This window comes from Lissotriton vulgaris, chromosome 3_1 (genome assembly GCF_964263255.1).
Source record: "Lissotriton vulgaris chromosome 3_1, aLisVul1.2, whole genome shotgun sequence".
In the NCBI taxonomy this organism is placed as follows: Eukaryota; Metazoa; Chordata; class Amphibia; order Caudata; family Salamandridae; genus Lissotriton; species Lissotriton vulgaris.
Window position 1 is genome coordinate 2,072,332,591 of NC_141689.1, and position 144,179 is coordinate 2,072,476,769.

Sequence of the window (144,179 nt, forward strand, 5' to 3'; positions counted from 1 at the left end):
GCAGGAAAGGGGGGGTTAAAAACAATGAGGAGAGGACAGGGAGAGAAGAGATAGGAGCGAGAGAAAACGGGCAGGAAAGGGGGAGGGAGGAAGTACCTGAAGCGACAGAGAAGAGAGGAGACGACTTTGGCAGCAAACAGGGCGGTGGACACATGCTGGCAAATGGTGACCTGCAGAGCGCGTGAATGGGAAGAGCGGCCGTGGGAGGTGGGAGTGGATGTAGGAGAGTGCGATGTGCAGGCGGGGGGCCGGATGCGGAGCCTTTGAAGAAGTAGGAGAGTGCGATGTGCAGGCGGGGGGGCGCGGAGCGGAGCCTTTGAAGTGTGTGAGGCACTGACAGACAAAAATGTTGGTTTGTGACGTAGCTGGTTTGTGCACGCGCACGGAGCACATGAACTGTGGCAAATCTGCCGTTGGTTTCAGAGCTTATTTGGCCTTCAATACTCTAGTCTATTTATCACTTGCGTGATAAAATAATCGAGACCTAAAAAAGGACCACTCATATGGGAACCGTCATCTAGACATTAATGAATGCCAAATCTTGGAAATGTGGGTTAGGTCTAAATATTGTTCATCGTCTGGAAAACAAGTAGAATGATGAAAACAGAATGCCTCTTAAGGAAGATTTTGAAAGGACGGCACTTCTTGTGCCCTATATGTTAAGTTCTGAAGGAATTAGAGACACAGGCTGCATTGTATATGAAACTTTGGTCAAGTTTGGTGGCATGTTATAGGTATGGACGCCATTTAGATGTCACCAGGGGTCACAGCTGCAACATCTAGCTTGAACCTTACTTCACTGGCACAGCTTTTGAGACCCGTGGCATCAGAGGTGGGAAAATCAGTGCTTGCAACACAGGGGCAGCTCTTCCGTATGAAGCTGGTTGGAGCTCCAGTTGCCTGATTTCTGTCAATTGTTTTATAGTACAGATAGCGAATAATATTATTCACTATTAGTGTAATAAAAAATGAAGTACATTAGCTGGAATATGACCCTATCAGTAAGCTAAGGTAAGTAACAAATTCTGTTAAATGTATGTTGTATGCATGCTTGTGGATGAGAGTGTGTTTGTGTGCCCAAGAGTGTGTGAATGTGTTAGTGTGTGTAAGCATGTGTGTGTGAGTCAAAGTAAAGGTCAAATGGCGTGCAATGTCATTTCCGCTACCCCTGGCATTTTTGTGAATTGACATCCATGGTTAAAGAGTGTGGATTTAGCCTAAAAACAGGTACAATTTTAGCCATATCAATGATGCTGAACAACACTGGATTATGTCGACAGAAACAGAGAATTCTTGGAACTACTGAATTCAACCCCTGAAAATGTTACAAAGTAATATGTACTGTAAACCTTTAGAATTGAATGAGTGAATGAATCAATAAGTGTGGTTGCACAAGACACCTATGACAAGTAATAACTACCAAGCATTTTTTGGCAGGTAGAGTACCATCTGACGCCTGCCCTTTTCGTGGGAGGCTAAGTGGTTGCTTTTGATGTAAACTTTCATCAGGATGGCATTCATAGTTGAAGTCCTTACTTAGGTAACTGGAAACAAGATATTTTTGTCAGCTAATCACTGTGTTTGATTAGCGACACAGTATTAAAAGGAAAATAGAGTAAGTTCCCATGCTGCTTTTGTGGCAGATGAAGTTAACCTTGATGCCGTGGCTCAGGGAAGGGAAGGCAGTGAATTCATTGTTGGGCATACTGAGCCCTAAGGCTTTGTCCCAGTCGATTCATCTTCCCGCTTTATGGCTCTCTCAACGTCTTTAAAATTTGGCAGACGAAAGTTGAGCATGCAAGACTGTGCATGTTAGATTTGATGGTCAATGGCATTACGACTAAGTTTATTGAGAGGAAGAATTTTACCTAAAATTCACATAGACTTGTGTCGTTCGAGCTTAACAGTGTCAATCTCTGCTCTGAACGTTTTTTTTAAACCAAAGATAATTTGCTACTTTCAATCTCATTGCAATTAGCCTTCCATAAATTAGCGGCATTAATCGAATACAGGTGAGGTTGATGGTGGATGTAAGAAAAGGATATGATTGTGTTTGCATTGAGTTTCAAGAATGTCTTTACCATCAAGGGGGAGAAGTAAATGATACACTGTTCTGGATTGTGCTGAGTGCACCATCATCATGTGCACCCAGCACAAACAGGAATAGACTGCCATTATGCAAACAAAAAGTACTGTCTTCAGTGCAGCTACAAAGCCATTCCTGTAGTTGGGATAGTGCAGCTTTCAAAGATGGGCCCAAGGACTGAATTTATAGGCCTATCTTTGAATGCTTAGTGACAAGCAGTACTTTTAAGTAGGGTTGGATACCGTCACCCACACAGTCCTCCCCACAGACTGCACCAGTGTGTGGGGAATGCCTGGAAGGGCCCTAAGACCCTTTGTTCACCTCCCAATGGATGTCCTTATTTGGGTTGCACATTCAGTATACCTCCTGACATATTTTCTGTCTCTGCACCTTCATCTGTAAAACAGCACAGCACATACATTATGTGCATATGGCCATGTCCCCATGCACATGAGGGAATGCCCTTCTGTGATCCCTTTAATGCACAATGTAAACCTATGCAATCCTTATTACAAAACAATAATACAAAAGTGTTCAAGTAGTGGAATGAAATGTGTGCAATTATCCATGGTGCCAACAGGACACTTTTTGTAATATGTTACGTATGGGCAAAGGCAATCTAATAGAAATTTGTCTTTGTTTTGATTTATTTGTGATGTGAAGGTTGAGTTTGATGTCATTGGTGTAATAATAAGAGAACAGGTTGTGGTCCCTTATAATATTCTCAATGCCAAGGGTGTTCGTTTGTTCATCTTTTTTCCCTTAAGGTATTTGAAGAGCGTGAATTTTCTGAATGCTGTGCTGGTGCTAGATTAGACAAGGACACTGAGCTTAAGCAGCTACCAAACACTAATTTAAAGACTGTGGAGCCAGGTTTTCTATTCCCTAAAAAAGAAATCATTATACTAGTCTCCAAGGGCAGAGCATTCAAGATCATTGCTGCCTGATAGGAGAAAGTACGAACTTCAGATCTTCCAAATCTTCAGAACCATACAAAAGGGGTTCTATTTTTTATTTTTATATTTTTTTATTAAATCCATGTCACAAATACAAATCAATTTTGGTCACCATATAAATATTCCTTCAATTACACTTGAAATACCAAGAAAAGTAATAAAACACTAGAAAAGATGTATCCATCACAACATTGCTTAACAACAAAGATCTGCCAATCCCCTCATGTGTTGTATCAATGATTCCCATATCTGCATCCCAAGTATTTTCCGTCTGGGTGATTTCGTACAGCAAAGGTTATATTCCAACATGAGGCTATGCATAGTCGCGCCACCGCAGCGGCAATAAGTGTCATATATCAAAATGTATATGCTGGCTGCTCACTTAAAACATTTCCCAGATCCCCAATAACATCATTTCTTTTGATATATAAACTGTAGTTCCTGTAACCTCTAGCAGAAACAGCTCTATTTGTTCAATAGAGCTCTGCATAAACTCTCCATCTTTCCCTATTCGTACGGACCATTTAGAATCTTGAGCAGCCAAATCATCCAATTGAGTCTCAATTAATATGGAATATAATGCCCCAATCTTTGCGCTCTTCCTAATTGCCTCGACTATCAGTAATACAGTGATACCCTCATGCAGATGATGTCTAATTAGGAAATCACGAATCTGCAAATACTTAAAAAATTCCTGATGTTGAAGTTCATAGCTATCAGATAATTCTGCAAATGAAAATAGTACTCCCCCATTGAATAAATCACCCAGCTGTCTAATCCCCTTAAACCTCCACCACAACAGGTTATAGTCCCAAAATATAGCTGGAAACCCAACAGTCGAATTAAGAGGTGTATAATAATTAATCTGTGGGGTGACCAGCCATTTGCATATCACTTTCCATACCTTATATGCTGTAATCATAACCTTAAACCGTGTTTTTTATAGTAGCTTGGTTCACTAAATGTTACTAATACATTTCTGTCTTCCTCCCCTAATATTAACTGATATATAGACGGAGCTTCTGCACCTGGCACATCCTACCCTGTCAACAAAATCTACATATTTTGCAATAAACAAACATAATAATATAAGAAGTTCGGGATAGACCACCCTCCCCAGTCGAGTGGTACATCACAAATTTAAATGCTCTCCTCGCTTTTCATTGTCCCCAGATAAATCTATCACATATGGATTGGATTCTCTGTAAATGTTTTTTTGGTAATTCTAGCGGTACCGCCCTAGAGTATTTTGGGGTGGACAATCATCTTTAGCACATTTTGTCTCCCCACCAAAGTAAGATGTAAACACTTAAGCCGATCCAGCTGCTGCTTCACCCCTGAAACTATACTACCCCAATTACCCTCTATCAAGTCTTGCAAAGGCATTCTAATCTTAATGCCGAGATATCTCGCTTCTTTGGTTACACAAGGCTCAGCCGGACAGGCCTGATTTGTGCATACTATCTGGGTTTTAGCAGAATTGAATTTGTGTCCAGAGACCACATAAAATTCTTCAGCTAGAACAGGGACATCCCTGTCTTGTTCTGCTACTAATAAAAACTTGCTGTGATTCCCTGCCCATCACACAAATCCAGGCTCGTGGTGACTAATACATGCTCTGAATTGCCCTAATATAGCCCTGTTCGAACCCCATCCTGCGCATAATGCCCCAGACAAAAGCCTAAGAAAGACGATTGAACACTTTTTCAGCATCGAGAAATATAAGCCCAAACCTTTTATGATGTACATTGGCATAATCTATAAGGGTAATGACGCTATGAATGTGATTAATCCTACTTCTACCGGGTATAACTCCATGTTGAGACATGGAAACCAAGGGCGTAATAACTCTTGCTAGCCTATTAGCTAATATCTTGGCATAAACTTTCCCATCAGCATATAACGTTATTGGTCTATATAACCCAGGTGTATTCGGGGGCTTATCCTTTTTTTTAACACAACTATATATGAGCCTCATCCCAAGATGGAGACGGGTTCCCAAGTTGAGCTTCTTGAAAAACTTTCAACATGTCAATATTCAAAACCTGAAATAGCAGCCGATATATCTCCAGTGGCAATTTATCTGGCCCTGTGGCTTTCCTAGTTGCCAATAGTCCTAATGCCTCTTGCAGTTCCTCGATTGTTATTAGTTCATCTAGTAATCCTTGCTCTTCTAGACTTCACCTATTCAACTCAATTTCTTGACAAAATGTCTCTACTTCTTGTTCATCCGAATCATGTTGCGTACATAGTTCTTGATAAAAGTCATTAAAAAAAACGAATGCCTTCTTCTGTTCTGGCCATATTACCGGCCGCATCAGTCATCGCCAAGATTCTCTGAGAGGACTATCTTACTCTTAACACCATCAACGCTTATGGTTTTCCCCTCCTGCGCTGAAGAATGTGTAAATCCCATTATTCATGACGAGCTCAGCTCGTCATGAGTGTACGAGAGGTGTACCTCATGACGAGCTGAGCTCGTCATGAGCGTCGAAGGGGTTAATCTCTGAGCAAGACATTGCCCAGTTGATTGTCCATATTCATATCTATCTTGTTTATAGATGTTATATTGAAGGGCGATTTATTTGCACCAGATCACATTCATTTTTGGCTTAAAGCATGCTATCTTGGTGTGTATATCCTTACCGTCAAGTCCCTGTCTAAGAACCTGTATCAGGTCCTGTTCTCCGATCCTTAACTCCCCCAAAAGTCGCTGCATCAGCATTTGTCCTTGTTTCTGTTTAGCTAATCCAAAACGAATTGCTTCTCCATGTATTCCTGCTTTGAGAGTGTCCCATACTAAAGGGCTAGAGGCAGATCCCCTATTTACCTCCAGAAAATGCCCAGCCCACCTAAGCATATGGTCGATAAATGCTTTGTCGTTTAATAGTTTCCTTTTAAATGTAAAAACCCTTCCAACCCTCCTCTGTCTTAAAGTATATAAATCTAACAATAGTGGACCATGATCCGTTGTGATCGGGAGCCAGACCTGCATTTTTGCTCCAGCTTTATACTAAGCATGGGCGAATTTTGCGAATTCATAATTCGCGAATTTGCAAATTTGCACATTTGCGAATTCGCGATCCGCAAAATTCGCAAATTTGTGCGAATTTTTTTTGGGCGTGTTCGCAGGGCGATTTGCGTGTTCGCGGGGAGCTTTGCGTGTTCGCAGGGTGCTTTGCGTGTTCGTGGGTTTTTTTTTGCGAGACCGCTCGTTGTTGTGCCCTTCTGCCCTCTGCCCCACTCGTTTTTGTGCCATTCTGCCCTCTGCCAAATGCGTTTTTGTGCCCTTCTGCCCTCTGCCCCACTCATGTTTGTGCCATTCTGCCCTCTTCCCCACTCTTTTTTTTTGCCCTTCTGCCCTCTGCCACACTTGTCATTGTGCCCTTCTGCCCTCTGCCCCTCTCCTGTTTCATTTTAGAATGGCGCCGGCATCCTGCCAGAGCCATTCTAAAATAGTTACTAAGTTAGCTTCATCAGGAAGCACTAATAGATAAAATAAAGCAGGTGCTCGAATTCAGTTAAACTCGAGCACCTGCTTCTATTAGTGCTTCCTGTTGAAGCTAACTTAGTAACTATTTTAGAATGGTGCTGGCAGCTTGCTGGCGCCATTCTAAAATAGTTACAAGCTTGAAGCTTGAACTTTTGCCCCCCGGATCCGTTCCGCTTGCGGATTCGCGGATTTTGGACAAATTCGCGGGAGTTCGTGGATTGCGAATTTCCCGAAAATCCGCAAAATCCGCGAGCAGAAAGGATTTTGCACCCATGCTTACTTTATACGCCCTGGACATGAATACATAATCAAGTCTCACCAATTTCTGATGTGGATGCGAATAAAAAGTATATCCTGGATCTAGCTCATTTACAGTTCTCCATATATCTTCCAACCTGTGATCCCTCAACAACTGAATTAAAGCTCTAAAGACCTTGGGTTTTCGACCCATATATTTATATTTTGCATCTGAAGATTTTCCCTCCAAATGGATATTAAAATCCCTACATAAAACTAATGGGGTCTGCTATAATGCCAATTCTACATTTAAAGCCTCCAATATAGCAGCTTCATCACAATTTGAGCCATAAACTGAACAAATAGTACAATTGGACACTTAAATAATATATTCTGCAATTGCCCATCTTCCATAGTTATGTGTCATTACCCTTCAAGTCACGCTGATCTCACCCCGTACTAAAATAGTGACTCCCCTGTTAGTGCTAGTCTGCCGAGTCGCAGCAAGAAGTGTATATCCAAGCTCTTCCATCACTCTATGTTTTGCCCAGGGTGGATACACAAAATGTCTGGTTTCATCATTATTCGTAGGTGTGTGGCTACCCTACGCCTCTTATTGCTTTTATTAAGGCCACAAACATTAAACAAGCATATACGTATCCCACTAGCAGTCATTTCCCATGTGTGTATCCGAAAATTGCATGACTCCTTGCTGATCTTTGGCTATACTTTTTTGACCATATTATATAAATCAAAAGTACTTGCCCATGGGTTGATTTTTGTACTTTATGCCCCCCTAGATCCTCACACCACACCCACATGCCCCCCCCAAGTGCCCCCTGTCTCACCCCCTACCCTACAATCCCCACCCCCAACACCCTCTCCCCTTTTTGTAGGCAATAAGGCCCAAGGCCCTAATGAAGAAGAATGAATTGACACCCCTATCCTCCCTACCCTTTCCTGGCTTACTAAACCATATATTTACTGTATTACATGGGTGCCTAACTTATTTCCATAGCCTGTAATACAAAATTCTAATGTTCCTACATATAGGCCCACATATTAATTACAAAGCCAGGTCATAACAAAACCGTATACAAAACCAACAATATACGGCCAAGGAGACACTTAAATAGAAGGCAGATATTCTTTTGCCAGTACCTCAGAAGTAAAAAAACATGTTTGACCCTTTAGAATTACTTTGAGAGTGGCACGATTTAATAAAAAATCTTGAACCCCCTTCCCCTAAAAGGGAGTAATCAACTGGTGGAGCTACCACCTTTTCTCCACCGTTTGGTGACAATAGTCCGGTCTTACAATACATTGTGTTCCCTTCCCAGCCCGCTTTCTATCAGGCCATGCAAGTTCATATATCGCCTGGTGCACCAAATAATTATTCAAGCAGATCAAAATTGCTGGAGGTCTTGCATCCAGTTGACCAGATTTCAGAATCCCCTGCTTGAATGGGAACATATGTGCCCTTTGCACTTTGTTTGCCCAGTTCCACCCTAATAACTGAGGAAAGGCCTCCGTAAATAACTCCACCACAAACTTGCGAGTGTCCTGTCCCTCCATCCCCTCTCGTATCCCTATAATCCTCAGTTAATCCTCCGGAGTCGATTCTCCAAGTCCATGAGTTTAGCTTGTATATAATCCCTATGTTGACTTAAATCTTCCGGCGCTGCCTTCTGTGCCACCATTTCATTTTCTAATGTGGAGATTCTTGCCTTAGCCTCATTCAGCCTCTCAGTGAATTCACTACACGTTTTGGCAATCCGCCTAACCGTGTTCAAAAGCAGATCATAAAGAACATGTTGTCCATTGTCATGCAAATACTGAAGGCAAATGTAGAGGCTTTTGAGGAACACACTCTCCTTCACGTGAAGCCAATGTAGTGGGAGTGCAGCCACATTTTGTACCAATTGCAATTGGTGGATAGTACAGCTGGAAGGTCAAGATAGAGAGCATTGGCACTGTTAAACAGAAACCCTATAATACTTGCACAACAGTATAATGCAGATTCTTGGGTACAAACTGCATAATTTTCATCAGCAGTTTGAGATGGAAAAGCCAAGATGCTGACATAGGAAGCCAAAGTTAATCAATGTCTTACTGGGTGAAAGGGAATTGAGTAAGGCATCCGGCCACCAGAAAGATATCCACTCTGAAAGTGGGCCACCTCCCATAATCACCTCTGTCTTGCATGAACTTTATCGTTTATGCTTTCCTGCCATCTAGTCTGCAGATTTGGTAGTGGACTAGATTCTATGGATTCCAAGGATAAGCTGCTTGTCATCTGAGTAACACATACAGGACAGGTTCATTAAATAATATTTGCCAATTAGGGCCATATGTACATTTAAAAGCGTAGGCCTAATACAGGAGCCTTCTGAAACTCCAAAGAAAAGGGGACCATGGCCCGATTATGATCTGGTTGATAGGGTACTCCATCACAAATGTGACAGATATCCCGTCTGTCGTGCTTCAAGTTTCATTATATCCTATGGAACTTGTAATACTGTGCACGGGATATCTATCACATTTTTGGTTGAGTATCCTGTTCGCCAAGATTGTAATCAGGCCCTTTGTGTGGTCCCAAAGGGGACAAGAAAACTGTCAGGCTCTAGGTTGTTATAATGAAATGAAGCCACTACAGAGCCACCACTGTGAACCTGGTACCTTTTAGCTTTTTCAACAGTGTGGAGTGGCACACAGTGTCAAAGGCCACAGAGAGGTTTAGTCAAATCAATGCTGCCTCGCATCACTGATATACAATCATACTTAGATCATTAAAAACAACCACCAGTGCCAGTTTCATTACTTGAAATGGCATAAAACCTGCTTGGAAAGGATTGAAATCGCTTTGACCCTAATACATTCTGGAACTTATGCATTGATTTCTTTATCTGCTAACTTGGCAGACTAGGTGAGAAGTGAAAACCATGTTGGTCTTGAGGGCAGTCGTGGAGAAACCGCCCAAACTGTACTCACTGTGACTGATGGGCACAATGAAACAAGAGAGATAGTATTTTGGTGGACTTTTTGAAAGAAATAATGTCTAAGTGTCTGTTGTCTTTATCCTTCCTTTGAAATACATTTCATTAATTAAACTTGGGTGTGCTATGAGGCCCAGCCACTTCTTCTATGGGAGAGCATTTTGCTTCAAAATCAGATTTCCAAGACTTTAATAATGTATTGTGTGGCAATAGAAGGGAACAAATGAAAAGGAAAAGCAGGGATCAGTGGGTGTTTGTTTCTCTGAACCCATTGTGTATGTATGTGTCGTAGCTGTAGATGTTGCAGTAGATCCTGGTGATGTTACTGATGAAGAAGCTTGAAAATACATGGAGTACCTTTATGGGACAAATGAATGTTGGGTATAGAGCGGCAGGGCTAAGCCATAATGCTGATTACACCAAAGGGTGGTTAATGACATTAGTAAGGCTTGGAAGCAAAGACAAATGTGTTGATGATAATTACTTTTAAATATTTTGAAGGTGTTTTGAATAGTTCAGCTTTAGCTGGGGAATAATTCTATGCTGATCTGTTTTTCTGCATTTATGTTTCGGAGCTCCTGAAGCTGCCACCAAACCATACATGAAATGGTCATGTGGGAGCTACACAATCTAATGGCTAAAGTTTTGAAACATGGTTTTGCAAATCCGTAGGACAAAAACATAGACAGTTTAGCTGGAGACGTGAATCAAGCTGCCGGTTAATTAATACAATTGTAAGTTGCAAACATCAAAATATTTTTTTCCCAATTAGAAAATAAGCAGCATACCAAAGCAGTGTGTATCAGCAGTCCAGTATTAATATATGTGCGTCATGGCTGACTGTGATTTCAAAGTGCTATGGGGTGTAAGAAAAAGGGTGTGTGCCTCAGCACAAATAATAAAAGTTGAAAGAGCAAAGTTAAATGGGCTCTAAAATGAGACAACTTCATGTTAGTTCTTCGCAGCAGGAATACAAACACATACAATTAAAAGAAAAGGCAGGACACATTTACTCACGACCGAAATGTGACAAAGTAAGCGTTCCATTGTTTCTGTTTTCATGTTACTCACATAAGACATGACACTGTCATCACATATAAAAAAGTCTCCAGGTATGTGTTGGTAATGAATTTACACTTGTTGCAAGTATACTTTGTTGTACAGCGCCTGCAATCAAACGTAGACATATAGTATGTAATATAGAGGAATGTTTAGTTTTTTGAAGGACAATGTGCCAAGTGTCCAGTCGTTCTGAGAAAAGATTGCTTTAAATTTCTATGACTTGATTCAGCGCGAAGTCAACCATTTCTAGTAGGCAGGGCACGTATATCGTTTTGCGGATGGGAAAAACATAATTTTGGGGATGGACTAGATGAAACAATATGTTTGTGAGAAAGCAGGCACATTGTGTAATGGAGATGCAGGTTGTTCCATGGCAGGCGCGACAGCAAACCAAGCCCTGAATTTTGATGTGAATTCTGGTACTGTAACTTAAGTCTGGAAGACAAAACTTAGGAGAGACAAGTGACAGAATGTTGAGAAAAAAACAGGACCAGATGAAGTACTTTCACATGCATGGGACGTGGAGATACATGAATAACCAGTACTGTGAATAACTCTTCAGGTCTTTTCCATGTTCTCATACACAGTGCTGCTGATGGAGCTGGACACGCGAGGGAAAGAGCACAAGGAACAGAAACTGGTCAAACAATGCACAGCCTCATAATAAAACCACAAAGTAATTGCCCATGCCATGCTGCCTCATGTGTGCAGAACTAGAGATGCCTACCTGCATCACCTGAACCAATCCAGATGCTCCTCCCTTACTGTTAATAATAGCAACCAGCATGAGAGCAGTGTCAGCATTGACTGACCAGGCAAACCCAGCACTGCCTATGAAACTAGGGGCCTGCATCTGTGATCCCCCAGCTCATTAAAATTGCGCATGTAGGAAACGCTTTAGGTGATTATGTCGGGCTGGTCACAGTAAAGCACCCATCCACCCCAAAATGCATATTTCACTTCAAGACCCAGATAAGTCAACCTTCAATAATGCAGAAAGGCACCTGACCTGGACCATTGATGAAATAAACGTACAGCAGCTGGTGTGGTAAACATTTAATTTAACATTAAATATGAGGTCCATGTGTCAACAAATACAGCAGGGCAGAGGCGTAACAGAGGCCCCCGCAGCCCTAGCAGTGTGGGGGGCTCCCGAGCTGCATGGGGCCCCGTCCGGGCACAGTACTATTGTCTGAGAGCCTGTTATAAAATCCAGAGTGGGGGCCCCTCCCTTCACCTTGCAGGGGGGCCTCTTAAAATTTCACTACGCCACTTCAAAGACCCAAAAGAGAAACCACACCTGTGACCAGTTGCAATGGACCTGGAGTATTCCCTGCTGGAGGGAGTTCTGGTTGCTAAGTGCTGGTCCTGAGGTCCTGAGATTCTCAAAAGACACCAAGAGGAACTACTCCAGAAAGTATGAAAAGCTGGAGCTTAGAAACATTTTTGACTTCTAAGACCTCTGAAGGTTCAGTGAGACCATGTGACCAAGGTGTCCAATTCCAAGAGGATTTTATCTGGTGCAGCTCCCAGACTAGCTCTGTGGAAGAATTTTGAACTCCCCAAAAAAAGAGACTAAGGGGCTTATCATGAGTGTGGTGATCCTCATGACCGCTGTACTCGTGGTAGTGGTCCAACCAGTGTCAAACTGCAGGTCCGCCTGCAGTTTTCTGAGTGTGGTGGTCGGAGCTGTCGCAACACTACCGGCTCCATCAGGATCAAGGAGCCTGTTGGGCCGGTTGTCTGCTATTGGCTTGAATATGCTGAGCATGTTACAAGTTGCCTTTCCACCACCCTTTTCATGTCAGTGAGTGCTCACCATGAAAAGGGTGGCCGAAAGGGAACTCCTCATGTATCTGGCCCTGGGGGTGCATTTGGGGGCATATATTGTGCCCCCCAGTTATTGACCCCCGTTCCTGCACACGCATGAATGTTCTACTGGCCACGTCATGACTGCTGGCTGCATATTCCGCTCTCCTATGAGCATAACAGCCCACTGCCGTGAGACCGGACAGAACTGCACGGCCGCCATGGATACGCGAGCAGGCGCACTATAGGCTTGGCAGTCCTCCTGTTGGCTCAGTGGTGGGGGGCTAACGGTCAAACGCCAAACTCGTAATAAGGCTCTAAGTCATAAGTTTTTAAATAATTTTCCTTTTTGGAGCTTTCCTCAACAAAACCAGAGCCTTAAGCAGGACCTTCTCCAACAGCATTTGAACTTTGAGGACTTAGGGCCAGATGTAGATCGGTCAGTAACGGCCGAAAATTGGTATTTTCGGCCGTTATTGATCGGTAAATAGGTGATAGGTATGTAGGGGGCATTATTTTACCGAATCGGTAAAATTACCGATTCGGTAATTTTACCGATTCGGTAAAATAAAAAATCGGCAAATTTACCGAATCTGAGCCACCCAGATGTAGGTGGGACTCTTCAGAGTCCCAGAGGCCTTACCGAACCGGTATTTTACCATCAAATCCAATTTGATGGTAAAATACTGATTCCGGTGTGCATGCACATGTGTGCATGCACACCTATGCCATGTGACAGGCAGACCTGCCCTTAGGGCATGTATGCCTGCCACATGGCACCCGAGCCTGTTTTGGGGGTGCCAGAGGGTGTCAAAGTGACACCCCCTGCACCCTTGTGAAAATCAGTATTTACCGATTCGGTAAATACCGAATCGGTAATGCCCATTCATTCCTATGGGCTTCAAAGCCCAAAGGAATGAATGGGCATTACCGATTCGGTATTTACCGAATCGGTAAATACCGAAATTATCCGAATCGGTATTCCAGCACATCTGGAATACCTACATGTCCACCTCATAGATTTACCGATTTTTAATTACCGAATCGGTAAAATTCGGTAATTAAAAATCGGTAAATCTATTTCACCTACATCTGCCCCTTAGTGAGATGCAGTTTGCAATCTTGCATCACTTGAGGATTTAGGGCCCGATGTAGGTGGCCATTTACCGGCCGGTAACGGCCGATTTCGGCCGTTACCGACCGGTAAATGGGTTTTTGGGATGTAGGGGGCCAATTTTACAGATTCTGTAAATTTACCAAATCGGTAAATTTACTGAATCAGTAAAATACTGAATCAGTATTTTTACCGATTTGGTAACTTCCAGATGTAGGTGGGACTCTTCTGAGTCCCAAAGGCCTTTCAGATTCGGTATTTTACCACTCAATCCAATTGGGTGGTAAAATACCGAATCCAGGTGTGCATGCACATGTGTGCATGCACACCTATGCCATGTGACAGACAGACATGCCCCTAGGGCATGTCTGTGTGCCACATGGCACACATGCCTGTATTTGGGGTGCTAGAGGGTGTCAAAGTGACACCCCCTGCACCCTTGCTGGAATCGGTATTTACCGATTCTGTAAATACCGATTCGATAATGCCCATTGATTCCTATGGGCTTCAATGCCCATAGGAATCAATGGGCATTGCCGAATCGGTATTTACAGAATCGGTAAATACCGAATCTTAACGATTCGGTATTTACAGATTCTGTAATACCTACATCCCCCCCCCCCCCTCTATTTTACCACTTCTTAAATACCGAATCGGTAAAATTCGGCATTTAAGAAGTGGTAAAATAAAATTACCTACATCTAGCCCTTAGACTTTTATATCAAAGAAGGAAGGTTAAAAATTAGTGGTACACCTGCTTGGGGTATCTGACCTCTTTTTCGTTGTGATCAATCTCAAATCACACCTTGGTCCTGGTCATTTTTTAACAATGGGTTATTTACTTTTTCTTAGTGCTTTTTGGCCTTGAAATGTTTTAAATTTCTATTCCCCCTTTTCATTATTTGATTTAACTTGTTTTGGTGCCATATTTCGTTTTGTATTTTTCTCTATTTTTAGGAATTCGTTGTGAGATGTTTATTGTTTTGTGTTTTGACTTTTTAATTGATTTGGTACTGTTAAATACTTTACAGACTTTTCATCAACTGTCATAGTAATGAGGGATTGCACATAGGTCTAATATTAGAAAGGGATGTTGGTCCTGAAAAATTGTTGGGATTTTTTATTGGGAATAGAACTATCTTTCACAAGTAATAACCTATGCTCCTACAGTTCTCAGTCGTATTGCTAGTGAAAACATGGATCCAATCACCAGTATCCTTAAAGCATTTCAAGGGTGCTTGTCAAAGTCAGAATCGGCTTTAAATGTTATGATTGCTGCAGTCACTGACCATTATTTTCACCAAAAGATGTTCTTCTACACCCCTTCACTAATTCATTGTAGCTGGTCATGCTCAGAATTATATCCATTCTCCTCTCAAGCTTTTTATGCTGTGATGAAAAACAATTCACTGTGTACAACCCTACATTTGAGATCTAGACTGACCTTCATGTGCTTTTCTACCCCTCACCCTTTCAGAACAGCATTGCAACAGTGTTTTCCTCCTACCCGTAACCCCTCAGCATCTATACTGAATAAAGAAATTAATACATAATGGAAAGGTGAATGACAGTAGAGTGACTTTACAAAGAAACATTTATCTTGGGCCAACAAAATGAAGTCCAATAAAAACAATATTGAGAAAATCATAGATCGTATTATGGGTAGTGCTACATATGATACTAATTGTATTTCAGAAATCTTGCAATATTATAGTGGGGGTTATCAGACAGATAAAGTTGCAGTCAAATCTGTAATTCACACATTTCTTGCTCATTTACCCTTCTTGAAGCAATCTTAAGAACCCATTGAGCATTTATTACTACCATTTATATATGCATAAAACTGGGTACCATTAGTGCCTCACAAATTGTTTATAAATGTGTTTATAAATAGACCTTATGAGCTAATAAACGGTGTATTAAATAGTGGAGACATTCTTCCTTTGTTCATTGTGAGATACTTGTTTGTTTTTGGGTGCAGAGAAAGTTAGTTGGCTCTCCTAGATTCTAACGACTACTAACCCTTTGCAACGAAGACTATAAGCTGCTAGTCAGTAGATTTTTCAAGCCAGGCTCCCCAGGTAAATCATAAAGACCAAATTGGATACATCTCAAGATGCTAAATAGATTTCCGTACCCATTATTTAATTCACGTTATCGATTTGCTTTTGAAAACCTATATTCAAGGAGTTGACAAAATGCTTGATACAGAAAAAGTCTTGGATCTTGTGAGCTAAGAATGTTTATTTACTGCCTTGGAAAGTTTTGCTTGCCCAGCCCGAGGCTAGTAGAGAATCTATATTGCAACTACACTTGCTGTATACTAATCAACTTTAGAACTGTGTGTAACATAGAGCTGTATTAGAGTTATATGTCAGGAGTGGTAAATGTTGGCAACATTATTCTTTTATCTATTTAACCTTTTAACGTCTCTTTATTATACTATTTCTCCTCTCTCCTTAGCCAAGTTGAAGCTTTATATAGATGCTCTGATCTTCTTTTATTAAAGTTGATACAGCCAATATTGAACTCATGTTTGATGCAACTGAGGTAGTCAACACAATAGATGATATAAGACGAATCCACACAAGACTAAACACATTTATGTTTAACACAACCGCAAAGTCTTAGATGTCTGAGCATTGCAGAAAACCCCCAAATGACATTTAGGCATATTCATTACTGGAAATGTTGAGGATCTTTGTGAAATAAATGTTGCTTTCCTTTTTTAAAGAGGTGATGCTATACCACTGTCTAAAGTGGGAGATTGGCATCAATCAAAATGTCAGTTCTTCCTGTGTTCAAGTTTTTGTTTTCTTTTATTCCATGCTCCATTTGAGCATTGTTATTTAAGCAATATGAAGATATGGTTTAGACATTTTTATTGGCCAATAAAGATCTCCTCTGAAACTACCAAAGTTGCTTTGTTTAAGAGATAAAGGAGGAATGGTCTTTCTGTAAGTGAAATATATCAGGGTGATTTAATGCTTTCTGGCTTCCAAGTATATCTGTCTATTCGACAATTCTGTATCAGAATATATATTCAATTTAATCAAGAATGATTTACAGAGTCACCAGATAGACAAAGAAAATTAGCTGTGAAGCATGTTGGGCCTTATGTTCGTAAAATGTATTTGGTAATTTGGTTGCAATTTGCAAACTGACATATGTTCAAACATGTTGAATTGCAAAATTCCGATTTGTAGAGGCTCTCAATTTGACCTACCTCATTTATATCCATGAAGTAGGTCATATATTGTGACCAACTATGAATTGCTGTCATCACAGGGATGGTGGCCTGCTGGGGTCAGCAGACCACCGTGCCCGATTGCTTTTAAGTAAAGCAATTTCTTTTAAAATGCAGTCTTTTTACATTTGAGGAAAACAGAATGCATTTAAAAAGAAAAGTTTCCAACACTTTTGTTTACAAGTAGGCAGTGGTCCTAGGGAACACTCCCTAATCCCAAAAAAGTTTTTTACAACATTGTCAAAAGGGGACACGGTCCCTAAAGGGCCCCCTCTCCTATTTGCAAGTAGGTTATCACCTCCTTTGAGGTGTCAGCAACCTATCAATGAGTTGTGACTGCAATTGCGGTTGCAAGCCATTGATACATACCATAACAAATCACCAATGGGAAGGGTCGCCCTAAACAGGTCTCTTTCAATTTGTGATTCAGTATGCAGTCAAAACCATATTTTGTGATTTGGTAATTGCAAGACCTGGCATCCTTGGCATAGTTTCCCCCGTTCTTTTTGCCTCTACCCCCTGTATTTTTTATGCTGTGCTGGATTTCGCTTTTGCTAGTTTAGATGATTTGGGCACTTTGCCACTGTTGTTCAGTGTCAAAGTGCAAGTGCTCGTGCAAGTGCTCCCTGTATAAATTCATATTCTCATTGGTTATCCATGATTGGCATATTTGTATCACCAAGAAGTCCCTAGTAAAGTGCATTGAGTATGCCAGGGCTGGTGATAACAAATGCTACTAGTGGGCCTGCAGCACTGATTGTGCCACCCGCATGAGTAGCCCTAAAATGGTGTCTTAGGCCTCCCACCTAAGTGCCTGTGTGCAATCAGTGACCTGCCATGTCCTCCTGGTCAGTGTCCCCACTGACCAGGCCTAACCCTTTCCTTTCTTTACACATTGGTCACCCCTATGGAAGGCCCAAGGTACCCCCTTGGGCAGGGTGCAGTGTATGTGAAAGGTAGAGCATGTACTAGTGCAGGTGACATGCTATGGTAGTGAATTACAGCCATTTGCGTTTTTTACTATTGTAAGGCTATCTTGCCCCACAGGCTATCATGGGGAATGCTGGCTACAGTGGCTACCAGCATATCTTCTTCCCATAGGAGCAAGATAGGACATAAAAGTCTGGTATCCCTTAACTCAGAATGTAATAACACATCTTTTAGGAAAGGTTATTTTTAAATCAGTGTTTGAGAACAGCACTTTTAGAAGGTTTCTGTTCTCTTGTCTGAGCTTTCTGTGTGCCTTGGCCTGTTTGAGAATTGACTGTCTAGTTTGAGAGTGACAGATGCTGGGAGCCCCTAGGAGGCTGGCTGAGTCAGCCCTAGGCTGAATGACTACATCGGCATCTTGAGTGGTGGGAGGGGATAGCACCTGGGCCTGAATAGGGCTGTGCCTGCCTCCCACAATGCTGGCTCCACCTCCTGCTGGGTGGCTAACGACCTTGCCCCTCTCCCTGAAAGGAAAGGAGAGGCCAGGAAAACAAAGTGCTCAAGGAACACCCGGAACTGGTTCAGACCGGGCTCAGAGCCCTCCTCCACAAAGGGATCAAAGACTTTAAGGGGTATAAGTACAGGACCTCGACTACAGAAAATTAGATCATTCTGGAATCAAGAAGGAACCTCTGCCAAGGAGAAAGCTGGAAGACTGAAGAAGGAAGACTGTCCTGCTGTTGCTTTGCTGGACTGACCTGCAATTGCTTTGCTGCCACAGAGAGGGGAAGGGCTTTGCTTTGTGCTGTGTCCCCTTGCTTGAAGGAATCTCCAAGTGTCTGAGAAGAGCTAGCTCCCTGTTAAGAAGTCCCAGGAACAAAAGGACTTCCCCCAAGCCTCCCTGAACTCTGCTGAGAGAGTTCTGTCCTTCCTAGAGTGCTTGGGCCAGTTGCTGTGCCTCTGGTAGTTGTACCTGTGTTGGGAAGCTGGAAACCAAGATTTTAAAGACTTTCTGCAAGTTTTATCGCATCGCTCGCTGGCGGAGTGCATCCCCGTCAGTGCGAGGAAATTCCCGCCGCTACAAAGGCTGAGATCGTTGCAGCGCCTGTTGCTGCTGCCAGAGTCATTGCATCCTTCATTTGTGGAACGCACCAGTCCGGTGCGGGATGATTACCATCGCTGCGAGTGACGTCGCAGAGCCTGCCGTCACTGGGTGAGATCATCACAATGCTTGCATGCGGACCGCATCACGTCGGTGCGGGCATCGTCGCAGAGCCATCGCATCGAGGAGCTGTGAGAGGAAGATCGCCGCTGGACCACGCATCGCGCTCCGGAGATCGTTGCAGCCCCAAAGATCATTGCATCGTGCCTTTGCGAGCTTCTTCACTATGGAACCTCCGCACCGGAATCCATACAAGGTATCGCATCCCTCCCCGTGCAGACCGGAGTCACTGCAACACGCCCGCTACATCGAGCGGTTTTGTCGCATCGCCTCCCCAAGGTCTCAGGAGAGACGCATCGCTTGTTTTCCACCGCTCCAGCTTCAGTTTTTGAACTTTGTCGCATTTAAAGGTACTGTTGACAAAACGTGACGCAACTGTGAACTTTTTCACGCAACTATGGATTACTTTATCGCAACCTTAAGAACTCTTTTGAAGCCATAATCTTGAACTGTGTATGTTGGATTTTTGATACATTTATTTTTCAAAACTGTGGTGGAGTCAGTTTGTTGTGTTTTCACTGTGTTACTGTGAGTGTTGATACAAATACTTTACACATTGCCTTTGAAAAGCCTTGACTGCTCGTGCCAAGCCACCAAGGGGGTTACCAGGGGTTATCTCAGAGGGTTTCCTCCTTACCCTGACTAGAAGCAAGGGTCCCTATTTGGACAGTGGTACCTACCTCTGCCAACTAAAGACCCCCAGTTCTAACAGTAATGAATTGACAAAATGCATTTTGGATTTTGATCATACCCAGAAGCTATGTTGCAGTTGCAAAAGCTCCAGTTCCATGGATCAGTCTCTCAAACGGTTGATCACCCACAAAACATCTTTGAACTCAAGGATCACAGCTAGTGTATAATACAGGGAGGTTTTTACAACTTTTTGAAATTCTAAAAAGTAGAGGATTGTACATCAGTGTGTAATTCCTTGGATACCACATCTCTGAAAAAATGGCAGAATAATTGCAGTGTCTATGTTTCTAATTATTGGACCAATAACTAGTTGGTTTCTTGGCACCACATGAGCAGATTGTGGATGATTAGAAAGGATGGTTTGTGAAGGATAAGAAACAATGGTTGTGTTTGTCTTACAGTAAAGTAATATCAGTCCTCGATATTCTTCCATTACCCAACATACAGGAGTGTTCTAATGTGGTCAGCACATTACACAGAGAATAAAATAATGGGCATGGATCAATGGCACAAACAGGTATCAGTCAAAAGTGTGTTTATTAAATACTAAAGAGAGACAAGAATAGGAATTTGTAAGCATGCCTGGTATGCAGATTTAAATGCAAATATGTATGTTCAGCAAACCCCAGATGAATGGAAAAGTATGCTAATTGGCTACGCTACATATTATATCCTGAAATGTTTACTGAAGACCAATGCCTACACTCCACTTCACTGAGTAGAGATGTCTGAACTGTAGTGAAGTTCCTATATTCCCAATAGGCTCTGCGCATTTGAATATTATACACTATATATTTGACATAGGACTGAGGTCAGTATGTCTCTATTGAGTATACTAAACTTAATTGTGTGTGTGCCAGCTAACTCAGGGGTCAGTAGAAACTTTCTCGAATAAACAAGAAGGGGTTAGTTTCTGGCAACCGCATAAACATGACAACTTTGTTTCCCCTAGAACCGGAACAGTATCTTCAGAGTTGTGGAAACAAAAGATAACTATTTCACTCAGTCAATCGTGCATGCTTTGTTTCTACAGTGTTGCACAGAAATAGAGAGACAGACATTTCAATGAAAGGATTTATTGGACAGTCTTCTTTCTCATGCAAGAGAGGTGCACTGCTACAATCGTTAGACAGAATGCGAAGTATAATGCGTACAGCACAAACAGTAATATAAAATAATACTGTAATAGCATTGTCTGTTGCTATGACCTATATAAAAAGACATACATAAATAACACAGGCTAAAATACTCAACTGGTCCTTCTAAAATACTCCTATCCCAGTGTACCTAACCTAGGTCTAGTACTAGGGAAAAAGTAGGTGCTGTCTTTAGTTATAGTTTAGGTCTGCCAAGAATTGCCAAAGGTTTCTCTTGGTTCTAATCAGCTTCATACCTTATAAAAAGAGAGAGGTTGGTATATCTTTCTCTGGACTTGATCTCCTAACACCCCGCAAGGGGAGTCAGAAACACTGGAGCTAGATTTTTGGCAGGAGAATAACAGCTTCTAGTCAGTGCGTCAGCTGGGGAGTTGGCTTCCTTCGGCACTTGCTGTAACGAGCTGCGTCGTGCAAGTAGGTAGTCGAAAGGCACCGAATCACACTGTGCTTTGCCATAGCAAGTGAAGGTATATTTATACCTTGAAGGTGTTTAGGAATGCCCGCATTGATGTAAAAGTCGGGCATATGAACGTCATGAATGAACTCCTAAGAAATAGATGTTCATGCATAATAAATGAGTTCTTGGAGAAATCAATATCCATGCAAGGGGAAGTCCCTAACGGTTTAAGAGTCTGGTTTTCCAAGAAGTCGTTGTGACCTAGATGAACGGATGGAAGTAGCCATGCCTGTATTTGGGTAGCATGGGCTATGCCTATATAAGAACTGGATTTCTATGCCTATATATTGGCAATGTGAATTGTACCTATATAAGGGCATGAATAGGGAAATGTATACGTAATCTATAATCGCACACAACAGATAGACTGTTTGAGAGACAGGATCCTTACAGCCCAAAGCTGTCCAAGACTGGAAAATTGGAGAGAATCTTTAACTGTTTGAGTGGTTGCCTTTGTGTAAGGATTAGTCCTTGTCCAACTGTTAGTCTATTAGACTGCTCAATTTTGGTTTGTGTTTTTCTGCTAGACAACTGATTTTATTACAATGTAAGTGACCCAATCCATAATTACTCAACTCTGGAACATGTCAAACCCAACAGTGTTTGGACAGTGGTTTGAGAAGATATTCAAAGTGAAATGAATACTGATAAGCACTACACACTGGCACAATTGAGAAATATACAATTATCTGGGTTAGTCAGCAGCCATGATTTTTTAGATACCAAGGTCAAAAATCAACTCCTTATTGGAGGACAACTTTGGATCTGACCATGAATTTCAAGTAATGCAGGAGCAGCAAGTGAATGGCGGAAGCACCCAAAGGTGCAGCAATCCAGTACTCTGAAGGAATATGTTGGTGGGTGGCAAAAAAGAGCTGGCTGCATCCATAGCAAAGAAATGAACAAATAAATCTAACCTTGTATTCCCATGCGATAAAATCTTCAATACGAACACTAGATGTGTAACTTTCCTAAACTGGCCGTAGTTAAAAGAATAGAACTTTGATATCACGTCGCTATCCATTGAAGCATAAAGAACCTCAGTTTCACAAAAGATATGGTTATTAGTGTGTGCTTACTTGCTCCCACTTTTAAATGAAAACATTCTGAAATTAATGTGCTAATCATCTAAAAATAGGTCTTGGTGATATAAGGAAGTTGAGGAGAATTGACGCTTTGCAGATCCAAATATGCTTTTGGGCACAACAGGCATCAAAAAGATCTAAGTGAATATTCCTATAGACTTTGATATGACTAAATGTGAGAAAAGGGATTATTAGTTGAGGTGGATGGAAGTAATTTCATTATTGTTTTCAGGGCCAGTAAACGTTTTAGTAATTTAAATCTGAGTTCACCCCTACTAGCTATGGGACAGAGTCGACAGTCTTAACTTAAGCCAATGTCTAAAGCATTTGGAAGTACCCAAACAGCTAAAGGGTCAAAAACAGTTTTTAAATAAACCAAACAACGCTAAGTACCAACCAATGGAAATTGGTTCTGGTAAACCTGGATATGGGTAAGGTTTAAGAACAACTGCCATTGATCAAGAGTCAGATACTGAACACGTTGGACACAGCTGAAAAGATGTACGTAAAGGTCCTCAGCAGGACAAGGCTGCAGTCTAGAACCAAAGATGGGCTTGTTAATAACGGGTTGATGTAGGACGAGGTCTCAGTGAAGTATTTGATGAAGGGAGGAAAAGCTCTGAGAGGGGCAGGGCTGCAGGTTGTAGCCAAAAAAGGTTCAATGTCATCGGATGCCAGCCTTCGTCAGGCCAATTGAATCAGCAATGCGCCCTCAGCGGATTGGCTCAATTCCAGACTCCTGTCAGTTCTCCAAGCAAAAAGTTCTATAAAGAGGTCTAAGTACCAGGTTCTATGTTAAGGCAGGGGGACTACACTATGAAACCAGCCATGGGTTCCATTACATCAGAAACAGAACTTGGGGATAGGCCAAAAGCTGGGTCCTGGGCAGGTCCAGTTGAAACTGGTCAGCTAAGGCCAGATGTACGAACCATGCATTTTGCGACTCACATATTGCGTTGCTTTGGGAGGTGCTAAATGCAATGTACAACAGTGTCACAGACACTGTGAGCGATTCCCAATGGGGTCGAACATTGCATGCCTCCTCAGTATTCATGAGGCAAGCGCAATTTGTAACCCCATTGGGAATTGCTTGCGCTCCCAGGGATGGTGGCCTGCTGGGGTCAGCAGACCACAATGTCTGGGACTACTTTTTAAATAAAGCAGTTTTTTCCTTAAATGAAAACGGGATGCATTTAAAAGAAAAATGAAACTTTTCAGTTAAATTTTTTAAGGGCAGCAGGGGTCCCTGGGACCATTGCCTGCTCTTAAAAAATATTTTTGCACCGATTCACAAAGGGTAAGGGGTCCCCGGGGGACCCCTTCCTGTTCGCGAAAGGTTTACCACCCTTTTGAAAAGGATGGTAAACTGCGAGTGTTTTGCGACCGCAAATGTAGTCCCAAAACAATGGTACATGCCATTTGCACTCGCTATTAGAGAGGGACGCCCTTGGCATGCCCCTTCCTAATAGCAAGCTACAAACCATATTTTATGAGTCACTAATTGGTTAGCGAGTTGCAAAATATGGTTTGTACATGGGGCTGACCTTTTTTTGCAATCGCAAATGGTTCGAATTCCCATTTGTGACCGCAAAAAATGGTAGTACATCTTACCCCTAGACTCTTCGAGTAAGGTAGGATTGTTCTTAGAGGTCTCAACATCAGGTGCAGTTCTTCTTCTGTCTTCTTTAGGTCCAGTAGTATTCTGAAGAGGATACCACATGTATGCCTGACACTAGGCTGTGGTTGGGGTGACCTGACCCTTACCTAACTGATAGAGAAATGTTCCCAGAGGTAACCTTACCCACATTTTCATCAGTTCCTGTGTGCCATTCTGCAAACAATCCCACAGTGCTCCTGTCTACCCAAAACCAAGATGGAATGGCCTTTCCTCCTTTGTGTAGAGCTCCTGTGCCCATCCATTAGGTATGGCCAGGGAAATGAGCAAACACTCCCCTGTGCTCACTCAAGAGCAGTTCTGCACCTCCCTCAGTGAAGTGGTTCCTGTAGCGCTAGGAGGGAACAGGATGTGTCAGGCCAAGGCATTAGCTAGAGCTGCCTAGGATAGGGTTGGCCCCTTTAAAGTTAACAAAGTTCCTGGCCATAATGCAGGTGGTCATGCTGTAAGAGGAAAATAACCCCTCCCAACACCCATTGCATTTGTCTCAACTTTACACCTGATCATGGAGAAATTCAGCTCTTGGGTACCAGTTGGAAGCTGGTGCAAATCGGTTTCTAAAGGCTATAGGAAGGCTACAGGTGAACTATTAAAAGTACCTTGTTTTGAATATTTTTGGCAAATCCAACTTTACCGATGAATTGAACTTGTAATAAATATTTTTAAAAGTCCAAGAAATAATTTTTATTGTTATATCTCCATGCTTTCCCATGGAGCAGCCCACCCTGCTTCAGTGAAAGTAGCTATTGGAACCTTGTCATTGTTAAGGACACGTTTTACATTCCGTTTTACATGCCCTAGTTTTAAATACCCTGCACCATACCTTAGTAGACATTAAGACCTACTTAGGGGTCACATATGAATATTCTAAAGGAAGTTTCAGGCCTATCAAAAGGGGTTATTTTTGCCAGGTTGATTTTATAGTTTAAAACTGCACAGCCATGTTACTGGTGGCATGCCTGCACTCAAGTCTTACATTGTCATTTAGGGGTGGCACAGTATGTTCAGTGACATGTCTATACTCAGGCCAACTTCATACCATATACTTTAGACTTATAGGTAAGGCGAATATACCAATTCAGGGTATAGCCAATGTCAACATATTTTAGGGGCCAGAGCATATGCACTGCGGCCTGGTTAGCAGTGTCCCAATGCACAGAGTCAAAGAAAGCCAACAGCATCAGTCCATAAAAATGGGGTTAATAAGGCACAAAGAGAGATTTTCTTAGATTGTCCCTGATGGAATTGACAATCTTTGCCATGGAATTCCCCCAGAGATTTGCTTTCTTTTACAGGACTCATTTTTGGACGCCATGGGAGCATGCCCAACCAGTGGTAAAATGTTTGCGCTCTCCCTGGTTAATTGGCATTCCAGGGGTTGAGCTTATTGAGTTTAAATACTAAAACCTTTGGTGGACCTAACATGATTAATGAGATTAATACTTGTGGTGGACTTCCATTGACTCCAACTAATGAACCACTTTCTCACACTATTTAAAGGGAAAGAGTCATGCCTTCGCAGTCTTTGAGTCTATCTAAACTCAGGGATAAAACACACTGTCTCTAGCTGCATTCACCCTTCATGAGTCTCCAAATTATTTCCCCTGTGATAAATTGTGCACTAGATGAGGTATTACATCTACTATCCATTAAATTGTATCTCTCATAGGGTATGATTCACAAAGGGCCTCAACATTCATGGCAGAGGCTTTGCAGTCGTGGGTGAGTCTCTGCACTAGCGGCAGAATCTCCGTAATGAGAATTCTCATTGTGGATAATCTGTCCGAAGTGCAGAGACTCCCCCACGACTGCAGGGGCTCCGCAACAATTGCAGAGGCCCTTTGTGAACCGGGCCCACAGTGCTTATAAAACTGATTGCTCCCAATATGCCTGTGCTGGCATTCTATGGGAAAACAAGCTGGGAATTTTTACATGCTGTCCTCCTTAATTTGTCCTCGAGCTATATTCCAAAATAAGGATATTTTAAACCTGCTACAATGTTTTGATGCTAACTCAAAATTAACTTTTATGATATTTTAAAGACCATAATTAGTCTTTGTCCCACAAATCTTCAGTTTATTCTTTTCATAATGCAAAACTAGATTGGCAAGCAATATCTCAAGACCAATTTTAGTTTTACTGACAAGTGAAGCATTAGCAATGGAGGGCATTAAAGACAACCACCTATTTGGGCGGATGACTGTCCAGGGCTCATAGGAACATAAATATCAACAATAAGTAACATTAAATTAGACTGGAGACATTATACCAGCTTGGTTGATACAATGAGTTTCAAACTCATTTAGTCAATGCTCTAATAGAGCTAGATTTGTAAATAACTAGTTTCTGCAATAAATGCTCTTAAATCTATTTGTGCAGATGGGAAGAGATTGCCATTAACATCAGCCTATCTAGGAGCAATGCCTAATTGACGGAGGCAAATGTTGTTTCAAGCAGCCTCGGGTCCTCTATTAGGGCGCATTGCCCACTGTTGAGAGAAATTGTATTTTTTACTGCCCCTATTATTCAGCGCGGGGACGCACTTTTAGCGTAACCAGGCGCTCTATAAATGCCCCTTAATAATAATAATGAGCTGAGAGTCAGGATGGTGCCATTACTGCTGAGTGGTAACAGGGGAGGGGTTGTGCCCATGCCAATATAAAGTGTGCATGTCACTTTGGCCGGCTGTCTTGCAACGGGCAGCCTGCCATGCGCACTTTGACACCTGTTCAACTGAAGATGTCTAAGACAGCTGGGTGGAAAGCAGGCACAGGCCGCCAGTGTGTGAAGGAGCACTGGGCCAGCCTGCTCCACCCAATCTTGGCACTTCTCTTATGCTACTTAATATTATTAATAGCATGAGAGAAGCATCTGGATTGGTTGGAAATGTTGGCTCTGAAACCAGTAGTACTCTTTTTATTTTAAACTGTATGAGGCAATGACAGGCACTGTGAGAAACGTGCATTGCCATTAGCCTCAACTACAGAGCTCTCAGTCATGGTCCATTATGAACACTGTTTATAAAGAGTCATGATTGAGAGCTATGGCATTGACCCTAAAGACTTTGCTGGTTTCTCACAGTGCTGGCCAGTAGGTCAAAATAATTGGTTTCTGTAACCCACCACTTAAGTAGGTCACCAACCACCATTGGTTTCAACATCTACAAAGCAACAGTAAAGAGACAAGGTTTCTTTAATAATTGCTTTCTGGCAAGAAATAAAAGCATCAATCCATTGTGCTGTGTTGAACTTGTATTTGGAAACCCATTTTTGGCTCTCAGAATCGGTTTAAACTTGTATTCCTAATCATATTTATGTGGAAACAGTGCCGGTGCCATCAACTTGCTTGAGGGACAAAGAAATAAGTTTGATGGCGGGCATAATCATTGTTTTTATAAACAGTAATAAAAATGTAGGCCCTTCAAACAATATAAATAAACATGCTGGTCTGAGTAGGGCGCAACATTTATTTTTGAGCCTCTGATTGTCAAATATATACTCTTTTACTCTACCGTAGCATGCCTCTGAGGGACAATTATGCACTCTTTTTACCCTACTCTAGCATGCCTTTGACTGCGAATTATGCACTCCTTTTACCCTACTCTATGCTCTCATTGCCAAGGCTCAATAGCATGTCATTGAGCCAATTATGTTCTCCAATCCATTTAGAGGATGAAGGCATGATTATATTCAGGTTTAGAGCATGGACCGTATGCTTTGTAAGGGTCAGGCAAGATGTTATAACGTGAAAAGATGTGTCTTTCTGGACTACCTGGCAAATATTGAGACTAGTTGCTCCATCATTTTCTTCATTTGATCCTCAAACAACCAATTTCTAAAATTTCCGAATGTCACCCTCGCCAATAGTTTTTACCAATAGAATCGAACTACCCAAATTAGCTTCATCAGTCTCCTTGATATTAATCTTTTCTTTGTCTCTTCAAAATTCCATTTGCTTCTTTACGGCTGCATATATTGTACTAATTTCATTGTGATCCTTTTCTCCATTGTCTAATGACTTCTTCTTGTTTGAATTCTCTTCATTTCTCTCGTTCTTCATTTTAGTCGGTTTATCCTGCATTTTTCTTTATCATTTGTCTTTGTCTGTCACCGATCTTTCTTGCTTATTCTCTCCCTTCCATGCTACACTCCTTGCTGTTTAGTCACACGTCACCGTTTCTCTTCACTGCTGTATCATTTTTTCCTGCCCTTCATTGCTGTATAATTTCTTCCTTTTACCGTTATCATTTTTTCTCTACTCCTTAAATATTCTGTTCAAATTTTACATGCTTTCTGTATTAAATATTATTTCTTACTCTTTGGAATAAAGGACCATAAAATACTAAGGGCCATATGTATGACGAAGTGGCGGAGCATGTCGTTAGACACCTGGGATTAACAACACGCTCCACTTCGGAAACGCAAGGCATTTCCGCCTGCAATGGTGCTAAGTTTTACAACTTAGCGCCAATGCAGGCACCCTAGCACCAGAGTGCAAGGGTGTCTGTGTGCAGGGAAGGATTGGTTATGTGCAGGAATGTGTCCCCAGGTGGCCCCCCAGGTACGCCACCCTTGTACATAGGGGGCAGCGTCAAATACAATGGGTGTTGCAGTGGAATGCACACTAAAACACCACTGCATGCCCCTTTCACGCTAAACATAGCGTGAAAGTGTGCCTTATGTACAAGGCAGCGTTAAGCCACGTTAAGTGGCTTAACGCTGCTTTGTACATAAGGCAAGGCCCCTATCTCCACGGGAACGTCACAAAAAGTGAATTTTCCATGGCAATAGGGGTTTGTACATATGCCCGTAAGTGAGAATGGAAGCGCTAAATTAAAACCTAGTCTCTGTCCCAGTTTTGGGTTGACTAGTAAAACAGTGCTAAGCTAGCTCCAGGAGCTGAATCAGCACTATTTTACTACCTTAAACAGTGGTGAATATTTGCTTGATACAGGAATTTTCAAGACTTTTGGCTGGAAAAGCATTTGTTGAAGTAGGTGACAGAACAAAACACAGTGCCATATACAAAGCAACATAACACAACTAAAACATGACACAGGATATTACAGAAAGGAGTCAAAACAGGACACAAGCAACAATCACTGTACAGCACAACAAAAATGACATTGTAATAATGCAGCAGAATATAAAACAGCAGCAGATAAAAACTACATCACACCATCACAAACCTCTGCAGATCAACTCCGCACATGGATTCTTGACACCTATTACCACCTTCCGAATACAGTTTTTATACAAGTCAAGTCAAGTCAAGTCATAAAATTTGTATAGCGCACTACATACCCAGAGGGTTTCAAGGCGCTTAGGAAGGGGAGGAGGATTATTTGTCAAATATCCACGTTTTAAGCTGCTTTCTGAACGCTAGGTGGTTCTGGGTGAGGCGAAGGTAAGCGGGGAGTGAGTTCCATGTTTTAGCAGCCAGGTATGAAAAGGATCTGCCTCCCATGGTGGTCTTGTTGATGCGAGGTACAGTGGCGAAGGCTTGGCTGGAAGAACGTAGTTGGCGGGAGGGGGTGTAGAAGGACAGTCGAGAGTTGAGGCAATCTGGTCCGGTGTCGTAGAGTGATTTGTGTGCGTGGGTAAGCAGTCGGAAAGTGATCCTCTTATTGACGGGTAGCCAGTGGAGGTCTTTAAGGTGACCAGAGATGTGTTCGTTGCGTGGGATGTCTAATATGAGCCTGGCTGAGGCGTTTTGGATTCGTTGGAGTTTCTTCTGGAGTTTAGCGGTGGTACCTGCGTAGAGGGTGTTTCCGTAGTCCAGTCGGCTCGTGACCAGAGCGTGGGTGACTGTTTTCCTTGTTTCGGAGGGGATCCAGCGAAATGTTTTTCTGAGCATGCGAAGAATGTTGAAGCAGGAAGAGGATACGGCGCTGACTTGTCTGTTCATTGAGAGTGAAGAATCCAGGATGACGCCAAGGTTCCGTGCGTGGTCTGTCGGGATGGGTGCTTTTCCGAGGGCTTCCAGCCACCAGGAGTCGTCCCAAGCAGAGGGGGATGTACCTAAGATGAGGACTTCTGTTTTGTCTGAATTCAGTTTCAGACGGCTTTGTTTCATCCATTCGGCGACTTCTTTCATTCCTTCGTGTAGGTTAGTTTTGGCGGTGCTGGGGTCCTTGGTGAGAGAAAGGATCAGTTGAGTGTCATCCGCGTAAGAGATGATGTTGAGGTTGTGTTGGCGGGCGATGGCCGCGAGGGGGCTCATGTATACGTTGAAGAGGGTGGGACTGAGTGAGGATCCTTGAGGTACGCCGCAGATGACTTCAGAGGGCTCAGACTTGAATGGAGGAAGGCAGACTCTCTGTGTTCTTCCGGTGAGGAACGAGGTGATCCATTCAAGTGCTTTTCCTTGGATTCCGATGTTATTGAGGCGTTGTAGAAGGGTGCTGTGGCAGACTGTGTCGAATGCTGCAGAGAGGTCGAGGAGGATGAGGGCGACTGTGTCTCCATTGTCCAGTAGAGTTCGAATGTCGTCTGTTGCTGCGATGAGGGCGGTCTCAGTGCTGTGTTTTGCTCGGAAGCCAGATTGTGAGGGGTCGAGGGATTTGTTGGCTTCGAGGAAGGCGGCGAGCTGGTTGTTGACGGCTTTCTCGATGACTTTGGCCGGGAATGGAAGAAGCGAGATGGGGCGGTAATTTTTGAGTTCGGTGGGGTCCGCTGTTGGTTTTTTCAGAAGGGCGGTGAGTTCAGCGTGTTTCCAGTCTTCTGGGAAGGTAGCGGAGTTGAAGGAGCAGTTGATGACGTCTCGGAGGTGCGGTGCTATGACGGAGTCTGCTTTGTTGAAGATGTGGTGAGGGCATGGGTCTGTGGGGGATCCAGAGTGGATGGAATTCATCAGGTGGATGGTTTCCTCAGTGGAGATTGTGTTCCAGGCGTTAAGGGTGTTTACGGGGGGAAGATGGTCAGCAGATGGTAGGGTGGGTTGGTTTCCGGGTTGGTTGTCAAAGCTGTTGTGGATGTCTGCAATCTTGTTGTGGAAAAAAGAGGCTAGGGAGTCGCAGAGGGTTTGAGAGGGGGTGATGTCGTTGGAGTTGGCCGAGGGGTTGGAAAATTCCTTGACGATGTTGAAAAGTTCCTTGCTGTTGTGGGCGTTGTTGTCAAGTCGATCCTTGAATGCTGTTTTCTTGGCTTTTCGGATCAGTTGGTGGTGAGTGCGGGTGGCGCTTTTGAAGGCGTCCTTGGTGCTGGTAGATGGGTCTTTTTTCCAGGCCTTTTCAAGGGAGCGGCAGAGTTTCTTGGATTTCTTAAGATCATCGTTGAACCATGAGGCCTTCTTGCTGCCAGGTTTGCTTTGACGTTTTTTCAGTGGTGCTAAGGTGTCGGCGGTCACCTTTACCACACTGGTAAAGGTGTTTCTGTGATTTGCCCACTATCTCAAAAGATTTCATCTAGTGACTGGTCACAATAGCATAGCTCTATTTAAAAAGCTCATACACGATGTTAGACCAGTATTCATACATGAAAAAAATTATATATCTACCAAAATGAAAATATAATATGAAGACCAGGACCATCTTTATAAAACAGTATGAGATAAGAACGTTTTTTTCACAAAGTAGAACCTCCTGGCAGCTGCTTGCTATAATTTTCTTTCGTGCTGTGTTCTTTGAAGCCATTCTTCCTACCTTGCACCTTATTTCTAGGGTCAGGCACACTGGGCCTTATTTATGAGGCCTTGTGTCACTTTTACGCCGTCGGTGCATCACCTTTTGTGATGCACCAGCAGTCTAAAAAATGCGCCATGTTGCATCATGTTTACTGAGTGACACATCTAGGTAGATGGTTCACTTTGTAAACTGCTGAGCCACATTATACCTGCGTAAGGTATAATGTATGCGGGGGGGGGGTGTTCCAACGCAAGAAAGGGTAGTAGAAGTGACGCAGTGAAATCTATGAGATTTCACTGCACCAGGGAAATGCGTCAAAATCTTACCCCTGCCTCATGCCAGGCGTAAGAGTGACACAGCCGCATTTAACATGGGACATGTGTAATGGCCTATTGCTGGAGTTGAGTCACTTTTATGACACACTCCAGCACACTCCAACAATGCGCCATTTTTGCGCCTACAGATACATCAGAAATACTGACGTATCTGTAACTCCTTGCGCCATGATGCCTCATACTGTAAATATGGCGCATCATTGGTGTCGCAAGGAGGACGCATTGAGAAGTGGCCAACTGTGTATTATGGTTGCCACAAAGATATGGGAACAACTTTACCTACCAGCAGCTGTTGTTTGTATTGCTTTTGGAGGCTTTTTGTTAGTTTTTTTGCGCTTTTTATCTTTAGTTCGAAATGTGTCTTTGTGTCCGTAGTGGACAAAAGGACGCAAGACATGCTAAAGTACAGCACCAAATACAAGTTTTACATGTCACATAATTGTCCGTAAATTTGCATCATTTTCCAATATACCGGCTAATTCTGCAAACCCCTACTTATTTTCCTACCTTCTTCCCCTTCATCCTTTGCTTCTTCTCCATTTTCTCCTTCCACTTTCTTAGTTCCACATCTCCCCTTCTGTAGATTACGTCCTCCTTATCTTTATTTCAAACATGAGGCCTACCTTCATTCATTTGTTCCTCCTTTTTTCCTTCATTTCCCCCACTCCCATTTTTCTTCCCTCCATTCCTCACTCCACCACAGGCAGGCAAGAAAGACATCCGCAAATGTTCAAACATCGAAAAATCTTTAAAATGCACGTAATGTTTCTCCTGAATCTGCCAAGGTGTTCATTGTTTAATACATAGCTTCAACAGGAATACAAATGTTTTTTGCATAATTGCCCCTCATTCCTTCATGTCAATTTTAAAGCTTGCAACTCCAACAATAATATCTGAAGAAAATTAAATGCTGCTCTGTGAAAATGATCCTATTGTCGACAACAGAGCTTTGTGCCTCAAGCTGTTTTTTTCGTCTGACACTTCGTGAACATAAAAAAAAACATTTAATGGGAAAGCAGATTTAGAAAAACAAAGCAACGCATTTGCATTATCAATGCTTATTTACAAATATGAAATTACTGTGTAACGTCACTCACTTGGGAATGAGAAGCGGAAAGGTTATCTGTGCAGCCACTGTACTGATTGCCTGATGTCTTCAGAACAGTTTCTTACGTGCAAACTCACGCTTCCGCGATGACACACAACAAGGACGCACATGTTCTACCGAGGCTAATTGTTGACATTTGAAGATCACCTCGATCTACTTAAGGCCATGGCTGACAATCATAACAGACAAAACTTGGAGCGTATTTTTGTGAAATGTGATATTTTCTACCAATATAATGAACACAGATAATTGACAGGGAACACATAAAACCTGTTTCTTAAATGGAAATTATTAAATCTCCATTGGAGATTTGGGACTTCACATTGGTGTATATTTGCTTGAATCATAATGGTTTCATTGATAATTGAGGAGCACCTTGTGGGTTAGCATTTGCAACTTCCAGAAGCATTTTCACATGCCCCCTTTACATATAGTGTTTACATTGGAGCTGTGCATTGCCATTTAATAAAGCTAACAAGTGATGGGTGGAATGCTTGAATACATCTCAGTAATGAGTCATTACTCTGGGCTGCATTCCAGTCCTTCATGTTTTTGACTACCCTGTAACTCGGAACAGAGACCAGCTGTTTGCAAAGTTTTCCAGATGGTATCACAAGCAACATATAGGTTGCTTCCTATGGGACTGGGAGTATGGGACCCACTCTGGGCATACCTATTGCACTTAGTGCGTTGCACTAAGAAAATAAACAGAAAAAAGTAATTACTTTTGCAGACCCTGGAGAGAGACAAGTCATGTACAAATCAGACTTGGTCCTGCTCCAGTAGGTACATTCCAGTCAAAGCCTCTGGGAAAGGTCCCCTCCAGATGGGGTTAGCAAACCCTGGCAGATTTGTGCCTACTTAGGCCTTATCAGTGCGTCATAGTTTGATTCCTATGGCACAGCACTGCTACAGAATCATTTTTCTTCAGTGAAAAACGAAACTAATTTCTCGCTGTTTTTTTTATACGAGTACTGTGGATATATGAGTGGCAAATATAGAACATGTTGCTGTTGTTTTATTATGGAAATGCTATGTTACAAAATGAACTATAGGTGAGTGAGAGTAATACAAAACATAGATATGCGATTTTCGAAAGATCATACATTCATAGACAATGTGAATTTCGATTTGTGGTAAAACAAAATATCACTGGCTGATAGCTACCCGCAGACCAAATCTCCAGCAGAATAGTATTCATGGGTAAAGTAAATCGGAAACAAAATATATTTTTGTATGTTTTATTTTATTTTCGTGTGTTCTGCTGAGCCCTATTTGTCTACTTGCTGTGGCCTAACAATCCTTCCTTTAAACCTCATGTTGTCAGAGGAAAGCCACCCCTATCCACACCCAAGTCATCTGTTTTAGCTCTTCAGTTTTAAACACTCTATGAGCTGCTCAATCTGAGTATATGATGTGGTGCCTCACATAGTGTGCAAAGTATTGCTGGGAAATTAATTTGGAGGCCGATAAATGATGAATGCAACTAGAGACTTATGGCCATATGCATCAAGGTATTTAGGAGTCGCAAACGGTGCGAATCGGTAAATTCGTCCGTTTGCGATTCCTAAATATCTTTTTAGTATGCATCAAACATTTTTGTGAAAATCGCTATTGTTAGCGAATTCCAAAAATGCGATTGCTTTTAAGGAATCGCAAATTTGCGATTCCTTAAAAGCAAGGCATGATTGCTTTTTAAATTGCGAATTCGCAATTAGGGGGTGCAAATTACCACGAGGGTGAACCTCGTGGTAATTTGCGAAAAAGTATTAAAATGCTCAAAATTGCATTTTAAACACTGTCATGTTACAGACACACTTGTCCTTAGAACGTGTGTGTGTGTAACATGCACTTAAAAATGAATTTCAGGGGTGTAGGGGGGGGTCATATGGACCCCCCCTGGACCCATGGAATGCATTAACATTTTGCGAATCGCTAATTGAAATTCGCAAAATGTCAATGCCTTCCCATTGATTTCTATGGGCCTTTTGGCCCATAGGAATCAATGGGAATTGCGAAATCGCAAATTAGAATTCGCATAATATTTGCGAATCGGTAAAAATTGCGATTTTTACTGAATCGCAAATATTATGCGAATAAAATCATGCATCCCATTTTGCGATTCCTCATTTGCGATTCCCTAAAAATCGCAAGTAAGGAATCGCAAAACCTTACAATGATGCATGTGGCCCAGTGTGTTTTATCCCTGAGTTTAGATAGACAAAAAACTGTGGACGCTTGAGTCTTTTTCTTTAGATAGTGTAAAAAAGTTTATTACCGGTTGAATGTGATGGTAGTCCACCAGAATTAATATAATTAATCTTGTTAGGTCTAGTAAAGTTTTCAGTTATTTAAACCTAAGACACTCAACCACTGGTGTGCTAATTTACCAGGGAGAGCACAACCACTTTACTTCTGGTTAGCAGGGGTAATGTGTACAGAGTCCCGTGGCCAACAAAAGGGATTCTGCAAAAGAAGACAGAAATCTGGCGGAGTGCCACACTTCTGGCCTCCTGTTTTTAACTGTGTGCTGAACTTCGTTTTTGCTGGTTGTAGTACTATGGGAACTTTACCACTGCTGACCAGTGCTAAAGTACATGTGCTCTGTGGCTCAAACGTATTGGCATTTGGCTTCTCCATGATTGGCATATTCGATTCACTGAAAAGTCCCTAGTACAGTGCACTGCGTGTGCCCAGGGCCTGTAAATCAATTGCTACTAGTGGGTATACAGCACTGATTGTGCCACCCACATGAGTAGCCCTTCAAACATGTCTAGGGCCTGCCACTGCAGAGCCTGGGCGCACAGTTTTAACTGTCATGATGACCTGGCAAGTTCACCAGGACCAAATCTCCCTCTTTTATTACAATTAAGGCACCCCTAAGGTAGGCCCCGGTGTCCCATGGCAGGGTGCAGTGTAGTTAAAAAAGTAGGGCATGTGCTTTTAAGTTTTACATGTCCTAGTAGGGAAAAACTGCTAAATTAGTTTTTCACGGCAACAAGGCCTATCTCTTCTATAGGGTATCAATGGAGCTACCTTGTAACATTTTACAAGCGTATATTCCAGTTGGGAGCTAATAGAAAATTGGAGTTGTGTGTATCTGGACTCATAATTTAAAAACGCATCTTTTAGTGAAGTTGGTTTTTAAATTGCAGGTCTGAAAATGTCACTTTAAAAAAGTTGTAATTTTCTTACTTTAACCATTCTGTACTTCTTCCTGTCGCAAGAATACATGTCTCGGTTGGATGACAGTGGGCTTTGTGAAATCACTCTACACAGTCACACACAAAGGGAACCGAGGTGTGCGCTGCTTATCCTGATGGCCCAGGCTGACCGGTCTTCCTGAGCTAGAACAGTGGGAGGAGTTAACTCTTGCACATGAATAGGGCTGCACCTTTCCCCACACAAAGAACTGCATACCCTCCTGTAAAGTGTTTGGAGCTGGGGCCAATAAGGGCAAGGTCTTGTGCACTACAAAGATTTTTTGGGGAAACTCTCTACTTCAAAGGCTAAACTGAGTTTAAGTACTGGACCTCTGACAATATATGAAAATTCTGGACTGAGGACATTCTGCTGGGAAGAGGAGCGGTTGTGCTGCAAGAAGGGACAGACACTTTGCTGTTTGCTTTGCTGTGTTGGTTTACTGTCTGCTGATTCTGGCCTGGGAGTTAGAGAGCTGGGCGTAGCTCTCTGCATCCTGCTTTCTAAGCTTCTCCAATGTCTTGAGTTAAGCTTGTCTCCTGTTGGAAGTCTCAGGCCTATGAAACACTTCACCTGCAGCACCTGGGCTCCCCTGCTCGGAGCCCTACTCTGCAAAGAGGTGCCAAATCCAGTTTCTAGGCCTATGGAAGTAGGTTGCTTTGCTTAAAAGAAGATCAACTCATCGACTTTGAACCCTTTTTAAGAATTAGTGCCTCAAGCGATGACATGCCTCCCTGAGCATTGTAACGTCTTGTTGCTCAACGTTTTGCGGTCCGCCTGAACTTGTGAATTCTACTTAGTCAAGCATGTTGTGATAGCCCCAACCAGAGCAATTGTGTTTCTAAGTGTTATTACGGTATTTAGTATTTAAACATTTGTAACTGGACTGGTGAAGTTGGATTGTTGTCATTTCGGTCTTGTTTTACTCAGATAAATGTTGCCAATGTTTCTAAGCTGGTGTGGAGTACGTCTGTAATGTTTTCACTGTGTTACTGTGTGTGTCTGTGTGCACAAATACTTTCCACATTGCCTCTTTAGTTTACCCTGACTGCTCAATTGCAAGTTACCAGATGATGAGCACAGTGTACTACACTTACCCTGACTAGGATTGTGGGTCCCTACCAGGACAGGGTGCATACCTTTGCCAACTAGAGACCCCATTCATAATATATTGTGTTTGAAATTAAAGCTAGCAAGTATTAAGGGATCTGTACTAATGTAGGATACCTGCCTAGTTAGAGACATCATCAGTTGTGTGACCATTAATGTTGTATTCTGGAAGGCCTGATTTCAAATCTCAGATAAGGCCTGTGTAGCCCCAATTATCTCAAAACTATTACATTTGCATTAATTATTTTCTTTTGCCTAGGAGTGAATAATTTGATTTCAACTACATAATTGCATATTTACCTAAAATCAGATGTTAATTGTTGCATTATTTTTAGGAATCACAAAAAAGCCTTTATTATAATTTCCATAGTGTGAGATAATTACTGTCTTTTGCTGACTTTCCTGGGCTGATAGAGAAAGCCAATTATCCTATTCTTTGAGCTTGACCACTGTTGACAATTTACTCTACCAAATAAATATAAACTGGTAATTTGTTCAGTTTTTTTAATTTTCTTTACAAGAGAAGTCTTCTCAAATCTGCTGTTTACAGAAAGCTGGAGGGGCATGCTTTGGATGTATGAATGTGGTATTTCTATAGCATGACCTATACAAAAAGCAGCAGAGTGCTGGTTCATGTTTAAGATGGGAAACACCTTTGCCATGACTCCGGAAAAACAGGTTCCCGAGTCATGCAAGTCGAACAACGACTTCTCCGATCAACGACTCAGCCTTAACCCGCATGTGTGTGGTTAAGGCTGAATCGGTCTAGTGTTCGGACAGGGCGGAGTTCTGCTTGCATCGCACAGGAACAGGTAAGAGGGATTTGTGGTTAGTTTTTAGGGGGTGTGGGATTTTGGGTAAATTTTCAGGGGGTGGGGGTCGTGGTCAGATTTTAAGGGGTGTGGCGTTTGGGGTAAGTTTTCAGGGGGTGGGAGGGGTATGTTTTATGGGGTAGAGAGGTTGGGGTTAGTTTATAGGGGTGTGGAGTTTGGGATTCGTTTTTAGGTGGTTTGGAGTTAGTTTTCAGGGGTCGGGGGCTTTGGGGTTAGTTTTCAGGAGTGGGAGGGGTTGGGATTAGTTTAGAGGAGGTTGTGTTTTTTTCGGGGGGCGTAGGTGATCGTGTTTGTTTTAGGGGGTGTTGGGGTGGGATTCGTTTTTACGGGGTGTGGGGGTTAGGGGGATCGGGGTAGTAGTTGGGATGCATTCTTTTTTACCATAAGTGCCTTCACCATGAAAAATCCGGGTAACGGAATGACAGGTAAAAAAATTGCACGTTAGATGAGGTCATGGTAGCAACCTCATTGTTAGGGTAGTGGCGATAATGGGCTTGATAATATGCTCTATGGAGTTTCAATCGAAGCTCATGATCATCTTAGATGTCCTTCACATTTAACATGAGCCTCGATTGTAATTTCATAGAGCATATTGTCAAGCCCATTATCGCCACTTTATCTGCAGTTTCCTGCCGATAAAGCGGCGATAATTTTATTGCCCAGGCTTGATAATATGCCCCGTAATTTGTTAATTTGGACCCATGCCTTTATCACCATTTGATATCGTTTCAGGAACTGCCTGAAATGGGAATCTTAATTTTCTGACAATTATCGAACAAACAATATTATTTTTGCATTACTGCAGATTTAAACATAAACGTTCATGTTCTACGGTTAGATGCCTTCTTTCAAGATATTCACTTGCTTAAATATGCATTATCTTCTAAATGGTTAGATAACTGTAAAAAGAATTACTAATCCATACTCTCTTGCCTTTTTTGGTTTGGTTGCACTTAAACTTGTAGTAAACACTCCAAAATGACAGTTTTGTTTTTCAGTGTGCTGAAATTACTTTGTCAACACTTTCCTACAAACTTTCCTAGGATGCTGTCCTAAACCATAATTAATTGTAGATAGTCCGTTTTTTTTTTTTTAAATAATTGTACAAAAGTGTTGATACATTCCAGAGGGATGGCTAGGCTTAAAAAACAAGTTAACCTTTTCGTTTAAGGTGCCTTTTCAGATATTGATATCTCTCTTTCTTATTGCCTGGACCTAAACACAACTGGACAAAATGAGGGTGTCCTTACTTTTGTAAAAAATCATATGCCAGAGGTTTGTCGATTCACAATAAAATATGTTTGCCCGAGTTGATTTATTCTAGAGCTCTTGGTTTCATACTTACTTTCCCGTTGAGAAGAAAGTTAAGCTATGCATCTCCTACCAAGAAAAGATGGATAGCAACCACAGGAGCGCAGCCACTCAAGGGTATATGCTTTATCGAAAGCATAACGTGGACCTACAGGGCATACATTTCATGTTCATCAGAAGTGACGCAGTACAGCGATTGCAGCTCCGTGTGTTTTGTATTCTGCGGGCATGAGGTATGTTTCTTGTTTTTGACTTTTCTGCTTAGACGAAGACATGCAATGCCATATATGTGACATGTGTGCCATCCCAGATGTTTTGAATCATGGACCCCTACCTAGAGCCGCTGGTGGGCTGACTAGTCCAAGCAGGGACACGTGGCTGTGCTGTGTGCATCGCTGTCAGTACATTGCCTTTCGGGGCAGATTTTTCTGAATGCATTCACTTCTAGCCGCACAGTGGCACTCAGGCAATGCCACGCCCCCTCCTGTGCTTGGATCATATTCCTAGTAGCATCTTGGCACTAGATAAGATTTAAATGCAGCTCATGTGGCATTCAAATAACCAAAAAGAAGAGCAAGACACTTAAATATAGTGGTTACGTAGCCTATTGGTAGTTCACAAGAATGGCTCTGTATGTGGCGCAGTGCTTAAGTGGAGCTGGTTTTTGCAGGTGAAGGCCTCATTTATAGAGACTGGCAAAACTTGGGCCCAGAGAAAGAAAAGAAAAACACGAAAGAGATAAAGCAAGGGCAGGAGAAAGAAGTGGAAAAACAACAAAGCAAGAAAGCAGGGATGAAAAAGAAAACACAAAAGTGAGATAAAGGGACAGGGACTTCCTGGCAGTGCATTAACGGCATGAGGTAGAATCAAGGATACACAGCTTGGGAATTTGCCACTCGATAGCATGGGCCTCAGGCTTCATAGCAAAACGTTGGGCCCCAGCACTTATTCTTTTACAAATTAAGCACTGGAATGGTGTATGTGCAATTTCCCATTTGCCTGATCTAGACAAATGGTATTGTGCAGCCTAGCCTACATGAAGCAGTTGAAACAAATAAACCCAATTAGCAGCTTTCTAATTGTCTTTAAGATATAGTGTAGTGTACCTCAATTTGTTTCTGGTTGTTTTCAATACCATCAACGATCAAGTATGTTTTATGTTAAAGTCAATATCTATAAAAGGAGAATTGGACCTTAGTAAAACATAATTGGATCCCATTGATTTCAGGATGTATGCTCGAAAATCTATGTACAACACAACATGTACAGATGCAAGGGGCCCGATCGAGCATGGAAAAAGGGACAATATTAGCTTGAGCAATGGAAACATTTGAATGTGATTGCAATAAATAGCAACAGAAAATGACTGTGAGAGAAGCAACAACAGCCACATTTTTATTAAAATTGCCCAGTCAGGTAAGCCACATAGGGCCATATCTATCAAGCAAAATTGCGATCGCAAATGCCAAAATTCGCAGAATTTCAGGTGTTTTGCAATCGAAATTTTACTTAGTGGTATATATGAGGCAAATTTGCGTGCAAAATGAGGAATCGCAAAATTTGCTAATCCTTATTTTGCAATTGCATTTAAGGAGTCGCAAAATTTGCAATTTCTTAAATGCAATGTAGGAATCACCAAAAAAGTGCAATTTAGACTTAAGGAATCGCAAATTACCACCAACTTCAAGTTGGTGGTAATTTGTGATTTCTTTGAAAAATGCACTTTTTTGCATTTTTCAAACTGCAATGTGAAGCACATACATGCCCTTAGGGCATGTATGTGCACCACATGTGCACCCCTTCTTATTTCAGGGGTGCAACAGGGTGTCCTTTTAACACCCTTGCACCCTTGAAATTGCATTCTCAATTTGCGATTCTCTCATTGCTACCATAGGAATGAATGGGGAGGTATTTCTTAATTGCGAATCGCAATTTGGGATTCGCAATTAAGGAATATGTAGGATCTCTACATTTATTACAAATCCTACATACATAGCATATTGCGATTCGCAAATAGCGATTCACAAAAAATCACGATTTGAGAATCGCAAATGAGGATTTTGATACATATGGCCCTTTCTCTTTCCAGTATCAAGAAACTCATCATAACAACTAACACCTGAAAAGAATTATAACTAATAAAAAGAAAGACAGCATTTTATGTCTTTCTCTCGCTATTCTTTCTGTTCACTATTTTCCCTGCCTCTCCCTCCTCTTTTTCTCTAATGCAATTTTTATTTAATTTTTTCTTTGCTGTTAAGTCTGCTTTAATCAGTTGTGACATAGACTGATCATAAGGTACCCATGCTCTGTTTGACTGCTCTTTGGAAAGCACTATTAATGTAAATGTCCCCTTTGCTGGGGTCAGATAAGGGAGAGGGACTTTCTGTATCTCCGCTATTTTTGTCGATATTGGGGCAGAAGAGGGAAAACCTGATGATGCCTTCGGTTACTATGGGTACAAAAGGGGGTGGAGATGGACGGAGGATCTGAACCAATCAAACACTCACACTCAGTCAACAGATCTGGGTTTAATCCATCACCGTTCTTTAGCCCACTCTGCCACCCCAGTTCAGACATGGCCATAGGCAAATCAGTCTGACTCTGTGCCTCATGGGAACAGTCCTGCCCAAACTGCCAAGCCATGACTTCCCTGGACAATCTAGACAGTTTTTTGCAAGGATGCTCAATGAATGATGAAGTCAACGAGATATTAGCAAGTAAAACATTCCCCGAGATTCATTAAACTCTAGTCCAAGATTACAAAAATGTATTAGCTTAATTTGATTTACATATATGACATCCAAATGTGCTAACAAACATTTTTGTGATGCCATTTCAATGTACTTTACAGAGCTTTAAAATAAAAGGCATCTTTACAATGCTGGTTGGATGAAGAGGGACAGCCAGAGAAGGAGTCAGCGGTCACCCTTCCCTCATTACTATGTGACTGCCTTCATAGCGGTGGCAAAGAGTATATTTTCTCCTGTGGCTTGTGCTGCGGGCTGCAGCACAAGCCACAATAGAAAATATGTACTTTAAAAGCATCTCTACACCAGGTGGCAGGCACATAATGGTGCCTGCCACATGGTGCAGGGATGCATCTCCAGGCCCCATAGCTGAGGGCCAGTGGGGTACGGGCCCCAAAGTCACTTTCCGCCTGCCTTTTCAAGTCGAGTGAATCGCCATTAAAGGGCATGCGGAAAGGGACATTGTAATCCGCACAGTTGTACCTGCAAAGGCCCTGCCCCTATTGTAGGGATTACTGGCCCACCAACAGTCTGACAGGCTCCTTAAGCCCATTGGAAAGCGTCAGACTGTCCCTCCCCCTGCTGCCTCCGACCGCATGTATTGTAATCCATTGTTCAGACCGCAGCAACAGATGGCGGATGGACTACCGGCAATGCTCAATCATATGCAGTCAGGTCGCCTCAGAATGACCACCAATGTATTGATTTGGTAATCATTGAAGCCAACCTTTGAAAAACGTCACAGAAGGAAGGTCTGTCATGTACTGCTGTAAGTGGGACTCAATTGCAAGGTACGTCACTCCGTTCATTTGAGCCTTTACTCACAATACTGTGTTTTAATATATCTGAGCCCTTGAAGACAAATGGAGACAAAAGAGACAGCTCTGGTTCTGAGAGTACCTTTTCATCTCTGTTTCTCTACAGAGATGTTTGGTGCTTAGTTCTCCTTCTTCAGTTCCCTGGACTTATTCTGATCTTTTACAGGTTGTTCTCTGGCTTTCTGGATTTGCTACATTCTAGAAGTTTTATCTGCCTTCTGACTGGACCACTCCTACACATTTGGCACATTTTAGTTCAATCCAAAGAGATAGTGAATCGAGGAAGTTATTGACCATACCCCAGAGTAGCCAAGATATGGGAAGAGTCTGTGCATCTTGCTGTTAGCAGGCTGTGGGGTCCAAAGAGGAGACCCCTGCATATGAAAAATGTGACCTACATCTTTTTGGTAGCTAGTCTTCTCGGTGGCTAAGAGAAACTTCTTAGTAGACACAAGGCTTCTGGTCAGTAGTTAAGAGACAAGCAGTTGTGTGAGGTGATTAGGTGATGAGGAGTGGGGCAGAGAGTCTTAAAAGTCAGATTTCTTTTATTTGTTGCCAACAGAGGGATTTTAGTGCTAGTATGATGAGGTCAAACCAAACAACTGGTAGGCAGCATAATAGCGAACCTTTTGAGTATGGAAAAAAGACACATGATTCTGGAGTTAAAGATATTGCTGTTGTCCAGGAGAGACATGAGAAAGGCCTGCATTAGAGAGATTGTCTACGAGGAGTGAAAATAGTAGACTGCAGATTTGGAAACAATACTTATTTGGGGCTGGGTTGAATGATAGATCACTGTGCAAAAGTACTCACTAGTTGTGTGCTTTATCTACTGGACTTAGAGGAGAGACCAATTCCCCAGTCGTGAACCTAGATAACGCAAAAAGGTGGGTGATGGTTTCAAAGAGTAGGACCTCTGTTTTATCTCTACTATAACTATGTTTCTAGCAGCGAGCATGAATAAAGCAGTGAGTTAAACTGTAAAGGCTGCCAGATTCCTAATTAAGCCTCAAGTGACACTGTGTATCATCTGCATGCTTGAAAAAAGCTATCTTCCATGAATCCAAAAAAAAAGTGAAAGCCCATGTTGACATTAAAAAGCAATGATGAAAAGACAGATCCCTCATGGAATTCTACCTAAAACGTTCATTGTCATGGAGAAAGAATCTAACCATGTCAAAACAGTTCAACTGATGTGTCCAGAGTGTATATACTTTTGATTACTACCTGGTGGTCTATAGTATCGATGGAGGTGCCTAGGTCCATTAGAAACAGTGCTCAGTTGTTTGCCTTTTTGTGGGAGTTTTGTAGTTCTCCATGACATGCAGAGTCAGAAACATTATTGAAATTTACTTAAGAGGCCATTGGCCTCAAAGTGGGAAGACAGTTTGTAGATCACAACAGTTTCAAGAACCCTTGTAGTAGCCCTTTACCAATATTTTTTAATGTATTTTTTATCATGTGTTACCATTTTTAATAATTTGTTCTAGTTAACCGAATCTAAAATAAGTTATTTAAATATAACCTTGTTATTAAAATAATAGCTTTGCTTGTTTTTTGTTTTCAGATGTGGAAAATGGAGTAGTGCGTTATAGTAAAAACAAATTGAAAAGATTAGTCATAGGTGAATTTCAGTCCAATGGGATTTACATAGACCAAGTAGGTAGGATCAATTGAGTTTTCTGGGTGATGCATTTTTCCTTTGTAGGTCAAGACTGCTGAATGTGTATGGTTGAATTTCAGCAATGGAAGATTCTTCCCTGTCATGTAGCTAGTTGCACAAAACGTTTTATTTTGAGGGGTGATTTTTGGTCTGGCTCCAGATATCAGTCATAAAGTAATTGCCCCTACCTTTTCAAGCTTTCATAATGCTTACAGCAGTGCTTATGTTACTTCTGAAATTATAAACCTGTGTTGGTCCTCGATATTAGGCTCCTCAAAATACATACCCTCAGCACGCAGGACAGGTGACAGAATTACTCTAACATGCAGACATCATAGCCAAGTATCCTATATCAACCACTAACCCCCCCCCCTACATATTATGCATTCCTCTTTGAAGCTCTTGGTCACAAATAGCCTGGTCAAGCCATTAGGACGCACAAAGTGGAAGGAGTCCTCAAATTAGAAATTTGAGCCCTTGAATTCCATTGGTATGGTTTAAAGATACAATGATAGATAAAATAGGTTATTAAAATCTCATTGCAGATGTGATCTCTTTAAACTAAAATACCTTTAGGTTTTGCAAGAGGAATTGTGGCCTGCATTTATATTGTTGCTTTGCAATAGAATAGTAAATTATTATCTTATTGCCCTCCGCTGCTACTCTATGGTCTCAGAGAGATGATGGACGGAGCATTTGGAATCAAACACTCACCCCAGTCAACTCATCTGGGTTTAATCCATCATCATTCTTTAGCTCACTCCACCACCCCAGTTCAGACCTGGCCATATGCAAATCAGTCTGACCCTGTCCCTTATGGGAACAGTCCAGCCCGACATTGTTCTGCATTCTGTCCATCAATTGTTCTTTTTGCAGTTGCCACCCTGAGTGGGACAGGTATGCTCAGATGTGAGTCCTGTGCTCTCCACGTCACTGGAGTTAAGCAATCCTGGCTGATGAGGGCTGAAAGCCTGAAACCGGTCCTAGGATGCTTGTTTCCAGTCCAGGGAGGACCTGGCCTGGCAGTTCGGGCTGGACTGTTCCCATTGGGCGCAGGGTCAAGACAGATTTGCATATGGCTGGGCCCAAACTGGAATGGCATGGTGAGCAAAAAAACGAATTGATTTAGGCCCAGATCTCTGTACTGGGGTGAATGTATGATATTGATTTGCATTCTGTCCATCAATTGTTCTTTTTGCACTCTATGATCTCAGGCAGTCCTCTAGGCAGTTCCACATTAGGAGTGTCTGTACTGTAAGTATACATGATCAAAACATTTGTAGGGCACCATTAATTAGGTTAGTATAGCAGCCTATAGCAGAAAATATAATTCTGGTGACCAAATAAAACACAGGGAAAAATTGGGATAGGGAGAGGCTGTATTTCACAAAATAAGTAAATGTAAGTCAATCACGGCATATCAATGGCTGCAAACAAACCACACAAATCATCCAACCGTGACCACTGTCTCGTAGACCCCTAGCTGTTCTTTTTTTCTATCTTCCGGTACATACCTTATCCTCTGCATTGATCCCAAAATATTAGCCACATTACTTTGTCTAAGTGTCTGTTCTGAAGAAAGATATTTGCTCTTTTACCTGCTACAAAATCTCAAAATCTTAAAATCATCCTCAGTATTTGTATACAAACTACTCAACAAGGTATTTGCTCAGGGCTAATAAAAAATGTGGCCTATCACGTATGAGATAAACACGGCATACATTACATGAACAGTCTTCTGTACAATTTGCACATTCCTGATTTGCTTTCTTCACCCCCACCTGATCTTTGTCTGCTCACCTGTATACCTATAGAGAGCTAGCAGGTTACTTTGTTGAGATAAACACTCTCTGCTGATGTATTCAGTGATCACCTGGTTTCAACTGTGAATCCTACTATGGCTTTGTCAGCCTTTCATCCTTCCAAGATTAGTAAATGAAGCACCATTCAGGTGTGTAATATTACCACCTCTTGTTTACTAATCTTAGACAAGCCGCAAATGTTCTATGAAGCGATATAAAAAACATTTATTGTAAGCTAAACAAATTGTACTAATCCTGACCTTGAATTTTAAATTGATGAGTAGCTTTCTGAATTGGAATTATTTTTTTCCTGTCCTTATTTGCCTACTGTAAGAAATGTAGTGGTAGTTACTGGGGCGGGGGGGGGGGGGGGAGGGGGTGAGCACTCATTTCAAATAATAATTTATAATCCTTTTCAGGAAGAATCACTAATGTCACTATATAAACCTGTGCTTAACCCTCTGGTAGGTTGACATAAAGTAAACAGGTTGAACTTAGAAGCAATGTGTAAAGTATTTATTCAGTAGTCAAAATGAAATTAAGTGAGAGTACACGACCATCTTGGGCCCCACTTTGCATGTCAGTGATATTTATCACTAATGAGATGCAAAGTGGGCGTGCCAAGATGTTAGCGACTGAAAACAGTTGCTAACATCGCTATCTCCTATTACCAACTTTTGGAGATATTCGCGCTAAGCGCGAATATCTCCAAAAGCTAACACCTGCCCTGAGCAGTTCTTAGCCATGTTATCCAATGGGAGGTGGATAACATGGCTAAGAGCATTAGCTTGCTAATGCATGAATATCGCTGACTTTTCAGCGATATTCATGCTTTGCGGCGATTTTTACCGCATTTGCGTTAAACCTTGGTAATACCAAGGTTTATTTGCGGTAAAAATCGCCGCAGCGATGCGGTAAATTTTTGTCTCTAACCAAGCAATAGCGATAATTATCGCTATTGCTTGGTAATATGCCCCCAGGTTTGTTGCAGTGGAAAGTCAACCTCCTGACTCAGAAACTTTTATGGAATAAAAGTGGTCATCAAGAAGTCAGCATCAGAGCAATGTCATATATAAAAAATATAGCTCAAATTATGCAAGTGTCTCAACCTCCTAACTTGTTAGAGACTTAAGACTCAGGTGTATTCTCAATTTATAAGGTAGAATGGTCCCAGAAAAAGGTTGCAACCCACCTTATCTCCCCAAACCACAGAGATAAGATGTTTCAGGTATACTGACAGTTTTCCTTTTGTCACCTAGACACAGGGTATAAATGTGATCATCGGACCCCTTTCATGGGTAAGGAAACTTTACATTCAAGACAAGCCTTTAATACCAAATAAGACATAGTTTGTATTTTACAAAAACAATTTATTTATTAAACAAACTTTATTAAAAAAAGTGTGTGCTGTGACCATTAGACAGTTTAACCCTAGATATATTATTTAGGAATGTATAACAAATAAAAGCTGCAACCTTATTGGCAAATTTCTCCCTCTCTAGGTCGACCCTGTTCTACCTAGGTCAGTAGGCTAGGCAGTTTTGCTTTCTAATTTCCATTCACTACTGTTAGGACTGTTTGTTATCCTCTGCCGTTCTAAAAGGCTAATGTTATTTATGACTTGTTGCGAGTGATGTAATGCATTCTTCTTGCCAAGTTCTGCCAGACCCGGGATTTACGCCTCATCTTCAAGCACTTGAGGAATGTAAAATTGTGAGGGAGGGCTTGAACTGCTCCATTTCGTACTGAGTGCTTATCTCCAGCTCCTGTAAAGGGAGGGCTCAGCCACTCTGAGCCTCACAGCGTGGTCCAGCAAATTCGAAGCCCCTGAGTTTCCGAGTCTCACACCTCTGCTTGGATTCACGGAGTTCTCTCTGCCTTACTTTAGATTCTGACCAGCCTTAGGACTAGAATCTGACCAGAATGTATCTAATCTTATCTCATTGTACCATCCCGGAACCCACTGCCCTGACGCATGAACTGGACTAATCTTGGAATTTACCAATCCACTATCTGGACAGCACCAACATTGTTCTGACAGGTTGTCATACATCTTACCTGTACATCTTAATCTCATAATAATCCACGTATTTTGCCAATCTATATTGTGCATCTTGGAATTTAACACCATTTTAATTAAAATGGATAACCTGTCATGTCGAAATCCCCATGCCAACATTCCCTTGGTATCTGAAATTAAATTGTTGACATTGCAGCACCTACACTCAGAATTTTTTTACAAAATCCTAACCACATTGAATATTTGAAGAATACATGTTTGAGTTGCAACCTCATGCACACAAAATGGAGGAATTAAATAGATCAAATATGTTCAGAAAGTCTCAGGAAAATGGTATTATGTGCACAATTTAACAGGTTATAAAATTCCAAACCGACACAAAGTACATAAATATTGTGTTCCTACATCGTGTGTACCCGAAAGACTAAAAGCATCATTCTAAGTACATAGGAAAGCCCCAACTACGGTAGTTCCACGGTGTTTGGACCCTGCAAACCTCAAAGCATTCATAAACAATTTGAGCATGAAATAAAACCAAGTAAAGCATTTACTGACGATATGCATGTCATGAATATTAAAAAAGCCTTGCATTTCCAAGGAAGTCAAATATCCAATATAGATAATGTGATACCCAAAAAGCCTAGAAACCTGTGTGCATTCATAACACAAAACTTCTTGATAAACAAACACTGATATATTTAAAGCCAATTAGGAAATATCATGCGGCACAAAAAAAACTTTGTAAGTCCCAAAAAATAAAGTTCTACATGTTTATTTTTTTAATGTTAATGAATTAAAAAATGTCTAAATTACTACGGTATTTTCATGTCATTCAGCACCCATATAACATACCATCATGATCTGAGACTGGTACTCCAGGTATGACAAAAGGTATAGACATCTGTTCTACAGCATGAATATCGGGGATGAATAAACACAGTGAAAGTATCAGCATTTGATCTCTGGAATACTCTTCATGCACTCAGAAACTCTCAAGTTCCAAATCACCAGTTTCTGAGGAAAGTTACATCAATGACCACATCACAGAGTCCATGTGTTGCAGCTGCTGGTCTAGTAAATAGTCTGAGAATGATTCACTGAGCACTGAAATTGGAACCTCAAAGTAAACAGCAACCAGAATTGGAAGAAAAAGCGACTGACACTGTCTATGTTGACCTCTGATTCTCATGAGACCAGCAACATCCTGGTAGGGCATTGGATCTTCGAGATCGATTTCCAGGCACAAGTTAAAAGGACAGTTGAGGCACCTAAATATAGGGCTCAGTTGTCAAACACTAGTCGGTGAAAGCTCAGCAACCAGAAGTCAGAGAGTTTAATGAGACAATCTCCTCCCAAGAATCTCAACAGCCATTCTCTGCAAAGCTGTTCATTGTGGTATATCAATTTGTCGTCCAGAAACATTGCATACATTGCAGAGAAGTAGATAAAGTACCACAGTAATAGTGATGATCGTAAACGACTACTGGAAGAGTGCCAAATGCACTTGCATACAGTGAGTAGAAGTTCGATGGTTAGATGCCCAAAATTATGTGAAACCCACTCACCAAGGTGGAAGCAATAGTCTAAATGAACGAGTGCTGTTGTAACTGAGCTATTACAAATCTGTTGGAAACGGCCCTTTTGCAGGGTCGTCATCAAATTTTACCTATACCCCCTTCACTTTTTGCTGAATTTATTATTGCTGGCTTTAGGACTCTGAACATTAACCACTGCTAACCAGCGTGAACGTGCATGTGCTCTCTCCTCTATACATGGCAATATTTGCCCATACCCAATTTGCATATTTAATTTGCATAATTAATTTTGTAAGTCCCTAGTAAAATGCACTACATGTGTCCAGGGCCTGTAAATTAAATGTTGCAGCAGTGATTGTGCCACCCACTTAGTAGCCCTTTAACCATACCTCAGGCTTGCTTTTACTGAATCTATGTGTGCAGCTTAAACTGCCACATTGGCCTTGCACAATCAACCTTTTGCCAGGCCCAGACCTTTTTTTACATATAATCATCCCTAAAGTAGGCCTCGAACAACCCAGAGGGCAGGTGCAATGTATTTAAAAGGCAGGACAAACACTTTTAAGTTATACATGTCCAGGTATTAAAAAACTCTCAAAGTCCTATTTTACTACTGTAAGGCCTAGATCTCCTGTAGGATAACAGTGAGATTACCTTATTACATTTTATAAGTGTAACGTCCAAATGGGAAGATATCACTGAATCAGATTTGGTGTCTCTGGAATCCTATTTTAAAATCCGAACATGTGGTTAAGTCGGATTTTAAATTACAGATCTGAAAGTGCCACTTTTAGAAAGTTGAGAACCTTTATGCTAAGCGTACTACACACTCCGTGAGTTAGATACATGTAAACCATGTTCTCAAAGCTAGAATGGTAACTGTGTTATTTTGTGGTATGCTGGAACATGTTCTGTCAGAAACATGTGTTTAATGTTTCTAATGAACCAGACAGCAATGCACTACTTATGAATTTATCACAACTTTTGATGACTACTTAAGCAAAACAAACGTTTACAACCTTTATGGTATTAATCAAAGTAATCATTATATACATTTTATTGTTCATCACAATTTATTTTCCCAACATTTTTTTCAACAAAATTCAATTAGGCATATAATAATGCCTACATTTTCAAGACAGCTTAAAAATCCAGCTGAAGTGGATGTCTCCTGTCCACACACAAAGGGGTGTCTGTAGCTAGGGCAGAAAGGGGGGACCTGTGTGTGCTTCAAAGCTATGTCTTTGAAGTCTCCCCCACTTCAAATGCACCACTGGGTAAAAGTACTGGACCACAGACACCACCACTTCAGTGCACTTCTGGACCTGTGTATACTCTGCCAGGAAAAAGGACTGCTGTGCTGCTGAAGGACTGCCACCCTGCTGGACTACATTCTGCTGTTGTCTGCTTTGCAGATCTGCTGCCTGATGCCCTTATGCCTCGGTGAGACGGACTGAACCTGCATCTCTTGACCCCAGAACCAAGAGTGACTTCATGGGCTAGTTTGCTGGCCTCCTGATCTGAAGCATCAGGGACATTATAGGTTTCCAACCCATGCACCTGGACTCTGCCATCTGTGTGTCTACCCCGCCAAGTGGTGCCACCCCAGTCCAGGAATCCTGGAAGTGGGCCTAAGGTGCTTGCTAGCAGAACCACCATATCTCTTAGGCTGAGCAGCGCATCCTCAAGCACAACCTATGCATCGCTGCTGCTGCATGGATTGGACCTGTTGCAAAAGACTTGAAGGGCCGCCACCTTTCGCATCTTGGAACCAACTCATAGATTTTGGAACCTTTGCTGAGTGGCTTTTTCCGAATTTCAAGCTCCTTGCATCCCTCATCGACGGCAGCCTCTACTAAAACACCTAAACTCTGTGTCTCAGCTTTACCGATCATTGCCTCTACTGCACCTCACACCTTCAACACTGGACTTCGCATCACAAGCCCGTCATCAGGACTCTTGATGTCAATGCAATAGGACCTTGCACCAGAGCCTGTGCTCACCACGAAACCAATACATTGCCTCGGCTGCGTGACTCACCTTCGACGCGGATTCACACAATTCTCCACAACAAGGATTTAAGGTACTCTGTTCAGCTGGCCTAACTGGTTCACTGTAGCTGGCCCGCTCTCCATTACAGTCAGTCTGAACTTGTGACTGTGATACGATGCTGAATGACCAGATATCCTTTTCACTATCAACATTAACAATCAATATGTCACTGGGTGGGCCCGATGATGAAGCATGCCACCAACCCGGTTGGTTGGTGAGGGCTTCATGAACAAACAAAAGGGTTTGTACACTGTCTTACAGTCTTGAGTCTATGTAAATTCACAAATAACCTAGTACTTTTTGATCTCACATATAAAACCCCGGGGATACGGACTAGCTACCTAGTCCTCTCTCACTCCTTTGATAGTGATATGGACAAATACTTTACACACGGCCTCTAAGTTAAGCCTGACTGCTCTGTACCAAGCTACCAAAGGGTGAGCGCAGGTTAATTTAGGATTTGCATGACCCTTACCCTGACTAGGACTGTGGTTGTTGCTTGATCAGGTATTCTACCCCAGTCAACAGTAACACAATTTCTAACAAAATCTTATTCACCAGTTCTGCAAAGTGGACTGGAGATTGTGTTCTTAGAAAAGCTTGAATTCCAGTTCCTGACCTTGCCACTTGTAAATAAAAAATTTAAATTGTGTAATTTAACACAACTTCTTTCTGATATAATAGTTTAACCTATATACTCATTTTATTAAAGAAAATATCATCAGTTTTCACTTGATGCTAAGGCAGAGCTTGTAAGATATCAGTTGGACCTAGGAAAATTGTTATGCTACAACATAGCGCAGGTCTGGAAATTATTAATATGTACCCCACTCGGCTCTCATACCACAACAAGTGATAATCTCTAAGAACAATGCAGAAACATTAGTTAACATTGTGTATGCTTTGGTAATGTATGACGAATGCATAGCGCTTAGATAACACTGAAGCCCAGGAACACAAGCTCTACAACGACCATTCACCATGACTGAACTGCATACCAAGGCTCTGGATAGGGGATAATTCCAATCATTCACACTTATAAAGACCTCCTAATGTTCATTCATGCATCTATACTGGAACAGAAATGACAACTCATGTTTCAAATACTATTCATGAATTTTCTTATAGCAGCTGACAGACTTATATTTCTAACATTCAATAAAGTGAAAAGTTGTTACCAGAAGAGTTATAACACCATGAAGCAACCAGATGATATCAGGTAAATCACTCATAGAAAATGGGATGTGTTTCGGCTTTTCTATACTCAGCAAATTGTATATAGCTTCTTTCTTTGCAAGCACCCTTTGCGTTTGAGATAGATTATAATGCCTGAAAAGTGCATCCAAATCTAATAATCGACCCGCTCACTCTTAATTGATTGTAAAGCCCAGTACAACATCAAGATTTCTTACTGCTGTGTCTGACCTTGCTGTAACATTCTCATGTCAGTGTTGACCAAATCCAAAGCTGAAGAAACAACACGATTTAGTGTGTAAATTCTTGTTTTGACAGTTTACTCATGCGATTGTCAACAACCTGAAAGGTCTTTTCAAAAGTCTCTACGTCATGCTGCAACTTCCTACTGGGATGCCTTTCAAATTTCATTATATGCTGAACAGAGAAATCTCCCTGGTCTAGGAACATGGGGACCCAACACAAAGTCACTGAAGTCCATGTCATCACTAATTGTGGCTAGACGCTGTTTCACAGATTCCAGGGAGTTAGACTGCAACCAATTATGACTCAATTTACTCACACTGTTACTTGTTACAAACACATGTGTATGACCCATATTGTAATGGGTGTCTAATTTATCAGCTTTAGAACTAGCGTCATTTAACAAGAAATGGTTTGTGAAAACTTTAGTATTAGATGAATATTAGTATCAGATGACCAGAAGGCCCGCCCCTCAGAACCAAATTGTGCCATATTGTATGTACCATTCACAATCATCTCAATTATGTCTTCATTTGAGACATTTAATTTAAATTTAAAGTTACTCAGCTCTGTTGCCATGGGGATTGATGGAGTTCTCATGTTTTTCATGCTGGCAAGCCTTAGACATGTCTGCTGCACGGAATTAGTCCAAAAAAGCATCACTTCAGGAATTAAACAGGCCTGGAACAAAGCTTCCTTGCCCTGAATGTGCCAATCTGTGGCACCCCAGATGGATTTAAGCTCTACAGTCTTTTGCTAGTATTCATAAACGTCTATGTTTAATTTTCCATTGAATGTATTGGAATATATTAACCTTGTGTTAGCTTTCAAATCTTTCCTAGGTGAGGTAGCTTTCAATTTAAAATCAAAACCAGATGCATCAGTTGTATTACCACCATCAAAATATGTAAACTTTCTCATTTATGTGTCTGTGCTGCGAACTGGTGGTGTTCCAAAATGTTCCCACTGTTTGTGTTCATATATCTCTCTTGGAAAGTATGGGGCATATTATCAAGGACAGGCGATACATTATCGCCGCTTTTATCGGCAAGAAACTGCCGATAAAGCGGCGATAATGGCCTTGATAATATCAATCAATCAATCAATGACATTTATAGAGCGCACTACATACCCGTAGGGTCTCAAGGCGCTGGGGGTGGGGGGGTGCCGCTACTGCTCGAACAGCCAGGTCTTCAGCTTCTTCCTGAAGGAGAGGTGGTCTTGGGTCAGGCGCAGGTCGGTCGGGAGGGAGTTCCAGGTCTTGGCGGCCAGGTAGGAGAAGGACCTTCCTCCTGTAGTCGCTCTTCGGATGCGGGGGACGGCGGCGAGGGCGTGGTTGGCTGATCGGAGGTGGCGTTTGGGAGCGTAGAAGTTGATTCGGCTGTTGAGGTAGCTCGGGCCTTGGTCGTGTAGGGCTTTGTGTGCGTGGGTGAGGAGGCGGAAGGTGATTCTTTTGTTGACGGGGAGCCAGTGCAGGTCTCTCAGATGTCCGGAGATGTGGCTGGTTCGTGGGATGTCGAGGATGAGTCTGGCTGAGGCGTTCTGGATCCGCTGGAGTCTCTTCTGGAGCTTGGCGGTGGTACCGGCGTAGAGGGCGTTGCCGTAGTCCAGTCGGCTGGTGACGAGGGCCTGGGTGACGGTCTTCCTGGTCTCGGTGGGGATCCACCAGAAGATCTTCCGTAGCATGCGTAGGATGTTGAAGCACGCCGAGGAGACGTTGTTGACTTGCCTGGTCATGGAGAGGGAGGAGTCCAGGATGAAGCCCAGGTTGCGTGCATGGTCTGTCGGTTTGGGTGCGGTGCCCAGGGCGGGAGGCCACCAGGAGTCGTCCCAGGCGGAGGGTGAGGAGCCCAGGATGAGGACCTCCGTCTTGTCCGAGTTCAGTTTCAGGCGGCTGGTCGTCATCCACTCGGCTACCTCTTTCATCCCTTCGTGCAGGTTGGCTCTGGCGGCGGCGGGGTCGTTGGTCAGGGAGAGGATCAGCTGGGTGTCGTCGGCGTAGGAGATTATGTTGAGGTTGTGTTGGCGTGCGAACACATCTAACATGGGCTTCGATTGGAATTCATAGAGCATATTATCAAGGCCATTATCGCCGCTTTATCAGCAGTTTCCTGCCGATAAAAGCGGCGATAATGTATCGCCTGTCCTTGATAATATGCCCCTTAGTTCTATGTAAATAATAATGACAATAGTGTTGATAACAAGATACAACTTTATAGGTATATGCATCTGCATAACATTCTTCATTATCAAAAGTACTGTAAACTTCTCAATGTAACATCATATTTTTTACTGCAGAAATATCCCAGTCATCAGAGCTCAAACCCTGTGTAATAGCACCCTGAAGTGATATCTTAATACCAAATGGAATTTTCAAAAATTCTGTTGGGCCTAGTATCTGATATGAGACTTTATCCCTAATCACTCCATCATGTACTGGAATAGCAGATATATTCACTGGATATAATTCTCTTCCATTTCTGTGAGGAGAAAAAGAATGGGGCTGTACCTCAATCAATCAATCAGGGAATTGTAAGCGCTCCATTCACCCGTGAGGGTCACAGGGCGCTGAAGAGGGGGGTCCGTTGATCTGTTAGCCGAAAAGCCAGGTCTTGAGGGTCTTCCTGAAGGTGTTCAGGGAGGAGGCGTGTCTGATGTAGGCAGGTAGCTCAATCCGGGTCTTGGCTGCGATTTGTTAGAAGGATCTTCCGCCTGCTCTGGCTCTGTGGATGCGTGGTGTTTCAGCCAGGGCGAGGTTGGAAGAACGGAGGTTTCTTTTGGGTACGTGAAAGTTGATTCTGTCGTTTAGGTATTTGGATCTGTTGTTGTGGAGGGATTTGTAGGTGTGGTTGAGGATTTTGAAGGTGACTCTTTTCTCCACGAGGAGCCAGTGGAGTCTTCGCAGATGTTGGCTGATATGTTCATGCCGGGGGACACCGAGGACGAGTCTAGCGACGGTGTTCTGTATTGTCTGGAGTTTGCCGAGCAGGGACTTGTTGATGCCGGAGTAGAGTGTATTTCTGTAGTCAGTCTGCTGGTAATGAGTGCGTGGGTGACTGTCCTCCTTGACTGAGGAGGGATCCATTTGAACTTCTTGGGGAGGATGCGGAGGTTGTAGAAGCAGCTGGATGTGATAGCATTGACCTGTCGGTTCATGTTGAGGGAAGAGTTTTTTGCCGTGGTCCGATGGGGTGGAAGGGCTTTCGAGTGCGGTCGACCACCAGGTGTTGTCCCAGGCTGTAGATGTGGTTACAAGGATGAGGACTTCTTCCTTGTCTGCGTTGAGCTTCAGGCAGCTATGGGTCATCCAGATTGCAACATCTTGCATTCCTGTCTGGAAGTTGAGTTTGGCGGTGGCTGGGTCTTTGGTGAAGGAGAGGATGAGCTGGGTGTCGTCAGCATAGGATACGATGCTGAGGCCGTGTTGTCGGACGATGGTGGCGAGGGGGGCCATGTAGATGTTAAAGAGGGTTTGGGCTCAGCGATGACCCCTGTGGAACTCCACAGGTGATTTTCGTGGGATCGGAGAGGAAGGGTGGCAGTCTGATCTTTTGGCTTATATCGGTGAGGAATTACCAAATCCGTTCTAGGGCTGTACCATGAATGCCGGCGTCGTGTAGTCTGGCAGCGAGTGTGCGTGGGATACAGTGTCGAAGGTCACTGATAGGTCAAATAGGATAAGTGTCCTTGGTCCAGGAGGATGCGGATGTCCTCTGTGGCGGTCTCGGTGCTGTGGTTGCTTCGGAACCCTGACTGGGATGGGTCGAGAACAGCGTTGTCTTTGATGAATTATGTCAGTTCCCTGTTGACTGTTTTCTCTGCCACTTTGGCCGTGAATGGGAGGAGCGAGATGGGCCAGTAGTTCTTGAGGTCGGTGGGGTCAGCTGTGGGCTTGTTGAGCAGGGGTCTGACTTCTGCTTGCTTCCAGTCATCTGGGAAGGTGCCTGCTGTGAACGTGGTGTTGATGGTGCGTTGTAGCTTGTGTGGGTTGATGGCTGCACTCTGTGGTACATTTGAGGAGGACAGGGTCCGATGGGGGCCCCCCGAGTGGATGCCTTTCATGGTCGAGGCATTGTCTTCAGCCGTGACTGGCGTCCAGGTGGAGATGATGGGTTGACTGGTATGTCGTGTGGGCGGGGGGCTGATTGGGGCATCAGGTGGATTGTTGACGAAGTTGTCAGAGAGGTTTTTGATCTTGAGGTGGAAGTAGGTTCCAAGCTTATCGCAGAGGTCTTGGGACGGGGTGATGTCTGTAGCTTCCCTGCATGAGTTGGTGAATCTTTAATCATCCTTTTTGGCACAGTTCGACCTGCAAGATAATGTCCATTAAGTAACAATAATACAACAGTCACTAAAATCAGCCACATAAGGAAAATGAAGATACCAGTTCCTTTGAATACATAGGACCATGGAGATCTGCAGTAATGTTCAAAAAACCAGTTCAAACGTTTATGAACCTCTCCAGTGTAGATGCTAGAAGAACTGCTAGAACAATCATCAACATCAACAAAGTACCATAATGCATTTGAATGAAATGTGGAAGCCCTCACAAGAACTATTTCCAAAGAGTTGTGCTGCATTCTGCAGTATTGGTTTACAGTACCTACTGAAACCAAATCACCAGACTCCGCCATGGAATCTGTTACGCATTGAAATACTGCCACTGCTGCCTGCACAGCTGTCTGAGAAGTGGGACAGGTTGTTTCATGCACAAGCAAAGTATCCATTGCGATCTCTTCCAGGGGAGAGAGAGGATGCGAGATGTCACCCAGATGTAAGTCTGCAATGTGGACTACTATATAATATTGGGCAAGACATGTTACTGCTCTGTCAATGTAGCCGGCTGTCTCTTTATGTCGTCAGCGGTCCCCTGTCTGTTCTTTTTGTGCCTCTCAGCTCCAAAACAGGCACTGGTGGACTGAATGCAGGTCCAAACACTTTCTAGTTTGCAATTTGCAATGTCCTGCGTTTCCTTTTTATTCATGCTTTATTTAATATGACCTGTGTGTCAAGCCATCCTGTTTCAGGCCTGTCACTGGGGCCAGAGTTCTTCATTCTAGAGCCTTGATCTGTTTGAGTGGCTCTGGAACTCTGAGAGTTCAGTTACTGCCAGAGTTGTGTGGGTAGGACTTCTGATGGCTAGACACCTGCAACCTTTGAATAAATTCTTCATCCAAACTTCTACAAGTGCATTGTGACGGTACTTTATCACACTGGTGACGACCTGGAAACGGATCCACTACCGTCTACCCTACCGAAACCCAGACGTCCTAACACAACAATCAACACTATGGAAAAGAAGATTGTCCATCTTCCTGCATGAAGAACAACAACTTCATTGATAAGGTACTGTGTGCGCAACCCCATAAGTCCTAAGCTTCACTTTACCAATGCGCTTTAAAAAACAAAGACTCAATTTCTTTCTGCCTACCGTTATATCATGCTCATTCCTCGTGCTGCCAACTACACATTCTAACTGAGCAAGTTCCTAAGTGACGTATCTTCTCTGTGAGGGCTGATCTCCTTTCTGTTGCCTAGCTACGGAACTTCCACACCTCAACGCACGTCACAGTCCCTTCTGTTGTTTGGATACCAAAACTCTGCCAGCTTCATGTGAATGCGCTTCACGTTGCTAGATGACCATAGACTCTTTGAGCGTGCTGCTGAAGAGCACTTTGCGAGCGCGTGTCACTTAATCTTCTGTTGCTTCTCTATAAAAAGTTTGATAGTTACATGTGGTTGTTGATCAGTGACCGCATACTATTCAAGCGTGCTGCAGAGCTCTTGAAGATGCGCCCAAGCCTTCTCACTTCAATTCATAGCATTCCTCACCAAGGTCTGACTTTGTTTTCTGTTCCGCCTGATTTATTGAACTCTGACACTCCACTTCCTTAGCACTGGCAGGCACAGCTCGTCATCCCGCATGTGTTTACTAAACTCAACTCATCTTCTTTTGCCAACTGATTAGTCTGCCTACAAGTATTTTCCTGCCTGTTTCACTGACAGGCACAGCTCTTGATAATTCACACTTTGTTTTTTTTTTCATTTTCCTGGCAAGCTCAACAGATTAGTGTCTTTACAATCTTCCGTCCTGCCTGTTACGCTGACTGGCACATCTTTCTAACAATAAAATATTGAGGGTAATTGGATAAATTTTACAAGCACAACCTACTACCAACTTATTCCGATTCACAACATTCTCAAGTCCTTTCACTTCACCTGCTACAGTGATAAGCACACTACTTCAAGTACTTTCACTTCACCTGCTACAGTAATAAGAACACTACTTTACAAGATATCAATTCACATTCTATAAGATGACTGGCACACCCTGTTACCACCTACAGTGCTTTCACTTCACCTACAACAGTGATAAGCACACTACTTCAAGTGCCTTCACTTCACCTACTACAGTGATATGCACACTACTTTACAAGATATCAATTCACGCTCTATAAGGTGACTTGCACACCATGTTACCACCTACTATCTTTTATTTTCAATATGCAAAATGTAACGCCACCTCCTTTTTTTCCATTCAAATCCTGGTGAACCTTCAATCCGCTAGTCCAAGTGGAAAAAAGTCTTCCCCAATTACGCAAGGGTGTGCGGAGTTTCACTGAGCATTGAGAGGAAGTCAGCTTTACTTTTACACTGCAGAGGCACAGTGGGTCAAGAGGTTTTCAAAAGTCTACCCTACCTTAATGACCAGAGTCTGATAGCCTCAATGAATTTGAGATTTGTTTGAAGAAATTAAAAAAGCATTATCTCCCCAAATTAAGTACCATCTTGGAACGTTACCAGTTTGGGAAGCGTGTACAATAAGCCTAAGAGTCTGTAGAGGTATATGTAACTCACTTACGCAAGCTGGCTTCCACATGTAAATTTGAAGGGACACTTGAAGAACATATTCGTGACCAGTTTATGTTGGGTTGCAGTTTGGGGAAAGTCAAGAACGAACTTTGGCAAAAAGAGTACCCCAAATTAGATGAGGTCATCTCAATTGCCAAGCGTATCGAACACTCCCTTGTGTGTGTTGAAGTGATAAAGAAAGAAAATGGCTCTACCAACATTACTGCAGATGATAAAGTGCAAGCTGTAACCAATGTAAAAACAAAAACCTTTATACAAATCGAAACACAACGATCATTTAAACAAACTGAACCACAACCTTCAAAATTTAATAAGGCGTCTATGGAAAATGCTACAGTTGTGACATGGTAGGTCACCTGGGCAACGACAAGTCTTGTCCAGCTTTGAGCTCCAAATGCCGTAAATGTGGGAAGTGGGTCATGTGGAAAAAGCTTGCAGAACATTAAAATTTAAAAAGAACAAGCATGTGAAAGAAGTTTGGGTCCAAAATGAATCCGACTCTGATCCTGAAGAATTGCATTGTGGTGAGATTCTGACACAGAACAGTCAATATAAGCAGAAACGTCCCATTGACAGTGTTCAAGTGAATGGCCACCCTGTCAAAATGCTTTTTGATTCAGGGGCAAAAATAATGCTGGTTCTGAAGAGTTAAAGTTTTTAAACCTAATATCAGGCTGCTTGCTTACGGTGGCCAACCTATAAAGTTGTTCAGATACTTTAAGCATGACATCGGATACAGAGGCAAACTTACTGCTGGGAAGATCTACATTTCCTCCAGAGGTGACAGCATTAAAACTGGTTTCACCAAGCTGATCTTGGTGTGATGCAGATTCCTGGTGGAGATCCATATAGTGTTCTGGAAGGAGATCTACCATCTTCACACCCCGATGCTGCTAGTTCTCCTGAATCTGCCAACATTGTCCAAGTTGATGATTTACGTACTGAGTTTGGGCAGGACTTCAGTGAGAAATTGAGTTGTTTATCTGTCTATACACATAAGATTACCTTGAAGTCTGGTGCTATCCTTGTCACGTGCAAGGTGCGTAACGTTCAATTAGCTCTGAGAGAGTCCATGCAAAGGGAATTACTTAAGTTACAAAAAGAAGGAATTATAGTCGAAACTGAAGCAAGTGATTGGCTAGCCCCAGTGGTTCTTACTCGCAAAGCCTCTGGTGAGGTGAGGCTATGTGTGGACTTGCGTGCCCTCAACCATGCAGTTATAGCTTACAAATATTCTCTCCTTAATAATGCATCTTAGACCTTAGGGTAGCATATCACCAAGTCAAGATTGACCCTGATTCCATGAACTTCACCGCTTTCATATACATTTACAAGACTCCCCTTCGGCTTGAATTCTGCTGCGTCTGTCTTCCAGCGAGCTATGGAAGATGTCCTCCAGGGATTACCTGGTGTTAAGGGGTATCAAGATGATGAACGTGTATATGGCTCTGCTCAGAAGCTGCAATATGAAAGGCTTAGGGCTATCCTTGGGCGCTTTAGGTTGCATGGTTTGACCTTATGCGATTACAAGTGTAACTTTAACCTACTTGAAATTGACTATTTGGGACATACGTTATCCAAAGATGGTGTGAAACTAAGAGACCATTTAGTCAAGATAATTGAGAAACTTCCCATGCCTCAGTCTAGAGATGAATTGGTTACTTTTCTCAGCATGACCGTATACCACAACAAATTTGTCCCACTATTTGCATCCCACACCTTCACCCTAAGGTCACTCCTGAAGAAAGGTGAAAGATTTACCTGGTCACCACAATTTAAGCAGAATTTGATGATATTAAAGAAGCTTTAAACAAAGCACCCTCTCTCCAGAGTTTTTGATGCTGATGCCCATTCCATTCTGATCACTGATGCTAGTTCCAAGGGTCTCAGCGCTGTCCTAAAACAGCTGAAGAATGGGAAGGGAGACCACTATCATGTTCCTCTCGAGAGCACCTTTGGGTCCAGAATCCAGTACTCTGTGATAGAGAAAGAGACCCTGTGTATTTTTTGGCGATAAAGAAACTTAAGAAGTTTCTTTGGGGAAGTTTGTTTGTTGTACAATCTGACCATAAGCCATTAAAAGACATATTCACAAAGAAGAGTCTGGATGCTGTATCCTCAAGAATTGCCAGGTGGATGTTCGCCCTACAAGACTATGATTTTGTTGTGAACTACATACCAGGGGCTTATAATAAGGTCTCTGATTGCATTTCCCGTCTTGTCCAGAGCAATTCTGATCCTGAACCTGTTATCTCAGCGCACTTGTCGGAGGATGATGAATATAAGGGATATATGTTGTTGCATACTTTTAGCACGCATACCATTAGCACGCAATTTTTACAATGCAGGATACCTTACAACGCATACCTTTACAACGCATTACACTACAACGCAGCTACTATTACAACGCATACCATTACAACGTAAGTATAGGTAAGTATATAATTTTTAAAAATAATTTAATTAATAATTTTTTTATTATTTTAATTATTTAAATTAAATTTATTAAAGAATTTGTTAATATATATCTTAAAAATACCCCTGTACCCCAAAACCCAAACCCAGCCCTGAACCCTAAAAATACCCCTGTACCCCAAAACCCAAACCCAACCCTGAAACCTAAAAATACCCCTGTACCCTAAAACCCAAACCCAACCCTGAAACCTAAAAATACCCCTGTACCCCAAAACCCAAACCCAGCCCTGAACCCTAAAAATACCCCTGTAACCCAAAACTCAAACCCAACCCTGAAACCTAAAAATACCCCTGTACCCCAAAACCCAAACCCAACCCTGAAACCTAAAAATACCCCTGTACCCCAAAACCCAAACCCAACCCTGAAACCTAAAAATACCCCTGTACCCCAAAACCCAAACCCAGCCCTGAACCCTAAAAATACCCCTGTACCCCAAAACTCAAACCCAACCCTGAAACCTAAAAATACCCCTGTACCCCAAACCCAAACCCAACCCTGAAACTTAAAAATACCCCTGCACCCCAAAACCCAAGCCCAACCCTGAAACCTAAAAATACCCCTGTACCCCATAGCTCAAACCCAACCCCGAAACCTAAAAATACCCCTGTACCCCAAAACCCAAACCCAACCCTGAAACCTAAAAATACCCCTGTACCCCAAAACCCAAACCCAACCCTGAAACCTAAAAATACCCCTGTACCCCAAAACCCAAACCCAACCCTGAAACCTAAAAATACCCCTGTACCCCAAAACCCAAACCCAGCCCTGAAACCTAAAAATACCCCTGTACCCCAAAACCCAAACGCAACCCTGAACCCTAAAAATACCCCTGTACCCCAAAACCCAAACCCAACCCTGAAACCTAAATATACCCCTGTACCGCAAAACCCAAACCCAACCCTGAAACCTAAAAATACCCCTGTACCCCAAAACCCAAACCCAATACCCCTAATATATATATATTTTTTTAACTTACCTATACTTACGTTGTAATGGTATGCGGTGTAATAGTATCTGCGTTGTAGTGTAATGCGTTGTAAAGGTATTCGTTGTAAAGGGTCCTGCGTCGTAATAGTTTCGTTGTAACAGTATTTCGTGCTAAAAGATGCGTGGTAACAGTTACATACCGGATATAAGGTGTGTGAGGTAATGACTGATGTCTTGAGTGAAGGTGAGTGGAAATCGTCCATGGACTATGAGCCCACCATTCTTGAGTTTTGCAAGTTAGTAACTGAAGGGTGGGGAGGCATTAAAAGTCTGAGTAAGGAGACAGGAAAGGTTTGGAATGTGCACCATAATTTGTCTGTTTCCTCTGACCAGATTTGGAGAGGTACGAGGCTCATTCCTCCTCTTTCCGTCATCAAGCTTATTAGGGACATCAGGGCATTTCCAAGACCAAAGAGAGGATTAGATTTCACTTTTGGTGGTCTGGCATCGATCTTCTCATTAAACGCTTAGTGTGAGATTGTACTGAATGTAATGTGTGTGATAAAATCTGCAAAGTTCACCCCTGAACTCCTGATCATTGTTGGCAAGAGGTGGCTTTAGATCTTCTGGGTCCTATTTCAACCAGCTCTGGTCAGTCCTACTTCTTAGTATTGATAGACATGTTCTCTAGGTGGCCAGAGATTATGTTCACATGTAGCATCGAAACTAAGGATGTAACCAAAGTTTCTTGATGGAGTCTTCTCACTAGAAGGACTTCTGGACTGTCTCCTAACCGACAACGAAGTCCAACTGGTCTCAAGAGAAATGGAGTAATATTTGACAAAGAGGGGTAATAGACATAAATGTTGCTCTCTCTACCACTCCGAAACTAATAGAATGGTGGAGAGATGCAACCGTGTCTTGAAGGAATCCATTCAATTGGTCAAGGGTCAGAATAACGATTGGAAGAAATAACTTGAACAACGAGTAAAGTTCCCTTTGAGCTGTTTCGAGGACGATGGCCAAACACCCATATGTTTCAATTGTGGATTAGGGACGAAGGTGTAGGCATGGGCGTGGATGTTGATGCTGGTGTGAGACTCCCTAATCAAGGTTCAGACAAGGCAACCTGGTGAGAAAGTCAAGATGTTAAAATTACCAAAAGGAAGGAGTATTTTGACGCCAGGCATGCTTTCTCTCACACTCGTGTGCGTGTGGGTGACAGAGTCAGGGTACGTCTTCCACTGAGATCAAGTGGAATCTCTAAGTTATCCACACCATTTTTTGTAAAGAAACTCTTTCAAAATGCTGTAAAACTAAATGATGGTCGTATCAGGAACATAAATAGAATTGCTCCCATGCATACCAGGTTAAATCTGATATTAAGGAGAAAGTTCACAATGAGTTGTCTACATTGCGAATGAGTTCTCGTGCTGGAAAGGTTCCAGCAAAATTACATGATTCTGTTCTACTTTAGTATCATTACATGTTTTTGTTGTTTTTTTTTTTTTCATTCGTTTTTTAAATTTTTTATTCTCTTTATGGTTTTTTTTGTTTCTGTTTAAAAGAGGGAAGGTGTGTACTGACCTGCGTGTCATTTGTATTCATGCTTTACCTAATATGACCTGTGTGTCAAGCCATCCTGTCTCAGGCTCGTCACTGGGTCCAGAGAGTAGAGTATTAATCTGTATTGATCAGAGTTCCAGAGTGCCTCTGGAACGCTGAGAGTTCAGTTACTGCCAGCGTTGTGTGGGTAGGACGTCTGATGGATAGACACCTGCAACCTTTGAATACATTCGTCATCCAAACTTCTACCAGTGTATTGTGAACGCACTTTATCACACAATTTTCTCACAGACCTGATCTCGAACTTTAGGAATCCACCCTGCTGTGGTTGACTACACATTACCTTCATCTGTGGCAGAAGCACCCTCTGTAATATTTGACACTTTGTTCCTTATGCACTACATTTTCTGTAAAACAGTCAACTGTTAATTTGCATCAAAAGGATTCACTTCTTCTGCTGGTGAGAAGCCATCCAAGTCTGGAACATACATTTGCTATCTGAACATAAGCTCAAATGGAGTGCATCATTGCCCTTGACAGAATATTATAACCTCTTTGAACCCCTTATAAATGATGAGCCCAGTTTATGTCTGTGCTAAGTATTCAAGAAGTCAGTCCTTGTTAGATGTTAAGATTATTATGCTCATATAACCCATTAGATTTGATGTTATCTCATGGCATCCTGGAATACCAGTGAAGCATTGTCTGAGTGGAATGTATACAAGTGTGGCTCAAATGGTTAGAGCGGCAGACCCTGATGCAGAGGTCTGGCCCGGGACCAGGGTTCAATACCCACCTTGCCGGGTCTTGGGCTCAATTTCCTCGGACCTGATCATTCTCACCTTGGTGCCTATTCTAATCATGGGTCCCACTCTGCGACTCTGGGCAATAGCTTGCTTAATCTCCACAACGGCCCCAAAAGCGCTGGGATGCCTGGTTTCACCCTGCGGGTGACCAGGAGTTGACACTCACAGGGAAAACCAGGAAGGGTTCCTAAGCAGTACAGCGCCCGGACACTACCTCAGGGAAGTAGCTGTGCGCTCTATAAATGCCGGTACATTTACATTTTACATTTACATTTACATACCAAATAAGGCAGTAATGTATTTAATTACATTACAAGTATTCATCCCATCTCCAGGCACACCCATGGTAGCTATTCTTTTGTTGACATTGCATCACTTATGCAGCAATATTTATAAATACAATCCTTACAGCATATTTGAAGAATACATACATACAAAAGTGAGGAATTAAATAGCTCATGAAACAGTAAGCTGGAACCTAGATACGAAGCAGACCTCAACAAGGGCAGGCTGTTATAGCTTAGGGAGCTGGTGTAGTAGTCAACGAAGGTGGGAAAGCTCAGAGTGGGCAAAGTACAGAGTCCGTGCCCAGTAAGGCCACAAAGTCGATCAGCTTCAGCTCGTGGTCAGTGTCAGTGAAGTTCTCTATGTACAGTCTTAGAAACTTTTCTAGAACTCAGATCTCTGGCACCAATCCCAGCTTTCCTTGGTTCTCAAGGCTTAAAGTTGGTCAAATATTTCTAAGTCCCACTTCTTGGAGTACACTCTAACATCAGCCAAGAGCCAAGGACTGTAAGGGCATCATTTGAGTGTAGGCTTGACTCCAACAGAGACCAGTAGCAGTGTCCAGGGGAGGTCCATTTGGGACTGGTAAGATGGGCAGTTGCAGGGTAAGGACCTCTGGAAGGAAGCTTGGGGTGTCCCTGTATCTCTAACAGGAGGTCACTCAACTGACCCTTGGAAAACACTTCTGGGGCCCTTGTTCAAGGCAAGCAAGACCAGTCTTCCTTTAGGTATCAGACAGTAGGGCAGTCCCACTTCTAATCTTTACAGGTGCAGGAGTGTTCTGAGGAGAGGTACGTGGGGGTCCACTTGTATGCCCAGTGCCAGCAATGGGGTAGAGGTCAAGCTTGTGTCCACCTCTAAACTAGTTCTGGTCCATTCCTCTACCCCCAGAGGGTTTGGTGCCAGGCAACCTAAAGAGACAAAGGAGAGGTAGGCTTAGGTGTGAGGTTCATCAGCCAGTGACAAGGTGGGATTCTTTGAAGCTCCGGAAGATTCTGGGCACTACCCATCTGGGCATCCTGTCAAGGGGGGGTGTTTCCTCCTAAAACCCAGAGCCCTTTGTCCACTGCTTAAGAGCAATATACATTTCAGTACAGGGAAGCAATAAGGGGGTCAAGTGACAGCAAAAGAATAGCAGAAAAGCCTTTTTGCTTATGGCAGGAAAATGAGATATTTCTAAAAGTGTAATTTCCAAAATAGCAATATAGAATCCAACTTGACCATTAAGTTAGATTTTTAATTGCTATTATCTGGATATTTTCTAGCTATTCTAGAACCTGATTTAGCTATTATTACAGGTAATAGCTAAAACGAGTGTTAACTTTTGGCGGAGCTAACCTTTCCCCAGCAACAAAAAACACTTTGGAGGGTTTTCACTGCCAGTAGAAATAGACCATTTTATACATAAGGTTGGACATGGCCCTCTATGCAGGGTCACCAGCAAATATTTTGCCTTTTTCTCTCCACTTTTGCTGAATTCCTTTTTGTTGTCCTTAGGACACTGTGTCCTGTACCAGCACTAACCAGTGCTAAAGTGCTTATGCTTTCTCCCTAAAAAGTGTTAAAATTGGTTAATACTCAATTGGCATATTTTATTTACTTATAAGTCCCTTGAGAGTGGCATACGGCATACCCAGGGCCTGTAAATTAAATGCTGCTAGTGGGCCTGCAGCACATATTGTACTACCCACTCATGTAACACTTTAAAACATGTTCCAGGCCTGACACTGCAGCCTGAATGCAATTGTAAACTGCCATGTAGACCTGCCATTAATACCCCCTTGCCAAGTGTTTTACATCCCTATCATTACATATATATCACCTATAAGGTAGTGTAAAACAGGTGCCCAGATTACTACCGATGCCCAGGCCGCTGGCGCAAACCGCCTCTTAGTTCCCATGGTGAACAGTTACCAAATAAAGAGACGGGCACTGGAAGCTGGAATCAAGAACAGAGTTTATTTCTCATGAGGAGAGCCAGTCATTTCGGACACGAAACACAGTGTCTTTCAGGAGGTGCTCTAACAAGTGAGCTGAGACTCCTTCTTTTATACCCTACAAAACACTCGACATTACAATCAGGGCAGTGTGACGCAAAAGAAAAGACATCCCTATAATCCTCGTGTCAATCCTACCCCATATATGTTCACAATAGGGACCCTTGACCTGCTGATAAGAGGGGAGGGCAATCACGCAGCTGAGTGTTCCGTCAACTGTTTAGGATGTGTGCGCCTGATCATAGCCCAGGGGGTGGGGTGGCCAGGATCAATAGTGGGTCCTTTGAAGAGGAGTGACTTCATACAATAAGGGCCGTAAAGGGTATCTCCTGGCTCAGGCGATGGCCTCGGACACGTGTGGTCAGCCGGACTCGGGGGAAGGGGTCATCAAAGGAGTGGTATTCATGCCGCGTGGACAATCGAGCGCGGAGGGAAGGCTTGTCAACAGAGGGGCATTCATGGAAGGAAAGGAGGTGTTGGTCAGGCGCGGCCGTGGCTCCCAAGGACAGGGTCTTGCAGAAGAAGAAGGTTTATGACTTGCCCATGTGAGGAGAAGGGAGGGGGGAGGCCAGGGTGGACACAGGGACAGAGTCACAGAGAGAGAGAGAGAGAGAGAGGTCTTATGACCCGTACATGAGAGAGCGGGGGCAGTCAGGTGCAGCTGGGGAGGGCTATGTCAGCTAAGGCGAAGGATGCCTCTTCAAGAGGGAAGGGGGGGGTTTGAGCGGGTCTAGCAGAAGGGTTGCCTTTGACGGCAGGGTCGCGCAGAGGGAGAGGGTTTCATGGTCTATGCATGAGATACGCGCAGGAGGGAAGCCGGGGATTCCAATGGGAAAAAGGCCATGGTGCCTAGAATGGCTGTACATATGCATATGGGTACGGGCTCTTACTGGCAGAGTGATACAGTTAATAATTTACGGTATTCATGGTGCTCACGGGGAGAGGAGTGGGAGAAGAAGGGAAATGAATGCTGTTTATGTACATCAATTTCTTCAATTTCCACAGTCGCCCCTTTTTACATTACAGCGTTCATTTTTTGCAATTGATGGGGTTACAGATAGACAGGCATCGTTGAAGAATTAGCATTCGTTGATACTAACATTTGGCGTACAATCATAGACAGTTGAGATGATGGGCAGAATGCAGCACATAGGAAATTGCATTTCGTTGAGTTCCTAACAATTAAACGCACTACATAGCATAAACGTTTCTGACTTAAAAAATGTGACCATTGAACAGTTTTGACCAAGTAGTTGAGAGCGGAATTCAGTTCAATACACAAGATCTCTTCGTCACAGTGTCTTTTTATCAGTGAGCCATCACTGGTAGGCTCTAGTCCGTGTACTTTCGTTGGCGCTGTTGAGCACCGGCGGTGGAGCTATAGGTCCAGCTCGGTTCTATCCTTACGCGTTGCAGGGTGCGGTCAGTCCTCTGCTGTTAGACCACAGTCCTGTTCCCTAAACAATCCGTTTGGTGGCGCCTTATGCTCGGCACCTATATTTTCCGTGGCAACACCCTATTCCCATATGAATGCAGTTCTTCCGTTTGGCAAAAAGTCACGTGGAAAAGAGGGTGAGTGTGGTTCAAATAGTCGATAGGAGAGAGAGCGGAGTTGGGTCAGAGTTCCTGGGACACACAAAAGGGACCAAGGGAGCAAAGGATAACAAGCAGGCAGGCCCATCAATCGGGCCCAAAGAAGGGGGACAGAGACTCCTGGCACACGTGGGTTAGCAGACGAAGGGCTTCAAGGCGGCCCATCATTTTTCATTTTCCACGTTGAAATTGCGGTCTCGTCCCGTATCTTGTTGCTCTGCAGCTCCACCTTTGGTCGAGGTCACACGTGTCTCAAGATCTGCAGCCAGGCTGTACGTCACGTCTGACCCTTCTCCTGGTGATCGTGAATCTTTGAATAGGTAAAAAACAACTTTTTAGAGAACTGGCAGAAGAAGACATCTACGCATGTGAATTCCTCCCTCAATCCTGCGCATTTGGGAGATACGCTCATTGGTCACAGTCAGAGGTCTATTACCAGGCAGTGCATATGTCGGTATTCCTACTGAGTTCATGCTATCTTTATTCATTGTCCTATCTATAACTCAAGTGAGGATAAATGAGTTTCCCAACAACTGTGCATTTCATCATTATTCAACATTTCGGAGCATTTCCCTTCAAGGCTGGCTAATCTCTTTCAAACAGGGCGGGGGTGTCATCATCGATAGTCAAGTAAAACAAGTTTCTCTCGAGGGACGACAGTTACCCATGGCCATCATGTTTATATCCGGGACAGCAACTGGGGTCTATCAAAATGGGGCGGGGATGCATCGGGCGCTCGCGCTTGGGTGAAGAAGGGGGGGGTGGGGCAATCTGGGCGTTTGGGGGTCAATCTAGACGTTGGCGTTCGTCTCTTGAAGAACAGAAATGAGGTGCCATTGACATACAGTTCCCCTATAAATGGCCAGATCTGGGGACCTTAGTCGTCTTACCTGTCCTTTCCTTCTCAGCCAATTCAAGTTCATTCATTTTGCAGAAAGGAGAGGTAGTAATATGGCGAGATACAATCATTTTAGTTTCGGTCAATTTCGCTGAACACCTTCGCGTTCAATAAGTATCCAATCAGACTGGTGCCGGAGGGGCACAATTTTACCATAAAGAGGGAGAGAAAATAGGGAGACTCTCATAGAGAGTGAGAGTCGTCCGCAATCTAAACGAGCCATTCGGTACACGTATGACATGTAGAGAGAGGGAGAGATAAGGGGGTGGAGAGAGAGAGAATACGTGTACGAAAATAGGTCATTTAGTGCGCTCACAACACAGAACAGCAAAGGTCAGGTAACACGTAAATACAGACAGAGGGAAGACATAAATCCGTACATTACATACACACAAACTCAGACAAGGAAGACAGCACATGCATTACACATATATAAGACATTCACGACAAAACAGAAAACAACAGGTGGCCAACAAAATCCATATTATATCCTACGTATCTTTACTATCCTATTTATCTACGTGCTTAGCTCTTTCCACCCTTCCCTCCTTCTCATTCTCGCCAGTTATCTCTGCGAGCGTTCTCAATTGCCAATACTTACACCTCGGCTAGTCGATCAGAATTTAACCTGGTCGCGCTATTTACCCATGGTTGGATCTTAAACCATTTTTCAGTTCCTTCCTTTGGTGGGAAGTTCTCCGGGCTGAGGCAACGGCAAGTATTGATCGGGAGAACAGTCGGACAGCTTGGCTATATCTATAAGAGTGTGAGAAAGGGGGCAGTGCATTTTGAACATCAGCAACATTTCTAACTTCCCAGACGGGTGGTGCCGTGGTAACCCTTACCCACATATTTTTCTTTGTCCTTTCCCTACCTAGTCAAACGTCTAGTTACATTATCTAACGTGTTATTTCTAGTCAATTTTCGTCATACAGTACCCGTCAAGTTTCTATGTCAGTCTATCCTCCCAGTCGCTATGTTCTAAGGAGGAACAGTCAAGTTTAAGTCTACGTCTTTTAAGAAACTTATCGTTATAAGGACTATGCACATATTCCCTCCTTCCCTTTTCGTCGGTGGTTTGACCATCGCTCTCCCACACTTCAGCCGACGTTCTGACGTGACCTGCAGAAGGGAGGAGAAAGAAGGGGTGGGGGGGCAGCATTCAAAGCACATCAGCATGCAGTAGTCCGAAAATGTTTTTACCTACCATATACTCGACCTATCTCCACGTACTGCATTTCGTTACCATCTCGGCGTTTAAGCCCAGAGGGACCAGTAATGTCAGATAGATAATCATTGACGGTCCGTGTATCTATATGAGTTACTTGGTCACAACCCCTTTTGTTGGGTGCAAGGGTGGCGGTCAGGTGGTATTTCTGTGGTGTCGTTTTAAGGGCGTCTAAAACACTTTTCCGGCTGCCTGTGACACATAATGTAGCTGCTAAATATCTGGTCCTTTTTAACCTTCATCTTTCGTCATACTTATTCTTTGCTCACAGTGGCAAAACATTCAGAACCCATTAATGCAACCGCTACAACTATGCTTTCTTTTTCAAAATACTTTTAATAAAAAGCGTTGATGTATAAATACAGGCCTACAACCCAGTGGACGGCCACGGAGCAGGTTGAAAACTGTACATAAGAAGAACGAAGTTGGTTGCAGTTCAGTGCATAAAGTGCAGCAGTGCAACAAAGTCGTATCAAGCTTTCCTACAGAGCAAGCATGATGCGTGTCAAGAATTCAGTTTTAATTTAATTCATAAATTCATTATCCAATGCTCATTCATTATCTAAATTACACCAATTCATTTTCCAAATCATAATCAGTACCCACTCTAAGTCAGTTCATTGTCCGAGCACATACTCAATATCCTTCATATCTACCTTCACTATCCAAAGACTGCATACATATCTCGGGACAAAAAGCTGTGCGGTCAGGATGCAACAAAGTTTATTTAAAAAGTCTCATTTTGTGTCGGCGCCATTTTCGGGTGGGGTCAGGCGAGTTCCAGCACAGTCATAGTGTTTCCAATGACTCGTGGTTGGACCAAAACCTTCCGTTGGTAGTTCAAAAGGTTTTTGCACAATGTGGTAACAGTCTAACAATAGTCAAAGGGTGGGGAGGGCGGCAACAATTTTTCCTACCGGGTCATCCTGGTGTTCCACCGGAACTGAACAAGTCTGTGCCGTGGCTGCCTTTTAGCCATTTCCAAACTGAAGCTGGCGCTGGCAGGAGTGCGTCGATGTCGCGGTTCCCAGTGAGGGGGACGGGGGCGCCCATGTGGAGGGATCGGGGTGCCCCCCGGCTCTCATAGAATCTTCAAAGTTGAGGAGAGAAGGCATGGGGCGTGTGCCCGTCCTGGGCAAAAGACCGCTTTTCGATGTTGACCCTCTTTAAGTAAGAGCATTGGGGTGTCGCTGGAAGCCTCCACCTGGAGGGAGGTGGGGGAGGCTCGTTCGCGTCACCTCCCCCTTCCAGCGACCCCGCGCCGTTCTCCGGCTCCAGCGCTTCGGTATGGGCCGTGCCAGCCATTGAAGATGGGGGGGGGGGGTCGGTGGCTGAGGCAAGACATCCCCCCCTTGACATGTGGCGGGACTACCTGCAACTATCCGGGCGTTGGCATGTGGCGGGACTACCTGCAACTGTCAGGCGTTGGGTGTTGTTGCGGCCATTATTGCACAAAGAAATGCCGCCATCCTCGCTTTGGCTTCGTCCTTAAACGAAAGCCGGATCGGGTGAGAGAGAGGGGTGGTCGGTGGCCGAGGCAAGACAGCCCCCTCTCTCCCCGTGGCCTGCAGGGCGGCAGAAGAGGAGAGATGGAGAGGTCCTTGTCATTCTTTGGACCGCCTGCCCAACATCATCTCCTACTGACCGTGGCCAGGCGAGCCCCTCATGCCTCGAGGCCTCGCCTTCCGGATGGGCGTAACCGCGGACCTGTTGCACTTCGGGAGTTTCCGGAATGGGGGTAGGTACCTATTGAATTGTTTCTATTTCATGTGACCGTTATTTGGGCGTGGTGGGCAATGAGGCAGACATGTTGGGAGCAGGAACAGGCAGTGGAGCCTAGCTACCTCGTGGCTATTTTTGCTGTCAAACTTCTCGCCATTTTATATTTCTTATTACGAACTATTTCTAATGTTTCTTATTTTTAGTGAAGTCAAAAGCTCATCATGGGGTTACTGACTTAGCCTGATTTCATTTTATTTTTCCTTCTTTTCCTTAGCGTGTTTCGAGCTAAAGTTTTTGTTAGTAGGGAACGGTGATCACTTCATATTTTTATGTGTCCTTTTCACTACGGGGTACTTCTGGACGGACCAGGCGAGTTCCCTCCAATAAATGGTCCGGGGTGGAACGAGATTATCGATCAAAAGGGGAACATATATTCCTTCATTAGGGTATCATCCTGGACGGACCAAGCGATGTACTTCCACTTACTAGGGTAGCCTCCTGGACGGACCAGATGGTCTACTTCCACTAAATGGCCCATGAGCGCGGAGCATATGTCCTCCATAAGGGTAGTCTCCTGGGCGGACCATGCGAGCTACCCCCCAAATAACCAAACAGTGGGGAGTGGGTAGGACTGACGAATTCACAAAGGGGCATAACCTACCCTTTACTACTTGCAAAGATTAGATAGAATATTTCTACTCCACGTTGTTTGCAGGCAGAAAATACCTCAAACGAAACAATTCCTGGAACAACAATGTCCAGGCAACCAACCAATCAGTGGGGAGAAAAACAGGCATGACGGATTACAACGGGGACAAACGTCTGCATTACCTGCCCTTCGCTATCCAGAAAGGAAGACAGAATATCTCTACTCGTCTCAGTTTGTAGACAGGGAAGATCTCAAAGAGCAATAATCGATTATTAATCGATTTCAAACAATCAGTGGGGAGAAAAGTAGGCATGACGGATTACAACGGGGACAAAAGTCTGCATTACCTACCCTTCTCTATCTGCAAAGAGGGGCGACGTTCCTATTCGCCGCTGTTTGCAAACAGAGAATGTCTCGTTCTCCAGAAGAGAACCAATATGTCAAGTAGCATTCAAAGCTAAATGAACCAATACCAACAATATCAGTATACAAATACCGATTCCAATACAATCAATCAATCAATCAGGTGGATAGAACCACCCTACCAATCAGGCGTAAAAACACCCTACTTAATCTTACCCGGACCGGACCATACGGACAGTTCTTCGTGTTCCTCCTCCAGCGCCCGATCGTTCTCTTACTCCGTGTAGCATTCCTGTGGGATTCCAGTCAGGACAATAGGTCACTCAAGAGAGGTCCGTTCAGAATTGGTGAAGTTCTTTCGATCGGCAGCCGGGCGAGGGCCCTCTCAAGGCAGGCATACCCCGATCATTTTAGATGTTCACTTCTTCGTCTGGATCTCTCTTACCGAACCTTATGTCACTGATGGACCCCGCGTTGGGACGCCAATTGTAAAACAGGTGCCCAGATTACTACCGATGCCCAGGCCGCTGGCGCAAACCGCCTCTTAGTTCCCATGGTGAACAGTTACCAAATAAAGAGACGGGCGCTGGAAGCTGGAATCAAGAACAGAGTTTATTTCTCATGAGGAGAGCCAGTCATTTCGGACACGAAACACAGTGTCTTTCAGGAGGTGCTCTAACAAGTGAGCTGAGACTCCTTCTTTTATACCCTACAAAACACTCGACATTACAATCAGGGCAGTGTGACGCAAAAGAAAAGACATCCCTATAATCCTCGTGTCAATCCTACCCCATATATGTTCACAATAGGGACCCTTGACCTGCTGATAAGAGGGGAGGGCAATCACGCAGCTGAGTGTTCCGTCAACTGTTTAGGATGTGTGCGCCTGATCATAGCCCAGGGGGTGGGGTGGCCAGGATCAATAGTGGGTCCTTTGAAGAGGAGTGACTTCATACAATAAGGGCCGTAAAGGGTATCTCCTGGCTCAGGCGATGGCCTCGGACACGTGTGGTCAGCCGGACTCGGGGGAAGGGGTCATCAAAGGAGTGGTATTCATGCCGCGTGGACAATCGAGCGCGGAGGGAAGGCTTGTCAACAGAGGGGCATTCATGGAAGGAAAGGAGGTGTTGGTCAGGCGCGGCCGTGGCTCCCAAGGACAGGGTCTTGCAGAAGAAGAAGGTTTATGACTTGCCCATGTGAGGAGAAGGGAGGGGGGAGGCCAGGGTGGACACAGGGACAGAGTCACAGAGAGAGAGAGAGAGAGAGAGAGAGAGAGAGAGAGAGGTCTTATGACCCGTACATGAGAGAGCGGGGGCAGTCAGGTGCAGCTGGGGAGGGCTATGTCAGCTAAGGCGAAGGATGCCTCTTCAAGAGGGAAGGGGGGGGGTTGAGCGGGTCTAGCAGAAGGGTTGCCTTTGACGGCAGGGTCGCGCAGAGGGAGAGGGTTTCATGGTCTATGCATGAGATACGCGCAGGAGGGAAGCCGGGGATTCCAATGGGAAAAAGGCCATGGTGCCTAGAATGGCTGTACATATGCATATGGGTACGGGCTCTTACTGGCAGAGTGATACAGTTAATAATTTACGGTATTCATGGTGCTCACGGGGAGAGGAGTGGGAGAAGAAGGGAAATGAATGCTGTTTATGTACATCAATTTCTTCAATTTCCACAGTAGTCCATAGGGCAGGGTGCTGTGTAATTAAAATGCTGGGGATATACTTTTAAGTTTTGCATGCCTTGGTAGTGAAAACTCCTACATTTATTTTTAACTACTGTGAGGCCTACCCTTCCCATTGAATAACATTGAGGGTTCCTTATTATATTTAATAAACTATAATTTCCAATTGGGAGCTAGGAGCTATATCAGGTATGGTCTCTTTGGAATTGTGGTGAAAAGCCTTATTTAATGTAAAAGTTGGGTTTTTAATCACAATTTAAAAAATTTCACTTTTAGAAAGTTCACATTTTTCTACCGTAGCCCTTTTATGTCTTTAGCCTGTCTCTGGGTCACATGACTGTGTAAAGTTGAAAGTTGCACTTTGTGTATTCCTTCTAGACAGCCACACAGAGTGTGGGCAGCGTAGGTATGACTGGGTGGGCCATCACCTGCTGGATGAGAGGGAGGACCTGGGCACATCCCCACTTGCTCTTGAATAGGCTGTGTCGTGTTCCACACAAACAAGCCTCTAGAATTGTCTCCCCTCTTCAAAATGCACAACTGTATATAAATACTGAGCCTCAGGCACTAGCCCTTCACTACAATTCTGGACCTGTTGATACTCTTCCAAGAAGAAGGACTGCTGTGCTGCTACAATGACTGTCACTCTGCAGGACCGCTGCTCTAAAGGAACTGCTGCCCTCTTGGCTGGGTAAGGAGAGACTGGACCTACAGCTTAACCCTTGAACCCAGGACAGCTGAGTGACTCCAAGTGCTACCCTGCTAGCCTCCTCATCTGAGCCTCAGGGACATAAAGGGCACCCCAACATTCTACACCAGCCCCAAGACCCAGCTGCAGTGAGTTCCTGACTTCCAAGTGATGCTCTTCGGGTCCTGGACCCTTGTCGTGTCTCATTAAGCTGAAATGAGGCTTTGGCTCTTCATGACCCTGGTGCTCACACCTCGATCCAGCGTGAAGCTCCGTCAGCCCAACTCTTCGTGCCCCACCATCAACTGCTCGCGAGGACCGCCAATGCAAAGCTCCAGTAATGCCTCCCAGCAACGCCGGCTGGCTCTTCACACTATGCTGCCAGCCTCCCATGATGCTCTCCATGCCCCACATGGACCTCTTCAGTACGGATGGTTCTTTTGACATGAACTTTAGAAAGCTACTTCATCTGGCCTAATCTGGTAACTGTATCTGGCCTGCACCCCATCACAGTCAGCCTGAAGGTTTGAGCACAACCAGATATCCTGAGTTGGAGTGTTGTAAAAATTTGTAAAAATGAATAACTTCAGTTCTATTGATTGGATCTTTGTTGTTTTTAATTGTTTTGTTTATCACATCTTGCTCTATTGTTCTAACTGGGCTTGTGATCATTCTTTTGTGGTGTCTCCATTTTATTACTGTTTAAAGTGTTACAAAAATACTTTACACATTGCCTGTAAGTTTAGCCTGACTGCTATGTGCCATGCTACCAAAAGGTTGAGCACAGGTTAATTTAGGTTTGGCTTGTTCCTCACCCTGACTAGGATTGTGGTCGCTGCTTGACCAGGGTTCTCACCCCAGTCAAACAACAACAACATTTCTCACACATATCTCCTACTTTTTAAATGCTATGTACCCTGCTTTATGGGCTTTCAAGGCCTACTTTAGGGCTTGTTTGAAAGTATCAAAAAGGACGGTTTAGGCCAGGTCAAAATGTTAGATTAAAACTTTGCACCCAGCTGCAGGCCTGTATACATGTTTTTCAGTGCTGTAGCCCACTTATAACATGTTTAGTGAGGAGAGCACAAGTACTTTACCACTGGTTAGCGGGAGTACATGCCTACCAAAAACAAGTTCAGCAAAAAAAGGTAAAGTTCTGTGGGGATACAATGCAAAAGATGGTCTTTTCCAACAACTACAAAAAAGAAACAAGCAATTGCGATTCAGAAATTTCTTGCAAAGTCGATAAACCAAGTTTATTCTTATTCATAAACCCAATATTCTGTTTTCACCAGCATAAACATTTTCTCTATATATGTGCAGTTCTATCTGTGTCAAGCACATACTGGTCCCTTGTGCCCTCCACCACTCCAATTCATTTGACTCTAATGATGGCACCAGATGCAGATGGCTCATTCTTAAACACAACACTTTCAGTTTATATATAGCACATATGATTTATGTGTACTTCATGATGTCGAAATCCCTCAACTTAAATTATATTCTAGGAGAAAAACGTATATTTTGAGCACTCAGCTTTTTCTTAGAAGTTAATGAATAATGTATAATCTGTAACCAGTTTGTTTGGCATTTAATGAAAACTTTAAATGTATGCGCAGATATTCATGTGTGGGTATATTATTTCACATCGCAATATGGTCAATAGCGTGAATCTTACTCTGATTCCCCCAGCACCCCAAAGAACCAAAAACCCCGTAATGTGTCTAACATTGCCAAGTCTTTTATTTATAATTGTTAAACTAGAAGATAATGAACAAGTACTAACTCCTATGAGGAAACCAGGATTACATCATTATAAAAACTTAATTTTCCATTTTTACTAATCTCTACAGATAAATACTGCTGGGTTCACCCATCTCTAATGCATGCAAAGGACCATACCGCACACAGTGCTCTGTAATACCTGTCTTAATTCTTTGGCATGCAACCATTAGCTAAATGTACAGCATCATATACTTTATTGACCACACCCAGACACACCCAAATACGCTCCAACTTATTACCTAACTTTGTAAGGTGTCCGCCGAGGACCACAACGGTCCTACTGCATATGATCACACAACACTGCATTTCCGCTTTGCTAAATAAAAAGTACTGACAATATATATACATTAGAGTTCCTCAATAGGTTGTCGAGGTGCTCTCACCAATCTTCCAGATCGAGTCCTGTGAGGTGCAGGAGTTGCACTGTCATCGGCCATCGTAGATATTAACTAAGATGCTTGACTTGGGGACTCAATGGACTTCGACTGGAGTCAACAAGCATTGAGGCAGATGCTTGAAATGTGAGGAGTCTCTCATAATGGTGTTTCCATGATATCTAGCGGCCACCATATGTCCTTACTTGTTACGACTCTCAATGGATCAGCATCGAAGTGAGCATCATTCTTGCGTTTCCGTTTTTGTTTGACTATCACCCGGTCTCCTTCAAAAGCCATGTCCCGAGCACATCTGAACTTATCTGCATAGGCCTTCATCTTGATTTTGCAAGAAGTGTCTGTAACACGAATCTCATTAGTGTCTATTACTCAGCTTGTGGTCCATTGTGGAAGATTTGTCCCAATGTTCTCCCAAAGAGCAGGGTGGTATGGCTTTAACGTGTTGTAGAATGGGGAGTTGTCTGATAGGCACAAAGGGCTGGGTATAAGGCTGACTTAAGATTGATTCCTTCGAGGACAGCATGCTGAACCACCTTCTTCAGGGGGCCCATAATTCGTTCAACAATGCCATTTGCCTGTGGCCAGAGAGGTGTGCTTTTCTGATGATTGACATTCCTGAAACTAAGAAAGTTGTTAAACTCTCTGCCATTGAATGGTGTTAACCACCCTGCCATTGAAGGGTGTACAATTGTCAGATTTGGGGTCTGTTTGTCCATGCTCGGCTCTGGGTCCGCTGTCTGTAGCACCATCGGGGACCTTGGAACTTCCACTTTCACCGGAGAAGCCCCTGAGCCTCACTGTGTCATCTGCTTCTGCTGACGGTGCAGTTGCCTTGAGAGCTACACTCTGGTGGGACTCGGTGTCCTAGAGTGCAACAAGGCTAACCACCCGCAGCTGCTGAGGGCGCGCTGGGTAGAGCCTGGGCCAAGGGCGGGCCTGTCTGAGCCCGTGCAAGACTGACTGAGGCTGGGCTGGGCCACCCCTCTTGGTCTCCCTCAGGATATATTGTACCTGCTTATTCGTTGCTACTGAGATAACTGCTATGAGGTAGCGAGTTGGGGTTCCTAAATCTGCAAACCCTAAAGCTGGTGGAGGCTTAAGTGTCCCGTGTTGGCCCTAATATAGAAGTTAACTACATTACAAATCACTAACGAGGACTGGTGAGACCTAGATTTTAAGCAGTCATGGGGAAACTCTGCTAGCAGGGAAAGACATAGACGCACCGAGGTTGGCGGACCACAAAATTCCAGCACTTATGTATGCGGACGACACTCTACTATTATCTAAATCACATATGGGCATGCAGCGGGTACTTGAAGAATTTAGCGTTTTTTGTAGGAAGAGGGATCTGGAGATTAATCTCCAAAAAACAAAATATATGGTCTTCCATGCTAATACCACCAATTGCCCAAATCCTCAATTGGAAGGCAGGGCCCTGGAGAGGGTATCTGTTTTTGACTATTTGGGGCTCACACTCAATGAGAAGATGGATCGGGGGACACAAGTAAAGAAAGCTAACTTAAAACTGACTCAGTCCACAGGGGGCATTTTAAAAATACATAAAACTTGCTATCAGAGAGTAATAGGCCTACCAGCAGAAATATATAAAATACAGGCTATGAGAGCCTCTTTACATGGGGCAGAACTCTGGGGCCACTGTGCAACAAATTTGCTAACCCTGACAGAGAATTTATTCTTAAGGTAACTGTTGGAACTCCCCAAGAGCACTCCACTAACACCACTTAGGATGGACCTGGGGATTGGCCCCATAGCCGATGTGGCTGCCTCTCAACCACTTTTATTTTGGTGTCGTCTCTGGAGTACACCTCAGTTAGTCAACTACAGGAAAGAATTTAAGGACGTATTGACCATTCTGGGTGCAGGGAACCTACCATGGCTAGTCCATATTAGGAACCCCCACCAGGCATTGGGGAGGGGAAACATGTGGTCAAAACCTGAAGAGACCTGCCCCACTATCCCCAAAAAGGTTTTACTTGCCTTCTACAGAGAACATAAATTGGATCAACTATGCCAGAGGACCAATGCCAGTAGCATGACCTCCAGGTTTTTAGACGTCAAACAGCAATACCAACTGGAGTTGGTATTTGATAGTATACAACCATTACTTGAAAATAAACTGTTTCTTCAATTTAGATATGGGGTGCTCCCGCTTTGAGTATTCACTAACAAGTGACAGGGAGCACTCAAAAAATATTGCCCAGGGTGTGATACAGTTGAAGAAACAGATCTCCATGTTGTTCTCTTTTTCCCTACTTATAGTAGGCAAAGGTCCAAGTGGGTGCTTCAGCTCTGTAGAAATCTGGGGATTAGACGACACATCGAGGCCTTTAGGCTCCTCAAACACAAAATGGATCATTACTCGTGTTCGCTATCTCCAGGTTTCCACTTTCGATGTGGTGCATTCGCAGGAGCATCTTAAAGAAAAGGAACCTAGAAAACCCCCAATCCGATGTTCATTAAACATGTTAACATGCCATGCTTGTATATTTTTGTAGCTTTAATACTGTATTGTAAATGTCCTTCTTTTCCAGGGTCGTGTTGTTTATCTACTCCTTTTGAATGCTTTATATCTCAAACGTTTTAACGTCCTTTTTAAAATACGCCCTCGGGCTATTAGTCAAAGTTAGACTTTTAGTACATATTAACTGATTTTAAGGGATATTGCGAATGTTTTCATCGTGATGTAAAATATATGTTCATTGTTGAATATCGATTGCACTATCTTAGCACTGAGAATTGACAAGAGGGAGTGCACCTAATGCTGAATCTTAAATTTCTGTTCAACTTGCATCTGCACTCTTGATTTTATGATGGCATTTTAGCATAACATTTGTCATTTTTTGTTTTCTCTTTTGTATCAAATGTATTTGTAATATTGTATGTGCTTTTATGGCTGTACAGCCGAAATAAAGCTTTCCTTGACTTGATTGACAGATTTGAGGGAACACCTCCCGCTGTGAAAATATCATTCAGCCTCTCAATGACTTTGTGGTCGAAGATAAATCCTCCACTACGGGAAAACGTGAGTGCTCATCAATAACTACCATAAGATGCTGGCTATCATACACTCACCTGGTCCCAACCGCAGAGACAATGCTGATGCAAATGCTGGACCTCCTATCCCTCTCACAGCAGTGCAAGATCAAGGGTCCAAACTCCTTAGTTCATGCACGGCCCCCGGGGAGAAGGGGCTGGGATCAAATACGAAAAGAGAAACTACTGGAACTGCTCAGCCGCTGTGTGACACTGCATTACAGGATGTGTCAATTCTGAGACCTTTTGCAGTTTTGAGGTAGATGTGCACTGGAACAGAAGCTCTCATTTTTGATGACGCAATGCACTTAAAATAAAAAGAGGAGGTAGTTATCATCAGTACACTAGCAGGTATCTACATACAATGATCATGCATTAACCTCAGTGACAAACATCTACAGGTTTCAGCAGCAGCATGCATGAGAGCTAAATAACTCAAATCACAGATTGGAGTGTGTCACTTTCAAGGATAAACTCAGAACACAAGTTGGAGTTGCGTGCATCCCAAGAATAAACTCAGAAGAAAGGTTGGAGTTACTTGCACTTCAGAGGATACACTTGGAACACAGGTTGGAGTTACTTGCACTCCCAAGGATACACTCCCCAGGCCGCCCCCCCACGCCGCTCAGCTCCTCCTGACCCCGAGATTGTGCCCCCGGCGCTGCCGGCTCGCACCTGGTCTTGACGCTCCTGCCTCCGGTTCTGCACCTCGCTGCCACTGATATTCTTGTCTCTGAACTTGTACACTGTATCTGTGTTCTGATTTCTTGGTCTACCCTGTAGCTCGAACCTTGTTTACTCTGCCCTCTGTGCCCCGCCCACCCCTCGCCTCCAGCACCTCTGCTGCCACTGGTATTCTGTCTCTGGTTTGTTTACTTGTATTTGTGCCCTGATTTTGTGATTTCCCTTGTCATTCGTACTTCATGTTTGCTCTGCCCTCTGTGCCCCCCTGCTCCCCGCTTCCCGCCGCTGCTCCCCCGTGGCCCACCCCCTTTTTCCTTCTGCTGTACCCCCTGCCACTGCCCATTGGCCACCCCGCTCCCGCCTCCCAGCTGCTCCTCCCTCCCACTTCGCCTCTTATGGAGGCCGCATGGCGGCCACGCAGCGGACCCGCACAGCAGGCGCGCAGTCTGCGCCCGTCCATGCATGGATCGCACCCAGCGCCAGAACCCCTGGACCCCGCGGGTCCAGGGGTTCTGGCCAGCCAGCCAGCCTGCTACAAAGTCACCCCGAAACGCACCCACGGAGCCTTCACCTGCCATGCCTGCAAATTCAGCTGCACCCGGTACGGCTCCACGCCCGCTAGAACAGACGCCAACAACAACCACCTCAAGTGCATCCTGCTCAACACCCGCTCTGTCCACAAACACGTCATCGAACTCTGGGACCTCCTTGACACTACAGCACCGGACATCGCCTTCCTCACGGAAACCTGGATGAACGCCTCCTTAGCCCCCGACATCGCCATAGCTATCCTGGACGGCTGCAAGATCATCCGGAGAGACCGCGTCCACCAAACCGGAGGTGGCATCGCCATTGCCCACAGAAACACCATCCGCATCACTACCAACACCACATCACTACCAACACCAACGACACCCTCTCTGCCGCAGAGCACCTCCACTTCCAGATACACACCGACCCCAAGACCACCCTTAGAGGCACCCTCATCTACAGACCCCAGGGACCACGAGCACAGTTCAGCGAAGCCATCACAGACTTCATCAGCCCGCTCGCTCTCGCCTCCTTTGACTACATCCTGCTAGGGGACCTCAACTTCCACCTGGAGAACAATAACGATGCCAACTCCTCCACCCTGATCGACAACCTCGGACTCAGACAACTCATCACTGCTAGACAACCTAGCCAACCTCGGACTCAAGCAACTGGTCAACACCCCCACCCACCGAGCCGGCCACACGCTCGACCCCGTCTTCTCCTCCAGTAACCACATCTCCTTCAGCCACGCCACCAAACTCCACTGGACCGATCACAGCTGCGTCCATTTCAACTTCAGGAAAACAACGACCCACCACCGCCCGCAACATGCCCCCCGAAGATACTGGAGCAAGATCACCACCGACCAGCTCACCACCTCCCTGAGCCAAAACCCTCCCACCAACACCACAGACCCCAACGAGGCAGCCCGCAACCTCACACAGTGGATCACTGACTGCGCCAATGCCCTTGCTGCAATGAAAACCCCTCCAAGCAACCCTGTCAGCAAGAAAGTCGCATGGTTAACCAAAGACCTCAGAGTCTCCAAGAAATCGTGGCGCACCTTTGAGAAAGCCTGGCACCACAACCAGTCAACGGAAAACATGACAGCCCTCAAGCACGCCATCCGCGAACACCACCAGCTGATCCGCTCTACCAAAAGGTCATCTTTCAGAGAACGCCTAGACAACAACACCCACAACAGCAAGGAACTCTTCAACATCGTGAAAGAGTTCTCCAACACCAGCAACAACGACATTGCGCCATCACAAGACCGCTGCAACTCCCTCGCCACATTCTTCCACCAAAAGATCACCGACATCCACGACAGCTTCGGCGCTCAGAACACGTACCCGGCCACCAAACCGACGCCCCCCACCACCACCCTACGCACCTGGACACCGGTCAGCACGACAGACACCATCCGCACGATAAACACCATCCACTCTGGCTCCCCAGCCGACCCCTGCCCACACCACATCTTCAACAAAGCCGACTCCATCATCCCACCCCAACTCCGGGACATCATCAACAACTCCTTGGCATCCGTCACCTTCCCGGAGAGCTGGAAACATGCGGAGATCAGCGCCCTCCTGAAGAAACCCACTGCTGACCCCACGGACCTCAAGAACTTCCGCCCCATCTCGCTTCTCCCCTTCCCCGCTAAAGTCATCGAAAAAAACATCATCAAGAAGCTGACCGCCTTCCTCGAGACAAATGGCTCCCTCGACCCATCACAGTCCGGATTCCGAGCGAACCACAGCACAAGACTGCCCTCATTGCAGCCACCGATGACATCAGGACCCTATTGGACAACGGGGAAACTGCCGCCCTCATCCTCCTCGACCTATCAGCCGAATTCGACATGGTCTGCCACCGCACCACACCACCCGCCTCCACCACGCCGGGATCCAAGGAAAGGCCCTGGAATGGATCATCTCCTTCCTCTCCGACAGAACCCAAAGAGTCTGTCTCCTGCCCTTCCGCGCAGAAGCCACCAAGATCATCTGCGGCGTACCACAAGGCTCCTCGCTCAGCCCCATCCTCTTCAATGTCTACAAGAGCCCCCTCGCAGCCATCGCACGCAAGCACAACCTCAATATCATCTCCTACGCAGACGACACCCAACTGATCCTCTCCCTCACCAACGACCCCGTCACCGCCAAAGCCAGCTTCCAGGACGGAATGAAAGATGTCGCGGAATGGATGAAGCTCAGCCGTCTGAAACTGAACTCAGACAAGACGGAAGTCCTCATCCTCGGCCCATCCATCTCCGCCTGGGATGACTCCTGGTGGCCCCAGGCTCTGTGTACCCCCCCCAAGCCCACGGACCACGCACGCAACCTGGGCTTCATCCTTGACTCCTCCCTCATGATGACCAGGCAAGTCAACGCCGTTACATCCTCCTGCTTCAACACCCTCCGCATGCTTTGCAAGATCTTCCGCTGGATCCCCACCGGAACCAGGAAGACGGTCACCCAGGTCCTCGTCACCAGCCGCCTGGACTACGGGAAAGACCTCTAAGCTGGGAACACGGCCAAACTACAGAAAAGACTCCAGCGCATACAGAACGCATCTGCACGACTCGTCCTGGACGTCCCACGAAACAGTCACATTTCCGCCCACCTGAAGGACCTGCACTGGCTCCCCATCAGCAAAAGGATCACGTTCAGACTCCTAACCCACGCTCACAAAGCTCTCCATGACCTGGGCCCGAATACCCCAACAACCGCCTCACGTTCTACACGCCTACCCGCCAGCTCTACTCTGCCAGCCATGCCCTCGCCACCGTCCCACGGATACGCAGATCCACCACCGGAGGAAGATCCTTCACCTACCTAGCGGCCAAGACTTGGAACACCCTCCCCATTCACCTACTACTAACCCAGGACCATCTCTCCTTCAGGAAGAACCTCAAGACCTGGCTCTTCGAGCAGTAACGCCCCCCCCTCCCAGCGCCTTGGGACCCTCATGGGTTAATAGCGCTTTCTATAAATGTTCTGATTGATTGATTTATTGACTCAGAACCGTAGCAGGTACAAGGGTCATACATATATCAAAGACTCTGAAGTGCTTCCTCTTGGCACTGCTGTTCATCATGGAACTAAAATCTTTAAACCTTGCACTAACACAGTTCTAGTGCCAATGTTGCAGGAAGGGTCCGTAGTAAAAACACACAAAAAGTGCAGGAGTAAACCATAGAGAAGGCATGGAGGAAAAGTCCTCAGTCTTTGAAGACACTGATACTTGATCCTGCTTACTTCTATTGGAGGATTAGGGAGCAATAACCTGATAACAAGTACTTAGCCTAGTTCTTCCACTTGACTGACATTCGAAGATCTTGAGGCCTTGGCTTACAGAGTTACGGGGGTCTGGAGTCGCTGTGTAGGAGGGAAAGAGGAGGAAGACATCAAGGGACCTACCAGTTTGCCTGGTCTCGAAAGACTGGAGTGCCTCTCTGTACCGGCTCGATTCTTCAGGTGAGTGGGAAGGGTGAAATTTGTTTCACAGGGAGCGATGCCAAGCCACCACTCATGGTTAGGCGGGACTTATATACCCACTCGAAGGCTTAGCGGATGTATCTACATCACATGTGGCACATGGGGCACATAGCTGTCTTGAGGGTCCTCGAACCTTGAAGAAAACATATGTTAGCACACTTGCCTTGACCTTACAGAATGGACAGGTGCAACATGATGATCGGTACCAAATAACAGGCAAAAATGTATCATTTTAGCTGGAACGTGCATAATGGAAAAGAACACCAAGGCCCCAGTAATAGTGGGAGCAAGACTTGTCATTGGCTCTGTGGTATTCTGGGGGAAGCTTGCAAGGATTCATTAGAAAACCACACCAAGGCCCTAGTAACAATGATTCACAGGTTCTGATGGATGCTTGCAGCGATTCCAGCACAATATAATTAATTACAAGTCTTGGGAACATCAGTCATGGTATCATTGTGTGCTAAAAGGCACCACAGGAGTAATGCAACATGAGTCCTGTGTGCTAGACCACTATGTAGGTGGGGGCAGAAAGGGTTGTGACAGAGAGGGAGCAGGAGGGGGTCATGTCAATGGCAATTGTTTAATGGTCCAAAAAATGAACCGCAATTTTCTCTCATGCTTTACTAGGAAGGTCAGACATATTCAGTGGATGCTGTGTTGTCTAAGGAGATATGGAGTACACGTGTGACATGCTTTGAACTCCTTCTCAACTCATTCATAAAGGCAAGGAAACTACACTCCGGCTGTCTTGGTGGCTACAATGCCACAACTCCATGTGTCAGTTCAATGACTTGTTGCCTCAAGCTCTCAAGTGTGAGAATTCTTAAACCTCTTAGTATAATACCTTCTTGATTGACTGAAATGTCCTTCCTGTACATTTTAGAATTTTTGATATTCAATGTCATCTGTGAGAAGTAGAGTATGTTTTCTCCATGATTGCGTTACAATAATATCCTTGAGTGTGAACATGTCTCAGTCTGTGTTGTTAGCAGCAATGATTTGATTTGATAGTGCTGCAGGGGTGCTGGACTTAACTATGAAACTGATATAAGCTTCAGCCGCTTTAGATGTTGCACTATGACATTTTAATTGCCACTTGTGAGAAGTAATCTGCAGGGTTTTGATCCTTCCCTGGCTTATACACAATAGGGTAATCATACTCCTGCAATATCAACTCCCACCTTTCGATGAAAGAGGGCACCTTAGCTTTTATATTTCCAACAATGGTGAGCAATGCCTGGTGGCCAGAGACAATGGTGAAATATTTTCCATACAAAAACACATAAAAATGTTCATAAGCCCACACTACAGCCAGGCTCCCTTTTTCTGGTTGAGAATATGCATGTTAATCTCAGATAGATTTCTGCTAGAATTGGCCACAATATGTCGATGAGCATTTGAATTTCCATTGTGTTGAGCAAGGATCATGCCCAACCCCACTGGGCTTGCATGTGTATGTAACTTTGGATCAAAGTAGGCCAGTTCAGTTGCATTTTAAATTGCTTGTTTGATTTTCTTGAAACTTTGGTCACATTCCTAAGATCATTAGAAGGGAATATTCTTCCTTGTCAAATCTCTTAATGGGACATTCACCCCAACAACATTACGAATGTCAAACTCACACTAAGGGTCCAAGGGAGAAATTCCAAATGAGAGTGTATACTCCCTACCAATACATGAGACTCACAAAAGATAGAGGGGCAGATGTATCAAGATTCCGTTTTGCGAATTATAAATAGCGATTTTTTGCGAATCGCTATTTAGAATTCGCAAAATGGAACGTATGTACAAAATCGCTATTTTTTTGCGATTCCTTATTATTCTTTATTTGTGAATTCGCATTTTGCGAATTCGCAAATAAAGAATAATTTCCAATGCATTTCTATGGGCCAGGAGGCCCATAGGAACGATAGTGCAATAATTCTCAAATTGATAATTTGTAATTTGCTAATCGCAATTTGAGAATTATTTCAAGGGTGCAGGGGTGTCTCAAAGACACCCTGCTGCACCCCTGAAATTTACATGTGTGTGCATGTGGCACACATACATGCCCTATGGGCATGTATGTGTGTCACATGCCACCCTCACAAATGCCAAATAAGGCATTTTTTAATGAAATCCCAAATTACCACCAACTACAAGTTGGTGGTAATTTGCGATTTCTTAACACAAATTCGCAATTACAAAATGTTACATACATATCATTTAAGGAATCGCAAAAGTTGTGATTCCTTAAATGCTATGGCAAAATAAGGAATCGCTATTTTTTGCGATTCCTTGAATTGCGATTATTTAATACATACCAAAAAATGCTAAAAGGCTGTTTGCGAGTCGCAAAAGCCTTGATACATCTGGCCCACAATCTCCAAAACCGGGGGTTTTGTTAGACAAGGAAAGGTGTTCATTTATAAGGACAAAAAACCCTCACTCACCCTAGGGTGACACACTTCATCAAAGGGCTCCCTCCTTACACCAGGACCACAATGTCCTGGATGTGGGCTACAACTCTCCACTGAGCAAAGTAGGTGGAGAGGAGCTGAGGTGTTTTAAACGGGGGATGCTACTGAGAAGTGTGAGTGTTATGTTATGTTATAAAATTCTTATAAAGCGCTCGTTCACAGATGGGTTTCTTTGCGGCACTATTCTAGGAGGTGCCGAACCCTGTAGAATTTTTCATATGCTTGTCTAAACAGCCATGTCTTGAGGGATTTCCTGAAGCTCAGCATGTCAGTGCAGAATCTAATTTCAGGGGGGAGGGAATTCCAAAATCTGGGTGCCAGTATTGCAAACCTGCAACCACCCTGCCACTTCAGCTTGAAGGAAGATATTGTCAGGAGGTGCAGGAGAGCAGGGCGCAGTTTGCGCAAGGGAGTATGCCTTTGAATAAGGCTATCAATGAATGTGGGCTCCGGCCATGCAAGGATTTGGAGATCAGGCAGCCTACCTTAAAGGCACAACGCTGAAGGATGGGGAGCAAATGCAGCTTCCTCACAAGCGGAGTGTTGTGTTGCCATCGAGGTTGCTGAAAAATGAGTCTAGCTGCTGAGTTCTGCACCAGTCGTAGTTGTTTGGTTAAATATAGTGGAATGCCAAAGTGTAGGGTATTGGCATAGTCTATATCAGACATGCCCATGGCTAGAACAACCTGTATCAATGTTTCCTGTGTGAGAGGTCTGCTGACCTTTCTTATCTTCCTTAGCTGGAAGAAGCAGGTTGAGATTACTGAACCAATTTGGGTCTTCACTGTAAGGTCATTATTTAAGGTCATCATTTAGCGTTACCTCAAGACTTTTTGCAGAGGAGGATGGGGTAAGGGAAGATCCTAGTTCAGCTGTCCAAAACTGCAGGCCCCAGAGATTATGGCTGCCGTTAAGACCAATTCAGTCTTGTCTGGGTTGAGTTTTAAATTATTGCTGTCCATCCAGTGGCTGATGTACATCATAGAAGTCTGGAATTCGAGGACTGATTCAGAAGATTTGCCAATAGCAAATATTAGTTGCAAGTCATCTGCATGATTGAAAGTGCAAACCTTTCTCTCTTTCAAGAACCGGATCAAAGGGAGGAGGTAGAGATTAAACAGATGAGGGGATAGGGAAGAACCCTGCAGGACGCCACAGGTCGTCCTTATCTTTGGTGCTGTGAACTGGGCTATGCAGACAGACTGGGGGCGGTCCTCCAGGAAAGAATTAATCCATCTGAGGGCTGAACCCTGGATGCCCACATCCCTGACACGATCCACCAAGGTACCACGGTCGACTGTGTCAAAAGCCGCAGAAAGATCCAACAGCACCAAGGCCTGAGGGGAGCAACTGTCTGACTTTTCCCGCAGGGAGTCTAGTGCCACCAGTATCAGGGCAGGGTGAAATCCTGCTTGATGTCGGTCAAGATAATCCGATCGTTCAATGAAGTTGGAGAGCCACTTAGCCACATGAGCCTTCAATACCTTAGCCAGGTAGAGGAGCAAGGAGATCGGATGATAATTCAACAAGATCTGGGAATCAGCCCCTGGTTTCTTCAAAAGGGATACAATTATTGTCTCTTTAAAGGTCCTGGGGATATATCTTGGACAATAAGTCCAGAAATGCCTGTATGCTTAAGGCCGGAAATTGTTCTAGAGAGCAAGGGTTTCCCAGCGTTGAAGGGGATATCTCAGGGAGGGAGCATATAGGGATGCTAGCTTTAATAGTGGAGATCTCCTCAATGAAGAAGGTATGCAAGGAATTGCATAGTGCAAAACAAACCAAGTAAAAGGGTAAAACTATCTCTGGGGAACCAATATATGTATTCAGTGGTACCATTGGGTAGGGTTAAAAACAAAGAGGACTGGGGGTTTAGAGCAAATATACCCCCTTAGTGGTCAACTGTTTTTGCCGCCAATAGACTCCAATCAGAGTTCTTAGGCATTCTTCGGGATCAGTAAACAATTCAAGTCACTCTGCATTAAGTCATGAAATTAATCAGATGATATACTGGCTGTGATTATATGGTTTTAGAGATTGTTTCTTTTGTGAGTCTTAAAGTTATCAATGTATCTGGAGCAATAGCTGGCCATGCCTAAGAAGGATCGCAACATGGTTACATCTTGCTGGGGACATATGGATGACAAAGCTTGTACTTTTTCAGGATCAGGAGTCATTCCCCTTCAGTGAAAATATGCCCAAAGAATTTGAGTTTGGTTTTGTGACATTCACACTTTTCTTTGCCAGGCTCCTTTTGTGTGGCCCCAAACACTACTACATCATCACTTTAGTTAAAAGCATGTGTATAAGAATGAAATACTTGGCGAATCACAACTTGAAATATTTCTTCAGCATATAACACACCAAAGCTAAGTCTATTGTACGTAAACAAACTAGCATGAGTTGAAAAAGTAGTATCTACAGGTCTCTTCCAGCTTGAGTTGGTGGCATCTTTTGTGCAAATGAATTCATGAGAATACTTTGGCACCATTCAGCCATTTAATCTTCTCTGCTATGTGTGAACCTGGATGTATTTCTCTCTTGATTGCTTTGTAGGTCTGACGTACAACCACATAAATGTGCACTGAAACACCACCGTCCTTTTTTGCCCTACTCCTATGTTGGAAACCTGTGGCATCGGACCAGTAGAGTGCTCAATGATGTCATGCTTTTACAATGTTTCTAGTTCTTCCTCTCATCCCCCTGTAAATGAAAAGCGATCCAACTGTGGTTCTGAGAAACAGGATGAATGTCCTCATTAAAGTGAAGTTTCACCTTCATTTTCGTAAGTACCCTATTCCATCAAACAATGACGGGAATTGTCTTATTTCTCACAGCTTTTGTTTATCTGTCAAGGTTGGGACATTTATCTTTCAATGGAACAAGAATCCACATCCGAAATACAATTTCTTTTTCTTTGAAGATATCATGTTCTGGGCCTCCACGTTGTGTTTCTGCTTACTTGTCATGATCAATGCTAGTTCATTGTGGGCCGTTGCAGCTTCCATATCAGCAGCCTTTTCTAGACTGATTAGCTCTCTCAGCGTGCGTCGTATGAACGAATCAGAGAGACAACCATCAATGACTTTGCAATACATAGCTTCTTTGTCATTGAATGCACTGAACTTGCATTCTTGATGAGGCATTTCACCAGCTTGCTGTCTTACCTGGTTGAAAATGTACTCTTCATAGTTGACATTCGGCATTGGATTGAACTTGGCTTCCAACATTTCTTTGATTTCATGGTACAATACTTCTTCAGCTTGTGATTTTTTAAATCACTTCTTATACTTCAGCACATGTAAGGTTCTTTAAGTATTTGATGATCTTGTTGCCATCTACTTCTTCTAGAGCATTTATGAAGTCATCAAATGTTTTGATCAATGCAGTCCATCTGGCGCCAATATTCCGCTTTTATTGGTGGTGTCGAGTGGCAGTGATAGTTTCAGGTAGATGGCTGCACCTTACTTCACCCTTCTTTCTGCAGCCATTGACAAATGTCATAATTCAGAAGGACCTTTGGTGTACTGGATGCCATTTGCCACTTTGCATGCATCGGGGGCTTACCCGGGCTTGGTCGTCATACCCGATTGAAGGTCGTGTGGCACTTTTCTCACTCATGGTGGTTAGTATGTTTGTACTCTCTGTACCTGGTTGTCACTGCCTTTAGCACTTTTATGCACCTGCCTGTGACTGCCTGAAGTGCTTCTTTGTTCCTGGTTGTTGCTGCCTTTAGAGTCACTGTGTTGTATGGACGATGGCTCTGTGTGATGCTGTGGCATAGTATCTCTCCTTTTGGCCTTACCAGTAGGCTTCTGGCAGGCTTTCTGACTATGTTCCTGTATAGGGCCTTCACCTTCTTTGAGGGCCTTGAAAGAGCTAAAGTAGCACTTTGACTTCACATACATCAATCGTAGACTGCTTCTTAGGGCGCACTTGTCCCTCATGAGCAGTTTGCTGGACCTCGGCAAACTCTCAGGGAGAGCAGTCTGGGTTTTTCGGGCATGAATCCCCTACTTGTCTACATTGTCGCATCAATTCCAGCTCTGGAGCACGGAAATGACCTCGACACACAATTAGCATAAATATTGAAAAGTACAGTAGTTATGTTTTCTTTTGGAGGATTCTCACTACTGTCAGTAAAGCTTGCCAGGTCACCATCTCTGCCGGCTCACAAGCAGGAAAGCTAAAAAAGGAACAAAGATTTCCTAATAAAGCTCGAATAATTGCCACAGTAAAGCAGTTTTTGCTGCTCTACAATGCCAATGATTTCAGATTACTGTATTGTACTGTAAATAGGTAAAACTCATTGGACATTCGGACATGAGTAAACATTTGTCAGTCAAATAAACATTGAAAGATACTGATTGCAGCTTCATTTTTTTACACTAAGGGAAAAATAAATATTGCTAAATACAGATAAAATGAGAAAACAATAAAATGGAGAAAAACATATAGACATCTAAAAAATAGGCACCATAAAACCAGACGTCCTTATTATTATTACACTGTGCTATTCACTCCCATATGGATATCATTTTGCCTGGAACTTAGGTTACAGCATCACACACAAATCAATGTGCATTTTCCTATGTACATTTATGCATACAATAATAAAACAGATCAAAAAGGTTGGGATTTGCTGATTGCTAAATATTTAATTTATCCGTAACTGCTTTTCCACATCAACTGTGATATGTATTTCTTCATACAACCAAGGACAGGAAGAACCCACACACGATATTTAGAGGATGCTTTCCACCTCACACGCCTCACAAAGACCTCCAAAAATAGACCATATTCCTTTCCAACTGTTAGACCGGGCATCCTTGGTGTGGTTTCACATTAATTTTTGCCTTCAGACCTCCCGTTTTTGCTAACTTTGTCTTTGCTGGCTTTAGGACTCTGGGCATTTTCCCACTGCTAACCAGTGCAAAAGTACATGTGTTCTCTCCTTAAAACATGTTAGCATTGGCTTCTCCACAATTGGCATATTTAATTTGCTTAAATGACCCTACTAAAGTGCACTATATGTGCCCAGGGCCTGTAAATTAAATGCTACTAGTGGGCCTGCTGCACCGATTGTTCCACCCACATAAGTAGCCCTTACAACATGGCTCCTTCCTGCCATTGCAGAGCCTGTGTGTTGAGTTCTAAACTGAAAGAATTTCCTTTGTTTGTTCGATGTTTTTCAAAATAAAGTATTATTGACATTTCTTTTCAAAGGTCATTTGCATTATTTCAATGTTAATTTCACATCCGTTTTAATATTATCTTCACACACTTTTTAACATGGCCCAATGCATTTTGGGCAGTTCGCCCTTCATCAGGGGTATTTCACACTGATGAGGAAAAATATACACATCTGAAAAACGGTCTGAACAATTGTACTCTCTTATGACTCAAAAACGATGGAACACAAATAACCTTATATCCCCGTTTGCGCATTCATATTAGTATCTATACCGCAACATAAAATGATCCTTTGACCCTACATTACAATGAAGCTTACTAATGGTTCATTCGTTAATGGTGACCAATTTGGTACAAGAACTTTTTTTATCCCAGTGTTTCACGGTGGGCCATGTCAATATTAGGTGTACCCTGACACCTGGTGAGAAACTGTCATATACAACATGCCAAAACGTAAACAAATGTGTCCTACCTTCCAAACGGGAGCTGGTTGAGATTGTCACAGTGTGTATTCAAAATTAAAATTGTATTTGAGGTTTCCTGTGGGGAAATGATGGTATAAGTTGTGACTCACACGTTTGTGGCACCGAAGCGCTGTAACAAGGTTTTTTGCATACCTTAATGTGTTTACGTGCTGGCTGGCATTTTACAGAGTTAGGTGCTAGCTCGCAGTTCACATGGTAAAATGGTGCTCAGGTTCTAAAAAAGAAAGACCGGCACAGAGATGTCAAGAGAAAGTAACCGCAATATAGAGGATTGTGCAAAAAATGCTCGTAGGAGCTCGTGCTCTGTGTGCATTTGGGGACGCTATTCCCTGTTGGAGTAGCGCTACAGTGTACTATTTACATCTTCCTTGACACAGAAGGAGGTACTCAAATAGCACCAACATACATTGGATTACCAGACTACCTAGGATTAACCAGGAGTGTGATTGTTCTTTTTCCTTTTCAAATTGAGTTCTAAACTGCCATATTGACCACTGACATGTTAACCCTCTTGCCAGCCCTAAACCTTCCCTTTTAGTAAATATAAGTAACCCCTAAGGTAGGCCCTGGGCAGCCCTATGGCAGGTTGCCATGTTAAGAAAAAGTAGGACATGTACGTTTTAATTTGATGTGTCCTGGTAGTGGAAAACTCTTAAATTCATTTTTTACAGCTGCGTGGCCATATCTCCCGAAGGTTAACATTGTAATTACCTTATTACATTTTATAAGTGTAATTTCCAATTGAGAAGAGATGGGACCTCCAAGTTTGCTGTCTCTGGAATCAAAATGTAAAATCCCTACTCATGGTGAAGTTCAATGTTAAATTGTATTTCTCAAAATGCCGACCTTAGAATGCTTTTTCATACTTTAGCCATTTGGCGCCTTCTGTATGTCTCTGAATACACATCTGGGATGGGAAAAGCTGGGCTATGTACATTCCTCATGGACAGACACACACAAAGAGAGTTTAGGTGATACTGATAGGCCTTCCTGATAGGCCATCCTGGTCAGCTGACAGACTGAATAGACTGTATCCTGTCCCCACACAAAGGGCTACATACCCCCTGTAGTGAGTCTGGAGCCGGGGAAGGAAGGGCATTTCAAAGGCCAGTCTTTCAGATACCTCTGCTTCAAAAGCCCAACTGGGTATAAGTCATGGACCTCTGACACCAACAACTCAGTACATATTATTATTTGGGAAATTTGTTAAGCGCACAAATACCCGAGGGTGTCTCGGCGCTGAGTGTCCACTGAACTAGTCCATGAGTAGTTATTGCTTGAACAGCCAGGTCTTTATCTGTTTGCGGAAAGAAAGAAGCGAAGTACAAGTTTTGATATGGTGTGGAAGGCTATTCCATAGTTTGGTGGTGGTCACTATAAAGGATCTGTCTCCCCAGGAGACCTTCTTAGTCCTGGGAACCTGCATAAGACCAGCAGTGGAAGATCGAAGGGATCTAGCAGGTTTATAATGGCAGAGTGCATCTTTTAAAAAGGCTGGGCCTTGAGCGTGGATTGCCTTATAGGCAATGCATAGAGCTTTGAATTTAGTTCTTTTCTTTACCGGTAACCAGTGAAGCTGTTCAATTGTGCCAGATATAGAAGTATACTTGGGGGTTGCTGTGATCAGTCTGGCCGCAGCATTCTGCACCAATTGCAGCTTTTTTAGGACTCCTTCCTGAGGATTGACTAAAAGGGCATATCTGGGCTTGTGTATACTCTGCCTTGGAGAAAGACTGCTGTGCTGCTGAGAGGACTGCCACTCTGCTGGACTGCTACTCTGTTGGACTCCTACTTAGCTGTGATGACCTGCAGTCTGCTGGCCTCTGCTTGAGTGAGAATGACTGACACTGTATTAGCGAAGGGGACAATTAGGAAACTTAATCCCCCACCAATTCTTGCGGCCCATGCACCGCCGCCAACGCGACGACATCAGTGAATCCACAGCACCAGGAGGCTCTTATCAGAACACTGGGATTCCTACAGCATGGGAGACTGTATTCACGAAGGGAACGAGTAGGAGACTCAATGCCTCAACTGGTCCTTGCGGCCCATGCAAAGCCGCCAACGCGACCGCATCAGTGATGCCACAGCGCCAGTAGGCGCTTATCAGCACACCAGATCTTCCGCAGCACAAGATGTGTGCAGGCGTGCCCAGACTGTGCTCCTGAGGTAAGGGCGGGCCCGTATGTACCCGTCCGCAGCCAGACTAGGCTTGGCTGGGGCACCCCTCTTGGCCGATCCCAAAGGGGAAAAGAACCAGTAAGTAAAGCTGTTCTCAATGCATTCTATAAATAGCAATTTATGTACTGCTAGAAGGCACACACCAGACAATGGGCAAACGAAAACTAACACTGACTTCTTCAAGTAGCGGGAAGCCACAGGTAAAAATTCCCCAATAACTAACTACTTCAAAAGCACTATGGGATTAATTAACAATGAGATTTTCCAGGTGGAAGAACGTGTAGCTTCCACAAAAATGGTACAAAACACAGCTCTAAAAGGATCCAGGTCAGATTTAGTGGAAATTGAACCTGCCTTGAGTGAACAGGATAACAGCAAAAATCAGGGGAACAAAGCATCAAATACAGAAGTTATAAATGAGGGACCATGTATTTCAACCATTCCATTTGAGACATCCATATTAACAAATAATACTGATCTGGTCCCCCCCCTGCAAAAAAGAATAAACAACAACCTGTTAAATTGACAGTAAAATCCTCAAATCAGTCGACAATCATAAAACCCAAGTAAAAGAAAGGGACTAATCCCCCTGTGGAATCGAGAAGAACAGGGGTGGATGAATCAACGATTCATACCCAAGGCATTGAATCACTTTTTAAAAAATTGCACGGGAAAATTGACAACATTGAAAGGCGAATAATTACGGAAATTAAATCATGGCAAAAAGATGTCACCCACCTAACTGACTTGGTTATGGATCTATTGCTTCCTAAAAACTCCCATGAGGAGCAGTTGCCATATGAAAAATTAAATGATGGGCACAGTCTCCCTGTGGTAACTAAAAACACTCATCTAATGACCGTGCCCCAAATAAAGGAAGCTCCTGACACACAATTAGCCGCACAATCAAGACTCTATAATTTCTCCCGTATAGAACAAGCAGGAACAAGAACTGGAGGTTACAATCACGAGAATGATCCCACTGTAAACTCTAGGCCATTGATTACTGGCAAGGATTTTCTCCACCTGCCTCCCGAGGCAAACCCGTATGTAATCATTCTGAAGAATATTGCGATCTTGGCAGACAAAACAATATTCACATGGGAGACTTTAAAGAACATGATTGTACACTGGTTCGCTCTAAATAGCAACTTTAGTACTAACCTTCTTTTACAGAACATAGGCCTAGATGTATCAAGCCTTTTGCGATTCGTTAAGGCCGAAATTCGCAGAATTTCGGCCTTAAGGAATCGCAAACGGATATTTAGCATCTTTTGGGATGTATCAGAAATTAGCAAAATAAGGAATCGCAAAAAATTGCGATTCCTTATTTTGCTTATGCATTTAAGGAATTGCAATTTTGCGATTCCTTAAATGGCATGTATGAAACTTTTTAAAATTGCGAAATCGGGTTAAGGAATCGCAAATTAACACCAATTTGAGGTTCGTGTTAATTTGCGAAATCCTTTTAAAAAACAAAATATGACTATTTTGAAGGTGGCATGTGACACACATACATGCCCATAGGGCATGTATGTGTGCCATATGCACACACATGTAAGTTTCAGGGGTGCAGCAGGGTGTCCATCAGACACCCCTGCACCCTTGAAATAATTCTCAAATTGCGATTAGCAAATTGCGAATTCGCAATTTGAGAATTACTGCACAATCATTCCTATGGGCCTCCTGGCCCATAGGAATGCATGGGGAATTATTCCTTATTTGCGAATTCGCAAAATGCGAATTCTCAAATAAAGATAAATAAGGAATCGCAAAAAAATGCAATTTTTTACATACATTCCATTTTGCGAATTCTAAATAGCGATTCGCAAAAAATCGCTATTTAAGATTCGCAAAATGGAATCTTGATACATCTAGGCCATAATCATGTTAAGAAGAGTAAATTGGGTTGATAGTATGAGGAAATCCTGCAAAGAAGACTGCGTTGTTGTGAACTTTCGCTGTTCTGTAGTTGTGGTGTCCCTGATTGATAAACTCTCAGTTAAATATGCAAGGTTACTTAATCATCCTGACGATACCATCATTGCTGTTCCACTAGGACATTTTTTATAAACCTAGAAAAGTTAGTACCACACATTAGTAACAAACTCCACTGCACAGATATATGTGGGATACAATCTATGCCCAATAGGTTTTCACCATTAAGAGGTTGTAGTGAAACTGATTGATTGCGAAAGGATGTAGAGCGACCAATAGATGTCATTGATGATTTTACCCCTCTCACTAGCATTAACAACAACAAGTTAAATGGACATTTATCATATGGGATTTTGTCTATTATGTCATGGAATGTGGCGGGAGTGAAAAATAAACTAAATGATAGAGAATGGCTTAAGACAATACAGAATTGTTCACTTATCCTACTTCAAGAAACCTGGCACACAGAACTTTTCTTCATTATGGTTTTAAAACGGTCTCTATACTAGCCACTCCCTCGAAGGCAGGGAGAGCTAAAGAAGGTTTCACTGTTTTAATGTCTGTTACTTCGCTTTTAATTTTACAGAAAGGTTATATTAAATCACAGTTTTTCCATTTTTTATACTTTCGTACCAAATGAAATCAGTGCAAAGTAATTATACATTTTTGTAACAATATCTTTGATCGTAGTAGATACAAGTTAACCATGACATTTTAAGAGGAATTAGATGATTTCTTAAAAGGGAAGATTATTTACTTATCTGGGCCAGTGATTTTAACTGTGAAAAATGTAAAGTTTCAAATGGCGGACATTGCGGTTTTAGGGATGAATATGGTGATCCTTGCCCGCATTTCCCTCACGACTCATATGGTGATGCGACTAATACTGTTGAGTATAAACACAACTTAGAACTTATGGAGGTAGGCGGAAAACAGAGAGAAGACTCTGTCCAAACCTATGAAAGAGCAAGATCCTTGTCGAGTATTGACCATGTCTGAGTATCAGAGAACTGCAAAAGTTTTGTCGAAACTTCTTATGTTTTTGCAAGCCCATATAGTGACCACCACCAACTACTTCTGGTATTGAAACTAAGCCTCAAACAACAAGAAAAGGTGTGTGTAGCTTCTGCTGATATCAAAACTAAAGGGGAAAATGGAATTTCGAATAAATGGTTCGGAGTTAACCCCGTAGCATTTATGGATAACATAATTCAAAAAAATGTAGACAATATAAATAATTGCCTGGAGGATTCATCCCTAAATACAGACATAATTACAGCAGTCCATAATATAGCGGCTGCAATTTCTGGAGACCCGAAAATAAAAAATAATATAAAAGCTGGCCACCACCCTGGATGATTTGACAAACAGTGCTCCAAATTAAATCACGATCTTAAGTATGTATTAAAAGTTAGACCTAGTGATACAGAAAAAATATGTTTATTACGGAAAACCTATAAACAAACCTTAAACTCAAGTAAAACAGAAATCTGGGAGAATTATGGGGAAAACTGATGCTTGCAGCTGAGACACTTGATGTCATTTTATTCTGGAAGACAATAGATCACCCAGTTTTTTAAGGACTCATCAGCTACTAAGATTGAAACCCTCGTAACACCAGAAGACTGGGTAAATAATTTCGAATTTTTTTTAACCCCCACAAAGAGGATCCAGTAAATTATGACAATAGTAACTCCATAATAGTAAAGACTGTTAACATGGCACCTATCACTCTAGATGAAATTAATTCTGCCCTAAACAAAAATGCAAATGGTAATATTGATTTTTGGTCCCCTATTCTATTAACAGTTTTCAAAGCGACAACTGGAGGGGTGCTACCAGCAACTTGGGTGGAAAGTGTTTTAGTTCCAATCTTTAAGAAGAGTGACGGAGGGGAGGCAAAATGCTACTGCCCCATATCCCTACTTGACTCAACATCGAAACTGATGGGTAGAATCCTTTTACATCGATTAGAAAGCTGGGTAATGGAGGATAATATCTTAAACTACTCCCAGTATGGATTCAGAAAGGGTATGGAGACAGTAGATCAGTGTGTTAACCTTGAATTATTTAAATACACCCTCGCTAAACAAGGCCAACTGCACCTTTGTTTTGTAGAACTCACAAGCGCATTCAAACTAGTTAATCCTGCAGAATTATGGCAAAAAATGCTAGAGATGGGCGCCCCATATGATATTATAACTTACCTGTCACAAATTTATGACTTACTAACCTCAAGAGTCAGATATGGCCAAAAAGGTGAATCTACTTCTCATTTTAGAGTTACTCGCGGTATCAGACAGGGGTGCGTCAATGCACCTCTTTTATTTCCTCTTTATATTAATAACGTTGACATATTCTTGCAGAGTTTAAATGTTGATGCCCCTAGAGTCGGTGTGAGTGCAATGCCTGTACATTTATGTGCAGATGATTCCGTCCTCTTATCAAGGTCTGCAAATGAGCTGCAATGTATAAAATGTGGAAAATGGAAAACAAAGAGTAGAGCCCATCATGACAAAGGCGTACATATTGAAAGAATACCATCATTTACATATTTATGACTTCTTTTTAATGGGACTTGGGGTGCACATATTGACCTTTGTAAGTTGAAATTCATATGGTTGAGTGAGGGTCTTTTTAGATTTTCCCCCAAAAATTGTGAATAAACCAGTAAGGAAAATCCTGACCCTATATAGGAGTAGGGGCCAGATGTACGACCATTTCATTTAGCGCCTCGCAAATTGCAAGTTGCAACTTGTGAGGCGCTAAATGAAATGCACAACAGTGTGTTTAACAGTGTTTGCGATTCCCAATGGGGTTTGCAAATTGCAAGACTCATTAATAATAATGAGCCTCTTGCATTTTGCAAGCCCATTGGGAATGCCAGCAATCCCAGGGATGGTGGCCTGCTGGTTCAGCAGAACACCATGTCTGGGACTGCTTTGAAATAAAGCTGTTTTTTTAAAATGCAGCCTGTTTTCCTTAAATACAAACGGGATGCATTTGAATCAAAAAGAATGAAATGTTTTTGTATCATTGTTTAAGGGCAGGCAGTAATCCGTGGGACCACTGCCTGCCTTTAAAAATAATGTTGCATGCATTTGCAAAGTGGAAGGGGTTCCCTGGGAAGCCCTTCCCATTAGCGAATGCATTACCACCTACTTGAAGTAGGTGGTAATTGCGAGTGTTTTGGTTGCAAAACATTTGTACATGGTTTTGAGACTCCCTATTTGGAAGGGAACGCCCCTTCCAGATAGCGAGTTGCAAAATTTAGTTGGCAAAAAAAATGCGACTTACAGGCTTATAGGCTATGTACATGGCCCAATAGGTTTTTGCATGCCCAAACAGGATTGTAAACCCGTTTGTGCATGCAAAAATGGGTCGTACTTCTGGCCCTTAGTGCATTACAGGTACATGTTATGGAGCCGCCCTATGGGGAGGGAAAAGAGCACCTTATTACAAACAGAAGACTCCTAGCAGTCCCCAATTCAACCTTCTCATATATAGTTCACAAAGAGCTGTCTGTCCCACAGTAGTGAATATATTACTACTGCTGCCCTCATGTTTTGGCATGGGATTTGGACTAAGGAGGAGACTAAATCTACTAAGGAAATAGTAATGGACTGCCTTGCCCTGGATTACAGCAAAAGAATTCCTTGGCTGCAGTACATTTATAAACTTTTAACTAAGTGTGAGGTGCATGCAGATTTTCATGATCCGAAGCTCATTTAGAATTACAGTAAAAGGGACCTAAAATTGAGGCTAGCAAATTCAATGGAATCTGCAAAAGAAGTAGCAAGAAGTTCAAAACCGACTGTTAAATAATTCTGTGAAGGTCCTTATTTCGAGAAGAAACTTACAACATAGGTTTTACTTAACAAGGTTAAGGTTGGGTATTCCGCACTATCTGATTGCTTTCCCCATAGCTAGCAAATGGAATGATAATCTTCCAAATTGCCCTTGTGATGGAAAGTCATTGCAGACCACATTGCACTTCATAATCTTTTTTAACTTCTATAGAGATATCAGGAAGTATGTTTTACAACCCTTTTTATCGATACCAAATTGTATTTTTATGAAACTGCTTTTAATTATATCTGTAGCCAGGAAAATGAAAAAGTTTGTAAATCAGTAATTGTTTATATATAAATGGTAATCAGAAGAAGAAAAGATAATTCACAACTGGAAGCCCTAACATATGAGAAAAACTAGGTTCTTTTAATATTGTTCAATGTTTTTAAATATTTGTTTATATTTCTATATTTCTTAAAGTGTTTGAATCTTTTTATGATTCACCACAATGTCTGAGCATAGCTATGCACTGTATTCTTGAGTCGTGTCTACATAATTATTGTGGGTAATATTCGAGACATCTCTTAAAACAAGTATAATAATGCACTGTATCTGTAATTGAGAAAAATCTTTTTTAGAATGCTTACATGGTTGTATATTATATACCGAATAAAGCTTGATTGACTTGACTTGACTGGATCTGCATCTCTCCAACCCAGAACCAAAGTGACTCTAAGGCTTGCTGGCTTGCCTCCTGTTAGAAGTGTCAGGCACATCAAAAATTTCAAGCCCATCTACCGACAGCACCTGGACACTGCCATCTAAGAGCCTTGCCTTGTCAAGTGGTGCCAATCCAGTCCTTGGCCCTTGGAAGTGGGAATAATGTGCTGCAAATGCCAACATCCGTGTACGACCGTTGTTGTGACGCTCATAACTGGTGCATCGCCTTAGATGACAACGCATTGCAGTTTCTGCAAGGATCGAGTACATCGCACTGCTATAGGCACAACACATCGCCTACAGCTTCAACGCATATCTGATTTTGTACAGATCAGAATCGATGCATATTCTGCTGCCAAAGGATTGAGGACACAAACAAGGTACTTTGCAGCATGATAAGGTTGCTCCCTTTATCTGACTCGTGCTCAATCCTAGTCGGCCTGAACATTTGAATTTGATCCGTGTAGCCTGACCAGTAAGCCCAGTCAGCGCTTTATAATTTTAAGCACTACATTTCAGATTAATCTTTACAAATTCCTAACTCTGGTTATACTGATTGGATTTTTGTCCTTTTGGTCTTGTGTTTTTCGTTACATTAAGTTTTATTTTTCTTTCTAGGTGTCGTATCTTTTTGTCTGGTGTTTTTCAATGTTTACTGTTTTAAGTGTTGCACAAACACTTTACACATTTCTTCTTAAGTTAAGCCTGACTGCTCTGTGCCAAGCTACAAGAGGCTAAGCACAGATTAATTTAGGGTCTGTCTCTGACTTACCCTGACAAGATTTGTGGTTCCTTCTTGGACAGGCTGCATACTTGTGCCAACTAGAAACACAATTTCTAACATTGGTGCTCAGCGATGAGGATAGGACTTGTGTATGTGCAGTGCCATACAGTGGCTCGTTATACACTTCTGCTATACATCTAAGACCAATTCAAGTCAGTTCTTCCTGATTGGGCTTTTTGCATTTTCCGAATTCATTTTTACTCTTCCTGGCTTTTCTGTCTGTGACCCCTACCTGCAAAGATGGAGCTTGATCTGGCCAACCTTGAGAGCCACACCATGACGCAGCTCAAGGGGTTTTGTCAGGACAAGTGGTTGCCTGCTAAGAGGACCATTAAAAAACCTGAGTTCCAAAAAGTTTTGAGAACATGGGCAGAGCTCCACCCGACCTCAGCAGATGAGAAGGAAAAGCTGGATAATAACGAAGAGCTGGAGGATGAGGAGGAATTGGCCGAGGACCCACAGGAGGGTTTTGATCTATGACCTATTGAGGAGGGGAGTAACATACTCCAAGAATTGTATTTACCTCTCAGGACAGGGTACAGTGTGTCTTCCAAGAGCCTGTGCCCAGAGGAGTGTGAGGACAGGCAGAAATACAGGAAGCTCAAGTTAGAGCTAGCAAGTTAAAATTGGAGAAGAAGAAAGCTGTAAACCAGAAAAAACTGGCCATTAAGGAGGAAGAGAAGAAGGAGAAAGTGGCCACAGAGGAAAGGAAACAAATGTTGGCTCATAAACTAAGCCTGAAGGAGCTGTGCATTAAGCCAAGGCAGGCTGGGTTCAACAGTGATGGTGGCAGTGTTTCTTCTGTGCCCACTGACAGAAGGGTCTTTCCAGGGTTTGGTGCCTGACTATGCGGTGGGAGACAACATGAATAGATGGTTTGAGGTTTATGAGATAGCTCTACAGATGTACAAGTTCCCAAAGGGGGATTAGGGGTCTAGTCTGTGGAGTCCCTAAGATACAGGTGATAGGATGAGATATCCCACCCCCATGATAAAAACCCTGTTAAGAAAATTTGGTTTGAAACCAGAGAAATATAGGCAGAAGTTCATGGACAGCCAGAAACTATCCCAACATACCTGGGTGGATTTTATTAATTCTTTTTGCAAGGCACTGGGTGGTTGAGTAAAGGGCAGTGAAGTAAAAGATTATCAGGGGCTGTATAACCTCATTGCACAGGAGCACATGTTCAGCCTGTTTCCCAGATCTGCATGAGCAGCTTGTTGACAGTAAACTCCTTCAGCCCCAGGCAGCTTGCATTGTAGGAGGACCCTGAAGGGCATGTGCTAAGAACTACAGGGGAGGATGTGGCGGAACTGGGGAACCAGCCTGAGCTATGCACCACCAGGGAGCAATTTTGCACGGTTCAGAGGGAGTGCCCTTCTCTTGTGGATCTTCAGCAGCAGGCGGAGACCTAGGCAGCTGGTGATGTCTCTGGTAAACACCTCAGTAAACTGAGAGAATAGTCTCCTTTATAGTAAGACTCTTAGGGCCAGATGTAGGACGGCAAATACCGGTCGGTAACGGCCGATTTCGGCCGTTACCGACCGGTATTTGCAGATGGAGATGTAGGGGCCTGAAAATGTAACAAATCGGTATATTTACCGAATCTGTAAATTTACCGATTCGGTAAAATAACGAATCGGTATATTTACTGAAATCGGAAAATATACATGTAGGTGGCACTATAATCTTTGCCACGTGCCCTTACCGATTCGTTATTTAACACCAAATACTATTTGGTGGTAAATAACGAATTCCTCTGTACATGCACATCTGTGCATGTACACCTGTGCCATGTGACACACATACATGCCCTTACGGCATGTTTTTGTGCCACATGGCTCACAAGCCAGAATCGGGGGTGCAACAGGGTGTCAAAGTGACACCCTGTCCCCCTTGCAAATTCTGTATTTTTATCGAATCGGTATTTACCGATTCGGTAATTAACATTCATTCCTATGGGCCTCAAGGCCCATAGGAATCAATAACAATTACCGAATCGGTAAATACCGATTCGGTAATTACCGAATCCTACAGAATCGGTAAAAAATACTGATTTTTTAACTACATCTCATTTACCGGATCTAGAATACCGAATCGGTAAAATTCGGTATTCTAGAGTCGGTAAATGAGAATTACCTACATCTAGCCCCTACACCTTGTGCAACCCGTGTGGTGGTGGTTCCTCCGTGCTACATGACTTTCCTACTGGGGATGGCTCATGATGTACCCCTGGCAGGTCAAATGAAGCAAGATCAGACATTTGACAGGCTTTTTTTTTTTTTTTTGGAAGACGTTTATTATTGCGAGAAAAAATGCAGTACATATAGCCAAGCCTACAACCCTGCGGGCCGGCTGCAAGTAGTCTGTGCATTGTTGGGGTATAGGGTACAGGGGAAGGCATTATGCAGTGTCTCGTTCGTTGTCTGGTGTGCTCTGTCACAGATAGTTGGTACATATTTCTTACATTTATTTCACGACCATGCCTGTAATTGACGTCTCATTTTACATTTTTCTATAACTCAACCATTAACTCCTCAACATAAAAACAGGGCTGCTCACTACGGTGTGTCCCATTGTGTCTGTGGTGCCAGTGCCGCATCACGTACCTACGGCGCGCACGGCACCATCGTCCCATCTACTTGCGAGGTATGCGCTGGTGGCGCTTCAGTGGGATGTAGGATCTATGGCTCGCTTGCATGGGTAGCTGTAAAGCTGGTGGGGTACGGGCCCGGTGAGCGGTGATGTCACCCCAACTGCCGGTTCAGTGCACGGCGTGTGTGGCAGGACATATGTGTCTCCCTATTTGCACTGACTGCGGGTGTCACCTGCTCCCGCGTTCCCTGGCGAGGGTTCAAGTTGCGGCACCTATCCGCCGCTGTGTGGTGGTGGGTGTATACGCAGCTAGTAAGAATAGGAGTGCGAAACGTTTAACGTGGGGTTGTGTTGGGGGTGCCAGGAATAGGGGGGGGGGGGGAGTGTACTCGTGGGGGTTGTGTCTAGGCTATAGTACGAAGTGCAGTGGCCGGGCCATCGTGTGGTGGAGAGCCCCAGTGTGTGTGTGTGGCCAATTATGGTCGCGGCCCGTGTTCTGGGGGGTCGGTGTTGCCCATCTGGGGGGGGGGGGGGGTGCGCAGCGCGCAGTCCTATCTATGGTGTCGCCGCTCGCGGGGCGCCTACCCCTCTCAGTTGTCTCTGCGTGAGTCCCCAGGCCTCGCCCCAGACATTTGACAGGCTTGTCACCCACTTTTATTAGCTTCAAAGGAAGAAGGCCTCAGATGTGTTCTGTGGGTACTGTCCTACCTGCCATTTGAGTGGCAAGTCAGAAGGAAGTGCAAGGCCCCCTGCAGCCTTTCCTGTCATTAGTATCCCTTTGAGTGGGTGGTCATCAACAGCATTGGGCCCCTGGACCCCAAGACATCCATGGCCAACACATTTGTTCTGATCTTGGTGGACCATGCCACCCAATAATAGGAAGCTATCCCTCTAAGGACTGTTACTGTGCCCATCGTGGCCATGACACTGATGGGGATCTTTACCTATGTATGTTTCCCCAAAGACCTGGTATCCGACCAGGGTACCACTGTGATGTCAAGATACATGAAGGCAGTGTGGAAGGAGTGTGGGGTAACCCAGAGGTTCACCACTTCCACCCACAAACTGATGGGCTTTTTGAAATGTTTAACCCCTTCCATGCTCATGACGAGCTGAGCTCGTCATGAGGCACAGTGGAGCTGTGCTGATGACGAGCTCAGCTCGTCATGAACAATGGGTTGGATGAGCATTAAGCACGGGAGGGGAAAACCCTTAGCAGCCAAGGTGTTAACAGGGTATGAAAAAGCATGATGGGCTCTGGCAAGCATGCAAGAGCCCATGAAGTGGAAGTGGAACATCCTCCTGCATGTCGTTTGTTCACCTAGAGGGAGTTGCCACAGAATGGGATTGGCTTTAACCCCTGTGATCTTCTGTATGGGCACCCTGTAAGAGGGTCTTTCAGTTTGGTAAAAGAGGGCTGGGAGCAAGCTCCCTGGAGAACCCTCAAGTGTGTGGTCAGCTACATGCTGGCCCTCTATAACCAAAAAACAGCTCCAGGAAACGTATTCAGGAGAATCCGGAAGCCAGCTACGATGACATGAAACATTTGTATGACCAGAATGCCACTCTGATGGAGTTTCAGTGTGGCCAGAAACTCTGGGTGATGCGGCATATGAAGCATCGGGCTCTGTAAGATCACTGGTCTGGTCCTTAAGAGGTGAAGGAGTGCAAGAGTGATGTCACCTGCATGGTGGGCCTCAAGACTCCCAGAAACCTCTTTAGGGTCTTTCCATCATGCCAATCACCGCAAGCCCCACTTTAGAAGGTCCAAGTTTACCATGCTCCTAGTTACAGAAATTGAGGTGGAAGAGGAAGGTTAGCCTCTTTGACCTGCATTAAACATGGTAACATTGACTAACCCACAGTTGGCATATTTAATCCATGTATAAGTCCCTAGTAAAGTGCACTATATGTGCCTAGGGCCTGTATGTTAAATGCTCCTAGTAGGCCTACATCACTGATTGTGCTACCCACTTAATTAGCCCTTTAAACATATCTCAGGCCTGCCATTATTAATCCTATGTGTGCAGTTTTAAGTTGCCATGCCAGTCCCAAACCTTCCTTTTGAATACATATAAAGTAGGCCCTGGACAGTCCAAGGACAGGGTACCCATGTACTTAAAAGGTAGGACGTGTACTTTTTAGTTTAACATGTCCTGGTACTGAAAAACTCTTACATTCGTTTTCATGACTGTATGACCTTCTCTCCCATTGGTTGACATTGGGTTTACCTTATTACATTTTATAAGTGTAATTTCCAATTGGGAAGAGATGGAACCCCAAGTTTTGGTGTCTCCTTGATTCAAAATGTAATATTACCACTTACGGTGAAATTAGATTTTCAATTGCAATTCTGAACAATATAGACTAAATGTGCATCATATTAATCGCACATATTCAGTTTTAGCTGATTGAATGGCACATGCAACTGAATCAGTTGAATACCCAGCACAGAAAACAATTACAAAAAATAAAAGATATTCCACATATCTATGCACACCAATGAATTTCATGTTTGCTCTAAAAAAACAATTGTATGGCTGCAGTGATTATTTATTTACCGTTTACTTAAATCAGCCTACGAGAATTTGACTTTAATTTTTATCCTGTACTGGTAGAATGGAAAGACAGCCCCAGTCTTGTGTAGTAAACAGAGTGTCAATCCTGTTATGTATGGGCACAGCAATTCCCTATTTCTATGCCTCATATTTATACAATGTAAAACCGGTTATCATGGGCTTCAAGGCACTATTTATAGTTGCCTTACCTAATGTTAAAAGTCGAATTTTGCATCACATTAGCTTACATCAAAACAATGTATGTTGAAATGTGCTTCAAGCAGGCCATGTTTGCCTGTGAATAAATCCACCATATGCATCCTATCTGAAGAGAATGGTGTCACCAGTCAAAAGGATGCACTTTCCTCTGTTATCCATCACAGTGGTATTCATGTTATCAACATCAGAATATTAGAAAGGTGAGTAAATAGACCAGGATTAGAACCTATGCCCAGGAAGCTAAACACAGATTCTTATAATGGATGAATTTGATCACTAGGATATAAACTCAGAACCAGTGTTGAAAGCACATTTATGTTCAAACCAGGCCACAGTTCTGCTCAGTCCTTGCATGTAGAGTGAATTATATGACCACGGTTCTTTATTTCCTTATTATTGTTTTGCACATCTGCACTACTGAACACAAAGTATGTGCAGCAAAAAGCATTTGATGTACATACACATTATCATAAACATACATGAAAAGCCATCTAGAACTCAGCTACTGCTGTGGCACGTTTTTATTACATGAGCATAGCCCTGCGGAGTTCCTGATTATTAGCCTATTTATAGTCCATAAAATATCCTGCTCTTTCTACCTTAGTGGACTTGTGTAGCGTTTTCAACCAATATTAGATGGCACTAGAAACAAGTGATCCTATTATATTTGCTGTGCTTTTTCGGATGTGATACCTGAAGCTTTGTGAAATTGTAAGATTACAAGCATTTTGTTTGCTCATGGATATGTCGATTAGCTTTTATTCATGAATGACTAATTGCAAATCATTGCTAGAGTCCTGATTGTTATGTGGAAGCACCCTTACCGCTGAGGACTAAGTACTTGTCAAGAAAAAAGCATGCACATTCAACAGGTTGAATTTATAAGTGAGGGATATTTGATAAAGTGCTAAATCGTGTAGGTAGGAGTTCCTGCATTCCATAAAGGCTTATTTTCATGTAGCATTTAGGGAGTAATCAAATTACAGGGCATTCGGCCATGATCATACAGTGATACCAAAGGGTATGATGGACGGAGCGTTTGAACAAATCAAACACTCACCCCCCAGTCAACTGATCTGGGTTTAATCCATTATCATTCTTTAGCTCACTCCACCACCCCAGTTCAGACATGGCCATATGCAAATCAGTCTGACCCCGTGCATCATGGGAACAGTCCAGCCCGAACTGCCAAGCCATGTCTTTCCTGGACCCGAAAAAAGCATCCTGGGACCGGTTTCGGGTTCATAACCCTCATCAGCCAGGCTATCTTGAATCCAGTGGCAGAGTGAGCAAGGGACCCACGTCTGGGCATACCCTGCCAACTCAAGCGAACAAAGCGATACCAAAGGGGATGATGGGCAGAGCATTAGAGCAAACTAAACACTTACCCCCAGTCAACTGATCTGGGTTTAATCCATCATCATTCTTTAGCTCACTCCACCACCCCAGTTGAGACATGGCCATATGCAAATTAGTCTGACCCGGTGCCGCATGGGACAGTCCAGCCCGAATTGCCAAGCCATGTCTTTCCTGGACCGGAAACAAGCATCCTGGGACCGGTTTCGGGTTCATAATCCTCATCAGCCAGGCTATCTTGAATCCAGGGGCAGAGTGAGCAAGGGACCCACGTCTGGGCAGACCCTGCCAACTCAGGGTATGCCCAGCCTATTAAATCATAGAATAGCTTATAAGGGCAGACTAAAAGTAGTTGACTTACTAATTCAAACACATCTCTGTTGCAGAACCATAAACTGACATATACTACTGATTTTCTCCTCTTTATTTCCTTTTTCTCCCCGTCGAACTACTTGTACCAACTATATACATGCTTTGTTTGTTTTTAGAAAATGATTTGGGAGATATATACATTTATTCGAAGAAAACTCTTGTGTTCAAGGTATGGTGTATCCATATATATTGGCTTGCTGCTACTAAGAGGTTAGTTGTGAAACGAAACAAGAGACTTGACTAGCAGAACACCAGGAGCTTGGTAAACTGACCGCGACACCATCGGGCGGTGCCGTGAGGGGAACGGCGGCTTCAGCCAGGCACACAGAGAGGCCCGTGACGCGCCTGGAGCGCCCGGAGGCGCTTGAAAAAGGCTGACACCCCTCTCGCCCCGCGAGTCACGGAGGGAGCGACCGGGAGAAGCCCGGGACAAGGGCGGGGCCGTCTGTGGCCGTCCGGGGACGACCGAGGACGGGACGGGCCACCCCCCTTGGCATAACTTGTGAGTTCGGGCAAGCGGTAACTTGTGGACGTAACATTGTTCATGTTTTTAACAACTGTCTGTGACTTCTGAATTACCCCAAAATGTCTATCCAATCTACCTTACCAGATAACTATTTACTGAAAGTAGTTACCAGAATCAATAGTGACAGAAGGAAATCGCTGGGTAAAAATACTGTATCAGACCTCCCATTGATTTCATCTGTGGATCCTAATACTGCAGATATGAATATTACCAAGGAAACTGTAACAGCAGTCGAGACTGATAATATCGGTGTCAATGTTGAACTAACTGAGGCCTCCGACAACTTGATTATGGTGGAAGATAACCTGTGTGAGAACTCTGAAGGTACCCCTCAGCAGTCCATTAGGGCAACTAAATTCATGTGAGCTTGCAGGAAATTGGCACCTAAACGGGGAAATCATTCTGTCAGAAAGAACAAAAAAGACACCATACACAAGGAGAACATCGAGGAAAAAGGGCCATTATCTAAAGACAGTTGTGTTTCCATTAAGCCTGACCAAATTGACCTGTTAGTGAGTACTATCGATAATAAATTCAAAATGGTTGTACAGCCCTTGCAAGCTAAAATTGATGATTTGTGGGCAGAAGTATTTAGACTAAGGGCCGTGGTGGATCAACATGCAGACAACTTGGATAAATCCATATCAAATATTAAAAATACAGCGTGCCCACCCACAGTCCCTATTAAGGATAGGGTACAACCACACCTTACAAATAGGGCCCCTTCTACTAATACTAGGAAACAACTACCCAATGAGTTACCTGTATCAACACGTACAATAGCTCAGAAGGCGGGCCGACCCTTACAGACACCGGCAGCTGGGTCAACAAGCGTAGTGCCGGGTAGTTCACATAATGATGTTAGACCAATACCAGCCCCAAACAGTGTTAAGACTGTTTCGGTGCCAGCTGTTTTAGCTATGCCTGCTGCCACAGGGGGGACTAATGGGGTACCTGTAAGGATTTGTAGGCGCCCAGTAGATCTTCCCCCTGAATGTGTACCCTACGTCGTGGTCTTAACTAGTGTCCCGACTTTAACTCAGGCCCCTAATTCCCAGGAGTCAGCGGATTCTCTAAAAAATAAAACAATTTCTTGGTTAAACCGCCACTGTGGTTATCCAGTTGGCTACTCTGATCAAATTATCTCTATCAGAAGAGTCAATTGGATCGGGAATACTAGAAAGACCTGTGGGGGTGACTGCGTGATTACTAATTTTAAACACCCGCAACATGTTGCGACTGTCCTGCTCAGAGCAGCCTCAATCACGCAGTCGGAGACAGATGTAGTTGCAAGACCATTGGGCTATTTCTATAACCATCTCAACAGGTTGCCTTCTGCTAATTACAGGGAGGGGGCAAAGAATAATTTTAATTATCCATCTATTGTAAATATACCTGTGTTGTCTAACTTCTGTCCTGGTTTTCAGGATGGTACACCTATCCCGCCGATGCATATGGTGAATTCAGCCCCTGGCGGGAATAGATTTATAACACATACTCCCAACCCATTTTCAACCTGTGATAGCACTCTCTTGCCTGGTAATGGGATGGTTTATCAAGTCCCAATTCAGAATAGGTACCAGTTGTTGAGCTTTCTGGATCAAAATGATTGACATGAGATTGACCTTTTTCAGGGCAATGCAAACAGTAATAATATTGGAGAAGTAACTATGTCCGTAAATGAACTGGTCAATAATGTGATTATAGACTGTATGCCGGTTGGGGGAGAAGTTGGGAATTCAATGTATAACATAGAGCTTTTTAACCCAGATGATAACATGTCCGTATTTAGTGATTAAACGCCTATTGTCAGCCGTGAGAGGGAAAGGGTAACTTGTTACATTGCCAGCTAGAATATTGCAGGCCTAGTGGCCAAGGAGGACATGCTAGGATGGAAAGATTTTGTGAACTTATTTGACATCATTTGCCTACAGGAAACCTGGTGTAAAAACTTTAAGGGCATTGATGGCTTTGTATCCTATGAACTTCCTGCCTTGGCCTCTACCCATGGTAGAGCTAAAGGAGGGTTGTTGGTGTTAATTTCAGTCAAGTTACCTATCTCGGTAAAAAAGCATGTAATAGTGGGGGCTCATTCACAAATTTTATGGCTAGCACAAGAAGCGGGTAGAAATATACTTCTGATTAATTTCTACAATAATATATTTGATGGCACCAGACATGTTGCAATTAATGAATTAGATAGTGCACTGACTAATTTTGTGAAAAATTTTAACGGTGTTTTTGATTTTATTTTTGTGGGGGATTTTAATGTTTCAGTTTGCCCCTTATCATATCAGAAGTTATGCGGTGTGTATAATCGCTCAGGGGATGCTGGTGCCCATTTTCCCCATCATTCTTATGGAGAAACCCTGAATAACTTTCTGATAGATTATGATATGGAAATTATGGAAAATGCCAAAAACGACCAGGGAGAATGCATACCGACTTTTAAAGGAAGGGGGGCCAATACTATCATTGATTTTATGTGCATGTCTTCTACCCTAATTCCCCTATGCTCAGAGCCCAAGGTGGTCGATGTTATGTTAAGTGATCATAACTGTTTAACTACAGAAGCCATGATTTGGAACCATGTCTCCACACGTGAACAGGGTAGTATTGTTAATATCGAACCCCATAGACCAAATGGTTATAGGTTGAGGTGGATAGGAGAAAAAGCCGATATAACATCTGATTCCATCATCACTAGTTGTTTGATGGAAATCACGGCAATCCTAGAACAGGATGAAACCTTGGCTGTCAGTATTGACCACTTTGATAGAATTAATTCAACCATCAATAAGAAGTTTACCAAAGTAGTAGGGCACAAGAGTAGATATAAAAGGGGGTGGTTTGACAATGCTTTTTCTACTGCCCGGAGTGATCTTAAAGAGGCTTTAAGAGCTAAACCAAGAGATAAGAGTCTGGTGATTCGACTTAGGCAGGATTATAACTTGATCCTTAAACGTAGAAAGGCTGAACTACAGCAGGAAGCGTGGGACAATCTTAGCCAAGCAGCAGAACTGAAGAATTGTACTCTGTTTTGGACCACGGTGAACAGCCCATTCCTAAAGGACGAAAAGGTCCCAGAACTCACATCAAATGTGAGTATTGAATCATGGATTCAACATTTTTCCATTATTTTTGACTCAGATAATAGACCGGCCTCCTATGGAGAAGGCTGGCCATCATAGCCTTAAATATCACCATAGATGAGGTTATGGTTAGTATAAAAGCCAGTAAGGGAGGGAAGGCCCAGGGACCTGATGGGGTACCCATAGGCGTGTATAAGACCGCCCCGGAGATTTGGGGCCCATTGCTGATTAAGATCTTTAATGCAGCTGTTTGCTGCAAAATACCGTCTACTTGGGCGGAATCAATAATCCTCCCTATCTATAAGAAAGGTGACCGGGGCGACGCCAAAAATTATCGGCCAATATCAATACTGGACTCATCTGTCAAAATTATGAGTCGGGTCCTTTTAGTCAGACTAGAGGAATGGGCAGAGACTAATGAGATTTTAACTAACTGTCAGTTTGGGTTCAGCAAAGGTCGTGGCACCATTGAGCAGTGCTTGAATTTAGAACTTTTGGTAGGGAAATATACCCAGGCCAAAAAAGGGTCACTTTATTTATGTTTTGCTGACCTAAGCAGCGCTTTCGATATGGTAGACCACGCTATACTATGGGCTAAACTGATTGCAATGGGAGCTCTCGAAGGTATAGTCTACTTTCTGGCCCGCCTGTACGATAAACTTAGCACCAGTGTTCGATATGGACCTAATGGGGAGTGTAAGACTAAGTTCAGGATCGGGAGGGGAATTAGGCAGGGGTGTGTTTTAGCACCCCTGCTTTTTACCCTCTTCATAAATGAGGTGGATTCTGTCCTGCAGACAGTTACGGCGGACGTCCCTAGAGTTAACAACCTTAACATCCCTGTGTTACTCTATGCGGACGACGCCGTGCTGTTGTCCAGGACTCCCCTGGGTCTCCAACGCTTGATGGTCAGCTTTGTGCAGTTCATCAAAAACAGGAAACTGGTGATCAATAAATCGAAAACATATGTGATGGAGTGTGGGCCTGGACGAGCTAAAACGAAAGGTAATTCCCATTATTTTATAGATGGCGAACCGGTCCAAAAAGTTGACAATTTTTGCTACTTGGGGATCACTTTTTCAAAAAATGGTAGCTGGGATAATGAACATAAAGCTGTTAAAACAAAGATGACCAGGAGTGCTAATGGGGTCTTCGTATTCGCCAAGAAATTGGGGAATAGACGTATTAAAGACATGTTAAAAATGTATCAATCTAGATGTCTTTCTGCAGCCCTTTATGGGGCAGGTGTATGGGGTGTGTCACCAGCCGGGAGCCTTCAGGTAGAGGAGAATAATTTCCTGAAAAGGCTCCTGTGTCTACCCGAATCTACCTCCAACAACTTGGTTCATAAGGAAACAATGACTCAATTCCTGAACGATATGATTATGTTAAGACCCTTATTACTGTGGCGCTCTGTTTGGCTGAGTGATGGCACCTCATTGAATAGAGCCATTATCGAGGATTGCCTTTCTTTGGACCAGCATTTAAAGATCCTTTGGATTAAATATATTATTGAATGTTTCCAAAAGGTTTTTGGGTTTAATGTGATCAATGACCAATATTGTGCCAATGATATCTCTAAATCAAATTTGAAAATTACCTTTTTGAATTATTGTAACGAGAGGCATTTTTTGGAGGAATCTAAATTATCCACATGTAAACTGTACAATAGCATGAACGACTTTATTGGATTTCATGCATACTTGACACAGGTAACCAGAGTTTCGCACCAGTTTGTACTAACCAGAATGAGGATGAGAATAGTACATTATCTTGTTGCGTGCCCTTATGTAAAAATGCGCCCTAACGGACCCTGTGCATGTGATAATAATGCGGAACAGAGCACTACGCACTTTCTTTTATCATGCCAATTGTATAATGAACTACGGAAAATCTTCCTAAAGCCTATGTTGAAAAGATTTGGAGTAAGAACGATTACCGACTCTATGAAACTGCTTTTTAATCTGCACCATCCAGACATTTGCTTTTTTACTGCTACTTTCCTGCTTAAGGCAATTAGCGCCAGGAAAAGTATGTGTTTTTAATCATTTTAAATATTTATTCCACCCCCCTCTGGATAATATATGTATTATGAGTTTCCTTTTTTTAATGAAATGTTTGTATTTGTAACTGTATGTGCTTTTATGGACATGTTTTTTATGTTCCGAATAAAGCTTTATGAATTGAATTGACTAGCAGAACAAAATCCACGGTATTATACTGCAATTTCGCCAATGCCAATTCATACTAATGGGATAGGAAATATATTATTATGATAAAGTAGAATAATTATCATGCATTTATAAGCTGCAGTAAATTGCAGCGACGGCTCGTGGAGGGAGTTACGGTGGGGCAGGAGGGCGGGGAGGGGGAGGGGCAGGGCGGAGGTTGCTAAAAACCGGCATATGGATAATTGCAGGTAAGTAAACAATTTAATTAATAAAACGAATTTCGTAGCTCGCACTGCATTGCATTTTGCGATGCAAGGCGCACTACGAAATTCGTTTTATTAATTAAATTGTTTACTTACCTGCAATTATCCATATGCCGGTTTTTAGAAACCTCCGCGCTGCCCCTCCCCCTCCCCACCCTCCTGCCCCACCGTAACTCCCTCCACGAGCCGTCGCTGGTAAATTGGATACCTGATCTTTCAAAACGGAACTCAATTAATACCAAATGCATAACCCGTAGAGCAATGGGGCTAATAGAATGAAGCTGGAACAGATTGTAATTCCTAGCATCATTGTTCCAGGTATAGTGGGGTACACTTCCATGTGGTATCCAACTGTCTCAGAACATATTGTAATCTTTTGATTACTTGGTTCCCGGGCTATATCTGACCTCTGAGCCATAAAGAGCAGCTGATAATGCTGTTGAGTTACAGGTTTTCTGAAAGGATTTAACATTAGATCTTCACAATGTATTTGCTATTGTGAAAATTGACATACATACTTTTATTGACTTGTGTAGACCAGCATTGGTGTAAATAAGCAAGACATTACCCATGTTCTTTTGAATATCTCTACCCCTAATAGAAATGTTGTAATGCACATGGTAGTTCCTACTAAAATCTATAACATTAGTATTATTGCCATGTGTCTCTATACTCCTAATTTGGAAATAATCAGCAAAGACATTAACGTTATCATAGAAATTTATGTAGAGTAAGATAAGGATGCACCTTGACCCAATGCTAGAACAATATTCAGCTAAATGCAACAAATCTACAATCAAATAATTGATGAAGAATTTAAACAGCGCCAGGACAAGGAGACACCCCTGCCATACTCTCATGCTAATTGAAACATGTTTGTTGCCATGTCTTGTAAAAGCAACCCCTATGCTTTCTCAACTGACTCAGATGCCAGGAAGAGTCAGTGATTAAAGCACAAGTACATAATTATTTTTAATAGGCACATTTTGTCAATAATAATTGCAAAAATGTATTCTCGATCCACTGTCCTTAAACCCTACCTGAATCCTGTTTGAGATACTTGTAATATGGTTTGGTCATCTGTGTGAGTCTTGATTCTGTGGAGAAGTCTGCCAAGTGTAAGCAAGCATGTTATAACTGGGGCCACAAAGGACTGAGGGGCACATGCATCATTGTTTGATTTTGCAATTCCTAATTAGCGATTTTTAAGGAATCGCAAATTAGGAATTGCAAAATGGGATGCATGATTTTTTTCCCATAATATTTGAGAATCGGTAAAAATCGCTATTTTTACCGATTCTCAAATATTATGGGAATACTAAATTGCGATTTCGCAATTCCCATTGATTCCTATGGGCCAAAAGGCCCATAGGAATCAATGGGAAGGCATTTTCAAATAGCGATTTTCTTTTTAAGAATCGCAATTTGTTCATGCATTACATGGGTGCAGGGGGGGTCCAAAGGACCCCCCCTGCACCCCTGTAATGTATTTTTAAGTGCATGTTTCACACACACATGTCCTAAGGACATGTGTGTCTGTAACATTACACTTTGAAAAATGCATTTTTGTGCATATTTAAACATTTTCGCAAATTACCACGAGGTTCAACCTCGTGGTAATTTGCACCCCCTATTTTGAAATTCGCAAATTTCAAAACAATGATGCATTGCTTTTAAGGAATCGCAAAATTGCGATTCCTTAAAAGCAATCGCATTTTTGGAAATCGCTAAAAATAGCGAATTTCACAAAAATGCATGATGCATCCCAAAAACGTATTTAGGAAGTGCAAACGGCCGAATTTACCGATTCGCACCGTTTGCACTTCCTAAATAGGTTGATGCATGTGCCCCTAAGACCACAAACTAGTCAGGGTAAAAAATGGTTTCAATAATATAAATCAGGGCTTAATGCCTTGTAAGCTATGGCACAGAACAGACATGCTTAATTCAGGACATTTGCAAAGTGTTTAGCAATAGCACACAGTTAAAAGTCAAAACAATCAAAATCCCACAACCAATATCTAAAAAAGTGAAAAATAGCATGAGTTAAATGGTAAACATCCAATCAGAAGTAGCGGAGATATGATGTTCATAAAGATTTAAGGCAAAATGCACAAAGGAAAAGTAAAGAGCCTGTAATCACTGTTAATAGCTGACAAGGACCCAGGTGCAATTTCAGGTCAACTGCAATGGAGGGTGGGTTGGATTTACCTAGCTGGCTCATCTCATTCAAAATATTTTACTGTCTAACTTAGTCTCTGCTCTGCATTTGAAGACAAAATCCTCCGGCTGGGCAAGGTTTCAGACTGTATCTGCCACAGTCCTTGCAAAAACAAAAAGAACAAATGATGGACGGAATGCTGAACAAATAAAACATTCACCCCCAGTCACAGATCTGGGTTTAATCCATTGTAAAGTAAAGGCCAAATGACACCCTTTTTCTGCCCACAAAGTTTGTCTGAGTGGCAACCAAGAGCACGTTATAGGGAAATAAGCAATCTCCTCATACTCTGTTACACCTAACTGGTTCTGGATCTAGCTCCCCTTTCTCTGGAGTGGTGCTAAACTGGCTGCAGAGAGTCCAGAGGACAACAATCTTCCCTTTCCCAGGTTTCCCTTTACAGTTATCTATGAATGGGCACCCTGGCCTCCTTCAAAGTAATTAAATTCTTGAACCCTCTCCAGCTGTCCTTCTTGAACTGATATGTACCACATACCTCACACCCAGGTGTCTTGCCAAAAGGCCTAAGCATTTGCTTCTGCTCTGGGAATAGCTTTCACATCTCATTAAGGGAAAGCACTGAAAAGCCACTTGCTGGCGGGCTAATTAGCCTACTGGAGAGTCGAGCAGACAAGGTCTAACTTTTTAAAAGTCACTTTTCCAAAATATGTATTAAAAATCTGGCTAAGCCTCTGAATTTAATTTTTAATAAACATTAAAAACAGAGGTTAATTTAATTATTACCTTCCACTCAACCAGAGAAAGCAGTATTACGACTCATAGGAGAGCTACAGGCCTTCACAGTGAAAATAGATTCTGAGGTTAGCCACTGTAGGTACATGCCAATGTAAAATTCTCCTATGCACCTCTTTTAAATACTAGGCCCCCTACCTTGTGGGTACAATGGCAATTTGGAATGGCATATTTAAAAGTAGAGTTTTTTTGTAAAAATGTATTATTTTGATGTGTTTACTGCATGTTTGAAAGCTGTAGTAGTCAGGCTACACAGGCAGTCCTAAAGCCATATTTTTTGTGATGATAGTGGATGGCACAAGGTGTGCTGAAGTTCACATTTCACATTTAAGTTTTCCATACCATTGGAATATTTCCCTTCGCCATATAAAATGGCCTAACTGAAAATGTAAGTAGGCCAATTGAGAATTGTCCAACTTAACTACATTTTAGGGGTCAGAGCACATGCATTGGGGCCTGGACAGCAGTGCCTCAGTATGCAGATTTCAAAAACAGAAATATAAGTCAGCAGAAGAAAATGGGGTGACCACGCAAATAGAGGTACCTTTTAACACTAAGTAATTTTATTTTCCAATTGTATCAAGAAATATCGGGGGGGGAGGGGGAGCGTTTCTTTATTGGAGTTACCTTTAGCAACCTTTTACCTATTGCTATGGTTTCTCCAAGTTTCCATTTGGTGAAATGGCATTAGGGAACTAATAAAAAATTGATTTGTTTGACAGCTATGGGAACAGGATGCCCTCATCAAATGTTATGTACGTCAAGTGGCATTAGACTAGATCCAGGGTCCTTAATGGCATTTTATATGATTTGATTTTCAATGCTCCAACATACTCAAACATTATGATTGCATCAAAGGGTGGAAAATCACTGTTGTAGCATTCAACATCTGCACTGAGTGAAGATGTTTCAGGACTGCAGCAAAGTGATGCACCGGGGCATCTTCTAGGAAATCGAATGAGAACCAGATAACAGTTTTCAGAAACCATGTAAATCCTTGAATACTGCCAAATCGTGTCAGTTACTCTAACCATGATCTACCTTCTCATTGTTCATCTTATCAATATCTTTCTCTCCGGTTTGTTTGCTCCCAGTAGGCTTTCAAGGTGTCATGGTCAATGCAGGTACTACACTCTAGTTGACTTTGGGCATGATGGTGTTAGTGGCTGTGGAAGTATATGTGTTCTGTTAATTCGATGCACACTTTGCTTTCAGAAGGCAAAGAATAAAACGTGTGTTGGCTGTGCCATGTATCTGTCTGTGTTACTCTTTTGTGGTTTACCCTTTAACTGACTTTTGTCACTGAAGTCTCCAACTCAATGTACTCCATCATTACTAATTGGACCACATTAACCCCTTACACGTTTTCACCTTTTTCATTGTCTATCTGTGCGTGTACGAATGTGCTCTGAAGTATCCTTAAGGTGACATATTTGGCACTATGAACACTTCAACAAAACATTCATGAATGCATCTTTAAAAGTGCATCTTGAGTAGCAATTATAATATTCGTTGCCCAATGCCCATAGTCCTACCTGAACACCGGCACAAATATACCTACTCAACAAGGAGTTCCGAACATCTTGAATACAATTGATGCCATCATGACGCTTCGTGTCTGCAGGAAACAAACAAGCATGCATATCTGCTTCGAGACCACCACAACGGAAACAAAAGACGTGCAGCGTAGATGTTCCGATAGCCACTCTGGAATTCAAGGAAAAATGACCATGTTTGGCAGTGGAATATATAACCTTTAAATGATTATCTTGTGGTGGAAAGGGGAGCGTGTATGCTCCTTTGAGCTAATAAATGCATTAATTATACCATGGAAGGTGAAAAGGCGGGATTTTATGCTTTCAAGAGCAGTCTGTGTTGATGGCTGTGGGTCCGCCCCGGTTGTCAAATCCCTCTTTCACGGGTGCAGCCCCCTGTACTTAAGCCACATCTTTCTCTTTCATGTATCTCAACAGAAGGGATCCGTCATCTTTAAATGCAATCTAACAAAAGCATTTGTGTTAGCAGACGGGTTACTGAATGACTTGGGGGGATGGCACATGATTAAAGCCGCTTTTACTTCTGGGATAACCGTTTTCCTTCTTCCCAGTGCAGTAGAGACCAACAAAGTATGCCACCTGAATCTATTCAGTGTTTTTTTCTGTAATCAATTTGCTTTTTCAGCAAAGGCCTGCATTTAAACCAGAAATGTCCAGTGCAACTATATTACGCATTCTTGCAATGTCTTCAATGGAGGCCAGCCTTTCTAGTACGATGAAAATATAAAGGTGCAGATTTATGAAGGCCTTGCGCCGCCGGTGCGTCATTTTTAACATGGGAAAAAGTGACGCACCGGCGGCGCAAGTCCTTCATAAATCTGCCCCAAAGTCTTCAATTTTAGAGACGTAAACCTGGGATACTGCCCTTGTTCATTCAAATCGCGTATCCTGAACTTCTGTTTAAGTTATGTAATCATATGTAAAGGGGTTTTGAGCGATTTCAGGTTGATACATAGGTCTAATCCATAAAAATGGCTTAGCATTAAAAAATTGACAAAAAACACTGTATGATCCTTAACCCCTTCGATGCGGGTGACAAAGCCAGCTCGTCATGGGCGTTACATGCGCTGTGCGCATGACGAGCTGGCTTTCTCACGTAACGTGGGTTTTTTGAATTTTCAGCGCGCAGCGGGAAAACCCGCTAGCGCGCATGCGGTTAAGAAGGTAAAGGGAAATAACCTTGAAGACGGCGATCTCACAAAGAATGTTGCTTGCGTCAATGGTGTCACTAAGGTGGTGCGGGGGGTGCGGACTTCACAGGGTGACACCATCACATGGGGTGACACCGTGACATCCACCCGCTTCCGCTCAAGCCCGTGGAGACGCCTGGCCCGACTCCCGCATCCCCTCCCGGGGGTGAGCATGTCTCTCCTCCTCCTGCCGCCGTCCGCCCGCAGCGCAGGATGAATATGACAGCTTCTCCCAGGGGGGGGGGGGGCTCCACGGCCCATGTCACTTCTGTGAGCGGCACGTAGGTTCACCTAAGAGCCTTTAGGTTTTGATCTATTCATTATTTATTTTATTTTTTATTTTTAGAGTTTTTTATATTGCGAACCAGACCCAAGGTAGGGTATCAGAGCGCTTTACAGAGGGCCATATGTATTAAGGTACCCATTTGCAAATCTCAAATAGCGATTTTTAAGAAATCGCTATTTGAGATTCACAAACGGGTATGTATGTAGAAAATAGTTTTTTTTTTTGCGATTTCTTAAAATTCCATAATTGCGATTAGCAAATTGCGAATCGCAATTATGGAATACTTTCCCATTCGTTTCTATGGGCCAGGAGGCCCATAGGAATGAATGAGAAGTTATTCTCAATTTGCGAGTCGCAATTTGAGAATCGCAAATTCAGAATCATTTCAAGGGTGCAGGGGTGTCCAAAGGACACCCTGTTGAACCCCTGAAATTAGCATGGGTGCACATGTGGTGCACATACATGCCCTAAGGGCATGTGTGTGCTTCACAGTGCACTTTGAAAAATACAAAAAAGTGAATTTTTCAAGGAATTCGCCAATTACCACTAACTTGAAGTTGGTGGTAATTTGCGATTCCTTAAGGCCAATTTGCATTTTTTTTAATGCTTCCTACATTGCATTTAAGGAATCGCAAAATTTGCGATTCCTTAAAAGCAATCGCAAAATAAGGAATCGCAAATTTTGCGATTCATTATTTTGCACGCAGATTTGCTTAATACATACCATTTGGCCAAATTGCATTCGCAAACGCTGAAATTCCGCAAATTTCGGCATTTGCGAATGCAATTTGGCTTGATACGTATGGCCCTCAGTGAGCAAAATATTTGATAGCTCATATATAGCACATATAGTAAACGTGTGGTATACAAAATAAAACATGTCATAATGGTGGTCAACACAGCATACATTACTTCAGGGAAAAAGCAGAAGAGAAAGTAATTCTGAACGATTAAAGTCAATTCGAGACTGTACGAGTCTTAGCTTCTATATATCTGTAGGCGAGTGTAGACAAGTTTTGAGGTTGTAAGCTGGTGTGGTGATTGTGCAGATTTAAGTGAGGAATTTGTTCATCAAGAATAGTGTTGCTTCCTTTTTGAAGAGAGGTATTTGGACGATTTTTCTGATGGATGGCGGAAGCGAGTTCCAGATTTTTGGCGTCGCTCCCGAAAATGCTCTGTTGGAGGTTTTAGTCTTGTTGAAACCGCGAGGGTTTCAGGAGTAGATTGTCTGCACTCCTAGAGTGTCTGTTTCCTCCAGATAAAGTAAGTTTCTGGGCTAGGTATTGGGGGGTGTTGTGAAGTAATGCCTTGAGAGTGATGCAAGCCATCTCTAAGTGAATGTGAGCTTCATAAGGTAGCCAGTTGAGTGTCTTTAGGTGTGGCGATATGTGGTCAAATTTCCTAGATCTTGTTATAAGTCTTGCTGCAGCATTGAGGCAGGCTTTTAGAGGGGCGGTTGAGATTTTGGGAAGCCCAGGTAGGGTAGAACATCTGATTCCAAGCGATATTGTAGAGTCCACCAATGTTTGTGATTTGAACCATAGGAGGACTGTGCCAGATAAATCCTTCCTCTTTTCTAGTCATCTTAGGAGTTTGTCATGATTGACTGTGTATAAGGCGGAGGAGAGGTCGAGCAGGACTAATAGGCAGGTTTTATTGCTTTCAAGGGCTAAGAGGGCGTTGTCTACTATATGCATGATGGCTGTTTCAGTGCTGTGAATTGAATACCCGAAGGTAAAGCGCCCGCACTCCGTTGCATTTTAAAGTAGACACTGTGATAAAGGTAAATTGGTGCTGTTTCGTGACTCCTCTTGAGTAAGAGGATAGTTGAATCAATTCAGTAGCTTTTCAGTGCTATGACCAGGTCTGAAAACTGACTGGTGGATGTTTATTAGATTGAAATTAGTGATGTGTTGGTTCAGTTGATGCTGAACACATTTATTTTGAAGACCTTAGCTAGCATGGGAATATTGGTTATTGGTCGGAAGTCGTTGGGGTCTGAGGTGTTAGGTGTCGGTTTTTTGAGGATAGAGGTAACTTGCCCAGTTTTTAGGCAGTCCGGGATGTGACCTTATGTTAACGAGGTCTTGATGATTTTGGTCCATAGAGGGGTGATTATATGGTAGATGTGGGGTAGGCAATTTGATGAGACAGAGTTATTGAAGTGGTTGTTGAGTTTGGTAGTCGTTAGAATTTTGGTGATGTCATGTGGCTCGTAGAGTTTGAAAGAAGACCAATGAGAGTTATTCTTGGGCAGGGTTAACTCATGTTGTGCCGGGTTGATGGTTAGAGTGATCTTTGGGGAGGCTGAATTAATTGCCACCATACTAAATTCGAGTTGGAGGAAATTTGTTTTTGCTGCGAAAAATGAGGAAAATTCTTCACTTCTCGGCTGTGAGGTTGATGTTAAGAGTGAGGATTTAGCCAACTTGTTCGATTGTCGATTCAGAATTACAAAGAGTTTTTTTGGTCTATTTTTGACATTCTCTAGTTCTGATTTGAAGAAGTCTTTTTTTGAATGTAGAATACTTTTATTGTATGAGTTTCTGGCTTTCCTGAGTAGTTTAAGATGGAGGGGGGAAGGCTGTTGCTTCCATTTCCATTCTGTGGATCTGAGTTTGCGTCTCTCTTCATTCAGGGCTCCTCTGAACTATGGGTTTTTACCTTTGCTCGGAATTCTTTTGAGTTTTGGCGGAGCGGCTTGGTCTCATACTTTGGTCATCGTGGTGTTATAGTGAGCAGTGAGGGCATTAACGTCTGACATGTTATTGGGTGGGGGTAAGAGCTGTCTCACAGTGGGAGGCAAGATTGTTCCAGTCAATGTTCTTTGTGTCTCTTATCCATTTTTTTCCCAGAAGGTGATAATGTGATGGTCTGACCAGTCACACAGGGTGATCAAAATAGATTCAATTGTATTATATTTAGAGATGAGCCAGTCGAGAGTGGATCCATTTATCTGAGTAGGTTCTGAGATAGTTTGGATCAGGGAATAGTCTGCAAGGATGGTTTTGAGGGCGTTAACCTGCTTGTCCAGTGGGTTCTCCCATTGGAGATTGAAGTCTCCAAGGAATATGTAATTGGAATGAGGAGAAGAGTTTGCAGTGATGATTTCCATGAGTTGTTCTGTAAAAATTGTGTTCAGGCCTGGCGGATGGTAGAGTATATGTAGTTTGTGAGAGTGGTTACCTGATGATTTCACAGAAATTCCAAGGTATTCACAGGAGTCTAGTTGTTCCGATTGAAACTTTGAGATGGAGATGTCAGAGCGGTGTATGCAGGCTAAGCCCCGACTATTTTGTGTGGTCTAGTTAATCTAATTATGAAGTATTCTGGATGGACAAGTAGGTCTAGGCAAGGTGATGAAGAAACCATGAGGCAAGTTTCTATGAGGATGATTATGCCCATTTTCATGTTAAGGACGAGGTCAGCAATGTCAGATGCATGTTTAGTGGCTGATCGGCAGTTTAGTAGAAGGCAAGAGATCTGGTTTGAGGAATTATTTGAAGTAGGCTCCTGGATATCGTGGTTCGGGGTTATAGAGTGAAGAATATTTTGGTTTATTCCTCTATGGATTGGATAGGATGTTCTGCATAGGTTGATGGGGATTGGGAGAATTGCGTATTCCTCTTTGTCTATAATCGGGCAGGAAGGAGCTTCGTATAGCAGTAGAAGTGTTTGAATTTCCTGGTCTGATAAGTAGTTGGGGAGTTTTCCTGGGCGCAAGACTCGCTTGGTTAGCGGCAGTGGGACAGTTTTTGTCATTTTGTCTGTCGCCAGCGATTTTGAAGATGCTTAAGTTTAGCAAGAGATTTATCTGCAATTTGTAGAAAGGTTCTGATTTCTAGGTCGATGTTTTGTAGGTTCCTGGAAGTGAGGTAAGACTGGGTTTTGAGTGAGTCTAATTCAATCTGCTGCTGTGGATGTGGAGACCGGTTGTTGGGTGTTGAGGGAATCGTGATGTTATTCGTTCTCATGACATTTCGAGGTGAGGGTGTTAAGGCGGTGTGTGTTAAGTAGGGCGACTTAGTGGTGTTTCTATCATCAATTCTGGGTGAGGGAATGGGTTGATGCTCTTCAGAAGATGGGGGAGTGGTGGGGGTAGTAAGGTCCTGAGAGGCACTGTGTGGGGTAGCTGATGGTGTCCGTGCAGTGCGTGGTCAGGAAGGAGAGTTGGTGATGGTTCTTTCACCAGATCTTGCTGAGGGAGGAGGTCGCTGTGAGGCGCTTCGTGGGTTAAATGAGGGTGTTGGTGCAATGTGTGATAAGGAAGGAGTGTTGGTGGTGCTTCTTTCTTCGGATCTGGGTGAGGGATGGGGTCATTTATTTACAGGCGCGGAACAGGTGATGGATGTAGTAGAGTCCTGAGAGGCGTTGTGTGAGGTGGTGATGTGGTTTCTCAGTGTGATGAAGTATTTGTCAAATAGTTCTAGATCCTTGTTAGCAGCTTGAATAAGCACAGTGCCATTTTTGTAGGATGTTATATTCAAGGTGGCTCTTAAGTTCTGTGTGGGTGTCGTTGTAATCCTGGTTCCGTAGGGAATGTTTTTGTGGTCATGTATGGTTAGTAGCTTGTGGAAGGCGGATCTCCATTTGACTATTTTTCCTGTGAAAAATATGAGGTTGTTGATTATAATGCCTTTTTTAGCATTGAAGATGGGATCAAGGAACAGGGTAACTGGGTTTTATCTGAGGAGATTTTGTTTGAAGGATTTGGAGGCACTTTTTGATAGCTTATGGGGAGTATTGAATAGAGTATGCGCTGTTTCCTCCAGGTATCATGTTTGGTCCTTCATGTGCCATGGTGTACGATTCCTTTAGACAGGGAGGGAGCGACATCTAGATGATTGCTATCTGAACGTGTGTTAACACTTATCATTCAACTCGGGTCGATAACCCCTTCGATGCTCATGACGGAACGGTTCCGTCATGAGCATCGGTTGAGCTGTGCTCATGACGATACCGTTCTGTCATGACCAGGCCCGTTTCCTTTAGGGGTCAGCACCGGGCGGTAAATCGTACTGCACCGATGTGGTTAAATAGGTGATTGAGTGTCTATATGGTTAAGACGTTGCAGGATGCCTGCCGGATAGTTGGGGCCGATGTAAGGTGGCTGCTGCTTTTCTTGGGAGGGGGTTGAGTGATATGGCGTGTCACTTTACAGCTGCTACTCAATGACATTATGAGGTAGATCCTAATATCCCTATTAACATTGTGTGCAAAAGAGAGTTTCTTAGTAACCCTAGTCAAGTGAAGGTAACCTGAGGCTGGGGCCCTCCTGGCATAATCCACACATTTCAGCGACTGTATAACTACACCGTAAAGGCAGATGAAAAGCAAGTCTCTGTGAAGCAAGTTGTTTTTAATACCCGTTATGCAAACACTTAGATTTTTTCCAAAATAAATACCACACACACTTGTTACTGACTTGATATTTCAAGTGAGAGTTTCATTCTTATTTGACCGTGTTCATAAACTTGCGACTACATTGGAAATGTTATTATAGCCACCCGCCGTTACGTCAAAGTAAATAAACCAATTCGTGAGGCGATTGGATGCCATGAGCCTGTACCCTCACGGCTGCCGCCTGCAGCTGTTGTCACAGGCTCATAGCAAACCATAACACATTCGGCAGAAGCACCAGCTTGCCCTCCAACGCGAGGCTGCTTAAGGGCGCTCAGTGCAGTGAGCATCTCATCTCGTTCAGTCAGCAGCACACAGCGCTCTGTGACTGAAGACAAAAGAAGGAAGGGATGATGATACTCAGGGGACATGGGGCATCATCACATCTGCTGAGAGCAGGCTGTAGATGTCAATGAGGGCACGAAAGACTGTCACAAGTTCTACATTATGGGGTAATAATCACAGTCCTCAAATGGCTCTAAACTGGGGAGGGTGTTCACTGTGCGCCTTGGTTCTGGATTCATTTTGTTATGACTGGTGCTGTCTCTGAACGCTTTGAAATCACGAAGTCAAATGCATTTCAAAGCGACAAGCAAGGACCAGCCTTTGTAAATCTGAACGACCCCCGCGACCCTCCCATTCCTTTGCAACTTTGACAGCTTTGCATGACAACGAAGAAACAACCTACCAAGTGCGTGCTGGCGGCAGCCGTCCTCGGGGTGAAAACATAAGTTACCCGCACTGGGTGACACCAACCCTAGTGACGGCACTGGCTTGCGTCACATGCAGTGAAAGACTCGGCCTATTTGCAAGGAAATGACAGAGCACAGAGCTTTGGCAAATTTTACAACGCTATGCCTTGCCATTAACAAAATGCAGAGATGCGCCATATTTACAGGAATACGTCATACCCCTGTGTTTTCCCTATAGCTAAAAATAGTTGCCTAGCATCAACGCGGACACCCTTGTGCCATGGTGCACGGGTGCCTGAGTTGCAGGGAATGATTGTTTATGTGCATTTGGCAGCACACGTAGAAGTAGCAAATTGCACATAGAAGTAGGAAATTGCCATTATTTAATGATTGTTTATCATTATGGCATTTTGCTCTGTGTATGTGTGCTGCATAATGCAGCACACATAGAAAAAGCAAAAACGAGGAGAAATTAACGTATTTCTCCTTGTTGCACCATTCTAACGCTTGGTAATGCATGGCGTACATTTTAGGCACTGCTTCCGATTTTCACCTCCTTGTAAATCTAGGGCAGTGTCAAAAAGCAGTGGGTGTGCAGTGAAGAGCGCACCGCAACTCCCATAGCACGCACTTTTCACACAGATACCTGCGTGAAGGGGTACCATATTTACAAAACAGCGTTAACTCACAAAATGTGACTTAGCGCCACTTTGTAAATATGGTGCAGAACGTCAAAAAAACATTCCGCTGCCCTTGAGTTATTTCCTTGTGTTCCTTTGCAAACGTCATTCTTTTCACAAAACAGAAAGTATGTGGACAGACTGACATTGTTAAATGATGCCTGAGAATATGAGGGGAAACATGGAATAATGAATGGTAAAAAAAGCGAATGAAATTTCTTAGCAGCTTCAGTGAGTCACATATTTGTGGTCGGCTAGCAATAACTGCGGCTATTTGCATATTTTTTTCAAGGTCATCATCCAGTATCTGAGCAGTGCCCTTTAGCACGAAGCTGTGGTGTAGATTAATGCATCAAATAAGCACTAAAGCTGTTTGAATCCTTGAGGTTATTTCATCATTTTACGCCTGTAAAAGGCTGTCTTTCTTCCTGTCATCTTTCATTTGAGATACCACCACTGCTTTGGTCCGGAGCATTGTTTTAAGTCGCCTGTCACACTGGTGCGACCGCAGAGACCGGTGTAAATACAGGAAACATGTACTTGTGAGGAATTTCCACATTGTAAGACACTGCACATTTTTGACAAACGGTTCCTGTGAAAGGATTTTAATGCTTCAAGTAAAAGGACACATTACATTTAGGCATTCCATCTCCCGAAGCAATAATGACGCTTTTAAGACAATTGTTTTCATCTGGCGCCCCCTTGGGGTGGTATTGTATGCCACCTGCTTAGGTTGACTCTAATGTAGCACTGGTCTTGCTGGCAAAAAGTTTTCCGAATGTGTTTGTTTACTATGGGGCAGATTTATGTTAACTGGCGCATCCCGAGGGATGCGCCAGTTAACATGCGCCACAGTGCGCCACAGCTACGCCACCCATGGTGCGCCGCATTTATGATGCGGCGCACCATGGGGCAAAAACGGCACAGATGCGTGACGCATCTGTGCCGGAAATGTGGCGCATTGCTGGAGTTGCGTCGCAAGCGCGACGCAGCTCCAGCAATGCTCTGGGGGGGCCTATTCTTTCAATGCTGCCTCAAGCCTTACGCCTGCTTCAAGCAGGCGCAGGGTTTTGACGCAGCATTGCCCTGAAAGTGACTGAGTGAAATCTCATAGATTTCACTCAGCCACTTTCAAGAGGCGTTCCTGTGCAGGAACGCCCCCCTTGCGCAGGAACGCCTCCTCATGGCGCAGTGCTGTACAACGTGACGCATCTCCTAGATGCGTCACGTTGTAAATAGGGCGCAGGGATGCGCCACGTTTCCGTGCCGTTGCGTCACGCAACGGCGGCGTAAACGTGGCGCAAGCCCTTCATAAATCTGCCCCTTTTTGTGTGCAGCAGTGAAGGATGCACTCAGTCGTGCGCAGTTGCCTGGAGAGGGGAATTGCAGGGGCTACTGAGGTCTTTAAAGGAGAAGAAGTGCAGGTTCACTAGCCACGAGCACTCAAGGTACACAGTCAAACAACAGAAAATGGAGGTCACATAAGCGTCACTGACACCCTGGGTGGCTTAACGCGATATTGAATATACAGTAAAAGTACAGTGAGCCAGTGACTTCACTATGGAGAAGTGTGGCTCAATGATTAGAGCGGCAGACCCTGATGCAGAGGTCTAGACCGGGACCAGGATTCAAATCCCGCCTCTGTGGGTGTTGAGCTCAATTTCCGCTGACCTGATAATTCTCGCCTCGGTGCCTATTCAAATCATGGGTCCCACTCTGCAACTCTGGGCAATAGCTTGCTTAATCTCCACAATGGCACCCACAACGCTAAAGGATGCCTGGCCTCCACCTTGGGGGCGCCCAGGAGTGGACCCCTCACAGGGAAAGCCAGGATGGGTTCCACAGCGGTATTCGTACAAGCGCCTTGAGACCCTTGTGGGTGAGTAGTGCGCTATACAAGTATCAATTTACATTACAATTTACATTACTATGGGAATGTCAGGCTCCTGTGCGGTAATTAGATACAAGCATATGTAAAACACATTCGAGTGCTAGAATCAGGGCCCCTGTATAAATTAACTGCATTATAACTGGGAAGTTCTAAAGTTACCAGATTTCTAATATTAGCAATAATAATCGCGAAACTAGGATCACTGTCCCATCAGAATAAAATAAAAGATTATCTGAACGACACGACAAGTATGAGATTACAGAAAATCTTTGTGCTTGTTTGCACGGAGAGTGAGCAGTTTCCTTTCCAGGAAAAACATTTTTAAATATGATTTATTTTGGAGTAAACATTGCTATTAACGATAAACGTGTATCACACAAGTGGATTTAGTGGTTAGTTATTTGATAAACAATAGGGTAGAGCATTGTCATGCCCTCTCTTTAAAAAGCATTGTTCTCGTGTTTGGCGCTTGGATTGTGAAGGCCTGGCTGAGCCTCACCTTGGCCCCGAGCTGTGGAATGATCTGTTTCAACTCTGGCACCTTTGGAGTTTTGCCTTCCGGAAGGCACTGAAGACTTTGTTGTTTTATTAATATTCTCTTTCTTGTCTTTGGTCTTGATTCCCTTACAGATTTCACATGTGAATTGTTCCGAGCTCCAGGATCCCCCTGGAGTGGATATTTTTCAATGCAAATGTTTAAGCAAAGCAAATAGCACATTTTTAATTCTCTGGCCTGTCTAAGACTCATGCACCCGCTCTAAGAATCCATGTTTGACCTCATGGCCACTTGTTTGAATCCCTGAAGATCCACTCAGCCTTTCATCATTCGGGCGGCAATAAAATAAGTACCATTGACTTGGATTACAGTACATGTTTTATACCCTTCAGTGTCAACATGCAGTTTACAAATAGCCCGATATATTAATCTAAATTTCGAGGAAGATGTCGACCCTAATATACTTAATAGGACAAATGATTTCTCCATTTACTGAAAAAATTCCTTTTAATAGCGTGTAGTTCTATTCCAATCCAAGTCATGATGTGAATATAACTGAATAGGAATCACACACGAATAGTAAAGTATAATAAACATAGTTTCTGCCACTATCCCTTGGGACAAATACATCCATGAAAATTCATGTACATGGAAGTATATTTATTTCCCTGCATGCTCCTCTCCTCTCTACTCTGTTCTGGCACAAGCACCCCTCGCATTCCTTTGCACTGCATGTGTCATATGTCTCAAATGTCTTTTTAAATGTATGTGTGGTATTTACTGGTCCCTATCCACACCAGTTACCAGGACAAAAATCTGGGAAAACGTTTCTAAGTGTCAGGTTTTAGGGTTTGGCAGGAGAAATACATTTTGACCACAGCCAAGGATCAAGGACCGAGGACATAGTAAATGGGGGTCAATACTCACTCCAGTACAATACGACACTCAAATCATTCTTTCCTTCATGGATAAGATGCCCCATAATGGAATCGATTGCACTGATTGAAATTGCCCACTGGATGAAGATCAACCGTCTAAAGCTGAAGACTGATAAGACGGAAATTGTGATCTTCAGGAAGTGCACATCACTGTGGTACTTCACCTGGTGGCCAAGAGAGTTAGAATTACCCCCACACCCACCACCCACGTCAAGAACCTTGGGTCATTATCAACAGCACACTCAACATGACTGCCCAAGTCAGTGCCATCACCACCTCATGCTTGCATACCCTGAAGATACTGAGGTAGATCTTCAAATGGCTCCCATTATACCTGGCATTCTTGGCATGGTTTTCCCCCTAACGTTTTGTCTTCAGACCTCCTGTTTTGCTCACTTAGTTTTTGCTGGTCTTAAGACTCTGCACACTTTACCACTGCTAACCAGTGCTAAACTGCTTGTGCTCTCTCCTTACAACATGGTAAGATTGGCTTATACCCAATAGGCATATTTAATTTTATTACAATTGACTAGTAATGTGGCACTCCCTATGCCCAAAGGCTTCTAAATCAAATGCTACTAGTATGCCTGCAGCACTCAGTGTGCCAACCACTTAAGTAACACTTAAAACACGTCTTAGGTCTGACACTGGAGCCAGTATGTGCAGTTTAAAACTTTAATTTCGACCTGGCAAAATAAACCTTTGCCAGGCCCAAAACGTCTTTTTCAATATATATAAGTCACCCCTAGGGTAGTGCCTTTATGACCCACAGGGCAGGGTGCAGTGTATTTATAAAGTAGGACTGGTACTTTTAAGTTTTACATGTTCTAGTAGTGAAAAACCCCATAATATGTTTTTTAATACTGCAAGGCCTACCTCTCCCATAGGATAACATTGGAGATACCTTATTACATTTAACAAGCTGTACTTTCCAAATGAGAACAGGTAACCAGTTTATGTTTGCTTTGCAATGGTATTCACAAAAGGCATTTAGTAGTAGTAAAGTCAGAAATACTACTAAATGCCTTTTGTGAATACCGAAAGTCATAAAGTTAGGATTTTGTCTCAGTTTAGTAGTAGTCAAGTTAGGAGTCCTAACTTTACTACTACTAAAAGTTTAGGATTTTGTCTCAGATTAGTTCTGTGAATCGGCCCCGCAGTGTGGTTTATGACCTTCTAAAATGTTGGATTTACATATATTTTTGTGGTTATAATATCTCAAATTTTAGATATCCTGTAGGTAACAGTTGCGTGTAATAAGTACTGCAATCAACGAAAATGGATGCTTGCCAACTCTAATGTACAGAGATAAGAAATAAGTTAAGGAGGGAGATGAGGAAGGTGGAGATGGGCAAAGAAAAAACACGAATAAAGAACTTTAAATTTGTATTAGTCCAATTGCAGTCTGAGTTTTGTTCAAATGAATTTTTCGGTGGTTAAAAATTGAAAATTGAAGTGCTGCGACATATGGGTCAAAAAGTCTCCAGCCTTTTCCCTTGAAAGTACTAAATACCAAAGTAGTATTGGTATGTAGTTATAAACTAGTCGTTAGTTAAGGGAAAAAGTAACATTCAAGAGGACCAAGTATAGGTGATTGACTGTATATTTCATTATGGTATGGAAAAATAAGTCAAATCCAGTAGCACCATAATTGCTTAGACCCTTTGCTAGTCAGTGCGGTAATAAAAATAAATAAAGAGGAAGGGATTATTACAGTACAACAATTACATTTAAGTACATGAAAAGGCTTTCACATTTTGAGTAGCTCTGAATTCACAAAAGAATTATCAAAGGCATTCCAGAAATACTCCAGCACAACTGTGCCTGTCTCAGTTTCTAAGAAGTACACTTGGAAATGTTTGTGTTTTTTCCAAAAAGTACAAAATGCATTGGAAATGTAGCTGGAATTCTAGAGGGGCAGCCTGTAAACTAAGCTTTTGATCCATTTTTGTGGATTGTGCCAACCGTTTTCAAATAATAATGCACATTGCAGAGGTAAAGAAGCTTCATAGTATCAATCCTAAGAACAAATGTATTGAAGCAATTCGAAGCAAGCTATTTCGACAAAGGCACAGGTTTCCATGCCTGCTGTTAAGCATAATTTTCATTTGAGTACAAAAATAATCAGACCTACAAGAATTTTTTAGTCACTAGACACATTGCCATTTATTTGATTAAAGGCATTTTCACATACCTGGATCGTCTGGTGTGTAGGAAGAACTATGAGAGTTTTTTAGTGTAAGGAGTAGCCGATAATACATTTAATGCCCAGGTAGCATTGAATGTCCATGATGAAGAGTCTTTCCTATCACTTAATGTTAGAACAAAACTTTTTTAAATTAGGATAATCTAAGCTCGGTGCAACATGAGATTATATGCAAGAAATTCAAACAGTGAGCTGACTATATCTAAAGGATGTTTCATATTAAGTCTTGGAGAGAACAAATACAAAAGTCATACAAATTAAGAAGTGTTCTAAAAGTTTAATCAGATAAATATGGCTCTTCATTTTACTAAAATGAGCAGGAGGATAAATACAACCCATGAGAACTTGGTTTCTGAAAACAAATCATAATATTGATTGGTCCTTAAATTTCCCGACACTAACAAAAATATATCCAGCGAGTCTGTCAATAGTTATCAAAAAATGATGCGTGTTATCATACGATTTACATATCATTCTTTGTTAACTCCTAACGCAATTGGGTTTTACCCATTCAGTACGCCCGGCTTTGGACTTTTTACTGTGCGTAAGTCTCACTACATGTGTCTTGTCCATGGTATTGCAACATGAAAAGATGAAGGATGGAACGCTGAACATTATCAAACATACACCCCAAGTCACAGATCTAGGCCTAAATTCATTGCTTGTTTGCTCACCCACGCATTTCCAGTTTGGATCCAGTCATATGCAAATCAGTCCATAGTGAGCACGGAACCCAGGTCTGGGCATACTCATCCCACTTAGAGAGAAAGTTGCAATGCAAAAAGATGATGGACGGACGTATCACTCCTCATTAGCCAGGCTAGCTTGAATCCGGTGATGCAGCGAGCATTGGACCCAAATCTAGACATACCCATCCCACTTAAGGCAAAAATTGCAACACAAAATGATGATGGGCGGAATGCTGAACATTGTCAAACATTCACTCCCAGTCACAGATCTGGGCCTAAATCCATCATTTTTTCTTCACGGCATTCCAGTTTGGACTCAGCCATATGCAAATCAGTCTTGGCCCTGCTCCCCATGGGAACATTCCAGCCTGAACTGCTAATCCAGGTCTTCCCTGGTGCACCGAAGTCTGAGCCAGGACCACGCCCAGCGCCAGGACCCCTGGTCCCTGCACACACCACAATGCCCACCTCCGCTATGACTCCGGCACCCTCCACGCACTCAACAACGGATGATCACGCACCTGCTGCCTGGCCGCCCCAAGCGCACCCAAGAACCCTTCTCCTGCCGGTACTGCAACTTCACCAGCATCAGGCCGCCAACCCGCCCAACGAGGAACCCAACTTACTCAGATGCATCCTGCTCAACACGCGCTCTGCCCGCAAACACGCTGTCGAACTCTGGGACCTACTCGACACCAACGCCCCAGACTTCGATGTTGGAAATGGCCCTTTTTGCAGGGTTACCCCCAAACTTTTTGCTTCTTCCTCCCTTGTTTTTCCGGACCTGTGTTTGTTGGCAATAGGACTCTGGGCCCTTTACCACTGCTGATCAGGGCTAAAGTGCATATGCTCTCTGTGTAACTTGTTATTTTTTCAATGTAATTTTTTGCAGAGTTTTATATAGGGGGAACTTGACCCGAATCGGGCAAGAGAGTGCTTTACATAAGCACCAGTTGCATTACATGAGTGCACATTCTTTTTTGTTTTTTTTGCTTTGTTAGGCACGGGGAGATTAAGTGATTTCCCAGAATCACAGGAAGTTGAGCGTCGTTGCCGAGACTCGAACCCAGTTCCCAAAGATTAAAGGTCTAACGTCCTAGCCCTTAGGCCAACTGATTGGTTATCCATGATTGGCATATTTGTTTTACCAGGACGTCCCTAGTAAAGTGCACTGAGTGTGCCAGGGCTGGTGAGTCAAATGCTACTAGTGGGCCTGCAGCACTGGTTGTGCCACCCACACAAGTAGCTCTAAAATGGTGTCTCTGGCCTGCCACCGGGCAGGGTGCAGTGTATATGAAATGTAGAGCATGTACCGGTGTGTGTGACATGCTCTGGTAGTGAATTACAGCCATTTTCGTTTTTCACTATTGAGAGGGCTATCTTACCCATAGGCTATAATAGGCAATGCTGAGTATAATGTTTACCTGCATATCTTCCCATAGGAGCACAATAGAAAATTAAAGTCTGGTATCGTTGAACTCAGAATTTAATAACACATCTTTTAGGAAGGATGGTTTTTACATCCTGTGTTTGAAATTCACACTTTTAGAAAGTGGCTGCTTTCTTGTCTGACCTTTCTGTGTGCCTTTGGCTGTTTGTGAATTGACTGTTTGGTTTGTGAGTGACAGGACTGAGGGATTCCAGGAGACAGAATGAGCCAGCCCAGTGGTGAATAGAGAGATCTGCATCTAGATGAGAGGGAGGAGTTGCACCTGGGACCTGAATAGGACTGTGCCTGTCCCCACAGTGCGGGCTTCACCCCCTGTGGTGCGTCTGATGTCTCTGCCCTGCACTGTGAAAGGAGAGAAGGAATCATGTCAACAAAGTGCTCCAGGGCTGTGCATTCCCTCCACAATGCTGGCTCCACCTCCTGTGGGGCGTCTGATGTTTCTGCTCTGCACTGTGAAAGGAAAGAAGGAGTCATGTAAACAGAGAGTTCCAGAACTGGTTTGTACCGGGCTCAGAGCCCTCCTGCACAAAGGGAACAAAGACTTTTTGGGGTATAAGTACAGGTCCCCAGACCACTGAACTTTAGATCATCCTGGAATCAAGAAGGAACCTCTTCCAAGGAGAAAGCTGGAAGACTGAAGAAGGAAGACTTTCCTGCTCTTGCTTTGCTGGACTGACCTGCAGTTGCTTTGCTGCCAAGGAGAGGGGAAGGACTTTGCTTTGTGCTGTGTCTCCTTGCTTGAAGGATTCTCCAAGGGCCTGAAGAAGAGCTGGCTTTGTGTTAAGAAGTCCCAGGAACAAAAGGACTTCACCACCAGCTTCCCTGAACTCTGCTGAGAGAGTTCTGTCCTTCCTAGAGTGCTTGGGCCAGTTGTGGTTCCTCTGGAAGTTGTACCTGTGTTGGGAAGCTGGAAAAAAAGATTTTAAAGACTTTCTGCAAGTTTCAACGCAACCCTCGCTTGCGGGGCGCATCCCCGTCAGTGCGAGGAAATTCCCGCTGACGCGAAGGCCGAGATCGTTGTAGCACCTGTTGCCGTTGCCAGAGTCATCGCATCCTTCACTTGCGGGATGCACCAGTTCGGTGCGGAAAGATTACCATTGCTGGGAGTATCGTCACAGAGCCTGTCGTCACTGGGTAAGATCACTGCACCGCTTGCTTGCAGACCGCATCGCGTAGCTGCGAGAGTCGTTGCAGAGCCATCGCATCGAGGGGCCGCGAGAAGATCGACGCTGAGCAGTGCATCGTCGCCGCACCGGAGATCAACGCCGCCCTGAAGATCGCCGCATCGTACCTTTTGCGAGCCGCTTCCACCAAAACCTGTGCACCAAAATCCATGCAAGGCATCGCGTCCCTCCCTATACAGACCGGAGTCACTGCAACATGCCAGCTACATCCAGCGGGGTTGTCGCATCGCCTCCCCAGGGTCTCAGGAGTGACGCAATGCTTGCTTTTCAACGCTGCAGCTTTCACTTGGAACTTTTGTCACATTTAAAGGTACTGTTGGCTAAAACGTGACGCAACTGTGGATTATTTTAATGCAACCGTAAGAACTCTTTTGAAACCATATTCTTGAACTGTGTATGTTGGATTTTTTGTTGTTTTGGTCTTTTGTAGTTTAGATTAAAATACCTGTATTTTTCTAAACTGTTGTGGAGTCATTTTGTGGTGTTTTCACAGTGTTACTGTGAGTGTTGGTAGAAATACTTTACGCATTGCTTATGATAAGCCTGACTGCTCGTGCCAAGCTACCAAGGGGGTGAGCAGGGGTTATCTAAAGAGTGTATCCTTCTTACCCTGACTAGAAGCAAGGGTCCCTATTTGGACAGTGGTACCTACCTCTGCCAACTAGAGACCCCCAGTTCTAACAGTCGCCTTCCTGACTGAGACCTAACTGACCCCTCCTTAGCACCTGACATCGCCATAGCTATCCCCGAAGGCTACAAAATCGCCTGCAAGGACTGCACCAACGGAATAGGAGGAAGGATCGCCATCGTCCACAGAAACACTCTCAAAATCTCGACAGACGCTAACGACACCCTCAACACCGCTGAACACCTGCAAGTCCAGATCCACACCGACCCCAACAGCACCCTTAGAGGCACCCTCATCTACAGATTCCCTGGACCCTGACCGCAGTTCAGCACCTCCATCACCGACTTCATCAGCACACATGCCCTCGCCTCCACGGACTACATCCTCCTCGGGGACCTGAACTTCCACCTCGAGAACAATGACGCCAACTCCTCTACCCTGATCGACAACCTCGGCAACCTCGGACTCAGACAACTCATCACAACACCCACTCACTCCGCCGGCCACACGCTTGGCCCCATCTTCTCAGCGAGCATTCACGTCTTCTTCGACCACACCACCGAACTCCACTGGACCGACAACCGATGCATCCACTTCACCTTCCGGAAACCCACCACACCCCCCCACACCCAGCAGATGCCTCACCGCAGCTGGGGCAAGATCACCGAGGACAAGCTAACCGCCACCCTCACCCAGAGCCCACCCGCGGACCCGACCGACGCCGCAGCCAGCAGCCTCAGACAATGGATCAATGACTGCGCAAACAGTCTCGCCCTTCTCAAGAAGCTCCCCAATACCCACACCAGCAAGAGAGCCACCTGGTTCACTGAAGACCTCCAGGCCTCCAAGCAAACCTGCCGACAACTAGAAAAAAACTGGACCCACACAAGAACTCCGGAAAGTTACTCAGCTCACAGAAACGCCACCCGCCAAAGCCACCAACTCATCAGATCTGCCAAAAGGACCGCCTTCAGAGACCGCATGGACAACAACGCACCCAACAGCAAAGAGCTCTTCAACATCGTGACGGAACTCTCCAACCCCAGCTCCAACACCAACGACATCCCACTGTTATAAGACCTGTGTGACTCGCTGGCCACCTTCTTCCAGTGCAAGATCGCAGACATCCACAACAGCTTCTACGCCGTCACCACCCTGGCAACCACCGACACCCCCACTCCCACAACCAACTCCCGCACTAACCGCCTGCTCGCCTGGACCAACAACAACGATGACAACACCATCAAGATCATGGACACCGTCCACTCCGGATCCCCGGAAGGAAGACCCGTTCCCACACCACATCTTCAACAAAGCCAGAAGCATCGCTGGTCACAGCTGCCTTTAGGAGGGGAACGCTGAGCGGCTGCGGTACCTGAGGATTTCATCCGACCTCCAGCTTTTGGCGGTTCTGACCATGGAGCCCCGCAGTTACCGAAAGTAATGCGGAAGTAGCCTACCTTTGCCTGATGTTCCTCAGAGTTGTTTTTTTTGTTGCCCCGTGTTTTTTTTTTGGTTAGCGGTCCAGTGGTGGAGGCTGATCGGTCCCAGTCCCGGTCCCAGGTCCAGCTCGCAATAGAGGCGGTTGGAGGTGCTTTTCTTTTTACCTGTATGTTGGACGGCTGCTGAGGAGTTTCGCCTGTGGGGGTGTTTCGGGCTTGGACTGTTGTTGTCACTCTGCCCTTGTTCCATTCCACGTTTTGGGGAGCATCGGTCAACCTGGAGCAGTTTGCGGAGGGAACCCACTCAGAGGGAAGGCTTAATGAAATCCCTACACGGAATTCCAGTAATCTGGGGTTGGTGGTAGCGCCAGCGAACATTTCTACCCAGGACTGCGGAGGATTGCAGGTGGACAGGCCAGTGGGGGGTCCACTAATAAGGTAAAGCGTCCCCTACTAGGGGGGTCCGTTGGGATAAATTGTATTACTCCTGCTCCCGTCCCTGCACTTGAATCCCCCTTCCCCTTGTGCAATCCTATATATATAAGAGCTATAGGAAAGGAAAGCGGCATAGGGGTGGAGGAGGGGCGGTAATGGTTAAATCTGCTATAGCCATCAAGAAAGCCAATGATCTGCAGCAGCTTAGAAATTTGAAGGGGGGTTTGGTCACTGGCAGTATTACGGGCAGCCCTACCCTTAGCAATACCCCAAATACTTCAAATAGCAGCAAATGTGAAGATCTGGATAGCAGTAGTAATAGCAGCAATGGCAGTAATAGTGGGGTTGGCTGGTTGGTGATGGGGAACACGCCAAACAGTGAGAAGGCACACCATAAAAACATCTCGACTTTTCTATCATGGGAGGTTAAGAAGAAGAACTATAAACCTCTTAAGGCCAAGGCTAAAGGCCCCTTCCCAGATCCTAAATCCAGGATCACCCCCTCCTTAAGATCTTATTTTATGGTCCTGCCAGAAGTATTGTCGCTTGGCAGACATGGAGAGGTAGGCAGCAAGGTAGGAGAGGCCAGTATCCAGTTTGAACCTGACCTGATCAAGTCAGTTACCCCCTCCCTAAGTGTAATTCCAGGGAGCTGTAGGCTAGAGGTTGACTGTGTCCCAGTTGACACAGTCACCCCTGGGCTGGTAGAGAGGGGTAGCCGGATGGCGGTAGCTAATGTAGTAGGAGAAGTTGCAGATCAGACATGTCATGCAACTGTCCCTGAAAGCCTCTCGCTGGAAGATCGTTTAGATAGGGGGGCAACAGCCCCAAGCTTTTATCCTAGTCCCAGCCCCAGCCTCAGTGTCTGGGGCAAATTCAATCACATCTTTGGAACTTCTTTTGGCTTCACTTGCGGTGGATATTAAGAAGGGCTTTGAGGTTTCTGCTGCGAATCAAGGAGAGATCAGAAGCTTTTGTGAGTCGTTAGATAAAACAGTGGATCTCTAAAACGCAAGGACAGAAACTTTAGAATCTGATGTTGGGGCACTTGCCGGCCAACTGAATGCCATAAAGTAGGACTTTGCAGCTTTGAACAGAGAACAGGGAGCTCTAAGAGACAGGTGGAGGCAATTGAAAACAATTCCCGCAGTAACAACTTGAGGGAATTGAACGTTCCAGAGGGAAGTGAGGGGAATGATCTTCAACCCTTTATGATAAATCTCCTAATAGAATCACTTGAATTAGAGATTTCGGCTGAGGAGTTGGACAGGATATTCAAAGAATCTATCGGGACCCTTTCAAACATAACCCAAACCGTTCCAAGCCAAGGAAGATTCTTTTCAATTTCCACACCTACTCAGTGAAAGAGAAGATTTTGAATATCTCACTCAAACTAAAATCGCTGAGAGGCAAAGACTTCCCTTTTCAGATCCGATCAGATTTGGCTAGTGCCACGCTAGATTGACAATGGGAACTGGGGAGGAAGTTGGATGAATTTAAAAAACTGGGGGCAACGGGGCAACGGCCCAACTTAAATGTCCTGCTTCCTTGAGGATCATGTTTAAAATTAAATGTACAATGTAAGAGCAGTACAGGAGGCTGAAGATCTACTTGTAAATTTACAATCGGGTGAAGCAATTAAGTTCTATGATGTTTGCTCCCAGATTAGCTCCCAGATCTGCCCTTTCACATAATATAAGCTCCCTTCTATGTGGTAAGCTTTTTTGAGGTGGGGTTGGTAAGGATCTTTGCAAAATATAGGGGAAGAGAGAGGAGTTATACAATGTTAAGATAGTCACTAATTGGGTTTTCCTGT